Raw genomic sequence first — 143,110 nt, forward strand, 5'->3', positions numbered from 1 at the left:
GAAACACAACCATATCCAGAGAACTGAGAGAAAGGGAGGAAGAGAGAGAGAGAGTCCTAAGGCACCAGATAACAGAACAAACATAAGACTTCCTTGTTGGCTACATTGTTTGATATAATTTAAGACTCCAGGTTTCAGGAAATGGCAGTTACAGGTTTTTCAAAAATGCTAAATGTTCCAACTTTCTTAGGGGGAATGTACCTTTTAGGGGGAACTTTCTGACCCCCTCCGGACCTCCCCCCTACCCAACTTTAGTCCTATATCAGCACCACCTTATCACAAAATCCTAGGGAGAGCCCTGATTGTATATACATTTAAACGTACAGTGAGGTCCAAAGTATTAGGAAAGTGACACATCTTTAGTTGTTTTGGCTCTGTACTCCAGCACTTTGGATTTGAAATGATACAATGACTATGAAGTTAAAGTGCAGACTGTCAGCTTTAATTTGAGGGTATTTTCATCTATATCGTTTGAACCGTTTAGAAATTAAAGCACTTTTTGTACATAGTCCCCCATTTTAGAGAACCAAAAGTATTGGGACAAATTCACTTACTGTGTATGTGTATTAAAGTATTAAGAAGTTAAGTATTTGGTCCTATATTCATAGCACACAATGACTACATCAAGCTTGTGACTCTACACATTTGTTGCATGCATTTGCTGTTTGTTTTGGTTGTGTTTCAGATTATTTTGTGCCCAATAGAAAGGAATGGTAAATAATATATTGTGTCATTTTGGAGTCACTTTATTGTAAATAATAATATAATAATATCGTACCCCCAAGATATGCTAATCTCTCACCATTAAAATAACAGGGTAGGTTAGCATGTTTTGGGGGGATATGATTTTTTTTCATCTATAACTTTCTCACTTATCATTATTCACGATTCATTCAGGATTATACATAATCATGGTAGCATCCACATTCATGTAGAAGTGTTTAGAAACATTCTATTCTTATTTAAATTAAAGTGACTCCAAAATGACACAATACATTATTTACCATTAATTTCTATTGGGCACAGAATAATCTGAAACACAACCAAAAGAAACAGCAAATGCATCCAACAAATGTGTAGAGTCACAAGCTTGATGTAGTCATTGTGTGTTATGAATATAGGACCAAATACCTAACTTTTTACTACTTTAATACACATATACAGTAAGTGAGTTTGTCCCAATACTTTTGGTCCCCTAAAATGGAGTGACTGTGTACAAAAAGTGCTGTAATTTCTAAACAGTTCACCCGATATGGATGAAAATACCATATCGGGTGAAGTGAAAGCGGACAGTCTGCACTTTAACCTTATTGTATCATTTCAAATCCAGGTGCTGGGGTACAGAGCCAAAACAACATCAAAATGTGTCACTGTCCCAATAATTTTGTAGTTCACTGTATTTCTAGTTAGCTAAGAGCAGCCAATTACCCATAACACAGTCTATAACCTATCATTCCTACTGAGGCAGTCTTCTGCGAACATCATTATTAGGCTTAAAAAGGTACATTTGCCTATGATTTGAACAATGTTGGTGTCGCATGCGTGCTGTTGTGGGAGCCGGCACCGCGCTGAAGTGGTACTCGTAAAAATTCTTCAAGGTTGGCAGTTCTGTGATACCTGTGATAGCGTGGTGGGAGAAGGCTTCTACTTAGGTTAGGTAGTTGTTTGGACAGTGTTTCTTCAGCCACTTGCAGAAATCTTGTTGGGTCCAAAGCACCACTGGTTGAGAGGTGTGTATACAGTATGTCTCATACAGAGAATGGGAAGGTATGTATAACTGCAATTGCATGACACCTAGAATATTATGATAAGCAATGGATATCCCATTATCATGCATTACTTTATTTAAAAAAAAAAACAAGATTCTTCATATTCCATATCTCTCCTTAATATTTGTACAGCAAGTAAATACATAATATCTTTAAAACCCTTTTCCATAACATATCGAAAACAAACAACACATCCATGATATGACAAATTAAACAAACAAAGAATGCAAGTGTCTATACACATCTACTGTATGCATTTCCAAAATAAAAAAACAAAAGTATAACAGTGTATTTTCCATTTAACAGTCAAGTTGTTTCATCATTCAGACAGTCAAAGTCAACTGAAGGGCGGGATAGAGGGAGGAATGGAGGAAAGGAGGGGAGGAGGTATGGAGAGAGTAGCCTCACAGAGTTTCTAAACCCAGAGGCACAATGTCGCAAGACTTCCGGGAATGCTTGCGAAGCAGACAGGTGAAGCAGACCAGGCCAGGGTATGGGGTTAGAGAGCAGCTAAATTAGAGAAAAGAGATGACAACATTTCTTCCTTGTTGTTAATTGTTGTTAATTTAAAGGCACAACCTACAGTTGAAGTCGGAAGTTTACATACACCTTAGCCAAATACATTTAAACTCAGTTTTTCACAAACTGACATTTAATCCTAGTAAAAACGTCCTGTCTTAGGTCAGTTAGGATCACCACTTTATTTTTAAGAATGTGAAATGTCAGAATAATAGTAGAGAGAATGATTTATTTCAGCTTTTATTTCTTTCATCACATTCCCAGTGGGTCAGAAGTTTACATACACTCAATTAGTATTTGGTAGCATTGCCTTTAAATTGTTTAACTTGGGTAACACATTTCGGGTAGCCTTCCACAAGCTTCCCACAATAAGTTGGGTGAATTTTGGCCCATTCCTCCTGACAGAGCTGGTGTAACTGAGTCAGGTTTGTAGGCCTCCTTGCTCGCACACACTTTTTCAGTTCTGCCCACACATTTTCTATAGGATTGAGGTCAGGGCTTTGTGATGGCCACTCCAATACCTTTACTTTGTTGTCCTTAAGCCATGTTGCCACAACTTTTAAAGTATGCTTGGGGTCATTGTCCATTTGGAAGACCGATTTGCGACCAAGCTTTAACTTCCTGACTGATGTCTTGAGATGTTGCTTCAATATATCCACATCATTTTCCTTCCTCATGTCACGATCGTTGGAGGAAGTGGACCAATGCGCAGCGTGATGAGTGAACATACTTTTAATTTGATTCACCCACACGAACAAAACAACAAAACGATACGTGAAGTCCTAAGTAACAGACACAAACCATACACGGAACAAGATCCCACAAAACACTGTGGAAAACAGGCTGCCTAAGTATGGTTCCCAATCAGAGACAACAATCAACAGCTGATTCACGTTGCCTCTGATTGAGAACCACACCGGCCAACATAGAAAACACATCAGCTAGATAATGAACCTAGAACACAAAATCATATAAACTACACACCCTGGCTCAACATAACAGAGTCCCAGAGCCAGGGTGTGACAGTACCCCCCCCCCCCAAAGGCGCGGACTGCGACCGCGCCAAACATAAACCGAACAGGGGAGGGCCGGGTGGGCATTCCTCCTCGGAGGCGGTTCTGGCTTCGGGCTTGACCACCACCCTCCAACAATCCCCCCGTAGCGCCCCTGGTCCGGTCTGGCCCCGCTGGCTGGAGCTGGACTGGACATCGGTGGAGCGGATTGCTTAGGCTCCGATGTGGAGCAGCTGACCGGTACCTGACCAGGCACCAGTGACCCAGGTACGGGCTGTGCCGGACTGACGACGCGCACCACAGGCTTGGTGCGGGGAGCAGGAACGAGCCGGACCGGGCTGACGACGCGCACCACAGGCTTGGTGCGGGGAGCAGGGACGGGCCGAACCGGGCTGACGAAGCGCACCACAGGCTTGGTGCGGGGAGCAGGAACGGGCCGGACCGGGCTGACGATGCGCACCACAGGCTTGATGCGGGGAGCAGGGACGGGCCGAACCGGGCTGACGATGCGCACCACAGGCTTGGTGCGGGGAGCAGGAACGGGCCGGGCCGGGCTGGCGACGCGCACCATTGGTTTGGTGCGGGGAGCAGGAACAGGCCGGGCCGGGCTGGCGACGCACACCATTGGCTTGGTGCGGGGAGCAGGAACAGGCCGGGCCGGGCTGGCGACGCGCACCATAGGCTTGGTGCGAGAGGCAGGAACAGGCCGGACCGGGCTGGCGACACGCATCACAGGCTTGGTGCGAGGGACAGGAACAGGCCGGACCGCACTGGGAACACACACCACTGGCCTTACCCGGGGATCAGGAACGGGCCGGACCGGACTGGCAACACACCTCAGTACCTCTCGCCGTGCCTCTACATTTTCCTTCCCTCTACTCGCCAATGGCTCCCGTAACCCGGTGGCCTTCTCTCCTCGTCCACTAACTCGCCCCTTATCTGCCTCCAGCAGTCACGTCGTCCACGGTGTGAGCCCCCCCCTAAAAATGTATTGGGTTCGTCTGTCCCCCGTGGCTATGGCCTCCATGGCTCTCGCCAGACTCTCCAGCCTCTGCTCCCAAGTCCAACCTCTCTCCTCCTCACGCGGCTTGACCCTGCCGAGGTGGATATCCGCTAGAGTTACCTCTGGCGTTGGCTCCTGGACACGCTGCTTGACCCAGTCGAGGTGGATATCCATTAGATTCACCTCTGGCGTTGGCTCCTGGACACGCTGCTTGGTCCAGTTATGGTGGGATCTTCTGTCACGATCGTTGGAGGAAGTGGACCAATGCGCAGAGTGATGAGTGAACATACTTTTAATTTGATTCACCCACACGAACAAAACAACAAAACGATACGTGAAGTCCTAAGTAACAGACACAAACCATACACGGAACAAGATCCCACAAAACACAGTGGAAAACAGGCTGCCTAAGTATGGTTCCCAATCAGAGACAACAATCAACAGCTGATTCACGTTGCCTCTGATTGAGAACCACACCGGCCAACATAGAAAACACATCAGCTAGACAATGAACCTAGAACACAAAATCATAGAAACTACACACCCTGGCTCAACATAACAGAGTCCCAGAGCCAGGGCGTGACACCTCATGATGCCATCTATTTTGTGAAGTGCACCAGTCCCTCCTGCAGCAACGCACCCCCACAGCATGATGCTGCCAACCCCGTGCTTCACGGTTGGGATGGTGTTCTTTGGCTTGCAAGCTTCCCCCTTTTTCCTCCAAACATAACGATGGTCACTATGGCCAAACAGTTCTATTTTTGTTTCATCAGACCAGAGGAAATTTTTCCAAAAAGTACGATCTTTGTCCCCATGTGCAGTTGCAAACCGTAGTCTGGCTTTTTTATGGTGGTATTGGAGCAGTGGCTTCTTCCTTGCTGAGCGGCCGTTCAGATTATGTCGATATAGGACTTGTTTTACTGTGGATATAGATACTTTTGTACCTGTTTCTTCCAGCATCTTCACAAGGTCCTTTGCTGTTGTTCTGGGATTGATTTGCACTTTTCGCACCAAAAAGTATCATCTCTAGGAGACAGAACGCGTCTCCTTCCTGAGTGGTATGACGGCTGCGTGGTCCCATGGTGTTTATACTTGCGTACTATTGTTTGTACAGATGAACGTGGTACCTTCAGGCGTTTGGAAATTGTGCCCAAGGATGAACCAGACTTGTGGAGGTCTACAATTTTTTTTCGGAGGTCTTGGCTGATTTCTTTTGATTTTCCCATGAAGTCAAGCAAAGAGGCACTGAGTTTGAAGGTAGACCTTGAAATACATCCACAGGTACACCTCCAATTGACTCAAGTGATGTCAATTAGCCTATCAGAAGCTTCTAAAGCCATGACATAATTTCCTGGAATTGTCCAAGCTGTTTAAAGGCACAGTCAACTTAGTGTATGTAAACTTCTGACCCACTGGAATTGTGATACAGTGAATTATAAGTGAAATAATCTGTCTGTAAACAATTGTTGGAAAAATTACTTGTGTCCTAACCGATTTGCCAAAACTATAGTTTGTTAACAAGACATTTGTGGAGTGGTTGAAAAAACGAGTTTTAATGACTCCAACCTAAATGTATGTAAACTTCCGACTTCAACTGTAGATTCGAGCCAATGTTGAACATGTTACTACTCCAACCGTTAGACCCGATGACATGTTTCTGCGCATTAGCTTATCTAGCCAACGTTGCCATGACATTGCCTACAAGCGTGATCAGGGATTTCTATTGCTGCCTATCTTCATACTGTACTGTCTTTGGTAGCCCGTTCCTCAGGATAGTTCTGTGCGCAACCATGGAAGACCTGCTCCCCTTCACCATCATTTATGAAACGGGAAACTCAATTTTCTGAGTGAAACAGAATCACATATATTGGCAATGCTTCTTTCTTCAAAGGATCCTAATTCACAGTCATGCTGGGTATCTGATTACTGGTTAATTTATGAAGCACAGTAACAGTAGGCTGTCTGGATGTCTGCATTCACAGTGTGACAGTAATAGCAGGCAGCTGGTCTGGTTCCTCTCAATAATGTCTCTAATATGTACTTATCAATGAGAGACATGGTATAGGGTGGAGGTGCACAGTTCCAGCTCTACAATATATACCCTGTTGCCTTTCAATGTCAAGTTGATTACTTGGGCTACCAGGTGTGGTGGAATATATTGCCAATCAGTTACAATAACTGATCAGAGAGAGAGAGAGAGAGAGAGAGAGAGAGAGAGAGAGAGAGAGAGAGAGAGAGAGAGAGAGAGAGAGAGAGAGAGAGAGAGAGAGAGAGAGAGAGAGAGAGAGAGAGAGAGAGAGAGAGAGAGAGAGAGAGAGAGAGAGAGAGAGAGAGAGGGAGAGGGAGAGAGGGAGAGAGCGAGAGAGAGAGAGAGAGAGAGCGAGAGAGCGAGAGAGAGGGAGGGAATGGGATAGAGAGAGGGAGAGAGAGGGATAGAGAGAGAGGGATAGAGCGAGAGAGAGAGTGCGAGAGAGAGAGAGCGAGAGAGAGCGAGAGAGCGAGAGGGGGAGAGAGAGAGAGAGAGAGCGAGCGAGAGGGGGAGAGCGAGACAGAGAGAGATAGAGAGACAGAGACAGATAGAGAGACAGAGAAAGAGACAAAGAGAGAGAGATAGAGAGACAGAGACAGAGACAGATAGAGAGACAGAGAAAGAGACAAAGAGAGAGAGAGACAGAGACAGAGACAGAGAGAGAGGGTAAAACCAGCAGGATAGGAGCCCTCAAGGACTAAAGTTGTGCACTCCTGATATTAGGGGGAATACACATTTATTAGGGAGATGTAGGCATTTCACTCATACTGCTAGAAAATAACCATTCCTTCTGGCCAGCTACATCCTGTTCCGATTTTGCTTTAACAAATACAGCTATGGCAAAAACCGTTACACCAAATCATAGCATGTTCTCTCAATTCCCTCTGTTTATAAAAAGCTAAACGTGTATAGATGTACATTATATTCAGGTCTACAGCTTATATTACTCTAGAACATTAAAATATATGTGTTTGTCATAGACATGGTTCATTGACAGTACAAAGAGATGATCTGGGAGGTGACATTCTGTACATCATCATGACACGGCTTTATATAAGAAAGGAAGAGAATATGCTTTGGGGAGAGGGTGCTCATGTAGGCAATTATATACTTTATACAGTATGACTTAGATCTATCAAAACTATATACATATTCCAAAATGAAAATCCTGAGAGGAAAAGATACATTGTGAACAGGGTTGTGATGCGAGTATCATACAGTGACATTGACATTCAGTAGTTTGCCGCAGGGGACAAGTCCCATTTCCTTTACACCCCACCTTGGAGTAAGCCACCCACTGTAATGTACTACATTGATTGATCAGTAATAATTATCCTCCCTGCACCCAAAGTGAAAGAAGAAACCAAGAAAGGGGGAATCTCATGTACTTATAATAATATAACCTGCAAAGTGATTTGTCTACAATGTCAACGTCAGTTCATACACCTTATCTCTATGTTACAGTGTGTGCTCTTTAATTCAGCACTTAATATTCTCTCTCTTCAGCTCTCTCTCTCGCTCTCCGTCGCTCCTTGTTTAAACCAGTTTGGCCTTGTTGAATGGGAATCCTCCTTCAATCTGTTTGGCATGTAGAAAATAGACTCCTGTTCTCTCCTCTCCTCCGTTCTCTCCCCTCTTCAGTTCTCTCCTTTTACAGCCTGATTCTGCTGTCACATTTCTGGAGTGAGCAGGTCCTCCCGTAGCTACTGGAGACGTATTGTGTCAGCGGAGGAGAAAGGGATCACGAAAGGGATGAGCTAAGAGAGGTTTCCAAATGAGGCTGCAGGGAGGGAGGGAGAGAGAGAGAGAGAGAGAGAGAGAGAGAGAGAGAGAGAGAGAGAGAGAGAGAGAGAGAGAGAGAGAGAGAGAGAGAGAGAGAGAGAGAGAGAGAGAGAGAGAGAGAGAGAGAGAGAGAGAGAGAGAGAGAGAGAGAGAGAGAGAATTTCATTATTTAAATATGGATACAAGGAAAACAGTGGGGTTTGGGGTTAGATGGGCATCATTGGGTGTCCTTCACACCATTTTACCCAATTCCAACACACACACACACACACACACACACATCCAGAACCCCTGCCTCCGTCTGACCTCTCTTCAAACTCTGTCAACAACCTGGTTGCATTTAGAATTTAGAATTCTTTCTGAAACAGGAGTCTGTAGAGTGTAACCTCAGGATCACAGTCTCTCTGTGCCTAAAACCATTCTCATATCAAACTCATTGACATCTATGAACCATAGATGTGACCGGTTGATTTCAGTGACTACACTTTTGCCTCTGCCTCAAATGACAACAAAGGATGCTGGGAAGACTATATTTTCCATCAGAGGAATAAAAAACAAAAAAGGAGACATTTGGCATTTGAGTTATCCCTCCCCTGATAACGTTGAACGTTTCTTCAAGTACAGTCGCAAAAACCATCAAGCGCTATGATGAAACTGGCTCTCATGAGGACCGCCACAGAAAAGGAAGACCCAGAGTTACCTCTGCTGCAGAGGACAAGTTCATCAGAGTTACCAGCATCAGAAATTGCAGCCCAAATAAACGCTTCACAGAGTTCAAGTAACAGACACATCTCAACGTTCCAACCGCTGCGACTTTGTGAGACGCGGTGTGGGTGAACGGATGATCTCCGCATGTGTAGTTCCCACCATAAAGCATGGAGGAGGAGGTGTTATGGTGTGTTTTTTTACTGGTGACACTGTCTGTGATCTATTTAGAATTCAAGGCACACTTAACCAGCATGGCTACCACAGCATTCTGCAGCAATATGCCATCCCATCTTGTTTGGGCTTAGTGGGACTATCATTTGTTTTTCAACAGGACAATGACCCAACATACCTACAGGCTGTGTAAGGGCTATTTTACCAAGAAGGAGATTGATGGAGTGCTGCAGCAGATGACCTGGCCTCCACAATCCCCCGACCTCAACCCAATTGAGATGGTTTGGGATGAGTCGTACGGCAGAGTGAAGGAAAAGCAGCCAACAACTGCTCAGCATATGTGGGAACTCCTTCAAGACTGTTGGAAAATCATTCCAGGTGAAGCTGGTTGAGAGAATGCTAAGAGTGTGAAAAGCTGTCATCAAGGCAAAGGGTGGCTATCTCAAACATAAATATATTTTGATTTGTTTAACACTTTTTTGGTTACTACATGATTCCATATGTGTTATTTTATAGTTTTGATGTCTTCACTATTATTCTACAATGTAGAAAATAGTAAAAATAAAGAAAAAACCTTGAATGTAGTCCCATGTAGCTCGTTGGTAGAGCATGGCGTTTGCAACGGCAGGGTTGTGGGTTTGATTCCCACGGGGGGCCAGTATGAAAATGTATGCACTCACTAAAAAACTGTAAGTCACTCTGGATAAGAGCGTCTGCTAAATGACTAAAATGTAAAATGTAAAGGAATGAGTAGGTGTGTCCAGACTTTTGACTGGTACTGTATATACAGTGGGGAGAACAAGTATTTGATACACTGACGATTTTGCAGGTTTTCCTACTTACAAAGCATGTAGAGGTAAAATCCAGAAAATCACATTGTATGATTTTTAAGTAATTAATTTGCATTTTATTGCATGGCATAAGTATTAGATCACCTACCAACCAGTAAGAATTCCGGCTCTCACAGACCTGTTAGTTTTTCTTTAAGAAGCCCTCCTGTTCTCCACTCATTACCTGTATTAACTGCACCTGTTTGAACTTGTTACCTGTATAAAAGACACCTGTCCACACACTCAATCAAACAGACTCCAACCTCTCCACAATGGCCAAGACCAGAGAGCTGGGTAAGGACATCAGGGATATAATTGTAGACCTGCACAAGGCTGGGATGGGCTACAAGACAATAGGCAAGCAGCTTGGTGAGAAGGCAACAACTGTTGGCGCAATTATTAGAAAATGGAAGAAGTTCAAGATGACGGTCAATCACCCTCGGTCTGGGGCTCCATGCAAGATCTCACCTCATGGGGCATCAATGATCATGAGGAAGGTGAGGGATCAGCCCAGAACTACACGGCAGGACCTGGTCAATGACCTGAAGAGAGCTGGTACAACAGTCTCAAAGAAAACCATTAGTAACACACTACGCCGTCATGGATTAAAATCCTGCAGCGCACGCAAGGTCCCCCTGCTCAAGCCAGCGCATGTCCAGGCCCGTCTGAAGTTTGCCAATGACCATCTGGATGATCCAGAGGAGGAATGGGAGTAGGTCATGTGGTCTGATGAGACAAAAATAGAGCTTTTTGGTATAAACTCCACTCGCTGTGTTTGGAGGAAGAAGAAGGATGAGTACAACCCCAAGAACACCATCCCAACCGTGAAGTATGGAGGTGGAAACATCATTCTTTGGGGATGCTTTTCTGCAAAGGGGACAGGACGACTGCACCATATTGAGGGGAGGATGGATGGGGCAATGTATTGCGAGATCTTGGCCAACAACCTCTTTCCCTTCCATCTGCCGGGTACAGTTGAAACCGGGATTCATCCGTGAAGAGCTCACTTCTCCAGCGTGCCAGTGGCAAACGAAGGTGAGCATTTGCCCACTGAAGAATTTGCCCACTGGGATCTTTTATTTCAGCTCATGAAACATGGGACCAACACTTTACATGTTGCGTTTATATTTTTATTCAGTATTTATCTTTCGTAGATGTCTATCTACCACCACAAACCGATGCTGGCCCTAAAGCCGCACTCAACGAGCTGTATAAGGCCATAAGCAAACAATGATACCCAATTCCAACACACACACACACACAGAGAGAGAAGTTTACCGTGGAGAAAGAAAACAAACTACCACTATTCATGCTAGCTGAAAGGAAGCTATGCTGCTCCCCTGTGCTCAGACCAGATGTTACAGCTAGATGTTGCAGGGCTCATCTCAGCTGGTAGGAACACACACACACACACTGTCTGTATGTCTGTCTGTCTGTCTCTGTCAATAGACCTTGACTCCATCTCCTCTTTCTGGATTCCACACACGCACGCACACATGCATGCACAGACATCGGAAGCTAAGAGATGTCCAAAAACGTTATCAATTCATAAAACCTCCTCGCCATTCATGCATACTGCAGTTTTATTATTATTTTAGGAATGCATTGGGCTATACATCCAAAGGAGAGAGTGTCTGGCTCTAAAAGGAAAGTGATAAAATATACAGTGCCGTGAAAAAGTATTTGCCCCCTTTCATATTTTCTCTATATTTGCATATTTTTGATTCTGAATGTTATCAGATCTTCAACCAAAACATACTATTGGATAAAGGGAACCTAAGTTTACAAATAACAAAAACAATGTATACTTATTTTATTTATTTAATTAACAAAGTTATGCAACACCCAATTCCCCTGTGTGAAAAAGTAATGTACCCCTTACACTAAATAACCGGTTGTGCCACCTTTAAAGGCGCTGCATGGTCAATCTGACATCTGCATTGGCCATGCAGCCTTTACGGTGATATGGCCTCTGCAGAAGTTAGGGCATTCATACGTCTTGCGCTTCGCCAAGCAGCGCAGAGCTGTTGTGAAGGAAGATGTCAAGGAAGTGAGTTTGTGTTTATACAGGACCTCCCGCCCTCATTTACCGTCAACCAATCATGTCAATGCAGAGCTATATGGAGCCCTCCGCGTTGTTACAACATTTGAGAGGCACACGGCGATGCGGTACGGAGCTCAATTTGGCCTCTGCGTGCCTCCGGAGGCTCCACAATTGCGTAACACCATCCATACGGCGCCTCCGACCACATTTTCGGATCAAGCATAAATTGGCTCTTAGCTGCAATGACTGCAACCAAATGCTTCCTGTAGTTGTTGATCAGTCTCTCACATCGCTGTGGAGGAATTTTGGCCCACTCTTGCATGCAGAACTGCTTTAACTCAGTGACATTTGTGGGTTTTCAAGCATGAACTGCTCGTTTCAAGTCCTGCCACAACATCTCAATTGGGATTAGGTCTGGACTTTGACTAGGACATTCCAAAACTTCAAATGTGTTGCTTCTTAACCATTTTTATGTAGACTTGATTGAGTGTTTTGGATCATTGTCTTGCTGCATGACCCAGCTGCGCTTCAGCTTCAGCTCACAGACAGATGGCCTGACATTCTCCTGTAGAATTATCTGATACAGAGCAGAATTCATGGGTCCTTCTATTAAAGCAAGTCGTCCAGGTCCTGAGGCAGCAAAGCATCCCCAAACCATCACATTACCACCACCATGCTTGACCGTTGGTATGAGGTTCTTACTGTGTAATGCAGTGTTTGGTTTTCGCCAGACATAATGGGACCCATCTCATCCAAAAAGCTGGATGATCATCAAGACTCTTGGAAGAATGTTCTATGGACAGATGAGTCAAAAGTCTAACTTTTTGGACGACATCGGCGCCATTATGCCTGGCGAAAACCAATATAGCTGTTTTGTTAAGACTGTAACAAAGGCAATGAAGATTATGTCAGTCGACCGAGAGAAAGTGAAAGAGCATGTACACACACAAAACACGTACACACAAAGAGCACGAACAGCACTCACACACTTGCTTTGTAATTGTGCAAGAAGCTATTTTTTCTGTTATAATTTGAATCAGGGTCATTTCACCAATTTGGTGCCATTTTCAGTTTGATATTATATATATTTTTCATTCTGTCATAAAGAGCACATGTTCAACTTCTTAAAAAAAACTATTTTTTCCACCCCAATAGGTTAAATAAAAAATGACTATAGTAAGTGCCTATTAAGTGCCAAATAAGGTAACAGGGTTGACCGTAACAGGGTTGACGATTTCATGTTAAATCAGCCATACAGCGCCTTGCAAAATTATTCATCCCCATAGGCGTTTTTCCTATTTTGTTGCATAACAACCTGTAATTTAAATGGATTTTTATTTGGATTTCATGTAATGGACATACACAAAATAGTCCAAATAGGTGAAGTGAAATTTAAAAAATAACTTGTTAAAAAAAGTAATAAATAAAAAAATACCGTAAAAGTAGTGCGTGCATACAGTGGGGGAAAAAAGTATTTAGTCAGCCACCAATTGTGCAAGTTCTCCCACTTAAAAAGATGAGAGAGGCCTGTAATTTTCATCATAGGTACACATCAACTATGACAGACAAAATGAGGAAAAAAAATCCAGAAAATCACATTGTAGGATTTTTTATGAATTTATTTGCAAATTATAGTGGAAAATAAGTATTTGGTCAATAACAAAAGTTTCTCAATACTTTGTTATATACCCTTTGTTGGCAATGACACAGGTCAAACGTTTTCTGTAAGTCTTCACAAGGTTTTTGGCCCATTCCTCCATGCAGATCTCCTCTAGAGCAGTGATGTTTTGGGGCTGTCGCTGGGCAACACGGACTTTCAACTCCCTCCAAAGATTTTCTATGGGGTTGAGATCTGGAGACTGGCTAGGCCACTCCTTCGTTGCCCGGGCGGTGTGTTTGGGATCATTGTCATGCTGAAAGACCCAGCCACGTTTTATCTTCAATGCCCTTGCTGATGGAAGGAGGTTTTCACTCAAAATCTCACGATACATGGCCCATTTCATTCTTTCCTTTACACGGATCAGTCGTCCTGGTCCCTTTGCAGAAAAACAGCCCCAAAGCATGATGTTTCCACCCCCATGCTTCACAGTAGGTATGGTGTTCTTTGGATGCAACTCAGCATTCTTTGTCCTCCAAACATGACGAGTTGAGTTTTTACCAAAAAGTTCTATTTTGGTTTCATCTGACCATATGACATTCTCCCAGTCCTCTTCTGGATCATCCAAATGCACTCTAGCAAACTTCAGACGGGCCTGGACATGTACTGGCTTAAGCAGGGGGACACGTCTGGCACTGCAGGATTTGAGTCCCTGGCGGCGTAGTGTGTTACTGATGGTAGGCTTTGTTACTTTGGTCCCAGCTCTCTGCAGGTCATTCACTAGGTCCCCCCGTGTGGTTCTGAGATTTTTGCTCACCGTTCTTGTGATCATTTTGACCCCATGGGGTGAGATCTTGCGTGGAGCCCCAGATTGAGGGAGATTATCAGTGGTCTTGTATGTCTTCCATTTCCTAATAATTGCTCCCACAGTTGATTTCTTCAAACCAAACTGCTTACCTATTGCAGATTCAGTCTTCCCAGCCTAGTGCAGGTCTACAATTTTGTTTCTGGTGTCCTTTGACAGCTCTTTGGTCTTGGCCACAGTGGAGTTTGGAGTGTGACTGTTTGAGGTTGTGGACAGGTGTCTTTTATACTGATAACAAGTTCAAACAGGTGCCATTAATACAGGTAACGAGTGGAGGACAGAGGAGCCTCTTAAAGAAGAAGTTACAGGTCTGTGAGAGCCAGAAATCTTGCTTGTTTGTAGGTGACCAAATACTTATTTTCCACCATAATTTTCAAATAAATTCATTAAAAATCCTACAATGTGATTTTCTGGAGAAAAAAATTCTCAATTTGTCTGTCATAGTTGACGTGTACCTATGATGAAAATTACAGGCCTCTCTCATATTTTTAAGTGGGAGAACTTGCACAATTGGTGGCTGACTAAATACTTTTTTTCCCCACTGTATGTATTCACCCCCTTTGCTATGAAGCCCCTGAATAAGATCTGGTGCAACCAATTACCTTCAGAAGTCACATAATTAGTTAAATAAAGTCCACCTGTGTGCAATCTAAGTGTCACATGATCTGTCACATGATCTCAGTATATATATATATATATATACCTGTTTTGAAAGGCCCCAGAGTCTGCAACACCACTAAGCAAGGGGCACCACCAAGCAAGCGGCACCATGAAGACCAAGGAGCTCTCCAAACATCTCAGAGACAAAGTTGTGGAGAAGTACAGATCAGGGTTGGGTTATAAAAAAATATCAGACACCATTAAATCCATTATAAAAAAATTGAAAGAATATGGCATCACAACAATCCTGCCAAGAGAGGGCCGCCCACCAAAACTCACAAACCAGTCAAGGAGGGCATTAATCAGAGAGGCAACAAAGAGACCAAAGATAACCCTGAAGGAGCTGCAAAGCTCCACAGCGGAGATGGCAGTATCTGTCCATAGGACCACTTTAAGCCGTACACTCCACAGAGCTGGGCTTTATGGAAGAGTGGCCAGAAAAAAGCCATTGCTTAAAGAAAAAAATAAGCAAACACATTTGGTGTTCGCCAAAAGGCATGTGGGAGACTCCCCAAACATATGGAAGAAGGTACTCTGGTCAGATGAGACTAAAATTGAGCTTTTTGGCCATCAAGGAAAATGTCTGGCGCAAACCCAACACCTCTCATCACCCCGAGAACACCATCCCCCACAGTGAAGCATGGTGGTGGCAGCATCATGTTGTGGGGATGTTTTCATCGCAGGGACTGGGAAACTGGTCAGAATTGAAGGAATGATGGATGGCGCTAAATACAGGGAAATTCTTGAGGGAAACCTGTTTCAGTCTTCCAGAGATTTGAGACTGGGACGGAGGTTCACCTTCCAGCAGGACAATGACCCTAAGCATACTGCTAAAGCAACACTTGAGTGGTTTAAGGGGAAACATTTAAATGTCTTGGAATGGCCTAGTCAAAGCCCAGACCTCAATCCAATTTAGAATCTGTGGTATGACTTAAAGATTGCTGTACACCAGCAGAACCCATCCAACTTGAAGGAGCTGGAGCAGTTTTGCCTTGAAGAATGGGCAAAAATCCCAGTGGCTAGATGTGCCAAGCTTATAGAGACATACCCCAAGAGACTTGCAGCTGTAATTGCTGCAAAAGGTGGCTCTACAAAGTATTGACTTTGGGGGGGTGAATAGTTATGCACGCTCAAGTTCTGTTAGTTTTTTTGTCTTATTTCTTGTTTGTTTCACACAAAAAAATATTTTGCATCTTCAAAGTGGTAGGCATGTTGTGTAAATCAAATGATACAAACCCCACAAAAATCAATTTTAATTCCAGGTTGTAAGGCAACAAAATAGGAAAAATGCCAAGGGGGGTGAATACTTTCGCAAGCCACTGTAAATCCCCCCAAGACAGAGGGAATGAAAGTTTGTAGTGTGCAACAGGGAGCGGCCATTGAATGCAAGCTTCACCTAAACCATTTTTTATTGCCTGCCTATCCATGGTTGACGTGTTATGCTCAACCACCACAAAAAAAAAAAAAAGTATAAAAAGAGTAGAACCAGGTCACCTTCTTTTATACTATGATTTGAATATCAGATGTTCAATGTTTTTTAAAAAGGAATAGTTTCACCGTATTAAAATGAGAGTTCCGTTCACATAACAGGGTTTAAAATGAGTGACAGATGTAAATTAGTAAATAATCACGACATAAATAATTATCTTCAGAAATGACTTTGTCAAAGCAACAAAATAACTAGGGCTTTACAATGATGGTGAAACTTGGAAAAATTGTTGGATTAAGTGGGTTGAAATCTTTCTAGAAGTGACACAGGGTTGACGGAGGGACACGTCAAAATGTGAATTTTGTAACTTTATTCATATGAAAAAATATTGGCCTATATTAAAGGGCACAGGCTTTTAAAATTCAATATTGGTGCACAATTTCTACTTAAAATATCAAAGGGAAGCAAAAGGCACTCTTTTCGTGGAACGACCCAATAGAAGTAATAGGGTTCTGTGCTCAGGGTGATTTGCAATTACAGTGTTGTGAGCATCTGAACCTCCAACAGATAGATCACTCTGTCCAGAGGCTGGAGCAGGAAGGAGCGAGGGATGCAGCCCTGAGGATGAACATTGAATCAAACACACAATGTTTACTCAGTGCTTTTGTTTACTAACCTCTACCCATGCACACTTAGTGGTAAAGGTCTGGAGAGAAGAAGATGTTAAAAGAGAGAGAAGCAGAAGCGAGAGTCACTTAAAAAACACTGGAGGGCAAAATCTAAAAATATGAAAGTAGTTGCCATGTCTCAGTAGTGTAAAATTATCCTAACATGGTTCAGATCAGCCACAAACCCCAAGCTAGATCCATTCATTTCAATAAAATCGTTGTACCTTAAAAACAAACTTACTCTTTGAGTAAGAGAGCAATCAATGTTTAATATCATGTTCATTTCTGTCAGATTAATCTGAAATGACAGTGTATGATACGAGTCGCCAGGCTGCTGTCCAGCTTCTTTAAAAAATTTATAGGACAGCATAGAGAGAGAATCTTTCAGGACTGGGTGAGCTGGAGGATGAGGGTGTGTGTGTGTGCGTGTTTATGTGTGTGTGTGTGTGGGGGGTGGGGAGTACCAACCTGGGACAAACACAGGCTGACAGACAGGTGAAAGGACTATGAATCTGAACTCCTCTCTTAAACCTCCCACACTCAACCTTCCTCCCTCCACTTTCTCCTGTCCTCATCCCAACACTCACTACCTCCACCCCCTGCCCCCTTAATCAATCACCCCTCTCTCACCCACTTCACTTTAACACCGTCTTCACCTCCATCCCTAATCCCATTTTCACCTCCTCTCCTCTCTGCATCCTTCCACCACCTCTAGCCCTCACCTCTCCTCCAAACCACCCTCTTGGTTCTCAGGTGTTTTACAGGGCCACTCAATTAGCTGTCTATGATAGGACACAGTCAAGGCCTGTTGAACTGGGAAATTAAATTTGCCCCTCTATTAATATAAATGCCAACACAGCATTTTAATTATCTCTCTCTTTCTCTGTCTTGCTCCTTCTCTCCCCTTCTTTTTCTCTCATGAATTAAGAGCCTATTGATGCACCCTTGAGTCAATCTAAGTAACATAATAAAAAGATCCCCATCAAAATGTGTCAGTTTAAGATAGAGATATCTGTTTTTTTGCATGGGCTGCGTCTCAATCCACCACTATGTCGGCCTTCCGCATCTGCGGTGGAAGGTGGCCGAGCTACAGCGGTGTTTGTCAGACCATGAGACTTCTCGAAAATCGGTCTTCTCATGAAAACATCTGACCATCTTAAAACAATTACACATGATAGCTTAGTAGAACCCACCTCTGTGTAGAATGTCTGGTATTGGACAGATCTGGCTTAAGCATGTGTAAAGCTACAGACATTCACCATATACACTGAGTACAGAAAAAACATTAAGGACACCTGAGTGTTCCATGACATAGACGGACCAGGTGAATCCAGGTGAAAGCTATGATCCCTTATTGATGTTACTTGTTAAATCCACTTCAATCAGTGTAGATTAAGCCTTGAGACAATTGAGGCATGGATTGTGTATGTGTGCCATTCAGAGGGTGAATGTGCAAGACAAAAAATGTAAGTGCCTTTGAACGGGGTATGGTAGTAGGTGCCAGGCGCACCGGTTTGTGTCAAGAACTGCAACGCTGCTGGGTTTTTCACGCTCAACAGTTTCCCGTGTGTATCAAGAATGATACACCACCCAAAGGACATCCAGCTTGACACAAATGTGGGAAGCATTGGATTCAAAATGGGCCAGCATCTCTGTGGAATGCTTTCGACACCTTGTAGAGTCCATGCCCCGACTAATTGAGGCTGTTTTGAGGGCAAAATGGGGGGTGCAACTCAATATTAGAAAGGTGTACCTAATGCTTGGTATACTCAGTGTACTGTATGTCTAATGAAGAGAAGTTTTAACATTGTCTAGTTGGTAAAAACAGACTGACAGCAGCCTACTGCTGTGTTCTATCCTGGCTCCAGCAGACTGTCATTAGCAGCTGAATCCAGGTCAGCACATTTTTTTTATTTTTTTTATTTTTTTTTAGTCATTTAGCAGACGCTCTTATCCAGAGCGACTTACAGGAGCAATTCGGGTTAAGTGCCTTGCTCAAGGGCACATCGACAGATTTTTCACCTAGTCGGCTCGGGGATTAGAACCAGCGACCTTTCGGTTACTGGCACAACGCTCTTAACCACTAAGCTACCTGCCGCACATGGTGACTGTAGCTGGCTATTGATGTCTGGATAAGTGTGTTTATGGAACACATTACCTGTCCTTAAGCACACACACACACATGCACAGACGCATGCTCGCATGCTCTCACACACACACTCCTCACCTCTGCTGAGCAGTTGCAGGTTGCGGACCTCCTCTCTGACTTGTAGCTGAAGGACCTGCTGTAGAACCTCCTGTCTCAGTGTCTCCTGGACGATGCCCATCCTCTCCAACTTCTCCCCGTTCAACCTCAGCAATGCACGACCTGGAGGGAGAGAGGCGAGGAAAGAGAGAGAGAGATAGAGAGAGACTATGTTAGAACAGGTGTAGCAAACGGGGATCATACTTGATTCCAATCTCTCATCTCTCTTAAGCCTGTGTTAAAATATGTTTAAAATTATTAATAGACAAAAAAGTGATTGTGATTGTTTTGAATTGTGTTTGGGAAATAAAGATATACATGGTTTTAAAAAGGTAGTGGTAATATTTCATTCCGTACAGAAATCTGTAGGTGTCTCAACTTACCCTGTCCCGCGTCTCAAGCTACACCATACCCAGGTTTGTGCCAAGAGACCACTTTCTTTGGACAAGCTATGTTTTCAAAACTGTTATGTTTACATTAATTCTGATTATTTCCAGGGATACACAACATCCTGAAATATATGTATATCTTTGTTAGAAAGAATACTATATTTCCCTTGATGGAGTGATGCTGAATGTAAAAAAGGGCTCAACTTACCCCACTCTCCCCTACTGCTTGACTACAGGTAACTGCCGAAATAAAGCAGTAAATGAGGGATACAAAGTATATTGAAAGCAGGTGCTTCTACACAGGTGTGGTTTCTGAGTTAATTAAGCAATTAACGTCCCATAATGTTTGGGTCATGTAAAAAAAATGCCAAGTTCCCCATTATTTTTTGGATGGGGATGGTGGATGGACGTAAGCATCCCTCTGATTCCAAAGGTTGCAAGTTTGAATCAAGCAATAGAAAGTTGTTTTTGAAATTTTTGTTTTAAGCCTATCCCAAACCTTAAAATCTTACCTTAACCATTCGGAGTTAATGCCTAAACATTAATTAAATGTCACTTGCTTAAACATAACCTTAAAACACTTCGAAATTCGACGTTTGGAACAACTTCGACATTTGACGTTTGAGAAACATGATGAACGTTTAATTCTGAGGTGAGAGCTGGAAGGTGTGTGTGTGTGTGTGTGTGTGTGTGTGTCAGTCACCAGATCTCAACCCCCATCAACAAAGCTCCAAATAATGGGATTTCTCTTGGAAGAATGGTGTCGCATCCTTCCAATAGATTTCCAGACACTTGTAGAATCTATGCCAAGGCGCATTGAAGCTGTTCTGGCGGCTCGTGTTGGCCAAAGCCCTATTAAGACACTTTGTGTTGGCCAAAGCCCTATTAAGACACTTTATGTTGGTGTTTTCTTTATTTTGGCAGTTACCTGTTGTTGGGCCCAAGCTTGCTGTACAACATTGAAACCCATTCAGTCTTTCTACAAACAGGCTCTCAAGATGCTTGATAGAAAGTCCAATAGCCACCACCATTGTAACATCCTCAGAAAGCATGAGCTCCTGATCTGGGAAAGTCTTGTGAAATACACAGACGTATGTCTTGTATTCAAGATCCTATATGGCCTGGCTCCCCCTCCACTTAGTTCATTTATCAAGCAGAACATCCATGGCAGCAGATCCACAAGGTCTGCCATGAGAGGTGACTGTATACTGTAGTTCCCAATAAGGAAAAGCACATTCAGGCTGACGTCTTTCTCTGTGAGAGCTTCCCATGTCTGGAACACACTGCCTTCAGACACAGGTAACTGACCGCGTTTTCACAAAGAACCCAAAGACATGGCTAAAGGACAATCAGGTGTGTGAACACAATCTATAGCTGTTTATAGCTGCTTTCCATGTTGTCTGTTGTCTGTAGCTTGTGAGGTGTGTAGACATTGTCTTTTTGTTTTATTGCTTTTTATGTTATTGCTGTCTGTCTGTTTGCTAAGTGTTGCTTGTCATTAGTTGCTCTACATGTGCTCATTGTCTGTCTGTATTGACATTTTAATTATTTTTAATAACCTGCCCAGGGACTGCGGTCGAAAATGAGCCGGCTGGCTAAAACAGGGACATTTTACAGAAATGTTGATTAATATGCTTTGTCCCTGTAAAAATAAACATAGTAAAGTAAGGGATGTGTGGAACTCACTCCTCAGCCTGAAGTGTCCCCGCTGGCGCCACCAAATAGCTAGCTTTTCGGTGGCGCCGACTGGTAAGACGCTTCGGGAGGGCGGTCTTGTGTGCTAGCACGGCAGAGGTCCTGGGTTCGAGCATCAGTACCAGAATCAGGAGGAAGTGGTACTCGCTAAGCAGGCTCCGTTACACAGGCAGTGTTTTTACTTTGTGTGTGTAATGGAGTGCACATGCATGTGCTGTCTGTGTGTGTGTGTGTGTGTGTGTGTGTGTGTGTGTGTGTGTGTGTGTGTGTGTGTGCTGTTAGACCTGCTGATTTATATCTAAGCGTTAACTGTGTTTTCTCTGCTTTACCCACGAGTCGTTGAATTAATGACAGCGAGCAGGACGGCTCAGTGAGGTTTATTCAGCCAGATGATTTACTGAGGATGTCTCAACTAGAACACCAAGGTGTAAGACCCCCAGGACCACACACATTTAACATACCATTACCCACAGTAAGCATCCCGCTTTACACAGGGAGAGAGAGGGGGATGGCACACACACAGAGAAACACAGAGACCAGAGACGACACATCCATTATACACACACGTGTGCACGTGCTTCCGAACGGTAGGGGATTGTCCTTCAAATCATTCAGAGAGTGCAGGAATCCATCATAGCTGTAGCAGCCCAGTGTGAGGTCTACATGATAATTAGACACATTACTCATACTGTTAGCGCTCCTAATCAATCCATCCATTCTCATTTACCTCTCTGGACATGGACACACCGCAAAAACCCAGCATAGACACACACACACAGTCACACACACAACCGCACACATAGTCACAGGCACACACACATAGTTACACGCTGGCATGCGAGCAAGTGACAATACAACAAAAAAAACTTTGATCTCAGAGCTGGCAGAGAAATCCAACTAATCTCTTCTCCTCCTCACTCCCTCCCTCCATACCTACTTCCCTCCATTTCAGGAAGTCTAGAAGTTGTGGGCTAGTTGAAAGGATTACTGTGGTATCCTCCTGGTGACACCACTTACAGCAGCTCCCTGTCTACCCCTAACAGAGGAACAAGAGGAAGCGGAGGCAACTCACTGCTCCTCCAGGGAGAACAAACAAACACACCAACCAACCGCTCTCCTCTCTCATCTCACTTTACACTGGAAAAGGGCCTGGGGTATCCCCCTGATGACACCACTTACACCAGCTCCCTGTCTTCCTGCCCATTGTCAGTGTTCTACACAAGCAACACAGGGAGCCCTGTCTGTTCTACTAACACTCATTCTATAAGGGACCCAAGAGGACAGGCTAGTAGAGCAGGACCAGCCAGACCAGGACAAGACGTCATTGACCCACATACTGATGGAAGGCTGGAGGGCACACAACAATATCTCCAATAAGGGGTCCCTTGTGGCATGCACACACTCCACTGAAGAGCTGAATCACCACACTTATTTTATGAGAGAGAGAGAGAGAGAGAGAGAGAGAGAGAGAGAGAGAGAGAGAGAGAGAGAGAGAGAGAGAGAGAGAGAGAGAGAGAGAGAGAGAGAGAGAGAGAGAGAACTGTTCGGCTGCTGTGTACCTGCAGGAAACATTTGCTTTGACAAACAGCAAGGTTCCCACAAATAATAGATCTCTCTCTCTCTCTCTGTGTGTGTGTATGTCAAGGGCGTTGTTCCTGCTCTATGTGAGGGATTGTGTTCCTCTTTAACTTACCTCTCCTCTGTGTTCAGGTGCTTTCAGCCCACACACACACACACACACACACACACCTCTACACAGCCCTCTCTCTCCCACCTCAGCCGGTGTGTCTCTCCTTCCTGCCCCCAGAAACGTGGTGTCCTAGAAAAGCGCTGCCCTTGGTTCCTTTGTGTACAAATGAGACAAAGCAGATGAAAAGAGCTCCAATCCAATTCCCCTCCGACAGACTTAATACAGAGCCTAATAATGGGCTTCAGGGCATAGCCCTCAAATAGAAGGAGAGGATAAAGAGAGAAGGGAAGAGAACACTAAATAGAAGGGTTGTCCCACAGAAAGAGGGCCTTTTGCATCCTTTGATATTTTAAGTAGAAATTGTGCACCAATATTGAATTTAAGCCTGTTATATTAAATGAAGTGCACTTTAATATAGACCACATGGATGATTCAATAAATCTGAGCGGGTCGAGCATAACACGTCAACTAGCTTCCATTCAGGGGGTGATTTATGGCTGATTTAAGATTAAATCATTAACCCTGTTACTTTATTTGGCACTTAATAGGCACTTACTATAGTCATTTCTTTGAAAGGCTGGTCATGGCTCACATCAACACCATTATCACAGAAACCCTAGACCCACTCCAATTTGCATACCGCCCCAAAAGATCCACAGATGATGCAATCTCTATTGCACTCCACACTGCCCTTTCCAACCTGGAAAAGAGGAACACCTATGTGAGAATGTTATTAATTGACTACAGCTCAGCGTTCAACACCATAGTGCCCTCAAAGCTCATCACTAAGCTAAGGACCCTGGGACTAAACACCTCCCTCTGCAACTGGATCCTGGACTTCCAGACGGGCCGCCCCCAGGTTGTAAGGGTAGGTAACAACACATCTGCCACGCTGATCCTCAACACGGGGGCCCCTCAGGGGTGCGTGCTCAGTCCCCTCCTGTACTCCCTGTTCACCCATGACTGCATGGCCAGGCACGACTCCAACACCATCATTAAGTTTGCCAATGACACAACAGTGGTAGGCCTGATCACCGACAACGATGAGACAGCCTATAGGGTGGAGGTCAGAGACTTGGCTGTGTTGTGCCAGGATAACAACCTCTACCTCAACGTGATCAAGACAAAGGAGATGATTGTGGACTACAGCAAAAAAAAAGAGGATTGAGCACGCCCCCATTCTCATCGACAGGGTTGTAGTGGAACAGGTTGAGAGCTTCAAGTTCCTTGGTGTCCACATCACCAACAAACTATCATGGTCCAAACACACCAAGACAGTCATGACGAGGGCACGACAAAGCCTATTCCCCCTCAGGAAATTATTATTATTATTATTTGGGAAACTGAAAAGATTTGGCATGGGTCCTCAGATCCTCAAAAAGTTATACAGCTGCACCATCGAGAGCCTCCTGACTGGTTGCATTACCGCCTGGTATGGCAACTGCTCGGCCTCCGACCGCAAGGCACTACAGAGGGTAGTGCGTATGGCCCAGTACACCACTCTGTCCAATGGTAAACATCCAGGACCTCTATACCAGGCGGTGTCAGAGGAAGGCCCTAAAAATTATCAAAGACTCCAGCCACCCTAGTCATAGACTGTTCTCTCTGCTACCGCACAGCAAGCGGTACCGGAGCGCTAAGTCTAGGTCCAAAAGGCTTCTTAACAGCTTCTACCCCCAAGCCATAAGACTCCTGAACAGCTAATCATGGCTACCCGGACTATTTGCATTACTTATCTACTTATCTATTTTTTACTTAACACTTTTTTTTTCTTTTTTTTTAACTGCATTGTTGGTTAAGGGCTTGTAAGTAAGCATTTCACTGTAATGCCTACGCCTGTTGTATTCGGCGCATGTGGCAAATAAAATTTGATTTTAATTGATTTAATTCTTTGAGAAATTCGTGAAATCCCTGAGCGGTTTCCTTCCTCTCTGGCAACTGAGCTAGGAAGGATGCCTGTAGCTTTTTGCATTTTTACCCATCTACCAATAGGTGCCCTTTTTTGTGAGGCATTGGAAAAGCTCCCTGGTCTTTGTGGTTGAATCTATGTTTGAAATTCACGCTCAACTGTGAAACCATACAGATAATTGTATGTGTGGGATACAGAGAGGTAGTCATCCATGCAACCTATTATGTGACTTGTTGAGCACATTTTTACTCCTGAACTTATTTAGGTCATAACAAAAGGGTTGACTACTTATTGAATCAAGACATTTCAGCTTTAAATCTTTTGTACATTCAAAAAATAAAACATAAAAACATTATTCCACTTCGACATTATCGGGTATTGTGTGTAGGCCAGTGACACAATATTTTTTTTAAATCACTAAATGTGGAAAAAGTCAAGGTGTGTGAATACTTTCTAAAGACACTTCAGGCTACCACCAGTAACAACTAATAAGCCAGGTTTGCTAGCAACTTGGGAAACAATAGGCTATAAATGTGCACATTCATTTTTCCCATAGGGGATTTTAGAAACACTTAAAATAAGGGCTGTGTTTCGTGTAGGCTTACCCTGGCGTGACGTTTTGATAACTCTCTCGGTAGGCTTACCCTGGCGTGACGTTTTGATAACTCTCTCGGACAAGGTGACGTTTATCAATATATGATTGGAACCATTTCCCTGTTACTGACAGCGGGATGAACAGGCCGTGGCTCGGGTGGTTGATGTCCTTGATTATATTTTTTGGCCTTCCTGTGACATCGGGTGCTGTAGGTGTCCTGGAGGGCAGGCAGTGTGCCCCCGGTGATGCGTTGGGCAGACCGCACCACCCTCTGGAGAGCCCTGCGATTGCGGGCGTTTTGGATGTTTTGTGCACAAAAGTGTCTTATTAGGAATTTTCTAATCTGACTTCTCTATGTGGCCGTCTATGGAAATTGTCTTTCTGGGCCGGGCGTCAGTTAAACTGCAGTACCGAACCAAAACTGTAGGAGCAGTCTAAACTATGCTTCTAGACCCTGGCCCCTTGGTCCAAACCGATGCTGACATGATGCGCCAGAAAATGTAGCCAAACTTTAATGAGACTTTTAATTACAGACAGTGTCTTCGGAATGTATACAGACCCCTTGACTTTTTCCACATTTTGTTACATTACAGCCTTATTTTAAAATGTATTAAATAGTTTTTTCCCCCTCATCAATATACACACAATACCCCATAATGACAAAGCTAAAACTGGTTTTTAGAAATGTTTGCTAATTTATTAAAAATAGCTTTTTTTTTTTTTACATTTACAAAGGCATTCAGACCCTTTACTTTGTTGAAGCACCTTTGACAGCGATTACAGCATTGAGTCTTCTTGGGTATGACGCTTCAAGCTTGGCACACCTGTATTTGGGGAGTTTCTCCCATTCTTCTCTTCAGATCCTCTCAAGCTCTGTCAGGTTGGATGGGGAACGTTGCTGCACACCTATTTGCAGGTCTCTCCAGAGATGTTCAATTGGGTTCCAGTCTGGGCTCTGGCTGGGCCACTCAAGGACATTGAGAGATTTGTCCCGAAGCCACTCCTGCGTTGTCTTGGCTGTGTGCTCTGACGTGCACTGTCAACTGTGGGACCTTATATAGACCGGTGTGTGCCTTTCCAAATAATGTCCAATCAATTGAATATACCACAGGTGGGCTCCAATCAAGGATGATCAATGGAAACAGGATGCACCTGAGCTCAATTTTGAGTCTCATAGCAAAGGGTCTGAATACTTATGTAAATAAGGTATTTCTGTTTTAATTTGTAATAAATGTGTTAACATTTCAAAAAAACTGTTTTCGCTTTGTCATTATGGGGTCTTGTTAGTAGATTGCTGAGGATTTGTTTTTATTTCATCCATTTTAGAATAATTTGCAAAAAGTCTGAATACTTTCCTAAGGCAGGGGTGTAGAGGGTAAACGCATGTAAAAGCCGTTTACGCATCTTTCTATTTGTGAAATATTGTTTACTCACCTTTTTATTTTTTAAATGATCGTTTACCCACTTATTAATGCGTTCCCAGAGTTGATCAAAGCTCAGAAACGAATATTATTGATCTGAGTTCTAATCGCACCTGGCTCTCTGCGAACAAGTGGAATCATGATTCAGGTATGCTTGTTATGTTCGCCTGCTCCCCCCGGATTTGCCTTGTTAGCAGCGCATTCATTCACCACTCTGTCCAATGGTAAACTCCGCCCACGGTACAGGCCGAGACGTGAAATGAACTAATCAGCCCAAAACAACGCTGGCAAGTGGCAAGTACAGATGCTTGCAAGATGCCGGACATAAGGCAATTTGTTAAACGTCCCTCGACTCCTGTCGTGTCAACAGACATCCCCCAAACAAACAAGAAAGATCTCGGAGAATGAGTGTACAACTGGTAAATAGTCACTGATATTTCAGTCAGGTGGCCAGCTAGCTAGCTCAAGCCAAGGGCTCTGGCTACTGATAGCCAGCTAGCTAGCTAATGTTATAGCTAGCTAACTGGCTAGAAGGATGAAGTTAGATGCTAACGTTAAACAAAGCCTGACCTCAGCAGGAGCAGTTTACTGAAATTAAGCTAGCTATAATCTTTACATTAAACATTGACATTTTAGTCATTTAGCAGACGCTCTTGTCCAGAGCGACTTACAGGAGCAATTAGGGTTAAGTACCTTGCTCAAGGGCACATCAACAGATTTTTCACCTAGTCGGCTCAGAGATTCGAACCAGCAACCTTTCGATTACTGGCCCAACGCTCCACTAGGCTACCTGCCGCCCTGTCTACTATAAGTTCTCAAAACAAAATAACTTTGCATTACAGAGAGTATTGAGACAGACAGTGGTGAGGCAGGCTGCAATGCAGGAGGCAAAGGAGACCGAGTGGAAGCAATCAGGGAGAGAGGTTAGTAGGACAGTGGTTCCCAAACTTGGGGTCGGGGACCAATGTGGAGTCCCCTGCATTTGAAATGGGCTCCCCTGAGAGAATCTGTAATCATATCAAACACATTTTTTTTTCTTCAAATGGGTATAGAATACAACATGTTAAAGTCAACTAAGGGCCTTTTACACTGTTAGAATGCACTTTCATGTCATTATGTGTTGGGATAGCCTGTGGGACCAAAAATGAAATATAAAGAACATTTAATATTATTCTCATGTATATAAAAATCTATTTTTAAAACTGCTTTACAGAGAGTAATGAGACAGACAGTGGTGAGGCTGAGGCAAGCTGCAATGCAGGAGGAGACAGAGAGAGAGGAAGCAAGCAGATAGAGAGGCTAGCCAAGCATTTGGACAGTTGAGTAAAGCAACACCTACACTCTAACATGCCCACTGGAGTTTATAGTTTACCCACCTTGTTTTACCACTACATCACTAAAATTAGGCTAAATGCAAGTCAGGTTTGACAAATATTTTACATTTAAGTCATTTAGCAGACGCTCTTATCCAGAGCAACTTACAGTTAGTGAGTGCATACATGTTCATACTTGTCCAGAGGGACTTTAACATTAACGTTTAAAGGCTTGATTCTGTCGAAAATACTCGAGCCACGGTTTGTTCAGATCAAATGGTCACAAGGCCGGAGAGTGAAGGACAGAAATGTTGAGGGAATTATTTTATAAACAGTCAAATCAACATTATTTTATTGTCCAGCAGCCAAAGGCACAATCCTAGTCATATTAGTAACCCATGCTAGTTGATGCATCTTTAGATCTCCACTCTTTCTTAATTTCTAACAGATATTTCATCTCTGTCATATGAAACCACTAGCTCACGCGCTTCTAAGAACGGTGTTTTCCAGCTAATGGCAGTGTCAGCCAATGAGCTCCTTTGTTGTTCAACGAGACGTGCCATTCCATAATGGCTGCTGTGGCTACTGCTAGCTAGCATGAGGACAAAAAGGGCAGTTTTCTGGGAAAACGGGTAGTATTTCAATCTTATCGATGGAGCAGTGTGGATAAAGGTACAATTTGGAGTATAGTGGCATATCCCATCCCTGCATTGAGGTACGTTTTCTGACCCATGTCTCGCGCCGGCTCCACGATGTCTTAATGTAACCATGATTGCGTTCCGACCCCAGTGCAGCTCAGTGTAAACCAATGACTGTATATATGAATGTGTAAACAAGCGCAACGGTAGGGTAGGTATCTTCTGGCAAGCTCGTAGCCTACAGCCATGTGCGCATGGCTGAGTTTATAATATAAAGAAATACAACTTTATCAACATTTTAAGCTTCTTTGCTTAGATTTTTTTGTTGATGTTCAGTTGTATCTGTTGTCCCAGAACTGTCCATAGTCTGTTTTGAACCGTTCTAGACATATTTTTATCATCCCAGGGACGATGGGAGACCCTTAATTTAGAGCCCTGGAGGGATTCTTATAAAGACATGAAAAGTATTTGGTTTTTTATTTATTTTTTATTTAACTAGGCAAGTCAGTTAAGAACAAATTCTTATTTACAATGACAGCCTACACCAGCCAACCCTGGACGACGCTGGGCCAATTGTGCCCCACCCTATGGGACTCCCAATCACGGCCGGTTGTGATACAGCCTGGAATCGAACCAGGGGGTCTGTAGTGACGCCTCAAGCACTGAGATGCAGTGCCTTAGACCGCAGCGCAACTCGGGAGACCATATAGGTTGTAATATTTTATAGGCTACCAAGGCTGGCCAACCTTCCTCCTGGAGAGGGGGGGGGGACAAGTGACTTGGGCTTTCGGATATGTAAAAAATCAGTCCTACTTGTCCATCTAAAAAAGTTAATGTCAAGCCTTGCAATTCAGGTTCTATTTGTAATTATATGGCAGGCTGATTCTCTACTTACCAGTGACCAGTCACTGGTGCTGCCTGTAGCTTCCACCTTTTATACACATAATAATGAGACAAACTGACTGCACCTGATGTGTGTGTGTGCTCGGTCATGTACAGTGTCTGTAATAGAATATACTGTATAAATATAATAGATAAGATATCTGTTGCTGCTGTTGCTGCTACAGTGTGACATCCCCTTTATGGGTTATTTGTGATCCTAAGGCAGATAAACACTGTGCGCGTGTCAAGGTGCAGAGTGACGTATGTGAGTGGTGGCCGACCATGCAGTTTAGAAAAGCTATCTGTTCTCCGTGAGTGGCTGTGAAAGGGACCTGCTCTATACCGTCTGACTCAAGGTTAAGAGAACTCAGCATTCATATACTGTACGTACATCCACTGAGTGTATAAAACATTAAGGACACCTGCTCTTTCCATGACATAGACTGACCAGGTGAATCCAGGTGAAAGCTATGATCGTTTATTGATGTCACTTGTTAAATCCACTTCAAATCCGTGTAGATGAAGGGGAGGAAACAGGTTAAAGAAGGATTTTTAAGCCTTGAGACAATTGAGACATGGATTGTGTATGTGTGTCATTCAGAGGGTGAATGGGCAAGACAAAGGATTTAAGTGCCTTTGAACGGGTATGGTAGGTGCCAGGTGCATCAGTTTGTGTCAAGAACTGCAACGCTGCTGGATTTTTCACGCTCAACAGTTTCCCGTGTGTATCAAGAATGGTCCACCACCCAAAGGACATCCAGCCAACTTGACACTTGGGAAGCATTGGAGTCAACATTGACCAGCATCCCTGTGGAATGCTTTTGACACCTTAAAGAGTCCATGCCACAACGAATTGAGGCTGTTCTGATGGCAAAAGGGGGGGGGGTGCAACTCAATTTTAGGAAGATGTCCTTAATGTTTTGTACACTCAGTGTATAGTGTCTGTGTGTGCCTGAATGTGTGTGTGAGAATGTGAATGTGTGTGTGGATGTCTGTTATTATGTGTGTGTGTGTGTGTGTGTGTGTGTGCGAGAATCGAGAACAGCTTAAACTATGCCAGTTTTTCCAGCTTTCCTTTTCTTTCACAAAAATGCAGCATTCCTTCTTTCTTAACTCACATCGCATGAATGGACCTTTAAATCTCCTTGTGAGAGATTTGGGTGTAAACCGTGTCCTAAGTCCCACAGTTGAAAAGCTAAGATGTGGAACCAGGGAACTAAAAATACAACTTTGAGATTTGGTTTCTCAGGGTAAGCCTTTTCAGAGCCGTGCCTGAACTGGTCCCACACATTACCTGTGATAGCGTGGTGGGAGAAGGCTTCTACATAGGTTAGGTAGTTGTGTGGACAGTGTTTTTTCAGCCACTTGCAGACGTCCTGTTGGGTCCACAGCACCACTGGTTTGGACAGACTGGACAGCGTAGGGCTGGTGTGGTACACAGTGAAGGCTTCGCCTGGATGCAGCTGAAACACACAGAGTATGGGGGTTACAGTGTGTGTGTGTGTGTGTGTGTGTGTGTGTGTGTGTGTGTGTTTGTGTGTGTATACATTATATGTTTAAATTGTGTGAGAGACCATGGAAGCATAAAAAAACAGATGTCATGATATGATGTTTTGTTGTGTGAACGTACTCTTTGTGTTTTTTTTTGTTTGTTTTTAGTCATTTAGCAGAGCAACTTACAGGAGCAATTTGGATTAAGTGCCTTGCTCTAGGGCACATCGACAGATTTTTCACCTAGTCGGCTCTGGGATTAGAACCAGCGACCTTTTGGTTACTGGCACAACGCTCTTAGCCACTAAGCTACCTGCCGCTGTTGTGACTGAGTGATTGTGAACATTATTTGTGGTGACTGAGTGTGTGTGTCATTTGTATTATCTTTGACTCTTCCAGGTCAGGTCAGCTGCCTTAGTGCTCCCAGCAGTGTGATGGCTGTGGCCCCTGCTGTGTGAGATATGACAGTGTCTGTCACCTCTTCCCCCCTTCTTAACAAGGTTAAGAAAGCTGTGACATTGCCTTTGACCCTGCTTCTGCTTTGTAACACTCTCACACATGTGCGCACACGCACACACACACGCACAATGGCTGAGATCTCTCTGCCCCCCATCCAGCTCTCTCTCACACATCCTTTATTCAGAAGGCATAATTACAGAGTTTAATAAGTCCATTCATAAGGTCATTGACCGTTAATAAGGTCAGAGCAGAGCCAGCATCTCTCTGATGGATTAATGGATTATTTTTATACATGCCTCCTATTAATCCAGCCTGTGATTGGCCCAGTGGAAGCAAGGCAATCGGCTAACATCCTTTATTTCCCTAAAATCTGTCATTTAAACAGAGTTTTAAAAAGGCTCTCCACCATCACTCGATTTCATATTGCCACATACAGGTAACTACCAAAATACAGGAAACACTAACATAAAGTGTCTTGATAGGGTGTTGGGCCACCACAAGCCAGAACGGCTTCAATGCACCTTGGCATAGATTCTACAAGTGTCTGGAACTCTGTTGGAGGGATGCGACTCCATTCTTCCATGAGAAATCCCATCATTTGGTGTTTTGTTGATGGTGGTAGAAATGATGGTCTCAGGTGCTGCTCCAGAATCTCCATAAGTCTTCGATTGTGTTGAGAACTGGTGACTGAGATGACCATGGCATATGGTTTACATTGTTTTCATGCTCATCAAACCATTCAGTGACCACTCGTGCCCTGTGGATGGGGCCATTGTCATCCTATGTGGGCATAGCCATGGTAGCCAAAATAATGGCCTGCCCAGCTTTTTTATACATGACTCTAAGCATGATGGGATGTTAATTTTTGTGGCGGTCACAAAATTTCGTCAGCTGGTGATTGTCATGCAAATAACTGTCGGTCTCACGGTAATTGACCGTTAATTAACATAAACACATTTAGCATCTCCTGGCTTCCACGCATAGCCTACAAGCCACTGATGCAGACCTTTGGAACATCTACATTTTAAAAAGTCTAATAAATCCATGTAATATAGCATACACCTTCACAATAAATCCATTATTTATTTTAGACAGGTCTAAAGAAGCATGATATGAAGAAAATGTAGTCTATTTCAGAAGAACATACTCTTAGTTGTCCTTATGTTAGGCCCTGATCTGGCTATGCCAAATGGCTGTGGGCTACACTAGTTCATTTAGCAGACAAGATTTGCTTATAATTCCGTGGCATTATTTTATATTATTTTATAGTATAAAGAATACAATTGAACAAAGCTGAATAAAACAGAAATATTTTCTGCAAACGATTTGAGGGAGTGCACACATGCGGCTATGCTGTGTTGAGCAGTTAACAAAGAAATAGGTATTCCTATATGCTTAATTTATAGTTATTATTGTAACTTTAGTTGTTCTACAAACATTGGGCTATATGTCTAGATTTTTAATTAATTTTAAGGCTGCATGATGCGACTAAGGATGATTTGAAAAAAAGTAACTTGAAAGGCATTAGCTCTGCTTGGTTTTTGCGCAGGCTGTACACACTTCATTAGTCTCTCATTCACAATTTGACAAGCACTTGATAATGCCTTGAATTTCACGGCGGCATCCCCTTTGTGGCCATAATGCACCCTAAAAAATCCATGCCTTTGTTGTGCCCTTCTCACTGAGTGCGCACTCCGAAGTGCTCTCCATCAGGTGATCGGGTCTTTCTCACAGGCTACAAGTCCTTATCCAATTCCGAGGTGCATATTGAAGATATTGGAAGAACTGTCCACATTTACTTTCGTCAGCCAACAAGATGAGTAGGCCTAACTAACAGCAAAAGCCTATGTCAGTCTACTATCCCCCATAATACAAAAGTTGATCTATTCTATTCTGTGCAAGAAATACATATTCCAAACATAGTCTGGGACAGTTGTGGGATGCAATAGATCCCAAATTAATACAACCACTAGCATCCCCAAAAAGTTTTATGCACTGTGCCGGGGAAAAATACATGTAATCTATGCACATAAGACGCTTTTCCCCTGATTAATTTTCATGCCAGCGAGGTAGGCTATACTCCTGTTGTAATGATAAGCAATGTGGTTAATATTAGGAAAGTTGAGAAATAAATATACTAGGCCTAGCCTATAGAAAGCTGATGGGATCCTCCTCTTTTTAATAGAGACCATCACTCTGTTTTCTCACGCAATTGCATAGCTTATAGAAGAATTGCGCAACATCAGCTCATGGGCTCTCATTAAGTGTTTGATTAGATTTTCGATTACATTTGCATTGATGTCACTGTGAAGGACCTCGGCGTTACTCTTGACCCTGATCTCTCTTTTGACGAACATATCAAGACTGTTTCAAGGACAGCTTTTTTCCATCTACGTAACATTGCAAAAATCAGAAATTTTCTGTCCAAAAATGATGCAGAAAAATTAATCCATGCATTTGTTACTTCTAGGTTAGACTACTGCAATGCTCTACTTTCCGGCTACCCGGATAAAGCACTAAATAAACTTCAGTTAGTGCTAAATACGGCTGCTAGAATCCTGACTAGAACCAAGAAATTTGATCATATTACTCCAGTGCTAGCTTCCCTACACTGGCTTCCTGTTAAGGCAAGGGCTGATTTCAAGGTTTTACTGTTAACCTATAAAGCGTTACATGGGCTTGCTCCTACCTATCTTTCCGAGTTGGTCCTGCCGTACATACCAATACGTACGCTACGGTCACAAGACGCAGGCCTCCTAATTGTCCCTAGCATTTCTAAGCAAACAGCGGGAGGCAGGGCTTTCTCCTATAGATCTCCATTTTTATGGAACAGTTTGCCTACCCATGTGAGAGACGCAGACTCGGTCTCAACCTTTAAGTCTTTACTGAAGACTTATCTCTTCAGTAGGTCATATGATTGAGTGTAGTCTGGCCCAGGAGTGTGAAGGTGAACGGAAAGGCTCTGGAGCAACGAACAGCCCTTGCTGTCTCTGCCAGGCCGGTTCCCCTCTCTCCACTGGGGTTCTCTGCCTCTAACCCTGTTACAGGGGCTGAGTCACTGGCTTGCTGGTGCTCTTTCATGCCGTCCCTAGGAGGGGTGCGTCACTTGAGTGGGTTGAGTTACTGACGTGATCTTCCTGTCTGGGTTGGCGCCCCCTTGGTTTGTGCTGTGGTGGAGACCTCTGTGGGCTATACTCGGCCTTGTCTCAGGATTGTAAGTTGGTGGTTGAGGATATCCCTCTGGTGGTGCGGGGGCTGTGCTTTGGCAGAGTGGGTGGGGTTATATCCTTCCTGTTTGGCCCTGTCCGGGGTTTCTTCGGATGGGGCCACAGTGTCTCCGGACCGCTCCTGTCTCAGCCTCCAGTATTTATGCTGCAGTAGTTTATGTGTCGGGGGGCTGGGGTTAGTTGGTTATACCTGGAGTACTTCTCCTGTCTTATCCAGTGTCCTGTGTGAATTTAAGTATGCTCTCTCTAATTCTCTCGTTCTCTCTTTCTCTCTGAGAACCTGAGCCCTAGGACCATACGTCAGGACTACCGGGCATGCTGACACCTTGCTGTCCCCAGTCCGCCTGGCCTTGCTGCTATTCCAGTTTCAACTGTTCTGCCTGCGGTTACGAAACCCCTACCTGTCCCAGACCTGCTGTTTTCAACTCTTAATGATCGGCTATGAAAAGCCAACTGAGAGACCTGAGCCCTAGGACCATACGTCGGGACTACCAGCCGTGGTGACTCCTTGCTGTCCCCAGTCCGCCTGGCCTTGCTGCTATTCCAGTTTCAACTGTTCTGCCTGCGGTTATGGAACCCCTACCTGTCCCAGACCTGCTGTTTTCAACTCTTAATGATCGGCTATGAAAAGCCAACTGAGATTTATTCCTGATTATTATTTGACCATGCTTGTCACTTATGAACATTTTTGAACATCTTGGCATGGTTCTGTTATAATCTCCACCCGGCACAGCCAGAAGAGGACTGGCCACCCCTCATAGCCTGGTTCCTCTCTAGGTTTCTTCCTAGGTTTTGGCCTTTCTAGGGAGTTTTTCCTAGCCACCGTGCTTCTACACCTGCATTACTAGCTGTTTGGGGTTTTAGGCTGGGTTTCTGTAAAGCACTTCGAGATATTAGCTGATGTAAGAAGGGCTATATAAAATAAAATTGATTGATTAGAGGGACAATAGAGTGCTGAGTACCAGGCAGTTAGCAAGTTTGGTAGGCTACTAATGACCATCAGCAGCATCAGAGCTTGGAGAAGCCTAGTTTACCGTGATAAACGGTCATGTGGAATTTGACTGCCTTCATGACTCGTGACTGCCGGTGTGGCGGTAATACCGTCACCTCAACAGCCCTACGACACACACAGTTTTCATCTGTACGCTATAGTAGTGTGTAGCACTATGCCCAATATTCCCCTAATCACACACATACTTCACTCCCTGCTCAATAATGCACATTTTAATAACCCACATCTATTTATTGCACCGCTCACCCTTAATTAAGATCAAGTTGGAGTGTGTGTGTGTGTGTGAAAAGCTTTCTTGGTTTTAGACAGCTCTTTCTCTCCCTTCAGGGAGAGGATGATTCATTCTGAACACAGAGTCAACAGCAAGGCTGTATTTAGTGTTGTACATAAGCCACTCTGACTGACAGAATTGGTTAGCTAATAAAGACAAGGCTATCACTACTGTGCCCTGATTCAATGTATGGAGAGGATAGAACAATAGGGTCAGACAGTCAGACAGGCTTCAAGACAGAGAGAGAGAGACAGAGATAGACAGTCAGCGAGCAAGACAGGCAGAGAGTGAGACAGCAAAGTGTGAGAGACAGACGTGACGGGAAGAGATGCGAGAGAGAGAGAGATAGAGAAAGAGGAGAGGGCATGTGAAACTAGAATTTGACAGTGGCTCAAATATCAAAGTGACTAATGGCCCTCATCATCAGCAGACCAGACAGAGGGGAAATGGAAAGAGGAGATTCTCTTTATATCCCTCCCCCCTGTTCTTCTCTCCACTCCTCTCGTTTCTGTTCTGTTGTCTCTCTCTGCCTCTCTCCTTCCTTCCCTCCTCTAGTTTCGTAGCCATTCATCTCCCCTCGGCCAGTGGGCCAGCTCTGTGCTGTAAGCACTCACCCTTAACTCCTAGATACCTACTTCTGTCACACCACAGAACCTCTCATTCGTTACACACCAGAAAGAGAGGAGGGGGAGTTGTGTGTGAATGGGTGGAGCGGTATATGAATGGGATCTCAACCATGTAACAGTCATCTTTGACTGTTTGTCCCAGAGGATGGAGAGGGGATGTGGTGATTGAACGAGAGACGCTTCTGTGGATGATGGTCTTAAATTAAAGATAATGTCACTCCTCTCTAGGCTCCCATTTTTGATTGTGGGTATTGTGCCTGGTCCATGAGTATTGGTAGCAATTGTAGAATACTAATTGAATGTGAATGTGTCATCTTTAGTCATTCTATCAAACAATAATCAGTTATTTCTATATCTTTCTTTGTCAGCCCTATTTACAGTATTTTCCTCTAGAGAACAGGCAACCTAGATGTGTTCCCTTGTCCCCCTTGTCTCTTTGATTCATTCCTGTATTAATCTCTATTGTCTTCTTTCTCCCCTGTCCTCCTCCTCCTCTCTCTGGACTATATTAATCCCTCTGTTCCTATCCTTCAACCACCTCTCCTTCCTTCCTTCCTTCCCTTTTCATTTTGTTCTCTGATGACTTTCACCTCCTCTACTCCCCATCAAGTCCAATACTCTCCCTCTCCTCTGACTCTCTCTACACTGACACCTCCCTCTCTCTACTCTCCTTGTCCTCTGCCCCTCCCTCCATCTTGCCATCCCTCTCTTTCTCCCCTCCTGCACCTTTTTTCCTCTCCTCTCATTTCCTCTCCTTTCCTCTCAGCAGCTCGAACTTGAGCTCTGAGTTTCTAGCAGTCCGTCTGAGTGTCTGGTGTATGTATGAGAGAAAGTTTGTGTCTTTGCCACTGCACGTCTTTCTGTGTGTGTGTGTCCTCTGTCCTCCAGTGGCGCTGAATCAGGGATTAGAGGAGTCCAGGGCTCCTTAAAATTCCCCCTCCCTCCCCAATAAGACATTCAGCCTCCTCCCTAGAGCCTGCTGGTCCCGGGCCCTCTGCACCTCAGTCGACACACTCCCCTGCCCCCTGATAAACACAAACACACACACACACACACACACACACACACACACACACACACACACACACACACACACACACCCTCATTGATCAAAAGGGCTCAGCCAATTAACAGAGGAAAGCTCTGGAAGTGTGTGTGTGTTACAAAGCAGAAGCAGGGTAGACAGCAATGTCACAGCTTTCTGAACACTGTTAACACTCTCTCCCAATTCCCATCCTCCCTCTGCAATCCATCTCTTGCCCTTTTGCCTCTGTCTATCACTCCGTCGCTCTTCTTCTTTCACTCTCTCTTCACACTCCCCTCCCTTTGAATACCCTCATCTTTGACCTTCTCTCTTCTCTCCGCCTCTATCTCTCCTCCTCTCTCCCCTTTCTCTCTTCCTTTTTCATTTTCTTTCCCTCCTTCTTCTCTCCTTTACTGTCGTCATTATTAAATCACCCCTTTAATATCTATCCCCACCCCAAAGTCACTGACAGACATGAGTCGCACTATCCTTCATTTTCCCCTCACACCTCCCCAGCCCCTACCTCTATCAATCACAATAACCCTTCATATACCCCTCCTCCAGCATTCACACCAAAGGCCCCTATAATATCTCCATCCATTCTTATCTCCCTTCTTCTATAGTATCAGAATCCCTCATATGTCCCTATTTCCACAGGAAACCTCATATGTCCCTCCCTTTATATTATGCTTGATACAGCCTTACTACATCTCATTCCAGAATCCATGAGCTCACTCCACTATTCATTCAGACTCCTTGACCATTGAGTGAGAGGACTGGGTCCCTGCAAAGCAGCCTGTCTCAGTCATACGCAGATGGCTCTCTCTAAGGACTTTGTGCCAGTAAAATGTCCATGACCTCAGTGGATGTGAGCACACTTCATTTGGGCTGGATTTCTTCTTCTTCTTCTTTCTCTGTCTGCTCTCTCTTTCTCAACTGTCTACAAACGGACAAACTACAAAAAAATAAAGAATAAAACCAAGCCAACCAACCACCAAACCAAGCCTCTCAACATACACAACTGGACACACTTTTTCTTCTCTATGCATTCACGTTCTTTTCTGAAGGAAAATTGTTCTTTACGTGGTTTCTGCTGCTCAGGTCAGTGACTGTCAGTAATGAGGAATCTATACTAATCAGAGGCCAATGCATCCCTCTCCCTCTCCCTCCCATTGGACAGTTAGATCCCTCAAATGAACCCCAGTGTTATGTTGTCAGCAGACAGAAAGTAGAAGTGGACACAGTGTATTGATCTTGGTTGGTGATGGTCTTTCTATTTGTTGGAACTTCATCAAATGTACTTGATACAGTGAGGGAAAAAAGTATTTGATCCCCTGCTGATTTTGTATGTTTGCCCACTGACAAAGCAATGATCAGTCTATAATTTTAATGGTAGGTTTATTTGAACATTGAGAGACAGAATAATAACAAAACAATCCAGAAAAACGCATGTCAAAAATGTTATAAATTGATTTGCATTTTAAATGAGGGAAATAAGTATTTGACCCCCTCTCAATCAGAAAGATTTCTGGCTCCCAGGTGTCTTTTATACAGGTAACGAGCTGAGATTAGGAGCACACTCTTAAAGGGAGTGCTCCTAATCTCAGTTTGTTAACTGTATAAAAGACACCTGTCCACAGAAGCAATCAATCAATCCGATTCCAAACTCTCCACCATGGCCAAGACCAAAGAGCTCTCCAAGGATGTCAGGGACAAGATTGTAGACCTACAAAAGGCTGGAATGGGCTACAAGACCATCGCCAAGTAGCTTGGTGAGAAGGTGACAACAGTTGGTGCGATTATTCGCAAATGGAAGAAACACAAAAGAACTGTCAATCTCCCTCGGCCTGGGGCTCCATGCAAGATCTCACCTCGTGGAGTTGCAATGATCATGAGAATGGTGAGGAATCAGCCCAGAACTACACGGGAGGATCTTGTCAATGATCTCAAGGCAGCTGGGACCATAGTCACCAAGAAAACAATTGGTAATACACTACGCCGTGAAGGACTGAAATCCTGCAGCGCCCGCAAGGTCCCCCTGCTCAAGAAAGCACATATACATGCCGGTCTGAAGTTTGCCAATGAACATCTGAATGATTCAGAGGAGAACTGGGTGAAAGTGTTGTGGTCAGATGAGACCAAAATGGAGCTCTTTGGCATCAACTCAACTCGCCGTGTTTGGAGGAGGAGGAATGCTGCCTATGACCCCAAGAACACCATCCCCACCGTCAAACATGGAGGTGGAAACATTATGCTTTGGGGGTGTTTTTCTGCTAAGGGGATAGGACAACTTCACCGCATCAAAGGGACGATGGACGGGGCCATGTACCGTCAAATCTTGGGTGAGAACCTCCTTCCCTCAGCCAGGGCATTGAAAATGGGTCGTGGATGGGTATTCCAGCATGACAATGACCCAAAACACACGGCCAAGGCAACAAAGGAGTGGCTCAAGAAGAAGCACATTCAGGTCCTGGAGTGGCCTAGCCAGTCTCCAGACCTTAATCCCATAGAAAATCTGTGGAGGGAGCTGAAGGTTCGAGTTGCCAAACGTCAGCCTCGAAACCTTAATGACTTGGAGAAGATCTGCAAAGAGGAGTGGGACAAAATCCCTCCTGAGATGTGTGCAAACCTGGTGGCCAACTACAAGAAACATCTGACCTCTGTGATTGCCAACAAGGGTTTTGCCACCAAGTACTAAGTCATGTTTTGCAGAGGGGTCAAATACTTATTTCCCTCATTAAAATGCAAATCAATCTATAAAATTTTTGACATGCGTTTTTCTGGATTTTGTTGTTGTTATTCTGTCTCTCACTGTTCAAATAAACCTACCATAAAAATTATAGACTGATCATTTCTTTGTCAGTGGGCAAACGTACAAAATCAGCAGGGAATCAAATATGTTTTTCCCTCACACTGTAACTACAACAGAGATATGGAGTAACTCTTGCACCATGCAGATGATCCAAAATGAACACCCTCTTGACCAATCAGAATAGAGTGTCAGCTGTGGTATCAGTTGTCTTTGTCTTTTGTACTGGTTCTTTTGATCATAGAACTACAAAAGTGTGTGTGTGTGTGGTGGGACTAGGCTGTTTTTTCACTAAGGTTGTTTCCTCATTAGTGCTGATCTCTGTTAAACAAACCTAATGGGCTCTAATCTAATCATCTCTCTCTCAGAGAGCTGGATACACACACAAAGAGACCAGGACTGCTCTCTCTGCACTGTTGAATAATGTATAGTGTGTCTTGATGCTCAAAGCCATGTGGAAATCCTACAGTGTGTTCTTCATACTATAGACAAGGTTTTCAATTATCAATTATCTATGTATCCACATGGAAACAGCTTTATAATCCATCTTTGATTAAGCCTTCAGACCTATCTTAGGGGATAGTGTAGCTGTAAATTATTAAACACCACGGTGCGTGTTTGAAACTTTCTTCTCACCCACAGTAGCACAGTTTCTCCAGGGCTTAGGGGAAATGGAACAATTACCTCCATTCTGTTCTCTCTCCTTCCTCCCATGATCCCGTTGGCTTACAGGGCAACCAGGAAGTGTGGGGTTATGTCATGCTCGCTTTGAGGTCAGGCACTGTAAAGGTCTTAAAATAGAATGTTGTTGTTTTTTGCCTTTGTTTTCTGCCATTCCAGAAGTGCACAGATGTGTTCCATATTGCATGAGAGCATCTTGTGGAACAGAGACTAGCTTTCTGAAGTCTGTCTTTGCATGCTCACATTAACCCCTGATATGCAGGGTCATTTAGCAGACTCTTTATTCTTCAATAGCCAATATGAATAAAATCACCATTGTACAATGTCCTCACATATCCAACTCAATGTATAGACTTTTCTGAAAGCATTTGAGCCCCAGAGAGAACAAATGGAGACATTATCTAAAGTATTGAATAGGGCTGTGGCGGTCACAAAATTTCGTCAGCCGGTGATTGTCATGCAAATAACTGTCTCACGGTAATTGACCGTTAATTAACATAATTTAGCATCTCCTGGCTTCCAAGCATAGACCTTTGGAACATCTACATTTTAAAAGGTCTAATAAATCCATGTAATATAGCCTACACCATCACAATAAATCCATTATTTATTTTAGACAGGTCTAAAGAAACATGATATGAAGAAAATGTAGTCTATTTCAGAAGAACAGAATAGCATACTCTGAGCTGTCCTTATGTTAGGCCCTGATCTGGCTATGCCATATGGCTGTGGGCTACACTACTTCATTTAGCAGACAAGATTTCCTTAGAATTACATGGCATTATTTTATATTATTTTATAGTATGAAGAATACAATTCAACATAGCTGAATAAAATAAAGGATATTTTCTCCAAACAATTTGAGGGCACATGCGGCTATTCTGTGTTGAGCATATAGATACTCCTATATGCTTCATTTAGAGTTATTTATGTAACTTTAGTTGTGATACAAAGGTTGGGCTATATGTTTTGATTTTTAATACATTATAAGGCTGCATGATCTAATGATGATTTGAAAAAAGTTGCATGAAAAGCATGAGCTCTGCTTTGTTTTTTGCGCAGCCTGTACACACTTAATCCGTCTCTCATTCACAATTTGACAAGCACTTGATAATGCCTCGAATTTCCCGGCTGCATCCCCTTTGTGTGGCCGTAATGCCCCCTAAAAAAATCCATGTCTTTTGCGGCCAGCGGCTGTTTTGGACTGAATATAATCATTATAATTTCCTTCTCCCGGCTGCGTGCTGAAACACCTCTCACTCATATGGCTCTCAGTCATATGATCGGGTCTTTCTCACAGGCTACAAGTGAAGACAGACATATTAGGAACGCAACTGCGTGCGTCCTTATCCAATTCCCAGGCGCATTTTGAAGATACTATCCTCCATAGTACAAAAGTTGACCTATTCTATTCTGTGCGAGAAATAAATATTCCAAACATAGTCTGGGACAGTTGTGGGATGCGATAGATCCCAAATTAATGAAACCACTAGCATCAAAAAACCTGTTTTAAGCAATGAACCTGACGCAACCGATGAGAACGTTTGACTTAAAATGTTGATAAACTATTAGGCTATTTCTTCACATTATAAGCGCAGCAATGCGCACACAGCAGTAGGCTATAAGCGCAAATGTTCCATTAGCAGGAAAATACCATTCTCAAAAGTGACCACAAATGTGATTATGGCTTTTATAGCTCCCGTGTAGCTCAGCTGGTAGAGCATGGCGCTTGCAACGCCAGGGTTGTGGGTTCGATTCCCACGGGGGGCAGTATGAAAAACGTATGCACTCACTAACTGTTTAGCGTCTGCTAAATGACTAAAATGTAAATGTAATTATAAAAGGTGAATTTATATGGTGAAAATTATCTTCCCCAAACATGAAACTCACGCGCTGCATATGTATGCCAGTTAGGCTCTACACCCGTTGTAAAGCGGATTCATGTGCTTCATTTTAAGAAGTTATTTGGCCACTTTAGTTGTGAAACAAACCTTATGAAAACATATAGGCCTATGGGCTAGGCTATATGAGGTGTGCGACTAAGATTTGAAAAAGTAGCACAAAAAAAAGCATGCACTGTTTGCCTTAAGCTGGGCATCATTGTGATAATATATCATTCACAAGTGATAGTCTAATATTGTCACTATTCTTGATTTAATCTTGTCTTTACATATTCTAAATAATATACAGTGGGGAAAAAAAGTATTTAGTCAGCCAACAATTGTGCAAGTTCTCCCACTTAAAAAGATGAGAGAGGCCTGTAATTTTCATCATAGGTACACGTCAACTATGACAGACAAATTGAGAAAATAAAATCCAGAAAATCACATTGTAGGATTTTTAATGAATTTATTTGCAAATTATGGTGAAAAATAAGTATTTGGTCACCTACAAACAAGCAAGATTTCTGGCTCTCACAGACCTGTAACTTCTTCTTTAAGAGGCTCCCCTGTCCTCCACTCGTTACCTGTATTAATGGCACCTGTTTGAACTTGTTATCAGTATAAAAGACACCTATCCACAACCTCAAACAGTCACACTCCAAACTCCACTATGGCCAAGACCAAAGAGCTGTCAAAGGAACCAGAAACAAAATTGTAGACCTGCACCAGGCTGGGAAGACTGAATCTGCAATAGGTAAGCAGCTTGGTTTGAAGAAATCAACTGTGGGAGCAATTATTATGAAATGGAAGACATACAAGACCACTGATAATCTCCCTCGATCTGGGGCTCCACGCAAGATCTCACCCCGTGGGGGTCAAAATGATCACAAGAACGGTGACCAAACATCCCAGAACCACACGGGGGACCTAGTGAATGACCTGCAGAGAGCTGGGACCAAAGTAACAAAGCCTACCATCAGTAACACACTACGCCGCCAGGGACTAAAATCCTGCAGTGCCAGACGTGTCCCCCTGCTTAAGCCAGTACATGTCCAGGCCCATCTGAAGTTTGCTAGAGTGCATTTGGATGATCCAGAAGAGGATTGGGAGAATGTCATATGGTCAGATGAAACCAAAATAGAACTTTTTGGTAAAAACTCAACTCGTCGTGTTTGGAGGACAAAGAATGCTGAGTTGCATCCAAAGAACACCATACCTACTGTGAAGCATGGGGGTGGAAACATCATGCTTTGGGGCTGTTTTTCTGCAAAGGGACCAGGACGACTGATCCGTGTAAAGGAAAGAATGAATGGGGCCATGTATCGTGAGATTTTGAGTGAAAACCTCCTTCCATCAGCAAAGGCATTGAAGATGAAACGTGGTTGGGTCTTTCAGCATGACAATGATCCCAAACACACCGCCCGGGCAACGAAGGAGTGGCTTCGTAAGAAGCATTTCAAGGTCCTGGAGTGGCCTAGCCAGTCTCCAGATCTCAACCCCATAGAAAATCTTTGGAGGGAGTTGAAAGTCCGTGTTGCCCAGCGACAGCCCCAAAACATCACTGCTCTAGAGGAGATCTGCATGGAGGAATGGGCCAAAATCCCAGCAACAGTGTGTGAAAACCTTGTGAAGACTTACAGAAAACGTTTGACCTGTGTCATTACCAACAAAGGGTATATAACAAAGTATTGAGAAACTTTTGTTATTGACCAAATACTTATTTTCCACCATAATCTGCAAATAAATTCATAAAAAATCCTACAATGTGATTTTCTGGATTTTTTGTTTTCTCATTTTGTCTGTCATATTTGACGTGTACCTATGATGAAAATTACAGGCCTCTCTCATCTTTTTAAGTGGGAGAACTTGCACAATTGGTGGCTGACTAAATACTTTTTTTCCCTACTGTATGTGTGAAATTCGTTTTGATTTAGAATGGCCATTATCATGCACCTGTCTCTAAATAGGGGCAGCACTATGGAGGATGCTTTTCCGTGGTTCAATTTTTTGTTTTGTTTATATATTTTTGTTATATATATATTTTTTTAAATGTTTGTGTAATTTTTTTGTCATTTAGCAGACGCTCTTATCCAGAGCAATTAGGGTTAAGTGCCTTGCTCAAGGGCACATCGACAGATTTTTCACCTAGGCGGCTCGGGGATTAGAACCAGCAACCTTTCAGTTACTGGCACAACGCTCTTAACCACTAAGCTACCTGCCGCCAGGTAGTCTATACTCCTGTTTTAAAGAGAAGCAATGTGCTTACTACTAGGAAAGTTGAGAAATAAATATAGTAGCCTAGCCTATAGAAAGCTGATGGGATCCTCCTATTTTTAATAGAGGCCATCACTCTCTTTTCTCATGCAATTGCATAGCCCACAGAAAAGTTGCGCAACATCAGCTCATGGGCTCTCATGAAGTGTTTGATTAGATTTTTGATTACATTTGCATTGATGTCAGAGTGATTAGAAGGACAACAGAGTGCTGAGTACCAGGCAGTTAGCAAGTTTGGTAGGCTGACCATCAGCAGCATCAGAGCTTGGAGAAGCCTAATTACCGTGATTTTGAGCACTGAAATACTAGCCACTGATAAATGCATTACTCACGAATACCACTACACTTTTTTTCTTCTATCTTCCAGAGGCGATTAAATTACCTGCATTCATCTCATTACTTGTGCTTTAATCATTCATCTCTTACATAATCACTCTCTCTTGTGGGTTTCTAACACAGTCTCAGGAGGTAGTGGCAGCTCCTGTGAGGAGGCAAAAACAATCAAACATCCTTTGTAGTGTGCTGATAAGACTCCATAATGAGAGACACAAAGCAGTGCTACTGATGTATAAAGCATATGTTAAGATCACTCAGATTTTTAAGGATATGTTACTTTGTATGATCTCTCTCTCTAGTGCTGGTGCCTAAATCTGCATTCTTAGCGCCATACTATACACAGCAATGACTTTTACCAATAGGTAACGTTGATTTGGACAGTGGTCAAACAATATTTCTGTGCTGTGACCGTCTATACTGTTTAGGTTTCCATTTCAATCTGAGATGAACAAGGTGAAACTCATTAATCTGCTCCTCAGCTCACTGTAGGTCCTTGCTGTTGTACAATCCTATTGCTGACAGACAGTGACCTAATTAACAACCAGACCTGGTACTGACCAGACACCCTGTGTGTGTGTGGGTATGCGTGTGTGTGTCCATATATGCCCATACCTGTATGCCCTCTGTGCCAGGCTGCTGCAGTAGTTTGACGGTGCGTGTGTATGTGTTCTTCTGTACCCTCCCATCGTGCCAGGTGAAACTAGCCCCTGACCGGCGAGGCAGTTGGTAGCTTAGCTCCTCTGCAGACACTGTGTGCTCCAGGGATGCACGGCAGAAACTGAAGCTGGACGCAGCTGCAGACAGACAGACAGTTTAGTTTATTGGGATCCCCATTAGCTACTGCACATGCAGCAGCTACTCTTCCTGGGGTCCACATAAAACGTACAAATACATGACAAGTACACAACAGTTATACACAAGAACAACATTACAGATATATATTGGAAAGACACCAAACAGAATATTTACACACTATTCAGATATACATATTCAAATATACAGTATGGTTAAATTAGATATTTAGAAAGAGGAGCGGCACTGTGATACAATGTTTGTTTTTTTTTATCTGAGAGAGAGAGTTGTTTTTGAGATTTTTGTTTTAAGCCTATCTCAAACCTTAACCATTCAGAGTTATTGCCTAACCTTAAGATTTCTGAGTTAATGCCTAAACTTATCCCTAACCTTAAAAATCGGAGTTAACTTAGAAATTTGACTTAGAAATTTGACATTTGAGAAACATGGATGAATGTCTAATTCTGTCGTGAGACCGTGAGAGCTTGTTGAATAAAATCCCCAAAACCATTCCATTAAAAACACTCTCAGTTGCATGTGGCCATGTCAGGAAAAGGGCACCATGTCATAGTAGTCATAAAACATACTGTATATATAATAAGATATCACTTAAGGAAAATAAAATATGGTTTAAAAATATTAAACTCAAATCCAGAATTAATTGAAGAAAAACCCTTCAATCTCAATGTGACTACTACTACAGTTCTATAACTCTGTCCACTTACTGTAACCCTGCCCTCTCTCTCCTGCCTCTCTCTCCCCCCACTCTCACTTTAATTCTGTGTATCATAGTGACAGAGAGACCGTGTTTTGAGTATTGAGCCAATAGGCCAATTCTGGGATACACCTGCTCTCAGCTGAAAAGCCAGAGACTGTTCCATAGAGCAGAGGGGATACAGAGTTCAGAGAACCATGAAGGAGAAAAGAAAAAAGGAAAGAAAAGAGACTGAAGAGAGACATTTATTTTAGAGAGCAGTGATGATTTTCCTATCTACTTCTGCATTCTCCTCTCTCCCCTCCCCCTCTCTCTCCCACCCTCTGCTCTCATCTCTCTGTCCATTCTGTGGTCCCTCTCTCTCTGCTGTCCTATGCTGTTTGTCTGTGGGGTTGAGAAACACAGAGAGAACAGCAGAAGAGAACAGCAGAGAGAAAGAGGGAGGAGAAGCGTTCAGCGGGCCTTCCCAGTCAACTTGGCAGGGAGAGGGAAGGGAGAGAAGAAGAGGAACGAGAGAGTGGAGTGCTGTCAGTGAACTGTAAATCTACTGGTTATTTTACATTTTACATTTTAGTCATTTAGCAGATGCTCTTAGCGAGAGAGAAGGTGGAGTAGAGAGACTGAGAGAGTGGGAGGGAGGAATAATTATTTGGTGAATAACTGAGGAATGCTGGGAGACATAAAAAGTGTCTACAGGTTTTAGTGGTTTCAAATCAGTTTTCGGATAAAGCTTACCAGCACCACCCACATAACCAATCTATTTGAGTCACTTTGAAAGTGTTCTAGATAAAGTACTCCCATCAGCCCCTCCCGTTTCACAGTGAGCCAAACTGGCCTCTGTACAGGGTTTAAAAAAGTTAACCTCCTGACTAGGGAATGGGATCCACAGTACTATACAGGATATACACCTCTTCATTAAAGGTCCAATGCAGCCATTTTTATCTCAATATCAAATCATTTATGGGCAACAATTAAGCACCAAATTAGCTTCTTAGCAAAGGGCAATTTATTAAGCAAGAATTTTGCTCGGACTGTCTGGGAGTGGTCTGAGTATGAAGGGGAAAACTGAAAATGTGCTGTTATTGGCAGAGAGGTTTGGAACTCTCTTTCTTATTGGTTGATTAACTAATTTACCGCATGGTGATGTCACCATGGAAGGCAAAAACTCCATCCCACCAAAACAGGCTGAAAACTCAGCCAGTCTTTTGAAACGGCTCTTACACTAAAAGGGCATTATCATCATTTTCACAATTTCACAATATAATTCCAACCTCATAGTGTGGAAATATATATAACAAACAGGAAAATCACGTTTTTTGAGTGCACTGGGCCTTTAAGACCAGCCACACATGATTAACAACTGGCTCCACCTTCATTGACACAACACTATAACTGACATTAGAGCTTATGGTTTTATTGGCAGGTCACTCTCAGCTAGAGTGTCTTCTATCCAGAGAAGGAGGTTTGAATTACCTCAGATGTTCACTGCAGAGCACTAAACTACAGACACATCAGATATACACTACCAGTGAAAAGTTTGGACACCTACTCATTCAACGTTTTTTCTTTATTTTTACATTGTAGAATAATAGTGAAGACATCAAAACTATGAAATAACACATATGGAATCATGTAGTAACCAAAAAAGTGTTAAACAAATCAGAATATATTTTATATTTGAGATTCTTCAAATAGCCACCCTTTGCCTTGATGACAGCTTTGAACACTCTTGGCATTCACTCAACCAGCTTCATGAGGTAGTCACCTGGAATGCATTTCAATTAACAGGTGTGTCTTCTTAAAAAGTTAATTTGTGGAATTTCTTTCCTTCTTAATGCATTTGAGCCAATCAGTTGTGTTGTGACAAGGTAGTGGGGGGTATACAGAAGATAGCCCTATTTGGTAAAAGACCAAGTCCATATTATGGCAAGAACAGCTCAAATAAGCAGAGAAATAACAGTCCATCATTACTTTAAGACATGAAGGTTAGTCAATCTCAGAAAGTTTTAAACTGTCAAGAGGAGTGAAACAAGGTTGTCCAATATTGGCATATCTAATTATTATTGCCATCGAGATGTTAGCTATTAAAATCAGATCCAACAATAATATCAAGGGATTAGAAATCCAGGGCTTAAAAACAAAAAGGTGTCATTGTACGCTGATGATTCATGTTTTCTTTTAAATCCACAACTTGAATCCCTCCACAGCCTCATAGAGGATCTAACCTCTCTGGATTACAACCAAATTATGATACATGTACTATATTATGTATTGGATCACAAAAAAATAAAAATTTTACATTACCATGTAGTTTACCAATAAAATGGTCTGATGGTGATTTGGATATACTCGGAATACATATCCCAAATGAAATAAATGATCTCTCTCCAATACATTTTTATAAATACCTGTCAAATTGTGGAAAAATCACCCTGATTAACTCTTTAGTATTATCCCAGTTTACCTATTTGCTTATGGTCTTGCCTATGCCTAGCGAACAGTTTTTTAAATTGTATAAGAAAAAAATATTCCATTTTATTTGGAACGGCAAGCCAGACAAAATTAAACGGCCCTATTTATATAATGAATATGAATTCGGAGGACAGAAATTATTAAATATTAAAGCATTAGACCTATCACTAAAAGCTTCAGTCATAAAAAAAGTTATACTTAAATCCGAACTGGTTCTGTAGCAAATTAGTAAGACTGTCTCACCCAATGTTCAAGAATGCCCTTTTCCCTTTATTCAGATTACAACCTCTCACTTTCAGTTATTTGAAAAGGAAATTATCTCCCAAATATCACTATTTCTAAAACAAGCCATAGAAAGTTGGTTGCAATTTCAATTTAATCCTCCAGAAACGACAGAACAAATAATGCAACAAATATTGTGGTTAATCTCAAATATACTAATTGATTAAAAAAGGTATAATCTTTGTAAATGATATTATCGGTAGGACTGGTGGAGTTGTCGCACATGCAGCAAACAAAAACATATGGAAATATCTGCTCGACCCAAAATTACAACCAAATAATTGCAGCATTACCGCAAAAATGGAAGAGGAAAGTGGAAGGGGGTAAAAGTAAGGAACTTGTCTGTCGGCCTTGCATTAAATAATATAATTGGTTAAAGAAAATTGTGATAAATAAAAAAGTATACCAGTTTCATTTAAGGACCAAAGGATTGACAGCCGTCCCATATAGATTGCAAAATAGTTGGGAAGAGATTTTTGACATACCGATTCCATGGCATAGGGTTTATGAACTGATACGCAAAATGACAGCGGATTCAAAACTTAGAATTTTTCAATGAAATTATTATATAAAATTCTTGCTACCAATAGAATGTTATTTATATGGGGGATACAATCTTCCCAGCTCTGCAGAATCTGCTGCGAAGAAACAGAATCATTAGATCATTTGTTTTGGTCCTGTTCATTTGTAGCTTGTTTTTGGACACAGGTCCAGGAATGGCTAAAGGATTGCAATATTTACCTGGAGCTAACTCTGCACATAGCACTACTGGGTTATCTGAAAAGTCATAGTCAATCGATCAATAATATAATAATACTTTTAGCAAAAATGTTTATATTCAATTTACGATCTGTAGAAACAATGAGAATAGAAAGGTTCAGAACTTTTGTAAAACATCACAGTACAGTTGAAAAATATATGGCAAATAGAAATCCAATATGGATGGTGTTACGAGATAGATGGGAGGTGTTGAATGGAGCTGAAGGATGGGACTAATAACAACAACTAATAACAACAAGATAACTAATGTAAAACGTACTGTGTCCATAATAAGTATATAGGTTATAGGTTGAGGTTGAGAAAAAAAACATGGGGGATTGGAAGTGATGCAGACAATTACATTGATGGAAGTTACAATCTATCTGAAATATTAAATGGAAGACCCAGAGTTACCTCTGCTGCAGAGGATAAGCTCATTAGAGTTACCAGCCTCAGAAATTGCAGCCCAAATAAATGCTTCACAGAGTTCAAGTCACAGACACATCTCAACATCAACTGTTCAGAGGGGACTTTGTGAATCAGGCCTTCATGGTCTAATTGCTGCAAAGAAACCACTACTAAAGCACACCAATAAGAAGAAGAGACCTGCTTGGGCCAAGAAACACGAGTAATGGACATTAGACCAGTGGAAATTTGTCCTTTGGTCTGGAGTCCAAATTGAAGATTTTTGTTTCCAACCGCTGTGTCTTTGTGAGACGCGGTGTGGGTGAACGGATGATCTCTGCATGTGTAGTTCCCACTGTAAAGCATGAAGGAAGAGGTGTGATGATGTGGCGGTACTTTGCTGGTGACACTGTCTGTGATTTATTTAGAATTCAAGGCACACTTAACCAGCATGGCTACCACAGCATTCTGCAGCGATACACCATCCCATCTGGTTTGTGCTTAGTCCCACTTTCACTTGTTTTTCAACAGGACAATGACCCAACACACCTCCAGGCTGTATAAGGGCTATTTTACCAAGGAGGAGAGTGATGGAGTGCTGCATCAGATGACCTAGCCTCCACAATCCCCCGACCTCAACCCAATTGAGATGGTTTGGGATGAGTCGGACGGCAGAGTGAAGGAACAGCTGCCAACAAGTGCTCAGCATATGTGGGAACTCCTTCAAGACTGTTGGAAAAGCATTCCAGGTGAAGCTAGTTGAGAGAATGCCAAGAGTGGGCAAATCTGTCATCAAGGCAAAGGGTGGCTATTTGAAGAATCTCAAATATAACATTTATTTTAATTTGTTTAAAATGTTTTGGGTTACTACATGATTCCATATGTGTTATTTATAGTTTTGATGTCTTCACTATTATTCTACAATGTAGAAAATAGTAAAAATAAAGATAAACACTTGAATGAGTAGCTGTGTCCAAACTTTTGACTGGTACTGTATGTATCATTGGTGAAAGGTGAGAGAGACTCAGAGTCAAGGGCAAAGCCCAAGGGGAAAAGGGAGAGAGAGACAAAGGCGGATCAGATAGTTATGATGTCATAAATCTTTGGATTATTACAGGAAGCATATCTGCAGAGTCAAATCGAACAGAGCATGTTTCTCAGATAACACCCTATACTCTATAGTGCAGTACCTTGACCAAAGCACAGAATTAGTGCTCTTTATGGGAAATCAGGTGTTTAAAAAAAAAAATCCCATGTGTGTTTCCTGGTCTCTTTTATGGCGCAGTCTCAGTCGTATATTTGTGTGTGCCATACCAATCTCTCCGTACCTTCCCTATGATTCAGCAGGATAGAGTATATATCTCCTTGGCCATCTGTCATTCTATATTTATACATATTTGATCAGATTGGAGCCAGGCCATCTCCCCCCTCTCGACCTTCTCAATAATTGATGCTGTATTAAGTGCTACCGTCCTTCTCAATAAAGGACTTGATCACCTAAAGGGGAGAGGGAGGAGAGGAGAGAGGGGAGGGAAGGAGGGTGACCACATGAATGGAGGGAGAGGAAGGAGAGGGCACAATGAAAGAGAAAGGAAGAGAGAGGGTGGAAATACAGAAGTTAAAGATGTTTCACCTGAATTACCATCTTCTATCTAGAGGAGGTTTGAATTACATCTGATGTTCACTGCAGAGCACTAAACTACATATGTATCATTGGTGAAAGGTGAGTGAGAATCAGAGTCAAGGGCAAAGCCCAAGGGGAAAAGGGAGAGACAGAGACAAACCTTTCATCAAACTACCTGGACTCTATTGGAGCACGACCCCATCTCCCCATAACCACATCACAGTGAAAGCTTTTGAAGTTGCCAAGGTATTCACCTTTTTTTAAAGACAATTAGCTATTATGTATTGTACCATGGAAGGTTGTTCCAATCCAAATCCCACGGTAGATTACCATAGCACTTTTGGACATTACTCATTTGCTCCAAAAGAGGGCATTCTAATTTGGTCCCTGAGTGGTTATGCTATGGAGGGAATTTTATCTAGAAGTTTCTAGTGGCTTTTTAACCTTGTCTGTACTCTTCGTCATCACTAAGTCTGTGGATGAGGATTTGACTGAACCGGGAAATGTTTTATACCATACTGTAGACACCCTACATGGTACAGCTCAGCTCCATGAACTATTGGCAGTGCTTGGAGAGAAATTGACCCCCAAAGCCTTCTTTCAGAACCAAGATAAAGTTCCTATTTACAGAAAGATTTTTATACATATGAACATTTCCGGGGGGAAAGAACCTCCACTCCTACATATTGCCCACATAATCTGAGAGTGGCTGAAACTTCATCTTGCAGTAATTTCACGCTTTCTGTAATACATTAAACATAAAACGCTAAAATATAGAGTGGACGACAGAAAATACATAACATTTTTCTCTAGGTCTAAATCTACCTACGGTCTAAATGATGTCTCTCAGCAAATGTGTTCATGGAGTGGGACCAGGGTATTTACCGTAGTCCCCCTCTATGGGACCCCTTTTCTTAACCCCAGGAATAAGCCATGAAATTAGACCATCTCCCAGAGCAGAGCAGGGGAGGGGAAGCAAGAAGGGAAATATATAAATATATACTTTTACAAGCCACAATCACTGGCCCTCAATCCTGAACAAAGATTGTATAGGAGCCCTGTAGCTCTCAGAAACTGTGAAATAATGCCCATCTGTACCCCAGAGAAGAGTAAAGAGAAGTGTTGAAATGTCAGACCTTGACCTTAGCCCTCAGTCTATCCAGGCACTCTGTGTCTATGAGGCCGAGGGGGCACAGTGTTAGACAGTGTTAGGAGGAGAGGACTTGTATTCCCAGTGAGAGCGAACGTCCCAGCTGGTGATTTATATAAGCCCAATAGAGATGTACAATGTGATAGTAGGGAGGAACAGAACTATTGATTATTTCCCACTGTGTCACACATTTAAACTTCAGATAACACGCACACACAGATACCCTCTCCTCTCCTTCTTTCTCCCCTCTCCTCTCCTGTCCTCCTCTCTTCGCTCCTTTCCTCTCCTCTGTTATATCCAGGACTGACTAGCTCCTTCACCTCTGTATTAAGACCCCATCCCTTTTTCCACATTTTGTTACATTACAGCCTTATTCTAAAATGTATTAAATATTTTTTTCCCCCTCATCAATCTACACACAATACCCCATAATGACAAAGCGAAAACAGGTTTTTAGAAAGTTTTGCAAATGTATATTTTAAAAAACAACGGAAATACCGTATTTACATAAGTATTCAGACCCTTTGCTATGAGACTCGAAATTGATCTCAGGTGCATCCTGTTTCCATTGCTCATCATTGAGATGTTTCTACAACTTGATTGGAGTCCACCTGTGGTAAATTCAATTGATTGGACATGATTTGGAAATGCACACACCAGTCTATATAAGGTCCCACAGTTAACATTGCATGTCAGAGCAAAAACCAAGCCACGAAGTCGAAGGAATTGTCCGTAGAGCTCTGATACAAGATCGAGGCACAGATCTGGGGAAGGGTACCAAACAATGTCTGCAGCATTGAAGGTCCCGAAGAACACAGTGGCCTCCATCATTCTTAAATGAAAGAAGTTTGGAACCACCAAGACTCTTCCTAGAGCTGGCCGTCCGGCCAAACTAAGCAATTGGGGGAGAAGGGCCTTGGTCAGGGAGATGACAAAGAACCCGATGGTCACTCTGACAGAGCTTCAGAGTTCCTCTGTGGAGATGGGAGAACCTTCCAGAAGGACAACCATCTCTGCAGCACTCCACCAATCAGGCCTTTATGGTAGAGTGGCCAGACGGAAGCCACTCCTCGGTAAAAGGCACATGACAGCCCGCTTGGAGTTTGCCAAAAGACACCTAAAAAAATAAGATTCTCTGGTCTGATGAAACCAAGATTGAACTATTTGGCCTGAATGCCATGTGTCACATCTTGAGGAAACCTGGCACCATCCTTACGGTGAAGAATGGTGGTGGCAGCATCATGCGGTGGGGATGTTTTTCAGCGGCAGGGACTGGGAGACTAGTCAGGATCAAAGGAAAGATGAACGGAGCAAAGTACCGAGAGATCCTTGATGAAAACCTGCTCCATAGCGCTCAGGACCTCAGACTGGGGCGAAGGTTGACCTTCCAACAGGGCAACGACTAAGCACACAGCCAAGACAACGCAGGAGTGGCTTCTGGACAAGTCTCTAAAAACCTGTTTTTGCTTTGTCATTATGGGGTATTGTGTGTAGATTGATGAGAAAAAATTAACATTTAATCCATTTTAGAATAAGGCTGTAACGTAACAAAATGTGGAAAAAGTCAAGGGGTCTGAATACTTTCCAAATGCACTGCATATGGAAAGTATGTGGAAACCCATTGAAATAAGTGGTTTCCACTATTTCAGCCACACCCGTTGCTGTTATTGTGAATTGGAAACCTCTAGGAGCAACAAAGGCGCAACTGCGAAGTGGTAGGCCACACAAGCTCACAGAACGGGACCGCCAAGTGCTGAAGCGCGTAACAATTGTCTGTCTTCGGTTGCAACACTCACTACAGATTTCCAAACTGCCTCTGGAAGCAACGTCAGCACAAGAACTGTTCGTCGGGAGCTTCATGAAATGGGTTTCCATGGCTGAGCAGCCGCACACAAGCCTAAGATCACCATGCACAATTCCAAGTGTCGACTGGAGTGGTGTAAAGCTTGCTGCCATTGGACTCTGGAGCAGTTGAAACATGTTTTCTGGAGTGATGAATCACACTTCACCATTTGAAAGGCCGACAGACGAATCTGGGTTTGGCGGATGCCAGGAAAATGCTACTTGCCGAATGCATAGTGCCAACTGTAAAGTTTGGTGGAGGAGGAAAAATGGGCTGGGGCTGTTTTTCATGGTTCGGGCTAGGCCCCTTAGTTCCAGTGAAGGGAAATCACTACAGCATACAATGACATTCTAGACGATTTTGTGCTTCCAACTTTGTGGCAACAGTTTGGGGAAGGCCCTTTCCTGTTTCACATGACAATGCCCCCGTGCACAAAGCGAGGTCCATACAGAAATGGTTTGTCGAGATCGGTGTGGAAGAACTTGACTGGCCTGCACAAAGCCCTGACCTCAACCCCATCTAACACCTTTGGGATGAATTGGAATGCCGACTGCGAGCCAGGCCTAATCGCTCAACATCAGTGACAGACCTCACTAATGCTTTTGTGGCTGAATGGAAGCAGGTCCCAGCAGCAATGTTTCAACATCTAGTGGAAAGCCTTCCCAGAAGAGTGGAGGCTGTTATAGCAGCAAAGGGGGCACCGACTCCATATTAATGCCCATGATTTTGGAATGAGATGTTCGACAAGCAGGTGTCCACATAGTTTGGTCATGTAGTGTACCTCTATCTATCCATCCATTCAACAGACATTATTTCATTTCTCTATCCATCCAAACTCCTCTATCCACAGAAACTCCCTAGATACCTAATCACATACTAAATAACACATGCATAATTAATTAATTAGATGAATTGTCTTAAACGTTTGCCCAAGTTCCCCTGTACTCCTTTGAGAAAAATAATGAAATAATGAAAGGAAATCAAACAGAAGCGCATAATATCCCAGCTCAGACAAAATGTCCTTTGTACATTTTTATTGCTTGTTTATTTTCTCCCGTGACTGGGAGAGTAGCTGTCTGGATGTATTAATGTATGTCTGGATCAGTGGAGGCTGCTGAAGGGAGGTCAGCTCATAATAATGGCTGGAACAGCGCAAATGGAATGGCATCAAACACATGGAAAACATGTGTTTAATGTTATTTGATACCATTCCACCCATTCTGCTCCAGCTATTACCACGAGCCCATCCTCCCCAATTAAGGTGCCACCAACCTCCTGTGGTCTTGATATTACTGAGTAAACACTCACAGCTCTGGCATAGGTGTAATCGCTACTGCTTAAAGATAAGCACACACACACACACACTAAAGAGAAGCCTGCAGAGTCCTGCAGGGCGGTAGCTGGGCTGAGGGAATCAGTGCGCTCCGTGGTCTAATCATCAGATCCAAATAAAAATCCCAGGTCTCTAATGAATTTAGTTGATTCTCAATACTTGTTTTAATGTAAGCGGGAGGAAGGACTGTCGCTTGGACAGTAAAGCTCCATTGTATCCACCCACATACTGGCCTGCAAGTGATTTAAGTAGAGTGGACTCCAGTTCATTGTAATGGTCACATGTAGAGTGTAGATCGATACCGTGCTCCCCTGCTTTGACCTCATAAAGCCACAGAGATGGACTGACTGAAGCACCATTCAATACTTTGACTGTCCTCAAGCTCTAACCACTACACATTGACCTACTATGTGTGTGTGTGTGTGTTTTCCAGGGATGGTATACATTGATTAATTAACCATTGTTGGCTCTGTATATGCTAATTCTCTATTCTGTATTGAACTGCACTATATATATGTGTACTGTATATGTCTCAGTATGTTTGTTCTAGATTAGAGTTCAATAGTTGCCATGGAGCCTAGTGGAAGCCCAGGCAAAGAGGTCATGCTAATTCTGTACATATGTAAATTCATGTAAATCTTTTTACGAACGTTTTATTTTCATTAACTACATTTGTGCAGATCAAATCTTGATATCATGAATTGGTTCCTGCACGTAAATAGCTGAAAATCAGTGTTGTCAACAAGCTAGCTAATGCTAGCTAGCCGGTGTGTGTTTAAATTATAATTTTTGGCTTTGGGTTATTTTTCACCAACGGTGACCAAGAGAAGGCATGCAGAGTTGGCAGTGGGCCAGCTTTTTCATTGCTCAGGAGGATACTTCTGAAGTAAGGAATGGGCTGTACTCTGTGAGGAGCTCAAACTCCACCACAGTCCCAATACAGAGAATCTGCAGATGGCAGAGACGCCCTGATGACATCGAGCCACCTGTCTACCTGCCTGCCTTTAGACATGCTGACCTGACCACCATCTCCGACCACCAACTCCGATGACCATCTCAATCAATCAAATATTATTTGACACATGCTTTGTAAACTACAGGTGTAGATTAACAGTGAAATGCTTACTTATGGGCCATTCCAAACAATGCAGAGATTTTAAAAAAAGATAATTAGAAAAATAATAACACAAGGAATAAATACACAAAGATTAACGATAACTTGGCTATATACACGGGGTACCAGTAAGGAGTCGATGTGCAGGGATACGAGGTAATTGAGGTAGATATGTACATATACAATGGCTTGCAAAAGTATTCACCCCCTTGAATTTTTCCTATTTTGTTGCCTTACAACCTGGAATTGAAATTGATTTTTTTGGGGGTTTGTATCATTTGATTTACACAACATGCCTACCACTTTGAAGATGCAAAATATTTTTTATTGTGAAACAAACAAGAAATAAGACAAAAAAACAGAAAACTTGAGCGTGCATAACTATTCACCCCCCCAAAGTCAATACTTTGTAGAGCCACCTTTTGCAGCAATTACAGCTGCAAGTCTCTTGGGGTATGTCTCTATAAGCTTGGCACATCTAGCCACTGGGATTTTTGCCCATTCTTCAAGGCAAAACTGCTCAAGCTCCTTCAAGTTGGATGGGTTCCGCTGGTGTACAGCAATCTTTAAGTCATACCACAGATTCTCAATTGGATTTAAATGTGTCCCATTAAACCACTCAAGTGTTGCTTTAGCAGTATGCTTAGGGTCATTGTCCTGCTGGAAGGTGAACCTCCGTCCCAGTCTCAAATCTCTGGAAGACTGAAACAGGTTTCCCTCAATAATTTCCCTGTATTTAGCGCAATCCATCATTTCTTCAATTCTGACCAGTTTCCCAGTCTCTGCTGATGAAAAACATCCCCACAACATGATGCTGCCACCACCATGCTTCACTGTGGTGATGGTGTTCTCGGGGTGATGAGAGGTGTTGGGTTTGCGCCAGACATTGCGTTGTCCTCAATTTTAGTCTCATCTGACCAGAGTACCTTCTTCCATATGTGTGGGGAGTCTCCCACATGCTTTTTGGCAAACACCAAACGTGTTTGCTTATTTTTTTCTGTAAGCAATGGCTTTTTTTCTGGCCACTCTTCCGTAAAGCCCGCTCTGTGGAGTGTACGGCTTAAAGTGGTCCTATGGACAGATACTCCAATCTCCGCTGTGGAGCTTTGCAGATCCTTCAGGGTTATCTTTGGTCTCTTTGTTGCCTCTCTGATTAATGCCCTCCTTGCATAGTCCATGAGTTTTGGTGGGCGGCCCTCTCTTGGCAGGTTTGTTGTGGTGCCATATTCTTTCCATTTTTTAACAATGGATTTAAAAATGGTGCTCCGTGGGATGTTCAAAGTTTTGGATATTTTTTTATAACTTCTCCACAACTTTGTCCCTGACATGTTTGGAGAGCTCCTTGGTCTTCATGGTGCCGCTTGCTTGGTGGTGCCCCTTGCTTAGTGGTGTTGCAGACTCTGGGGCCTTTCAGAACAGGTGTATATATACTGAGATCATGTGACACTTAGATTGCACACAGGTGGACTTTATTTAACTAATTATGTGACTTCTAATTGGATGCATCAGATCTTATTTAGGGGCTTCATAGCAAAGGGGGTGAATACATATGCAAGCACCACTTTTCCGTTATTTATTTGCTCGAATTTTGTGAAACAAGTGTTTTTTGTTTTTTTTCACTTCACCAATTTGGAATTTTTTGTCCATTACATGAAATCCAAATAAAAATCCATTTAAATTACAGGATGTAATGCAACAAAATAGGAAAAATGCCAAGGGGGATGAATACTTTTGCAAGGCACTGTAGGTAGGGATAAAGTGGTTAGGCAACAGGATAGATAATAAACAGTAACAGCAGCATATGTGATGAGTCAAAAGAGTTAGTGCAGAAAGGGTCAATGCAGATAGTTACAGTGCCTTCAGAAAGTATTCACACCCCATATCTTTTTCCACATTTTGTTATGTTACAGTCTGAATTTAAAATGTATTACATTGAGATTTTGTGTCACTGATCTACACACAATACCCCATAATGTCAAAGTGGAATTTTATTTTTAGAAATGTTTTGGAATTAATAAAAACGTAAAGGTGAAATGTCTAGAGGCAATAAGTATTCAACCTCTATGTTATGGCCAGCCTAAATAAGTTCAGGAGTAGAAATGTGGTTAACAAATCGCATAAGTTGCATGGACTCATTCCGTGTTCAACATGATTTTTGAATAACTACCCCATCTCTGTACATCACACATACAATTATCTGTAAGGTCCCTCAGTCGAGCAGTGAATTTCCAGCACAGATTAATTGACAAAGACCAGGGAGGTTTTTCAATGCCTCGCAAAGAAGGGCACCGATTGGTAGATGTGTAAAACATTTTTAAAGCAGACGCTGAATATCCCTTTGAGCATGGTAAAGTTATTAATTAGGCTTTGGATGGTGTATCAATACACCCAGTCACTACAAAGATACAGGCGTCCTTCCTAATTCAGTTGTCGGAGATGAAGGAAACCGCACAGGGATTTCACCATGAGGCCAATGGGGATTTTAAAACAATTACATAGTTTAACAGTTGTGACATGAGAAAACTGAGGATGGATCAACATTGTAGTTACTCCACAATACTAACCTAAATGACAGTGAAAAGAAGGAAGCCTGTACAGAATAAAAATATTCCAAAACACGCATCCTGTTTGCAACAAGGCACTTAAGTAATACTGCAAAAGATTTGGCAAAGAAATGAACTTTTTGTCCTGAATACAAAGCGTTATATTTGGAGCATATCCAACACAACACATCACTGAGTACCACTCTTCATATTTTCAAGCATGGTGGTGGCTGCATCATGTTATGGGTATGTTTGTCATCAGCAAGGACTAGGGAGTGTTCCCAAGATGACATTGAATGTTCCTGAGTGGCCTAGTTACAGTTTTGACTTAAATTGGCTTGAAAATCTATGGCAAGACTTGAACATGTCTGTCAAGCAATGATCAACAATAAACTTGGCAGAGCTTGAATAGAAAAATAATGCATGGTTCAGTGTTGCTAGCCTCGAAGCGGGCATAGAAGGTAGTTAGCTCGTCTGGTAGGCTAGATTCAATGGACAGCTCACAGCTGGGTTTCCTTTTTGAAATCCGTGATGTTTGCAAGCCCTGCCACATTCGACGAACGTCAGAGCCGGTGTAGTAGGATTCAATCTTGGTCTTGTATTGACGATTTGTCTGTTTGATGCTTCGTCAGAGGGCGTAGCGGGATTTCCTATAAGTGTCCGGATTAGGGTCCTGCTCCTTGAATGCAGCAGCGTAGGTCACTGTGGGGACGACTTTGTAGATGCACTTATTAATGAAGCCGGTGACTGATGTGGTAAACTCTTCAATGCCATTGGATGAATTCTGGAACATATTCCAGTCTGTGCTAGTGAAACAGTCCTGTAGCTTAGCTTCCACTTCATCGGACCACTGTCGTATTGAGCGCATCACTGGTACTTCCTGTTTGAGTTTTTGCTTGTAAGCAGGAATCAGGAGGATAGAGTTATGGTCAGATTTGCCAAATGGAGGGCGAGGGAGAGCTTTGTATGCGTCTCTGTGTGTGGAGTAAAGTGATCTAGATTTGAGAGTTTGGTAGAAATTAGGTAAAATTGATTTCAGTTTTCCTGCATTAAAATCACAGGCCACTCGGAGCGCCGGCTCTGGGTGGGCATTTTCTTGTTTGCTTATGGCCCTATACAGCTCGTTGAGTGCGGTCTTAGGTCCAGCATCGGTTTGTGGTAGTAAATAGAAAGCTACGAAAAATATATACTTAAACGCAACATGCAACAATTTAAAAGATTTCACAGAGCTCAGTTCATATTAATTAATTAGGCCCTAACCTATGGATTTCACATGACTGGGCAGGGGTGCAGCCATGGGTGGGCCTGGGAGGGCATAGGCCCACCCACCTGGCAGCCAGGCCCACCCACTGGGGAGCCAGGCCCAGCAAATCAGAATGAGTTTTCCCCACAAAAGGGCTTTATTACAGACATAAATACTTCTCAGCACCCCCCACACCCCCTCAGACGATCCCGCAGGTAAAGAAGCCGGATGTGGAGGTCCTGGGCTGGTGTGGTTACACATGGTCTGCGGTTGTGAGGCCAGTTGGACATACTGCTAAATTCTCCAAAATTACATTGGAGGCAGCATATGGTACATAAATTAACATTCAATTATCTGGCAACATCTATGATGGACATTCATGCAGTCAGCATGTCAATTGCACGCTCACTCAAAACTTGAGACATCTGTGGCATTGTGTTGTGTGACAAAAATGCACATTTTAAAGTGGCCTTTTATTGTCCCCAGCACAAGCTGCACCTGTGTAATTATCATGCTGTTTAATCAGCTTCTTGATATGCCACACCTATCAGGTGGATGGATTATCTTGGCAAAGGAGAAATGCTCACCAATAGGGATGTAAACAAATTTGTTGTGTTTACATTTTTGTTCAGTGTAGATTAAACTCTCTTGGTAAATATTATGGTCTACAGCATATCATGAGGTATTCTATCTCAGGCGAGCAGAACCTTGAGAGTTCCTTAATATTAGAAATTGCGCACCAGCTGTTAACAAAGAGACACACACCCCATCCCTTGAGGTTCCCCGACACCACCATTCTGTCCTGCCGATGTATAGAAAAACCAGCAAGATTTATGTTTACCATGTCCTTCTTCAGCCACGACTCAGACAAAACATAGGATATTACAGTTCTTCAGATCACGTTGACAGGATAGTCTCGAACAGAGCTCATCCAGTTTATTCTCCAGTGATTGCACATTCGCCAATAGAACGGAGGGAAAGGAAAGGGATAGAGGCGATATATGTGCATATGTATTCTGGAACAGATGGTTCTCTCATGCATGGTTCAGTGTTGCTAGCCTCGAAGCGAGCATAGTAGGTATTTAGCTCGTCTGGTAGGCTATGAAAAATGAAAAAAATAACTTGTTTCATAAAATTCTAACAAATAAATAACGGAAAAGTGCTCTGTGCATATGTACATTTACATTTACATTTACGTCATTTAGCAGACGCTCTTATCCAGAACGACTTACAAATAGGTGCATTCACCTTATAGCCAGTGGGATAACCACTTTACATTTATTATTATTATTATTTTTTTTTTTTTTTTGGGGGGTGGGTTGGAGTAAAGGGGGGGTAGAAGGATTACTTTATCCTATCCCAGGTATTTCTTAAAGAGGTGGGGTTTCAAATGTCTCCGGAAGGTGGTGAGTGCCTCCGCTGTCCTGGCGTCGTGAGGGAGCTTGTTCCACCATTGGGGTGCCAGAGCAGCGAACAGTTTTGACTGGGCTGAGCGGGAACTATGCTTCCGCAGAGGTAGGGGAGCCAGCAGGCCAGAGGTGGATGAACGCAGTGCCCTCGTTTGGGTGTAGGGACTGATCAGAGCCTGAAGGTACGGAGGTGCCGTTCCCCTAACAGCTCCGTAGGCAAGCACCATGGTCTTGTAGCAGATGCGAGCTTCAACTGGAAGCCAGTGGAGTGTGCGGAGGAGCGGGGTGACGTGAGAGAACTTGGGAAGGTTGAACACCAGACGGGCTGCGGCATTCTGGATGAGTTGTAGGGGTTTAATGGCACAGCCAGGGAGCCCAGCCAACAGCGAGTTGCAGTAATCCAGACGGGAGATGACAAGTGCCTGGATTAGGACCTGTGCCGCTTCCTGTGTAAGGCAGGGTCGTACTCTCCGAATGTTGTAGAGCATGAACCTACAGGATCGGGTCACCGCCTTGATGTTAGCGGAGAACGACAGGGTGTTGTCCAGGGTCACGCCAAGGCTCTTCGCACTCTGGGAGGAGGACACAACGGAGTTGTCAACCGTGATGGCGAGATCATGGAACGGGCAGTCCTTCCCGGGGAGGAAGAGCAGCTCCGTCTTGCCGAGGTTCAGCTTGAGGTGGTGATCCGTCATCCACACTGATATGTCTGCCAGACATGCAGAGATGCGATTCGCCACCTGGTTATCAGAAGGGGGAAAGGAGAAGATTAGTTGTGTGTCGTCAGCGTAGCAATGATAGGAGAGGCCATGTGAGGATATGACAGAGCCAAGTGACTTGGTGTATAGCGAGAATAGGAGAGGGCCTAGAACTGAGCCCTGGGGGACACCAGTGGTGAGAGCACGTGGTGCGGAGACAGCTTCTCGCCACGCCACTTGGTAGGAGCGACCGGTCAGGTAGGACGCAATCCAAGAGTGAGCCGCGCCGGAGATGCCCAGCTCGGAGAGGGTGGAGAGGATGATCTGATGGTTCACAGTATCAAAGGCAGCATACAGGTCTAGAAGGACAAGAGCAGAGGAGAGAGAGTTAGCTTTAGCAGTGCGGAGAGCCTCTGTGACACAGAGAAGAGCAGTCTCAGTTGAATGACCAGTCTTGAAACCTGACTGGTTTGGATCAAGAAGGTCATTCTGAGAGCGATAGCAAGAGAGTTGGCTAAAGACGGCACGCTCAATAGTTTTGGAGAGAAAAGAAAGAAGGGATACTGGTCTGTAGTTGTTGACATCAGAGGGATCGAGTGTTGGTTTTTTGAGAAGGGGTGCAACTCTCGCTCTCTTGAAGACGGAAGGGACATAGCCAGCGGTCAAGGATGAGTTGATCAGCGAGGTGAGGTAAGGGAGAAGGTCACCGGAGATGGTCTGGAGAAGAGAGGAGGGGATAGGGTCAAGCGGGCAGGTTGTTGGGCGGCCTGCCGTCACAAGTCGCAAGATTTTATCTGGAGAGAGAGGGGAGAAATAAGTCAAAGCATAGGGTAGGGCAGTGTGAGCAGGACCAGCAGTGTCATTTGACTTAACAAACGAGGATTGGATGTCGTCAACCTTCTTTTCAAAATGGTTGACGAAGTCATCCACAGAGAGGGAGGAGGGAGGGGGGGGAGGGGGGGGGATTCAGCAGGGAGGAGAATGTGGCAAAGAGCTTCCTAGGGTTAGAGGCGGATGCTTGGAATTTAGAGTGGTAGAAAGTGGCCTTAGCAGCAGAAACAGATGAAGAACATGTAGAGAGGAGGGAGTGAAAAGATGCCAGGTCTGCAGGGAGTCTAGTTTTCTTCCATTTCCGCTCAGCTGCCCGGAGCTCTGTTCTGTGAGCTCGCAATGAGTCATCAAGCCACGAAGCTGGAGGGGAGGACCGAGCCGGCCGGGAGGATAGGGGACATAGAGAGTCAAAGGATGCAGAAAGGGAGGAGAGGAGGGTTGAGGAGGCAGAATCAGGAGATTGGAGGGAGAAGGATTGAGCAGAGGGAAGAGATGATAGGATGGAAGAGGAGAGAGTAGCGGGAGAGAGAGAGCGAAGGTTGCGACGGCGCATTACCATCTGTGTAGGGGCAGAGTGAGTAGTGTTGGAGGAGAGGGAGAGAGAAAAGGATACAAAGTAGTGGTCGGAGACTTGGAGGGAGTTGCAGTGAGATTAGTAGAAGAACAGCATCTAGTAAAGATGAGGTCAAGCGTATTGCCTGCCTTGTGAGTAGGGGGGGATGGTGAGAGGGTGAGGTCAAAAGAGGAGAGGAGTGGAAAGAAGGAGGCAGAGAGAAATGAGTCAAATGTAGATGTAGGGAGGTTGAAATCCCCCAGAACTGTGAGGGGTGAGCCATCCTCAGGAAAGGAACTTATCAAGGCGTCAAGCTCATTGATGAACTCTCCAAGGGAACCTGGAGGGAGATAGATGACAAGGATATTAAGCTTAAATGGGCTAGTGACTGTGACAGCATGGAATTCAAATGAGGAGATAGACAGATGGGTCAGGGGAAAAATTGAGAATGTCCACTTGGGAGAGATGAGGATTCCTGTGCCACCACCCCGCTGACCAGATGCTCTCGGGGTATGCGAGAACACATGGTCAGACGAGGAGAGAGCAGCAGGAGTAGCAGTGTTTTCAGTGGTAATCCATGTTTCCGTCAGCGCCAAGAAGTCGAGGGACTGGAGGGTAGCATAGGCTGGGATGAAGTCTGCCTTGTTGGCAGCAGAACGGCAGTTCCAGAGGCTGCCTGAGACCTGGAACTCCACATGTGTCGTGCGTGCAGGGACCACCAGGTTAGAGAGGCAGCAGCCACGCGGTGTGAGGCGTTTGTGTAGCCTGTGCGGAGAGGAGAGAACAGGGATAGGCAGAGGCATAGTTGACAGGCTGCAGCAGATGGCTACAATAATGCAGAGGAGATCGGAATAAAATGAACTAAACATCTGGGAAAGGAGAGAGCCACAACTCCCAAATATAACTCTCCCAACTTCCACCTCAGAAACTATAATTGTTGTAAACTACAGCGGTTCAATGTTTTCTAGGAATAGACTAACCTAGTTTATTCAGCTAGCTAACTAGGTGCAGTATTATTCCGTGAAAAACGTCTGGGCACCTCGTCATAACACACGGCACGAACACACAGAGAGAGCCAAACTAACGTTAGCTAGTCACCCATGTCCCAAATTCCTTGAGCGACTCGGGCTATCAATATGTAAAAAAAAAACTAAACACAAGTGTAGGTTATGACTTACCCCTAGCAGCTACTGTTAGCTAGCCAAGTGCAAAGCTAGCCACTGAATTGACTCAGCCAGTTCGCGTCTGTTCGCTCGGTCGTTCCAGCTATTGTTTACAAGTAGCTATCCAGGTTGCAACAAGCTTGCTAATTTTCAAGCACAGTAGCCACTTGCTACCTAACATTAACGGTTCAGACAATGAGGTTAGAAAACAGCTGAATGGTAGGCAATTATTGTATGTAATTATTGTAGGCAGCCAGCTGGCGTAATTACAGGCACTCTCAGGCGTGAAACAACTATACCGTTGCTAATAGCTACTCGCCAGCTAGTCCAGGTGGTGAGTTAGCTAGCTAGCTAGCTTCGTGCTACACCCGGCACCGCCGAATACAATACTTAACCTACAATAATTACATACAATAACTACCTACAACAACCCACGATACATACCTACAATACCTAACTACAATCTAAATACATAGTTTTAAGCCTTACTCGACAAAGCCAAAGCTATGTATAAAGCCAAGCTTACCCGACGAGCTTACCCGACGACCTCCTCCTGCTTGTCCCAATGTACCTCCATCTTCCACCCTAACAAAGGGGGTGTATTCACCCCCTTTGCCATGAAGCCCCTAAATAAGATATGGTGCAATCAATTACCTTCAGAAGTCACATAATTAGTTAAATAAAGTCCACCTGTGTGCAATCTAAGTGTCACATGATCTGTAACATGATCTCAGTACTAAATACTTTTTTCCCCCACTGTATAAATAAATATATATATATATATATATATATATATATATATATATATATATATATATATATATATAACACACACACACTTTTTAAAAATATATGTCCCTTTATTACTTTCCAACCCCACCCCCCCTTCCCTAATTGGAGAAAACTAGTGAACAATGCTTAGGCCTCTACTTCCAGCTTATAGAGTGGGGGAAAAAGTATTTAGTCAGCCACCAATTGTGCAAGTTCTCCCACTTAAAAAGATGAGAGAGGCCTGTAATTTTCATCATAGGTACACGTCAACTATGACAGACAAATTGAGGGGAAAAAAATCCAGAAAATCACATTGTAGGATTTTTATGAATTTATTTGCAAATTATGGTGGAAAATAAGTATTTGGTCACCTACAAACAAGCAAGATTTCTGGCTCTCACAGACCTGTAACTTCTTCTTTAAGAGGCTCCTCTGTCCTCCACTCGTTACCTTTATTAATGGCACCTGTTTGAACTTGTTATCAGTATAAAAGACACCTGTCCACAACCTCAAACAGTCACACTCCAAACTCCACTATGGCCAAGACCAAAGAGCTGTCAAAGGACACCAGAAACAAAATTGTAGACCTGCACCAGGCTGGGAAGACTGAATCTGCAATAGGTAAGCAGCTTGGTTTGAAGAAATCAACTGTGGGAGCAATTATTATGAAATGGAAGACATACAAGACCACTGATAATCTCCCTCGATCTGGGGCTCCACGCAAGATCTCACTAGTGAATGACCTGCAGAGAGCTGGGACCAAAGTAACAAAGCCTACCATCAGTAACACACTACGCAGCCAGGGACTCAAATCCTGCAGTGCAAGACGTGTCCCCATGCTTAAGCCAGTACATGTCCAGGCCCATCTGAAGTTTGCTAGAGTGCATTTGGATGATCCAGAAGAGGATTGGGAGAATGTCATATGGTCAGATGAAACCAAAATAGAACTTTTTGGTAAAAACTCAACTCGTCGTGTTTGGAGGACAAAGAATGCTGAGTTGCATCCAAAGAACACCATACCTACTGTGAAGCATGGGGGTGGAAACATCATGCTTTGGGGCTGTTTTTCTGCAAAGGGACCAGGACGACTGATCGGTGTAAAGGAAAGAATGAATGGGGCCATGTATCGTGAGATTTTGAGTGAAAACCTCCTTCCATCAGCAAGGGCATTGAAGATGAAACGTAGCTGGGTCTTTCAGCATGACAATGATCCCAAACACACCGCCCGGGCAACAAAGGAGTGGCTTCGTAAGAAGCATTTCAAGGTCCTGGAGTGGCCTAGCCAGTCTCCAGATCTCAAACCCATAGAAAATCTTTGGAGGGAGTTGAAAGTCCGTGTTGCCCAGCGACAGCCCCAAAACATCACTGCTCTAGAGGAGATCTGCATGGAGGAATGGGCCAAAATACCAGCAACAGTGTGTGAAAATCTTGTGAAGACTTACAGAAAACGTTTGACCTGTGTCATTGCCAACAAAGGGTATATAACAAAGTATTGAGAAACTTTTGTTATTGACCAAATACTTATTTTCCACCATAATTTGCAAATAAATTCATTAAAAATCCTACAATGTGATTTTCTGGAGAAAAAAATTATCATTGTCTGTCATAGTTGACGTGTACCTATGATGAAAATTACAGGCCTCTCTCATATTTTTAAGTGGGAGAACTTGCACAATTGGTGGCTGACTAAATACTTTTTCCCCCCACTGTATATCAGGTATGCTTAAGCAAATAGTTTTTATAGCAAAACCAGCTTCAGTTTTACAACAGTAAATTGTTTTATTATTGTTTCTCCTCACTGTTTGCTAGTAAAGCTAGATAGCATGCTGCATATGCAATATTTGTTATTTACATCTGTTTGGAATCCTATCTTGCATTATGCCTATAATTTTGTGAGATTGAAATGCATCCATGGTCATAATCATAACCAATGTCAATTAGGTTACATAGCTAACTAGTAAAATTATTCAGAGTTGTTGATATTACACATGTTCACTAACAAGTTACAAAGGTGAGGTGTGGCGCATAACAAGTTAGCAGGCACCAGGCTAACTAGCTAGACAACTCCCATCATGTGCTAACATTTTCTGGTAAACCTAGCTTTAGGTGGCTGGTTGTAACATTGTAGCTTGCTATTTAGTAGCCATATCTACAACTCAGTTTCGAATCCTCTTTGCTATATGTGACCGATCGGCTCAATTCGGTCTTATGAGCAACATTTGAAATTGTGTTTTTTACATTGGATAAATGTAGAGACTCAAGAAAATGGTATATCATCCACTACAGTTGAGGAACAATGGGAAAGTAATTCTGCTTTGAAAGTTGATCAACTTGTAACCCCCCTTTTGAGAAAATGGCCCTTGAATGTTTTGGTACAACTACTGGAGAGCTTTTCTTTGTCTACACCCATTCAGCATGGTTCACACCCTCTTAAGCCTTAGCCCTACCCATCTTTTAAGGATTCCCATGCATGACATCAGCAGCCGGGTGGTCCAAAATAGCATAACTGGTGTATTTTAACACCAATAAACCCATACATTTAAAATTTTAATTTAGTATATTTCAATCTAGGAAACCAGGCAACTAAAAGCAACTTTCTAAACAATGTTTTGGTTTGTTTCTAGCTTGTTAGCTAGCTAGTTAATGTTAAGTTAGCTGGCTAGCCAGCTCAAATAATGACCACATCATATAGCTGACAACGTCTTAATTTTAGCTAATTTGTATTCATTATTACAGGAAAATAAACTCACAACAAGATCATTATTTACAAGTAAATGGCAATCTAATTACAGAAAATAGCTTACAGTTGTGAGTGTGACTTTTAGAACATGGACACAGTCTCATTGGCCTAACGTTATATCCTAATTTGACTTGTTCTTCACATTACCGTCTCTAGTAAACACACACTATATCAAATAAAATCCAAATGTATTTGTCACATGCACAGGATACAGAAAGTGTAAACGGTATAGTGAAATGGTACCTTGCATAGTGGAGTCTTTTGTTTAGACATGTAGCTAGCTAAACAATTAACCATAATCCCAACTCATAATGTTACTTCCCTGCATGAATCTGCAGGTAGCTAACCAACTAGATTCAACATTAGCTAGCTAGCTAACATTAGGCTACAATTAGCAATGCAAATGGCTCTGAGATACTAACCATATTACTACACAGATCATACAGCTAACGTTAGCTAGCTAGCTAACAGTACGCTTTAACTTGTAATGACCACGACTTTGACTAAATTAGAAATTTATAATATCTGAAAAGGTAGCTAACTAGACTCTCTTACCCGTATACATGGATGAACGCTTCTCCCTCTGTCACGGATGCCATGGCTGCCCTTAGTTTGAAGATGTAATCCGGAGACAGGTGTTTTATACACCAGCCTTCTGTGTGTTCTCTTTTCAACTCCCTCCGCATATTTTCAATCAAACACCAGAATTTTCTCCATCTCCTTAGCTATCATACTCTGCTTTCACCGGGCATTCCACTGATTTCAAAACTCTGTACTCCAGAAAGTGGAGAGCAGTTATTAGTGATATCTTTCAAAAAGGCAGCGTTAGAAAGGATTACCTACACATACTGTGCAACCCTTTGTTATAGACAGAAGCGTGCTACATGGCAGACCAATCTGAACTCATCTCTCAGCATGTCCTGCCCATCCCTTATATCAGCCAATCATGGCTAGCAGGAAGGTTCCTGTATTTTTTGACGCTACAAGCTTGGCACACCTGTATTTAGGGAGTTTGTCCCATTCCTCTCTGCAGATCCTCTCAAGCTCTGTCAGGTTAGACAGCTATTTTCAGGTCTCTCCAGAGATGTTCGATCGGGTTCATGTCCGGACTTTGGCTGGGCCACTCAAGGACATTCAAAGACTTGTCCCGAAGCCACTCCTGCGTTGTCTTGGCTGTGTGCTTAGGGTCGTTGTCCTGTTGGAAGGTGAACCTTCGCCCCAGTTTGAGTTCCTGAACGCCCTGACTGACTTGTCTCCCAGTCCCTGCCACTGAAAAACATCCCCACAGCATGATGCTGCCACCACCATGCTTCACCGTAGGGATGGTATTGGCCAGGTGATGAGCGGTGCCTGGTTTCCTCCAGACGTGGCAATTGGCATTCAGGCCAAAGAGTTCAATCTTGGTTTCATCAGACCAGAGAATCTTGTTTCTCATGGTCTGAGAGTCATTTAGGGGCCTTTTGGCAAACTCCAAGCGGGCTGTCATGTGCCTTTTACTGAGGAGTGGCTTCCGTCTGGCCACTCTAGCATAAAGGCCTGATTGGTGGAGTGCTGCAGAGATGGTTGACCTTCTGTAAGGTTCTCCCATCTCCACAGAGGAACTCTGGAGTTCTGTCAGAGTGACCATCGGGTTCTTGGTCACCTCCCTGACCAAGGCCCTTCTGCCCCGATTGCTCAGTTTGGCCGGGCGGCCAGCGCTATGAAGAGTATTGCTGGTTCCAAACTTCTGTCTTCTTGGGGACCTTCAATGCTGCAGAAATTTTTTGATACCCTTCCCCAGATCTGTGCCTCGACACAGTCCTGTCTCGGAGCTCTATGGACAATTCCTTCGACCTCATGGCTTGGTTTTTTCTCTGACATGCACTGTCAACTGTGGAACTTTATATAGACAGATGTGTGGCTTTCCAAATAATGTCCAATCAATTGAATTTACCACAGGTGGACGCCAATCAAGTTGTAGAAACATCTCAATGATGATCAATGGAAACAGGATGCACCTGAGCTCAATTTCAAGTCTCAAAGCAAAGGTTCTGAATACTTCTGTAATTAAGGTATTTCTGTTTTTTATATGTAATACATTTGCAAAGAATTATAAAAACCTGTTTTTGTTTTGTCATTATGTAGTATTGTGTGTAATCCATTTTAGAATAAGGCTGTAACGTAACAAAATGTGGAAAAAGTGAAGGGGTCTGAATACTTTACGAATGCACTGTATATAGTGCACGTGCTTCAGTCAGAAAAATATTACCTCATCTCTTTAATCTCACCTAGCTAGCAATCCAGCCAGTAGCAACCAAAGTGGCTAGCCAGCCCAGCTAGCTACAGAAACTAAACCCATGAAATACACTAGCTGGAAATAAACCATCACTTTTCCTAATATCATGACTTATATCAACATCCTTAGCTTGCCCATTCACTATTGTTAAATAAGTATGACTGACACCCTATAGCTTAAGGATGCTGAGTGCTAACACTAGCTTATTATCAATAGCCAACACTTAAAAGGGAGTCTAGCTAGTTAGCTACCACCAACCCTGCACAAACCTGTGGCTAACTCTGCTGCTGCTGCCCTTTGACTTTCTGGCTGTTCTGCCCTCCACCTCATTCACTGCTGCCTGCTCGTGCACAACATGATCACTTTTTTTGCCTCTTTTGTTCAGAATATCCATATTCGCTCTGTGCTATGCTGCAAACTGACAGGCGTTTTGCTGAGTGATGACATTGACATCTAACTGGCACTGTAGGGGTGGGGGATGGGTCAAGGGACCTGAGTGGTCCACTGCGTTGTGAAATCCTGATCAATATCAGCAGGCACCGCGTCACTACAGGGGCTTCTTGCAGTGTCTACTACTGCCTAGCACAGTATATCCTATTGTTATTTTTTTTATATACTGCATAGCACAAGTGATGAATGGTTTCGAAACTCATAACTGATATTTTTGTATTTTTATTATTAGATCATAATAAGGTTCCAGGCTGGGCCTAATGACGCCACTGGATCATACCTAGTTACAGTTATAACCATAGGCGAGTACATAAGGTGTGCTGGTGATCTGTCTATCAGGTCAAGATCACTCCAACAAGTCCCCCTCCTTGAGGATATGTATAACTTAATATTCTGTATCCAGAGAAACCTGGATTCAAATATTTTTTATTTATTTTTTGATTTGCCCTACAATAACTTAAGGTTACCTAACGTAACCCCCGTTATATGATATGAGTTTTCGGATAATACACACCAATAGAGCTCTCTGTGTAGATCTGTAATGTAGTTCTATCAAGTAATTATAACATTGGCAGATTTGTATATGCACACAAATAACGTGATTTTGGTTTTGTACACAGTCATACGATACGTGGTATAGAAAAGTAAAATTTTAGGCAAGTACATAGGAAGCTATATCTCTGCAGATCTGTCTATCTGGTCAAAATCACTGATACAGGTCAGGTCCCCCTCCACCCTTTGGTGGTATTGATAACTTGTTATTAAGTCTCCAGATAAACCTAGATTTAAAAAAGATCCTATCTATTACTTTAGGTGGAATTAGTTTTTTTTGGTAGGGGTAAAAATGACTGCAAAGATTTTAAGTCCATATTGATACAGAAACACTAAATAATGATTTAGATTTGTTAAGAACAAGTTGATTGACAAAGTCATTAAATATTGGATCAATTTAATAAACCACCTTTGGTCTATGATCAAAAATATGCCTCTGGGGTCAAAATTACACCAGTCGGTAGTTTGAAGGATATTGGTAACAGAGAAAGTGTTCACATTTGATCCTCCTCTCTGGTCTTCAGGCTGGGAGTGTCGTCTCTGAGTCTCGCTGGTGGAACCTGGAACTAGGACAGACCGGAGTGGGACATCGGGATGACACGTCAGATCCTGCTCCTGCTAACCATAACTGACAGCTCCCATCACCCACAGCCTGGGCTCCGAGTCTTCAGACACACTCAGGGGTTAGTTGAACTACAACCTATAAGTGTCAACATAGTCATCTAAATTTATCCAATCTATATTCAAACCTAGTATCTTTGTACAATTGTAGCACTTTGGGTAGAGTTATGTGCGGTACTCGTCATGATAACATCAATGTAACTACATATTTTCAATAGTGTTCACTGTTCTACAATGTTCTCCCATCCCTTCTTCAGATCCATCCTCTAACTCCTCTGCCTCCCTCCCTTGTTGACGGCGAGAGAGAGAGAGACAGAGAGTGTGTGTAGGGGTAGCAACATTCAAAATATGAAGGGCATAATAAATTATCTGTATAATAAATTGGCCCATAACAATTCCAATGCTCGTCCAGTAACCAAATGATGATCTTGCATATCAATGTGTGCACATTCCCCCTATCTTCAGCATAGGGTGGAAGGCATTGATTGCCTTGTGCGTGTGGGTACATGTGCTTGTGTGTGAGTTTGTGTTTACCTGCTTTAGGCCACGGACTTCCATTAGGTCGGTAACTTATTTAGTGTGTTGTACGTGAGGGAAGAAATCCCTGTTTAAAATTATAGCTACCTAATTAGTATAACCCTTTCACAAAATGAAATCTATTTTTTTAATCTCTCTCTACAACCGCCATCCCCCTCTCTCTCCCCCTCGCTCTCTCACTGTAGAACACCAATTAAAGGAGAGATATTGGATACGGGCCTGTGCGTTCTCTAATTCTAGAGGAGGAGAGGAGGATGAAGCAAGAGAGTAGAAGAGGAGAAGGAGGAGAGGGACAAATTTGGACCCAGAACAAAACCACTGGACCGGAACAGAGAGGCCTCGTTGCGTCGGAAGAAATTAGTGAAATGGGAAGGTGGGGATGAGAGAGAAATGGAGGAGACAGTCTGATTGGAACGTCGAGAAGCTCTCCCTCATCGCTGACAAATATCCCAATCCCAACTAAGCCTGCACCGCTCAGAACACACGTCACTCCTAACACATACACACGGACCGATGTGTAAATGTTTATCAGACTCTCCCTCCCCTCACTGTTATCTTTCTCTCGCTCTCTCTCTCTTCAAATTAAATCAAATCTTATTTGTCACATGTGCCGAATACAACAGGTGTAGACCTTACCGTGAAATGCTTACTTACAAGCCCTTAACCAACAATGCAGTTCAAGAAATAGAGTTAAGAAAATATTCACTAAATAAACTAAAGTAACAAAAAAAAAAAAAAAGTCACACAATAAAATAACAATACCGAGGCTATATACAGGGGGTACCGGTACCGAGTCAATGTGGGGGGGTACATGTTAGTCGAGGTAATTTGTACATGCAGGTAGGGGTAAAGTGACTATGCTGGTAGGGGTAAAGTGACTGTGCAGGTAGGGGTAAAGTGACTATGCAGGTAGGGGTAAAGTGACTGTCCTTCTCCCTGTGTCCTTAACTTCCAAGTTTCAAATTGTATTAGTCATATGTACAGGATACACATTGTATACACCGTCCAACGAAATGCTTACTTGCAGAATCCTACTCGACAATGCAACAACAATAAGAAATAAGAAAATATAAAAATACGAACATAAAGTAATTGGCTCAGTAGCATTGAATAACATTTTTAGCATAAGTATAACACAGGAAGGCACAATTTAAAGTACAATATTTACATATGTATCAGGGAAGGGGGGATTGGGGGCAAGTGTATAAATTGTACAGTATTAGCAATAGTAAACATGAGTCTGGTGGCAGCAGTGATTTGTGTGTAGCATTAATGTTTTTGTGTGTGTGTGGATGTGCGGATGTCTGTGTGTGTGTGTGTATAAGTGAGGGCCTTTGTGCTAAGGTGCAGAGAGTCAGTGCAGATGGTCAGTCCAGTTCAAGTGTTCAGCAGTGATGGCTTGTAGATAGAAACAGTTTCTGAGCCTGTTGGTATCAGACCTCATGCTCCGATACCGTCTGCCCGACGGTAAGGGAGAGAACAGCTCATGGCTGGGGTGTGTGGGGTCCTTGATGATGCTGCTGGACTTCCTCAGCACCGTTTCAAGTAGATGTCCTGGATGTCTGGGAACACGGCCCCAGTGATGTCCGTCTTCAACTCCCTTGAATTGCTGAAGTTGAGGGATAGGTTGCTGTCCTGGCACCACAATGTCACTTACCTCCTCCCTATAGGCTGACTCGTCATTGTTGGTTATCAGGCCTACAACCATGGTGTGGTCAGCAAACTTGATGATGGAGTTCGTGTTGTGCAAAGCCACACAGTCGTGGGTGAACAGGGAGTAAGGCAGAGGGCTGAGGACACATCCCTGGGGAGCCCCTGTATTAAGAGTCTGTGTGGATGAGGTGTTGTTGTCTATACTCACAGCCTGTGGTCTGCCCATCAGGAAGTCCAGGATTCAGTTGTAGAGGGTAGCGTCCAGACCCAGGGCTCTGAGCTTGATGATGAGCTTGGAGGGAACAAGAGTGTTTAATGCTGAACTGTAGTTAATGAAGAGCATTCTCATATAGGTGTTCCTCTTGTCCAGATTTGCTAGGGCCATGTGAATAGTGATGGAAATGGCATCTTCTGTGGATCTGTTGGAACGGTAGGCAAATTGGAGTGGGTCCAGTGTGCCTTGAAGCAAGTGGAGACTACAGCCTGGGACAGGGACAGATTAAAGATCTCTGAGAAGACGCCCGCTGTTCAGCGCACACTCTGAGGACGCAGCCAGTGGTGCCATCTGGGCCGGCGGCTTTGTGAGTATTGACTCTTTTGAGAGTTTTTCTCACATCAGCCTTGGAGAGCAAAAGCACCTGGTCGTCCGGGTCAGCAAAGGCCTTCCTGTATGGCTCGGTATTGTCTGCCTCGAAGCAAGGATAGAATGTGTTAAGCTCATCTGTCGAACATCGATTCAAGTTTGAGATTTTTTGCGTCCATAATGGATTTGCGGAGCTCATACCTGCTTGCCTTGTAAGTGTCATGCGCCACAGAGTCGTCGGGGTTCATTCTGCTGACATTGAATGCTCTCAGCATTGTATGGATTTCTCAGTTGATTCAGGATTTTTGGTTGGGGTATGTCCGGATTGTTATTGTGGGTACAACATCTTCAACACATTTCCTAATGAAGCCTGTGACTGACTATGTATATTCCTCAATGTTGTTGGCTGAGACTTGGTGGATGAATCTTTGATCATATTCCAATCAGTATTCTAAAAACAGTCCTGCAGCATTGAGTCTACCTCCTCTATCCAGCACCTCACTCTTATCTGTGTTGGTGGCTCCCTCTTGAGTTGCTGCTTGTAGGTGGGGAGTAGGAACAGAAACATGATCTGATTTGCTGGGGTGGGGGTGGGGGATGGCTTTGTACATGTCACGGATGTTTGTGTACACATGGTCCAGCATGTTGTTTCCTCTCGTGGAGCAGGATACATGTTGGTGATACTTTGGAAGAATTTGTTTTAAACTGAAATAAAACAATAAAGACTGCTTCCGGGTGAGAGGATTCTTACTGGATAATATTCTTGCACAGATGGCTGAGTGCTGCCTTGGTGTTTGCTTGTGGCGGTATGTACACAGCTGTGATAATAACACACGTGAATTCCCTCGGCATATAGTTGAGTCGGCATTTTAGCATCAGAAAACTCCAGGTCGGGTGAAGAGGAGCTCAAGATGTGTTTGGTTACTTCTCTGTATAGTTCCAAGGTTAAGGTTAGGCATTAACTCTGAATGGTTAAGGTAAGGGTTAAGGTCTGGGATAGTTTTAAAACAAAAAAAAACGTTATATCGCTGGATTTGAACATGCAACCTTTGGAACCTCAGGCAGATGCTTATGCCCATCCAACATCCCGGTCTACAACCAAAGCCTACTTGAAGGTAATGGCGCTCACTGTTGTCCCTAGTGGCCGGTTTCCATGTCATCTCCCGACGTCCTCAGACATGGATGGACGTCGAATACTGACTTGTATCACGGGTGACCTGCTTGCTTCTACCTCCCTTTATTCCCTACTCACTCTCCCCATCTGGCTCTCTTTCTATCCCTCTCTCTCTCTCCCTCCAGTCTATTTTATAGCATTTCATTGCCATATGAGATGTCATTATCCACCAACTCGGTGTGTGTGTGTGTGTAGTAAGAGGATGAGCCAGAACAGACTGGATAACCATGCTAAACACAGTACAGATGAGACACCCTGCTGATAGAGAGGACATGAGGGATGGAGAGGGCAAAGAGAGGTTACAGATGCGGCAACTAAATACATAGACACACACACACACGGCGTGAATACACACACAGAGACTGTAGCCTGAGCAGATGCCATTGTCTGTGTTAGAGGGCTGATGCCAGAGAGTTAATCCGTGACATTATGACATCCGTGACAGAAACTGCGACATTTGGTCACTTACACTAAAGACAATAAACACATACCCACCCACACATTTACAGACATTAGACTGCAACACAAACATACATACACCCGTGCAGTCTCATGTATCACATTTCACAAGCCCTCTAAAGCCACCAAATGGCCAGTGCGGCCTCCTGCTGGCAATGCCAACCAAAGGGAGAAAACAACAAAGGAAGTGTTTGTCTTAGCAAAGCTAACACTCGTTCCCCTTTTGGCCCTGCTCCCTCTCACACACACACACACACACACACACACACACACACACACACAAAAAGATAAACACAAACTTTCAGTCAGAGGTTAACAATACGTGGGTTGGTTATTATATTGGATAACTATGGAATGGCCACTGACTCTAGGTCAAATCTACCAGCTACGGTCAGAAAACTTGTTCGTACTGTTGTACTAACTGTCCAATTCATCTTCTAAATTGACTGAATCAAAATGGAATTTTACCACAACCCTGGACACAACCTCTCCAAGTGTGTGTCTGTCAGTGTGTGTGTATATCTCTGTGTGTGTGTGTGTTCCTCTTTCTCCATTATGGGTGGATGGTTGCCAGCCTAGCATTCTCCACACCAGCCCGTCTCTCTTTCGCCTGCAGCCTCCTGGGCTTACCCAGGCCTGTTCCTGGAGTGAAAACACACACACATGCCGGCTGGTTTGGGGTGTGAAATAGGGGAGGGGGGGGCTCAGCAATGCTGCTCTCTCTCTGATAAGGGCCTTCTTTATACACACCATGTGCTGCTTCATACATGGAGAATCAGTGGGGAGAAATGTTCAATTGAGAAAATAGTCTCAATTTGTCAGCATTTGTATTGTTGCTCCTATGAGACGTGACGATACGGCCAGATGTCCCTGGAGATTCAACCAGACATCATAACTTCAACTATGAGGGCGGATTTCAAATAAAAACAGAAAAGAAAGAAAGCAGCCTTTAATGCTAATTCAGACCTCGAAACTAGGTGATCACTCGCTGAGCCAATCAGTGACATGACTGGATCAATGAAGTGACACACAGAGAGATAACCAACACACTGTAGTTCCTGAGTCCGTAGGACTAGAGTTTCCAACTACTGGGCTGACGAAGCCTTCCTATACCCAGACTAGCTACACTCATTAAAGACGCAGAGGCACACATACACTGTCAGAGTAATGTCATGGCTCTAGGGTAGTGGTCACCAACCTTTTCTGAGTCTAGATCACTTTGAGTCAAAATGCAAGATCTACCGCTCAGATTGTATTTTTTACATGACTTAAAAAAAGTAAGCCTATGCAACATTACCCTATTAACCTTTTCACATATACAGTGAGGAAAAAAATTATTTGATCCCCTGCTGATTTTGTACGTTTGCCCACTGACAAAGAAATGATCAGTCTATAATTTTAATGGTAGATTTATTTGAACAGTGAGAGACAGAATAACAACAAAAAAATCCAGAAAAACACATGTCAAAAATGTTATAAATTGATTTGCATTTTAATGAGGGAAATAAGTATTTGACCCCCTCTCAATCAGAAAGATTTCTGGCTCCCAGGTGTATTTTATACAGGTAACGAGCTGAGATTAGGAGCACACTCTTAAAGGGTGTGCTCCTAATCTCAGTTTGTCACCTGTATAAAAGACACCTGTCCACAGAAGTAATCAATCAATCAGATTCCAAACTCTCCACCATGGCCAAGACTAAAGAGCTCTCCAAGGATGTCAGGGACAAGATTGTAGACCTACACAAGGCTGGAATGGGCTACAAGACCATCGGCAAGCAGCTTGGTGAGAAGGTGACAACAGTTGGTGCGATTATTCGCAAATGGAAGAAACACAAAATAACTGTCAATCTCCCTCGGCCTGGGGCTCCATGCAAGACCTCACCTCGTGGAGTTGCAATGTTCATGAGAACGGTGAGGAATCAGCCCAGAACTACACGGGAGGATCTTGTCAATGATCTCAAGGCAGCTGGGACCATAGTCACCAAGAAAACAATTGGTAACACACTACGCCGTGAAGGACTGAAATCCCGCAGCGCCCGCAAGGTCCCCCTGCTCAAGAAAGCAGATATACAGGCCCGTCTGAAGTTTGCCAAGGAACATCTGAATGATTCAGAGGAGAACTGGGTGAAAAATCAAGGTCTTTGGCATCAACTCAACTCGTCGTGTTTGGAGGAGGAGGAATGCTGCCTATGACCCCAAAAACACCATCCCCACCGTAAAACATGGAGGTGAAACATTATGCTAAGGGGGTGTTTTTCTGCTAAGGGGACAGGACAACTTCACCGCATCAAAGGGACGACGGACGGGGCCTTGTACCATCAAATCTTGGGTGAGAACCACCTTCCCTCAGCCAGGGCATTGAAAATGGGTCGTGGATGGGTATTCCAGCATGACAATGATCCAAAACACACGGCCAAGGCAACAAAGGAGTGGCTGAAGAAGAAGCATATTAAGGTCCTGGAGTGGCCTAGCCAGTCTCCAGACCTTAATCCCATAGAAAATCTGTGGAGGGAGCTGAAGGTTCAAGTTGCCAAACGTCAGCCTCGAAACCTTAATGACTTGGAGAAGATCTGCAAAGAGGAGTGGGACAAAATCCCTCCTGAGATGTGTGCAAACCTGGTGGCCAACTACAAGAAACGTCTGACCTCTGTGATTGCCAACAAGGGTTTTGCCACCAAGTACTAAGTCATGTTTTGCAGAGGGGTCAAATACTTATTTCCCTCATTAAAATGCAAATCAATTTATAACATTTGACATGCGGTTTTCTGGATTTTGTTGTTGTTATTCTGTCTCTCACTGTTCAAATAAACCTACCATTAAAATTATAGACTGATCATTTCTTTGTCAGTGGGCAAACGTACAAAATCAGCAGGGGATCAAATACTTTTTTCCCTCACTGTACCTACAAACGGGTATGATCATTCTACAGTGGTCCCTGCAGCATACGCTCAAACTGGTGTGATTAGAACGCTTATTTAGAACGTCCAGTTTCGATTGACGCAACAGTCATCGTTTGAGCTGGCCACACTGTTTTTTCACAGAAACATTTTGCACAAACAGTCCTTACAAAGTTATGTCCTGAATGTGACCAATTTATTTTTGGATGCAATATTCAGACATTCACAGAAGTAATGACAGCATAACACAATCATCGAAACCGGAAAATGTAGGCTACATTACTCCTAGTGCTAACTGAGGAAAGATTGAGGTAACACAAGGCCATATTTAGCGAACTCTCGGCTGACAGAAACCACATGAGCTAATAGCAATTAAAAATGTACAATTCATAATTCACAATTGAGCTCAAAATAATTGAATTTTTTTTTTCTTCTAAAAATCGAAAGTAATCCGACGATGGGTAGTTTGTGCTCGCCACCATATTAGTTTTTTTTCGCATCAACCAACGATAAGAAGAGAAGACAAGATAAGTTTGGTCTGTTTGCAGTAGGCATGTTGAAGGGGGTGTGTCGTCTACAATCATTCACTTCCAGAAGTTTACTTGAAAAATGAGTGAACCATTCCTTCACCTCATTATAACATCTTTGGTCTGACAGATGTTTACGTGACACCCAGAATGCATTGTATAATGTCAACAAACATGGCGCCACACATAGCTGGCAAATTGCGTAGCATTAGCTCATGATAAGCAATGCAACCTTCAAAAAAGTATTTTACACACACATCATTAGGTGTCCATTACAATCTATGCAATAATCGGAATGCATTATTTGTCACCAGTACTTGAAAACATGTGAATAAAATGTAAATATGCTACAGTAGAAACGACAACATGACATACAGAAAATAAGGTACTTACTTTCAAAGGAACACACACATTTCCAAAGTTATTATTTGTAGGAAAACAACAAAGGCAATGCGAGCGCCAGCCAGAAAATTTGCTAGTTCGTGCAAGACCGCGCAAATGTCTGAATACTTCATCTGCGGAAACACTGGGGAGGTGCTTTGGCTCTCCTTGAGTTGAAGAGAGAATAAGTTTGTCTGGCTCAGTAAAGCCTCAATCATAAATTGTCTGCAACAGTGAAACAGGCTACTTCTATCTGAATTGATGAGGAGGTGGAACACACCTCAATTCAAACTGTTCTTAAAAAAAAAAAAAATTGTTAGAAAATAATTTGAAATTGACAAATTCAAAACATAAGCCTACAGATAATTAGCAGGCAGGGCGTGTTAACTCTCCTGTTACGTAACAATCACATTTTGGAACAGTAAGTGTATTCTGACATCACATAAAACATAAAACAACTCACGCTGGGGCGACCGTTAGAGATATTTGGAAAATGTAAAAAAAGTATTATATATGTGAAGTACAGCTGAGTGAGCATACATTTAAAAAAATGTATTTTACTGGGCTGATTGTTAGTCTCAGCAGACTGAGAGAGCAGCAGACTGAGGGTCCGCCTCTCAACATCCCTCCGCTCTCCCTTTCCTCCGCTGACACTGACCAAAAAGGGACACAGTCTTCCAGCTGATGGCGAAACTCGAGTCGCACCACATTATTTCTGCTTCATGCACAAATTAATGTTGTTACTCCGATTGACAGAGAAAGTGAAATTCCTCGATATTAAAAAAGACCCAAGCCGCTAATAATAACGCAAGCCTATCGATACACTTTCCTACAACCAGCTGCAGTGCTGGTTGTAGCGCGAGTGGAAGTAGAAAGAATCCACATTTGAAGGCTTATAAAAAGTGTTGAATAAAAAGTGTTGATAGTGCTGAGATTAATTTTTTTTGACATGAACTCACTCAAAAAAACCAGCAGCTCTTTGCTGCATTCGTTGGCACCACAATCAAACCCACTCTACGGACAAGGGTCATGCACTTCTCACAAAGACAGCTGGACGGACATGGTGCATCTTGAGTAGGTTGTGGGAAAATGAATCAATAACTCAAACCATGAAGGAGAGCATATTCCATCATAGACAGAAAAAGTTACTGCGGTTACTGTATATTTCTAACCTGAGCTGGCTCCTATGTTCCAAGATCATCATGAACAGTTGGAGGTGGAGGCGGCTGTGGAGCCAGCATTATCCTGGCGGCGCTTGTGGAAGGGTGGGTAGGCTCTGCACACAGAGCTAGCTGGAGCTCGGCAGCATCATCACGGCTTCGGTGGTTTGATGCTGCTGCTGCTCAACGCTCACCTCCTTCTCCTTTGATTGGGTACTTTGGCGAAGCCAATTTCTGATATCCATCGTTGCAGATTAGCTGGTTCGAGCTAGCTAAATAGGCTTAGGCTAATAACACTAACGCTTTTGTAGTGTATTAAGATTATGACTTTGTTCATGTTTTTAAGTGGAACCTGAGAGGATGTTTATTTAGTGTCAGAGGGAATGGTTTTAGTGTGACACCCCACATAGGACAGAGAAGTCTGTGTGTTGTAGACAGGGGATTGGACAGTAGAGGGAGCCACCCATATTTTGGGGAAGATTATATATACTGGGTTTAAACGAAGAAGAGGTTAGAGCAGACATTGTAATTTGGGGGAAACACTGCTCTCCGGGTGATCATGACATCCGTAAACTTATGCTGAAATCTTGTGATATGAATAAAACTTATGATCAAAGGTCAGTATGAGCGGACTCCTTTGTTACAGCATAACTAGCAACATTTGACTCGACACTACACTTTATACAGCTAGCTAGCTAAGAGTGAAGCAGCTTCAACTGTAAACTTGACCCCACCCTTTTAAATCAAAATCAAATATTACAGGTGGAGGAGTTTCACGTTATTAACTTAGCCTACCACAGAGATGAGAAGTGTTTCCCCCCCGTTTTTTATGGAAACCCAAAGGAGTCATACCTAACCACCCAGTGCTTTTCCATAGCCCCCCTCAACCTGGTCTCAGAGCATTTGGTATTATTCTGTACGTAAATTCGAGACACTATTTATGGAAAGGGGATACCTAATCAGTTGCACAACTGAATTCATTATACCGAAATATGTTTTCCGCATTGAACCCAAGCCCTCTGAATCAGGTATCATATGTTACATTTCGTACGGTATGTATTAATTTGTGGATGTCCCTCATCTAGTTGGTATGATATGTTACGAATTTGCAAAACATACAATATGTTATACGCCCATCCCGACAAATATCATATCACAGTATTTTTCTCATTTTTGACGGAATTGGATGTTACTGAATAATAAAAGTTCTAAATATGCTTTATGAGTAGTGCATGGCCCTAGAATTGCAACAAATTAATTCTAAGTGGTTTTAATGCACTTTCTCCATTCTGATTGCTTTATACTGTTCAACCAAAAATAATAGGACAAAACTGACAGTGAAGTAGTCCTATTTGTAGAACATTGCATGGGAATCAACATCCTCTTTTGTAGCCTCTGGTACTCAAACTATGGTTTCGATTTGAATAGTTATAGTAATTTGTTCAATTCCAGCATTCACTTCCAGTGTCACGATCGTCATAATGATTGGACCAAGGCGCAGCGTGATATGCGTACATCTTTTTAATAGTGTACTGGCAACACGATACAAAATACAAAACAACCAAACGAAACGTGAAGTCCTCGGTTAACAACACAAACCTACACGGAACAAGATCCCACAAAACACAAGTGCACAACAGGCTGCCTAAGTATGGTTCCCAATCAGAGACAACAAGCAACAGCTGATTCTCGTTGCCTCTGATTGAGAACCACCCCGGCCAACCTAGAAAACAGATGAACTAGAAACTGAACATAGAACACAAAACATAGACCCTACACACCCTGGCTCAACATATAAGAGTCCCCAGAGCCAGGGCGTGACAGTACCCCCCAAAGGACTGCGACTGCGCCAACATAAACCCAACAGGGGAGGGGCCGTGTGGGCATTCCGCCTCGGAGGCGGATCCGGCTCCGGGCGTGACCACCACCCTCTAACAACCCCCCCGTAGCGCCCCTGGTCTGGTCTGGCCCCGCTGGCTGGAGCTGGACTGGACATCGGTGGAGCGGATTGCTTAGGCAAGGCACCGGTGAAACAGGTACGGGCTGTGCCGGACTGACGACGCGCACCACAGGCTTGGTGCAGGGAGCAGGGACGGGCCGGACCGGGCTGGCGACGCGCACCACAGGCTTGGTGCGGGGAGCAGGAACGGGCCGGACCGGGCTGACGTCGCGCACCACTGGCTTGGTGCGGGGAGCAGGTACGGGCCGGACCGGGCTGACGTCGCGCACCACTGGCTTGGTGCGGGGAGCAGGTACGGGCCGGACCGGGCTGACAACGCGCACCACAGGCTTGGTGCGGGGAGCAGGAACAGGCCGGACCGGGCTGACGACGCGCACCACAGGCTTCGTGCGGGGAGCAGGAACAGGCCGGGCCGGGCTGGCGACGCGCACCATAGGCTTGGTGCGGGGAGCTGGAACAGGCCGGGCCGGGCTGGCGACGCGCACCGTTGGCTTGGTGCGGGGAGAAGGAACGGGCCGGGCCGGGCTGGCGACGCGCACCATTGGCTTGGTGCGGGGAGCAGGAACGGGCCGGGCCGGGCTGGCGACGCGCACCACAGGCTTGGTGCGGGGAGCAGGAACAGGCCGGGCCGGGCTGGCGAAGCGCACCACAGGCTTGGTGCGGGGAGCAGGGACAGGCCGGGCCGGGCTGGCGACGCGCACCATAGGCTTGGTGCGGGGAGCAGGATCAGGCCGGGCCGGGCTGGCGACGCGCACCACTGGCTTGGTGCGAGGGGCAGAAACAGGCCGGGTCGGGCTGGCGACACGCACCACAGGCTTGGTGCGAGGGGCAGGATCAGGCCGGACCGGGCTGGCGACGCGCACCACAGGCTTGGTGCGGGGAGCAGGAACAGGCCGGACCGGGCTGTGGAGATGGACTGGAGGTCTGGAGCGAAGAGCTGACACAACCCGTCCTGGCTGAATGCCTATTTTTACACACTCTGTGTGAGGCATCAGCACAGGACGTACAGGGCTGTGTACTCGTACTGGCACTACAGCACGTGACACTGGCGCAGGATATCCGGGACCGAGGAGGGGTACTGGAGGCCACGAGCGTTCAGCCGGCACACTCCGTCCTGGCTGCATGCCCACCTTAGCACGACACGTGCGTGGTGCTCGCACAGGACGTACCGGACTGTGCCGGACCACTCGCGGCACAGTACGCAGCTCCGCATACCTCGGAACCTGCCCAGTCTCACACTGCCTAGCCTGAGTACGGGGAGTTGGCTCTGCTCTACCTCTAGGCTCCGCCAACCTCCCTTCCAGCCCCCCAAACCCGGTGGCCTCCTCTCCTAATCCCCAAACTCGCCCCGTAGCTGCCTCCAGCATCCCTGTCGTCCATGCCGTGTGCCCCCCCAAAACATTTTCTTGGGGTTGCCTCTTGTGTGTCCGACGTCGACCCGGTTGGCGCCGCTGCTCCTCTCTATGGCGCGCCTCCACCGTCTCCTCCCACGGACGGCGATCCATGCCGGCCTGGATTTCCTCCCAAGTCCAGGACCCCTGCCCGTCCAAGATCTCCTCCCAAGTCCAGGCTGTCTGCTCCTGGACACGCTGCTTGGTCCTGTATTGGTGGGATCTTCTGTCCTGATCGTCATAATGATTGGACCAAGGCGCAGCGTGATATGCGTACATCTTTTTAATAGTGTACTGGCAACACGATACAAAATACATAACAACCAAACGAAACGTGAAGTCCTCGGTTAACAACACAAACCTACACGGAACAAGATCCCACAAAACACAAGTGCACAACAGGCTGCCTAAGTATGGTTCCCAATCAGAGACAACAAGCAACAGCTGATTCTCGTTGCCTCTGACTGAGAACCACCCCGGCCAACCTTGAAAACACATGAACTAGAAACTGAACATAGAACACAAAACATAGACCCTACACACCCTGGCTCAACATATAAGAGTCCCCAGAGCCAGGGCGTGACATCCAGAATTGCAATCAATTTCTTCATTTCCTGGACTATTTGTTGGCATGTACACACTGTCACATATCTATTGTCTTAGTATGCTTTTATTTCATCCCCAAAAATGTTTCATTGACAGAATTATTATTTTCCTATTTGAAGAAGAGATGGCGCCGACAGACATGATCTCCCTATTTCTAGCTCTTTGCAGTATTTTTTGTGTGTTATTTCTTACATTACTTGCTCAGAAAAGTGTCTTGGATTATTACCTACAGCCGAAAAATAACTTTTGGATATTAGATCAACGATCACACACCAGCATTTCGACCAGAAATTGTATTTCCCTGAATTGGATCCTTTGTTTGAAGTCCCTGGGACTGTTGCATGCATCAAGACGCTGCCGCCGGAGAAGAGGAATAAGGAGTCGGCTCCTAGTCAGTCTCAGGAGGCATGCATACCATCCACACTCAGAGTATATTGCTTGCTAATGTTCAGTCCCTGGACAATAAAGTAGATGAGCTCAGGGAGAGGATTTCCTTCCGAGAGACATCAGGGACTGTAACGTACTCGGTTTACAGAATCATTGCTCTCTCTGGATATACTGTCCCTGTCCATTCAGCCAGTGGGGTTCTCCGTCCATTCAGCCAGCGGGGTTCTCCGTCCATCGTGCGGACTGGAAGAAAGAACTCTTGGTGGTGTAAGTTGAATCAACTACTCATGGTGCGATTGCCCTAACGTACAAGAACCCAAGTCCTTTTGTTCTATAGATCTGGAATACCTCACCATCAAATGCCGACCCCTCCCGAGATTATTTTTTTCTGTCATTGTCACCGCTGTGTATATTCCTCAATGACATCTACAGCACCGGTCACAGAGGAGGCCAAGAATATCATCAAGGACAACAGCCACCCGAGCCACGGCCTGTTCACCCCGCTACCATCTAGAAGGCAGAGACTGTATAGGTGCATCAAAGCAGGGATCGAGAGAGACTGAAAAACAGCTTTTAGCTCCAGGGCCATCAGACTGTTAAATAGTCACCACTAGCCGGCCTCCGCCCAGTACCCTGCCCTGAAACTTAGTCACTGTTACTAGCCGGCTACCACCCGGAACTCTACCATGTACCTTAGTGACTGCTGCCCTATGTACATAGTCACTGGACACTGGTCACTTTAATAATGTTTACATACTGTTTTACCCACTTCATATGCATATACTGTATTGTAGTCAAGGCTCATCCTATATAACTAGTGCTGTACACACCTTTTCTATTCATATACTGTCCATACACACCATTATATACACACACATATACAGTGCATTCGGAAAGTATTCAGACCTCTAGACTTTTTCCACTTTGATACGTTACAGCCTTATTCTAAAATTGATTAGATAGTCTCACCCCCTCAATCTACACACAATACCCCATAACAACAAACCAAAAACAGGTTTTTAGAAACTTTTGCAAATGTATGTATATATACACTGCTCAAAAAAATAAAGGGAACACTTAAACAACACAATTTAACTCCAAGTCAATCAAACTGTCCACTTAGGAAGCAACACTGATTGACAATACATTTCACATGCTGTTGTGCAAATGGAATAGACAACAGGTGGAAATTATAGGCAATTAGCAAGACACCCCCAATAAAGGACTGGTTTTGCAGGTGGTGACCACAGACCACTTCTCAGTTCCTATGCTTCCTGGCTGATGTTTTGGTCACTTTTGAATGCTGGCGGTGCTTTCACTCTAGTGGTAGCATGAGACAGAGTCTACAACCCACACAAGTGGCTCAGGTAGTGCAGCTCATCCAGGATGGCACATCAATGCGAGCTGTGGCAAGAAGGTTTGCTGTGTCTGTCAGCGTAGTGTCCAGAGCATGGAGGCGCTACCAGGAGACAGGCCAGTACATCAGGAGACGTGGAGGAGGCCGTAGGAGGGCAATAACCCAGCAGCAGGACTGCTACCTCCGTCTTTGTGCAAGGAGGAGCAGGAGGAGCACTGCCAGAGCCCTGCAAAATGACCTCCAGCAGGCCACAAATGTGCATGTGTCTGCTCAAACAGTCAGAAACAGACTCCATGAGGGTGGTATGAGGGCCCGACGTCCACAGTTGGGGGTTGTGCTTACAGCCCAACACCGTGCAGGACGTTTGGCATTTGCCAGAGAACACCAAGATTGGCAAATTCGCCACTGGCGCCCTGTGCTCTTCACAGATGAAAGCAGGTTCACACTGAGCACGTGACAGACGTGACAGAGTCTGGAGACGCCGTGGAGAACGTTCTGCTGCCTGCAACATCCTCCAGCATGACCGGTTTGGCGGTGGGTCAGTCATGGTGTGGGGTGGCATTTCTTTGGGGGGCCGCACAGCCCTCCATGTGCTCGCCAGAGGTAGCCTGACTGCCATTAGGTACCGAGATGAGATCCTCAGACCCCTTGTGAGACCATATGCTGGTGCGGTTGGCCCTGGGTTCCTCCTAATGCAAGACAATGCTAGACCTCATGTGGCTGGAGTGTGTCAGCAGTTCCTGCAAGAGGAAGGCATTGATGCTATGGACTGGCCCGCCCGTTCCCCAGACCTGAATCCAATTGAGCACATCTGGGACATCATGTCTCGCTCCATCCACCAACGCCACGTTGCACCACAGACTGTCCAGGAGTTGGCGGATGCTTTAGTCCAGGTCTGGGAGGAGATCCCTCAGGAGACCATCCGCCACCTCATCAGGAGCATGCCCATGCGTTGTAGGGAGGTCATACAGGCACGTGGAGGCCACACACACTACTGAGCCTCATTTTGACTTGTTTTAAGGACATTACATCAAAGTTGGATCAGCCTGTAGTGTGGTTTTCCACTTTAATTTTGAGGGTGACTCCAAATCCAAACCTCCATGGGTTGATACATTTGATTTCCATTGATACTTTGTGTGATTTTGTTGTCAGCACATTCAACTATGTAAAGAAAAAAGTATTTAATAAGATTATTTCATTCATTCAGATCTAGGATGTGTTATTTTAGTGTTCCCTTAACTTTTTTGAGCAGTATTCAGACCCTTTACTAGGTACTTTGTTGAAACACCTTTGGCAGCGATTACAGCCTTGAGTCTTCTTGGGTATGATGCTACAAGCTTGGCACACCTGTATTTGGGGAGTTTCTCCCATTCTTCTCTGCAGATCCTCTCAAGCTCTGTCAGGTTGGATGGGGAGCGTCGCTGCACAACGGTTTTCAGATTTCTCCAGAGATGTTCAATCGGGTTCAAGTCCAGGCTCTGGCTGGGCCACTCAAGGACAATCTAAGACGTGACCCGAAGCCACTGCTGCGTTGTCTTGGCTGTGTGCTTAGGGTCGTTGTCCTGTTGGAAGGTGAACCTTCGGCGCAGTCTGAGGTCCTGAACCCTCTGGAGCAGGTTTTCATCAAGGATCTCTATGTACTTCGCTCCGTTCATCTTTTCCTCAATCCTGACTTGTCTCCCAGTCCCTGCTGCTGAAAAACAACCCACAGGATGATGCTGCCACCACCATGCTTCACCGTAGGGATGGTGCCACGTTTCCTCCACACGTGACGGTTGGCATTCAGGCCAAATAGTTAAATCTTGGTTTCATCAGATCAGAGAATCTTGTTTCTCATTGTCTGAGAGTCCTTTAGGTGCCTTTTGGCAAACTCCTGTCGTGTGCCTTTTACTGAGAAGTGGCTTACGTCTGGCCACTCTACCATAAAGTCCTGATTGGTGGAGTACTGCAGAGATGATTGTCCTTCTGGAGGGTTCTCCCATCTCCATAGAGGAACTCTGGAGCTCTGTCAGAGTGACCATCGGGTTCTTGGTCACCTCCCTGACCTAGGCCTTTCTCCCCCGATTGCTCAGTTCGGCCAGGCGGCCAGCTCTAGGAAGAGTCTTGGTGGTTCCAAACTTCTTCCATTTAGGAATGATGGAGGCCACTGTCTTCTTGGGGACCTTCAATGCTGCAGACATTTTTTGGTACCCATCCCCAGATATGTGCCTTATATACACAGGTGTATGCCTTTCCAAATCATGTCCAATCAATTTAATTTACTACAGGTGGACTCCAATCAAGTTGTAGAAACATCTCAAGGATGATCAATAGAAACAGGATGCACCTGAGCTACATTTCGAGTCTCATAGCAAATTGTCTGAATACTTAAGGTATTTCTGTTTTATATTTTTTATAAATTTGCTAACATTTCTAAAAACCTGTTTAGGGTTTGTCATTATGGGGTATTGTGTGTAGATTGCTAAGGGGAAAAAATGAGTTAATACTTTTTAGAATAAGGCTGTAACGTAAAACAAAATGTGGGAAAAGTCAAGGGGTCTGAATACTTTCCGAAGGCACTTTATACACACACGTGTTGTGTAGTGGCGATTTTAGCATGTATATCTTGGTGGGGCAAAAACATAATAATTTGGATGCATGCCAGCAAAGCCACTACACAACACTAAACAATACATTAATTGCACTATATCGGTGACAAACGATGCCCACAAACTGTTAGGGCCTACATAAAGCTGTCCCAACAGCAGTCCCAAACCTTACCACTGCTACACCTGGCTATCAGCGGAGCCTTGTCTGGCAGCGAAACAGTTAATTCAGCCTCATTTACTGCCTTTAAAAAAACATAGCTGATATGGCTGACTTGCTTAAACAAATGTGGTTTCTACTGACAACTGAGATGTACAAACTATGGCATAAGGGGACGACAAGCGGATAAGAGGCGATCCGTAATTTCGATTAAAAAACATTAATGAGCGAGCTATGACGGACGTAGTCAATATAACTATTTGTTCAGCACTTTTGAAATGCACAGCGACAGAATTCAGAACATGGGTCATTCTTACAGTGTTCTCCCTGTACACCAAGTCAGAACCATAGGATAAATAAATGGGGCATATAAGCAGACAATGAAAGCTCTTACAATATTCGATGATTACATTTCTATAAGAAACAGGTTATAGGCTACATGTGTACCACCAAGTTAGAACAGTAGGCAAAATTAAGGAGGTGAAAATAGACCAAATTATTAGGGTGAGGCACATGGGCTACTAACAGCTTACTACACAAAATACACTTAGTATTACATTCTTAGCTACAGTATACATATCTCCCTTGCATATTACATCATTTATGCAGCAGCATACAAAACATTTTTGGACTCACCTTGTTGTGCTGTGCTCACTTAAACAGGATACGTTTTATCTATAATCTATTCTTGTTCTGAGAAATGAAGGCTATTCCATGCGAGAAATTTAATTTCTTGGCAATTTCTCGCATGGAATAGCCTTCATTTCTCAGAACAAGAATAGACTGATGAATTTCAGAAGAAAGCTCTTTGTTTCTGGCCATTTTGAGCCTGTAATCGAATCCACAATTACTGATGCTCCAGATACTCAACTAGTCTCAAGAAGGACAGTTTTATTGCTTCTTTAAAATCAGCACAACAGTTTTCACAGCTGTGCTAACATAATTGCAAAAGGGGTTTCTAATTATCAATTCGTCTTTAAAATTGATTAAACTTGGATTAGCAAACACAACGTGCCATTGGAACACAGGACTGATGGTTGCTGATAATGGGCCTCTGTACGCCTATGTAGATATTCCATTAAAAATCAGCCGTTTCCAGCTACAATAGCCATTTACAACATTAACAATGTCGACACTGTATTTCTGATCAATTTGATGTTATTTTAATGAACAAAAAAATTGCTTTTCTTTCGAAAACAAGGAAATTTTTAAGTGACCCCAAACTTTTGAACAGTAGTGTATTTTATTACATTGTTTGCAAACTGATATGTGACACGCTCTGCCCCACCTGCCCTGAATGATGGGTCACCACTATGTGTGTAATATATATACAGTGGGGAAAAAAAGTATTTAGTCAGCCACCAATTGTGCAAGTTCTCCCACTTAAAAAGATGAGAGAGGCCTGTAATTTTCATCATAGGTACACGTCAACTATGACAGACAAATTGAGATTTTTTTTCTCCAGAAAATCACATTGTAGGATTTTTAATGAATTTATTTGCAAATTATGGTGGAAAATAAGTATTTGGTCACCTACAAACAAGCAAGATTTCTGGCTCTCACAGACCTGTAACTTCTTCTTTAAGAGGCTCCTCTGTCCTCCACTCGTTACCTGTATTAATGGCACCTGTTTGAACTTGTTATCAGTATAAAAGACACCTGTCCACAACCTCAAACAGTCACAATCCAAACTCCACTATGGCCAAGACCAAAGAGCTGTCAAAGGACACCAGAAACAAAATTGTAGACCTGCACCAGGCTGGGAAGACTGAATCTGCAATAGGTAAGCAGTTTGGTTTGAAGAAATCAACTGTGGGAGCAATTATTAGGAAATGCAAGATCTCACCCCGTGGGGTCAAAATGATCACAAGAACGGTGAGCAAAAATCCCAGAACCACACGTGGGGACCTAGTGAATGACCTGCAGAGAGCTGGGACCAAAGTAACAAAGCCTACCATCAGTAACACACTACGCCGCCAGGGACTCAAATCCTGCAGTGCCAGACGTGTCCCCCTGCTTAAGCCAGTACATGTCCAGGCCCGTCTGAAGTTTGCTAGAGTGCATTTGGATGATCCAGAAGAGGATTGGGAGAATGTCATATGGTCAGATGAAACCAAAACAGAACTTTTTGGTGAAAACTCAACTGGTCGTGTTTGGAGGACAAAGAATGCTGAGTTGCATCCAAAGAACACCATACCTACTGTGAAGCATGGGGGTGGAAACATCATGCTTTGGGGCTGTTTTTCTGCAAAGGGACCAGGACGACTGATCCGTGTAAAGGAAAGAATGAATGGGGCCATGTATCGTGAGATTTTGAGTGAAAACCTCCTTCCATCAGCAAGGGCATTGAAGATGAAACGTGGCTGGGTCTTTCAGCATGACAATGATCCCAAACACACCGCCCGGGCAACGAAGGAGTGGCTTCGTAAGAAGCATTTCAAGGTCCTGGAGTGGCCTAGCCAGTCTCCAGATCTCAACCCCATAGAAACTCTTTGGAGGGAGTTGAAAGTCCGTGTTGCCCAGCGACAGCCCAAAAAACATCACTGCTCTAGAGGAGATCTGCATGGAGGAATGGGACAAAATACCAGCAACAGTGTGTGAAAACCTTGTGAAGACTTACAGAAAACGTTTGACCTGTGTCATTGCCAACAAAGGGTATATAACAAAGTATTGAGAAACTTTTGTTATTGACCAAATACTTATTTTCCACCATAATTTGCAAATAAATTCATTAAAAATCCTACAATGTGATTTTCCGGATTTTTTTTTCTCATTTTGTCTGTCATAGTTGACGTGTACCTATGATGAAAATTACAGGCCTCTCTCATCTTTTTAAGTGGGAGAACTTGCACAATTGGTGGCTGACTAAATACTTTTTCCCCCCACTGTAAATATATATATATTACACACACACTGCTCAAAAAAAAATAGGGAACACTAAAATAACACATCCTAGAGCTGAATGAATGAAATAATCTTATTAAAGACTTTTTTATTTACATAGTTGAATGTGCTGACAACAAAATCACACAAGAATTATCAATGGAAATCAAATGTATCAACCCATGGAGGTCTGGATTTGGAGTCACACTCAAAATTAAAGTGGAAAACCACACTACAGGCTGATCCAACTTTGATGTAATGTCCTTAAAACAAGTCAAAATGAGGCTCAGTAGTGTGTGTGGCCTCCACGTGCCTGTATGACCTCCCTACAACGCCTGGGCATGCTCCTGATGAGGTGGCAGATGGTCTCCTGAGGGATCTCCTCCCAGACCTGGACTAAAGCATCCGCCAACTCCTGGACAGTCTGTGGTGCAACGTGGCGTTGGTGGATGGAGCGGGACATGATGTCCCAGATGTGCTCAATTGGATTCAGGTCTGGGGACGGGCGGGCCAGTCCATAGCATCAATGCCTTCCTCTTGCAGGAACTGCTGACACATCCAGCCACATGAGGTCTAGCATTGTCTTGCATTAGGAGGAACCCAGGGCCAACCGCACCAGCATATGGTCTCACAAGGGGTCTGAGGATCTCATCTCGGTACCTAATGGCAGTCAGGCTACCTCTGGCGAGCACATGGAGGGCTGTGCGGCCCCCCAATGAAATGCCACCCCACACCATGACTGACCCACCGCCAAACCGGTCATGCTGGAGGATGTTGCAGGCAGCAGAACGTTCTCCACGGCGTCTCCAGACTCTGTCACGTCTGTCACATGTGCTCAGTGTGAACCTGCTTTCATCTTTGAAGAGCACAGGGCGCCAGTGGCGAATTTGCCAATCTTGGTGTTCTCTGGCAAATGCCAAACGTCCTGCACAGTGTTGGGCTGTAAGCACAACCACCACCTGTGGACGTCGGGCCCTCATACCACCCTCGTGGAGTCTGTTTCTGACCATTTGAGCAGACACATGCACATTTGTGGCCTGCTGGAGGTCATTTTGCAGGGCTCTGGCAGTGCTTCTCCTGCTCCTCCTTGCACAAAGGCGGAGGTAGCAGTCCTGCTGCTGGGTTGTTGCCCTCCTACGGCCTCCTCCACGTCTCCTGATGTACTGGCCTGTCTCCTGGTAGCGCCTCCATGCTCTGGACACTACGCTGACAGACACAGCAAACCTTCTTGCCACAGCACGCATTGATGTGCCATCCTAGATGAGCTGCACTACCTGAGCCACTTGTGTGGGTTGTAGACTCCGTCTCATGCTACCACTAGAGTGAAAGCACCGCCAGCATTCAAAAGTGACCAAAACATCAGCCAGGAAGCATAGGAACTGAGAAGTGGTCTGTGGTCACCACCTGCAGAACCACTCCTTTATTGGGGGTGTCTTGCTAATTGCCTATAATTTCCACCTGTTCTATTCCATTTGCACAACAGCATGTGACATTTATTGTCAATCAGTGTTGCTTCCTAAGTGGACAGTTTGATTTCACAGAAGTGTGATTGACTTGGACATTATTTTTTTGAGCAGTGTATATACACACACATACAGTGAGGGAAAAATGTTTTTGATCCCCTGCTGATTTTGTACATTTGCCCACTGACAAAGACATGAGCAGTCTATAATTTTAATGGTAGGTTTATTTGAACAGTGAGAGACAGAATAACAACAACAAAATCCAGACAAATGCATGTCAAAAATGTTATAAATTGATTTGCATTTTAATGAGGGAAATAAGTATTTGACCCCTCTGCAAAACATTACTTAGTACTTGGTGACAAAACCCTTGTTGGCAATCACAGAGGTCAGACGTTTCTTGTAGTTGGCCACCAGGTTTGCACACATCTCAGGAGGAATTTTGTCCCACTCCTCTTTGCAGATCTTCTCCAAGTCATTAAGGTTTCGAGGCTGACGTTTGGCAACTCGAACCTTCAGCTCCCTCCACAGATTTTCTATGGGATTAAGGTCTGGAGACTGGCTAGGCCACTCCAGGACCTTAATGTGCTGCTTCTTGAGCCACTCCTTTGTTGCCTTGGCTGTGTGTTTAAGGTCATTGTCATGCTGGAATACCCATCCACGACCCATTTTCAATGCCCTGGCTGAGGGAAGGAGGTTCTCACCCAAGATTTGACAGTACATGGCCCCGTCCATCGTCCCTTTGCTGCGGTGAAGTTGTCCTGTCCCCTTAGCAGAAAAACACCCCCAAAGCATAATGTTTCCACCTCCATGTTTGACGGTGGGGATGGTGTTCTTGGGGTCATAGGCAGCATTCCTCCTCCTCCTCCAAACACAGCGAGTTGAGTTGATGGCAAAGAGCTCCATTTTGGTCTCATCTGACCACAACACTTTCACCCAGTTCTCCTCTGAATCATTCAGATGTTCATTGGCAAACTTCAGACGGCCCTGTATATGTGCTTTCTTGAGCAGGGGGACCTTGCAGGCACAGCAGGATTTCAGTCCTTCACGGCGTAGTGTGTTACCAATTGCTTTCTTGGTGACTATGGTCCCAGCTGCATTGAAATCCTTGTCAAGATCCTCCCGTGTAGTTCTGGGCTGATTTCTCACCGTTCTCATGATCATTGCAACTCCACGAGGTGAGATCTTGCATGGAGCCCCAGGCCGAGGGAGATTGACAGTTATTTTGTGTTTCTTCCATTTGCGAATAATTGCACCAACTGTTGTCACCTTCTCACCAAGCTGCTTGGCGATGGTCTTGTAGCCCATTCCAGCCTTGTGTAGGTCTACAATCTTGTCCCTGACATCCTTGGAGAGCTCTTTGGTCTTGTTCATGGTGGAGAGTTTGGAATCTGATTGATTGATTGCTTCTGTGGACAGCTGTCTTTTATACAGGTAACAAGATGAGATTATGAGCACTCCCTTTAAGAGTGTGCTCCTAATCTCAGCTCGTTACCTGTATAAAAGACACCTGGGAGCCAGAAATCTTTCTGATTGAGAGGGGGTCAAATACTTATTTCCCTCATTAAAATGCAAATCAATTTATAACATTTTTGACATGCATTTTTCTGGATTTCTTTGTTGTTATTCTGTCTCTCACTGTTCAATTAAACCTACCATTAAAATTATAGACTGATCATGTCTTTGTGAGTGGGCAAACGTACAAAATCAGCAGGGGATCAAATACTTTTTTCCCTCACTGTACATAGTTAGGTATTACTGCACTGTTGGAGCTAGAAACATAAGCATTTTGCTGAACCTGCGATAACATATGTGTACATGACCAAAGCGCATCAAAGTGCTGAGGGTTGATGTGAGTAGACAGTTTTTGCGATTGCAAAGACTTGGCAGCTACTTTTTCGATTGACAGTGCACATATTTGTTAGTTAGTTAGCTAGCTACAGTTGAAGTCGGAAGTTTACATACACATAGCCAAATACATTTAAACTCAGTTTTTCACAATTCCTGACATTTAATCCTAGTACAATTTCCCGGTTTTAGGTCAGTTAGGATCACCACTTTATTTTAAGAATGTGAAATGTCAGAATAATAGTAGAGAGAATTATTTATTTCAGTTTTAATTTATTTCATCACATTCCCAGTGGGTCAGAAGTTTACATACACTCAATTAGTATTTGGTAGCATTGCCTTTAAATTGTTTAGCTTGGGGCAAACGTTTCGGGTAGCCTTCCACAAGCTTCCCACAATAAGTTGGGTGAATTTTGGCCCATTCCTCCTGACAGAGCTGGTGTAACTGAATCAGGTTTGTAGGCCTCCTTGCTCGCACACGCTTTTTCAGTTCTGCCCACACATTTTCTATAGGATAGAGGTCAGGGCTTTGTGATGGCCACTCCAATACCTTGACTTTGTTGTCGTTAAGCCATTTGCCACAACTCTGGAAGTATGCTTGGGGTCCATTTGGAAGACCCATTTGCGACCAAGCTTTAACTTCCTGACTGATGTTCAGCCATCCACATAAAGAGACGCATGTGCAATTATTGAACTGGGAACAATTTTACAACATGGCGTCACAATCAGAATTATTGGGAACTATTTGACGCTGGGAAGATTTTTACATGACAACTGGCAATAACTTCACAACGGAGTTGACTACAAATACAAAGTTAGCAATGTCTTTGCAATTGTGACAAACAAGCGATGGATAGAATATGTTTCAAATGAAAACCAAGATGACTGCAAATAATAGCCTACTACATAGGCCTATATAATTAAATGATATTGAAATAAATGTTATGTTCATTCAATTGAGTTTTATTTTGCTAATTTTTGCCTCATATTTCATGATGTGTAACATGTGCACAGTGATTTGCCAAATGTTGATTTAGTGCATTATTATAGAGTAAGCATTAGCCAGCAGATCCGACCTGCTTGCTTACAGCTGCACTAGGGTTGAACAAGCTTCTTGTGTAGATTAAGACATTACAGAGCCTGCGTGAGATATGGTTCAGAAAACGTGGCTCAGCTGTGTCTTAATCTACACAGGAAGCCAGTCCGACCCTAGTGCAGCTGTAAAGCCTGGATAACACCTACAGCCTTTTGCACAAAATGGTAAGCAGCATCATCTAGATGTGTGCAACAAAAGTTCCACATTTCCCTTCTACTACCATTTCTGTCAAGCCATCTACACAATTTGATGCATACATTTGATAAATCCAACTTATGCACCACAGAACAAACTGCAACAGCCTCTGCAACACAATGTTGTAAGTCAAACACAGCATTCCATTGGAAATTAATGTACTTCTGGTGTACAAAAACGCAAGTTTACTGTCGGTGTGATCAAGGTGTAAGCAAGCGGGTCGGATCTGCTGGCTAAGAATAAGCCTCCGCAATATTTGCAGCCATAGGTGATAATATCTTTCTAGTAGCTGATCTATCGTCAGTATAGTGGAATAATTCTAATGTTAAGGTAAGCTGCCTTTCTTTCGGGAACCTATCAGTATCGACACATGCCTCAACAACACACTTAGCGAAAATTCTCTCTGCATGGTGTTTTGGGAAAGGCATGTTACATCTACGGTCATTGTAGGAAAGATGCATTGTTAAAAACACTCCTAAGCCTAAATTCCATAGCTATCGGTAACCGGGCCCTGTTCAGTTCCCCAACACAAACGCGGGGTGTGCTGAAGCAGTGTATGTGTGACACAGTGTCAATAACTCCGAGATAACTGTCCGTTTGCTGGAAAGTATTATTTAATTTTCAACCCATAAATGCTATTTTCATGCAGTGAAGTTCACCCATGAAAACCCAACAGGACACAGTCAAGGTTCTTATGAAAGAGAACTTCAAGGACTGAGGCTACTGAAACAAACCTCAATACGTGAGTGACCAACTTCCTAGAAATTCTAACATGGCAATGTCCCGCGTCATTTATCCTCAATGGATGTTGATCTTTATGCAACATTTACAAAGAACAGAGAATATCTTACAACTCCCACAGCTTATTGACACCATCATACATTCACCTTAATAAGCTAAGAAAGCAAATATGTTGTTTTTGATGTTGACAAGAGAACCCCCACAACCGGTCTGGGAAGGAAAGAAGCCCCTGGTGTAACCTAATGCTTAATACAAATATAGACAGCCTGTTACAAATACCCTTATCTCTATTTTACAAAAGATATACCAACGATTCAAATGAGTAGTTTCATAAATGAAACAACGCTCTTACCGTCCACAGCCATAGTCGGTCTCAGTGTGTATCTCTTTGTGGTTGCCTCAGTAATCGTTTCCCATTGCCTCTGTAGCTGGCTGGCTGGCAAAGTGTGAGAGCGCTCAATTTGTCACTAGCCTACTGCGCGCGTTTTAGGCGCTGTGAATACGGACAGAGAGCACACCGTCTCCTCCGACCGTTTGTTTTCGTTAGTCCGCTACCTCTCTTGTTGTTAACTCCTCCCCCTTTCGTATCTGACCGCCTAGAGACAAAAGGTCACCAACGACAACGATTTTTTTAGTGTTTATCTTATAATATTTTTCGTTGTTAGACTGTGAAATCACCAGGATATCAGCTCAGCTTGATTTGAATTTAGGAAATCTGTTCCCGAGTATTCCCACGCATAGAGGCATATGTGTTCATATCCCAATGTAATCAAGGTGTGAAATGATATCTGTGTGGGATTCATATGGTGAATTTGCACTGTACAAATGATTTATAACTATGGTTCCAACCCCCTGGGAAAAATATCGGCCCATGGCTGAAGGTAATTCGTGACCCCTATAATATGAAGCTTAATAGGCTATATTATAATTTCTGTTAAAAATAGCCTATTCAATGATGAGAAATATGTATCCATTGGGGTAAAGCCTAGAGTAGACCATTCTGATACACAGCTGTCTTTTATTGAATAAAACCCTATATTCCTGTCCTCTTAAATCTTTCTCAATGGCTGCAATTACCAAGATGCAATAAATTAAAACAATTATAAATTGTAGGCTATTGGGAGGTCATTTGATTAGATGAAGAATAATCAAATGAATGGAACAGAGATAATTCCAGGCATTGTGTTGTTCCAGTAACTAGATTTGTCTGATTACAGAGGATGTCTGGACATGCTTGTTCATCAACTGGATCCATTACTCCTGATGAAAGAATCAGGATGATAGTAGAGAATTGTAGAAAAACACGAGTTGAGAACACAGGATGGTCAAAGTAAGCCCTGAAGCCCTCAGCTTGACTGCTGCAGCTGCACTGAGACAGGGAGGAAACGAAAGGCTTGCAGCAAAGCTCCATTAACAAATAGCCACACACTGACTTCCACTATCTCTGTCTCTCTATATGACTAGAATGCCACTGGCCATCTTTTCTGTTGGATAAAGAACAGTGGGATACACTGGACTACAAAGGTGAAGGAGAGAATGTGGAGGAAGTGTCTTTTTGAATGTAATTTCTCAACTAATTGATACTGTGGGTTTTCAGATATAAAAAGACAACTATGGAGCGTCAGTGGTTTTTGTTGCACAGCACATATATCTAAGTTTGACAGACTTTACAGACATAAAACAAAGTATCCGCTCTCCCATCAAGGCTTCATCACAACACGTTGACTGGAAGAGACTGGAGCACGCACGCACACACACACACACACACACACACACACACACACACACACACACACACACACACACACACACACACACACACACACAGTACCTGTTTCCTGAAGAAAGCACTGCGTGCCAAAATGTTGGTTGGATGTACCCATTAAATAGTTGGTAGCAAATTTAGAGTGTGTGACTTTCTTTCTTTCTTGTCATACTGTTTCAAGAGGTGACAGCTAGTTTGGACATCCTGACCTGTAAAGAGTTCAACCGATCTATCTTTAGTTGTACAGACGAGAGCAGTAAATAATACATCAGATGGAACCTCCTGTGCTGAGATCATCACTGTCTGGTCCAAACTGTTATCCCAGTGTGTCTCTCCCTGGGATTGTGAACTGCATCCTGTATCTAGTCTCTTTCCCAGACATGTAGCCTGACAGGCAGGCCTATTCTGTAACTAACTAACAGACGCCAGATTCAACTTTCATCACGTCAACAGACTTCCTCTCCGTTGCCGTGACAATGTCAAACCCCACCAAAGGAGAGATCGAGGTTCACCCGCGGCGGGACAGGCATAGTGGGGCCATTGATAAGACAATGGTGTTTCTCTGCCAACGATGGTGGCAAGTAGCCTGGTCCCAGTTCAGTTTGTGCTTTAGCCAACTCCTCTTTTGTGTTTCTTGTCATACAGATATGGTCACCAGGCTAAGTGGCACAGTGAATGAGAGGAGAGAAGATACTAGCACCACTCTGCATCCCAAAGCTGGCTTGCATCTGAAGCTAAGAAGGTTTGGTCCTGGTTGGTCCCTGGGTGGGAGACCAGATGCTCCTGGAAGTGGTGTTGCATGGCCAATAGGAGCCAGTCTTTCCTCTGGTCTAAATATATATCAACAGTACCAGTCAAAAGTTTGGACACACCTACTCATTCAAGGGTTTTTCTTTATTTTTACTATTTTCTACATTGTGGAATAATAGTGAAGACATCAGAACTATGAAATAACACCTATGGAATCATGTAGTAACCAAAAAAGTGTTAAACAAATCAAAATATACTTTATATTTGAGATTCTTCAAATAGCCACCCTTTGCCTTGATGACAGCTTTGCAAACTCTTGGCATTCTCTCAAACAGCTTCATGAGGTAGTCACCTGTAATGCATTTCAATTAACAAGTTAATTTGTGGAATTTATTTTATTCTTAATGCGTTTGAGCCAATCAGTTGTGTTGTGACAAAATAGCGGGGTGTACAGAAGATAGGCCTAATTGGTAAATGACCAAGTCCATATTATGGCAAGAACAGCTCAAATAATTAAAGAGAAATGACAGTCCATCACTACTTTAAGACATGAAGGTCAGTAAATCCGGAAAATTTCAAGAACTTTGAAAGTTTCTTCAAGTGCAGTCACAAAAACCATCAAGCACTATGATGAAACTGGTTCTCATGAGGACCACCACAGAAATGGAAGACCCAGAGTTACCTCTGCTGCAGAGGATAAGTTCATTAGAGTTACCAGCCTCAGAAATTGCAGCCCAAATAAATGCTTCATGGAGTTCAAGTAACAGACACATCTCAACATCAACTGTTCAGAGGGGACTGTGTGAATCAGGGCTTCATGGTCTAATTGCTGCAAAGAAACCACTACTAAAGGACACCAATAAGAAGAAGAGACCTGCTTGGGCCAAGAAACACGAGCGGTGGACATTTGTCCTTTGGTCCGGAGTCCAAATTTGAGATTTTTGGTTCCAACCGCCTTGTCTTTGTGAGACGTGGTGTGGGTGAACGGATGATCTCTGCATGTATATTTCCCACCGTAAAGCATGGAGCAAGAGTGTTATGGTGTGGGGGTGCTTTGCTGGTGACACTGTCTGTGAATTATTTCGAATTCAAGGCACACTTAACCAGCATGGCTACTACAGCATTCTACAGCGATACGCCATCCCATCTGGTTTGGGCTTAGTGGGACTATCATTTGTTTTTCAACAGGACAATGACCCAACAAACCTCCAGGCTGTGTAAGGGCTATTTTACCAAGAAGGAGAGTAATGGAGTGCTGCATCAGATGACCTGGCCTCCACAGTCCCCCAGCCTCAACCCAATTGAGATGGCTTGGGATGAGTTGGACCGCAGAGTGAAGGAAAAGCATCCAACAAGTGCTCAGCATATGTGGGAACTCCTTCAAGACTGTATCATAAGAGTATGTTAACCCTGGTGTCCTGGCTAAATTCCCAATCTGGCCCTCATACCACCATGGTCACCTAATCATCCCCAGCTTCCAAATGGCTTTTTCAACTCCCCTGTAACTATTCCCCAGGTCATTGCTGTAAATGTGTTGCCAGTCAACTTACCTGGTAAAATAAGGTAAAATAATAGTACTTGGTTTGCCTGATCTCAGATTCAGGGAAGTGCCTGTTTTCCTTAATTCTACACACATATCGAACCCAAACCCTGAAAGAGTTGTGTTCCTAGTCTCTATTTATTCATGGAGTGCAGCGGAAGATGACAGAACCCATTTGAGAGATAGATTTCTCTACTCCTCCCTCATCATCACCCTATACTCTCTCACTGTGTGTGTGTGTGTGTGTGTGTCTGCTTCGTGAGAATAGGGCAGAGAGGTCATTCTCATTCCACTCACATCCTGGTCCCAAGCCTCACTCTTATGCAAATTCGGAATACATCTGTTTTGGTGTTGTTGTTCATACACTTAAGTCTGTCTGTTCTGATGTTAATCCTATGGACAGCAGAAATAGCCAACCCATTCTCACAGTCTTATCTCAGTGATTTATTCCTATTTAGTTCTCCAACTCTCCCGTCTCCTAGTGAAATCCAACAACAATACGCCTGTAAATCAAATTCTACACATCTACAGTATAATTGAAACTGGGATGGGGCGAGAGATGTCAGACAATTGCAGTGTTTTGTTCATTCCTCTTTTGAAGAAGAAAAATAGCTATTTAATTCTGTCACGCTCCTCCTTAGGGATGAGGTCTGCTTGCTCAGGAACAGAAGGATGCTATTTCTATCTGTCTCTCTCCTTTTCTCACTTTCCATCGTCTCTCTCTTTCACAATATCTCCATCTTGCCAACTCCCAAATCCTCAACTTCTCCCTCCCTTTTTCCCTCCTCTCTCCCTCTCTCCCTCTCTCCTTCTTCCTCCCACCCCCCTGCTTCTCTCTCTCCCCATCTCTCCGCCTCCCTCTCTCTCTCCTGCCTGTCCAGTTAGGGCCAGTGTTGTGCCGTATCTGTCAAAACTCATCAGATAAGGGCAGGAACTATTCTCTTCTTCACTCTCCACTTCTCCCCACAGAAGGAAATAAGAACCCCACAGAAGACTCCATTTTAGCCAGCTCTATCACGTCAGAATAACTCAGGCTAGTACTGGGCCCCTGCAGACAGCCAGTACAGGAGAAAGACTTCCAGTCAATAAGCTCATTTATATAAAACACAGAGGAGAGAAATAAACTTCAATGTGGAAATAAATTAGCTTTGCAACTTATAATCTATAACCTTATAGAAGGGTTAAAAAGTCCTCTGTCTGAATTATCAGATATCTAACATTCCTCCTCAAGTGGACAGTCAAGTACGTACAGTATGATAATACAGTAAATCTCTGTCATATTAGTCCAAACACCAAAGGTGACCTTATGAGAGAGAGAGAGAGAGAGAGAGAGAGAGAGAGAGAGGAGATCAATTACTGTTGGTTATTTTATGCTAATTTATGCACATTCACGTTCATAGTTATAGTTGATCAAATGTTTTTTAAGAATTGGAAGCTGTGTGAAAGTTGGTTTGGTGTCTCTAGCTTAAACGGTTCAAGAGTTACTGTTGTTGAGTTGATTTATTAAAATGAATGCAAATCCATAGTTCTAGTTGATAAAGTTTTTTTTAAAGAATTGGAAGATGTGTGAAAGTTGGTTTGTTGTCTCTAGCTTGAACGGTTAAAGAGTTACTGTTGGTGAGTTATTTTATGCAAATGTAGTCAAATGTGATAGTTTTAGTAGGTAAAAGTTACACATTTTAAGTCAGGATATCCTGAACGTTTTAAAGTTGGTCTTATATCTTAATTTGCAAAGGTTCAGGACCATTTGGAATAGCTACCTCTGTATTCCTGTGGTTCTCATTCTCACCACAATACTGTACTAAACTATACTGTACTGAACTCTACTGTAATGTACTGTACTGAACAGTGGAGGCTCCTCAGAGGAGGAAGGGGAGGACCATCCTCTTCAGTGAATTTCATAAAAATTTAAATTGTAAAAAGTTATCCTTTTTAGATAAAACTATACTAAATAAATCACGTCGCCAAACAACTGATTAAATCACACTATTTTTCAAAGAATGTCTACAGTAGCCTCAACAGCACTCTGTAGGGTAGCACCATTGTGTAGTTTGAGGACAGCTAGCTTCCGTCCTCCTCTGGGTACATTGACTTCAATACAAAACCTAGAAGGCTCATGGTTCTCACCCCCTTCCATAGACTTACACAGTAATTATGACAACTTCTGGAGGACGTCCTCCAGCCTATCAGAGCTCTTGCAGCGTGAACTGACATGTTGTTCACCCAATCAAAGGATCCGTGAATTAATCTAGTACTGCAGTGTATAAAATGTGGTGAGTAGTTGACTCAAAGGGAGAGAAAGACAAGTGTTGAAGTAACAAAAGTTTATTACAAAAACCGGGGGCAGGCAAATGACAGATCAAGGGCAGGCAGAGGTCAGTAATCCAGATCAGAGTCCAAAAGGTACAGAACGGCAGGCAGTCTCAGGGTCAGGGCAGGCAGAGGTCAATAATCCAGGGTGGTGTGACAAGGTACAGAACGGCAGGCAGGCTCAGGGTCAGGGCAGGCAGAGGTCAATAATCCAGGGTGGTGTGACAAGGTACAAAACGGCAGGCAGGCTCAGGGTCAGGGCAGGCAGAGGTCAATAATCCAGGGTGGTGTGACAAGGTACAGAACGGCAGGCAGGCTCAGGGTCAGGGCAGGCAGAGGTCAATAATCCAGGGTGGTGTGACAAGGTACAGAACGGCAGGCAGGCTCAGGGTCAGGGCAGGCAGAGGTCAATAATCCAGGGTGGTGTGACAAGGTACAGAACGGCAGGCAGGCTCAGGGTCAGGGCAGGCATAATGGTAAAAACTGGGAAAACTAGAAAACAGGAACTTGAGCAAGGGGAAAACCGCTGGTAGGCTTGACGAAACAAAACGAACTGGCAACAGACAAACAGAGAACACAGGTATAAATACACTGGGGATAATGGGGAAGATGGGCGACACCTGGAGGGGGGTGGAGACAATCACAAAGACAGGTGAAACAGATCAGGGTGTGACAGATATAGGCTGTTTGTAGAGGTTTGGCTTGGAAAGGTTTTTTCGCCTGGTCACATACAGCTGATTTGTTGTGTATTGAAGTCCACAAGCGAAGGGAAGAGAAGCAATACAACGTGGCTGTTATGAGAGTGAACTCTGTTTATGCATGATCAGGGGTGTATTCATTCCGCCGATTCTGTTGAAAAACGTTTCTTAAATGGAAGCAAATGGAACAAAATGGAGATAAACATACCAGGATTTGTCCAATAGAAACTCTAATTTGCAACTGTTGGACTAATGATTACACCCTATATCAGCTAGATGCAGGCAAGAGTGTGCAAGGCGGTATTAAATGTCACTGTCTGTCACCTCAAATTTGTCTCTCGACCTGTGTGCACCTACGTTGTAAACTTTCATTCATAGGCTAGGTTGTAGCAACCTCGTGATGGGTATAGGGAAAATTTGAGTATCATGTAGTAGCCTAAACTTATCGCTGTTACATTGAACTAGGTGAATGGAATATGAAGGAGAGTCATCCAATATGCGGTAATAGAAATAAGGCCATGCGCATGAACAAAATAATTGTCCTCCCTTATCTTAAATGGCACTGACCGCCACTGGTACTGAACAATACTCTACTCTACTTCTACTGGACTCTACTGTACTGAACTATACTTTACTGAATCTACTGTAGTGTACCGAACTATACTAAAGTTTACTCTACTGGATCTTGTTTTTCCCCATTTAAACTGGTCTGGATCTGGTCATGGTCTTGATACACTGGTCCTTGGTCTGGGTCTCAGAAAGTCGACTCATATTCCTGAGGATGTGACAAATTTCCTCATGCTGAGTCAAACAGATAAAGAGATATAAACAGGTGCCCATTATAGCGCCACTGTGTGGTTGATCTGAATGTGCTTAGACATGTTGAGTCTTGACAGTGTTTTGAATTTGTGTACCAAGTTTTGTTACAATAGGAATATCAGTGTAGGAGTTATATGCCAGACCACACCCACATTAATCTTTATTGGTCAGTAGCAGACATACATTTTGACATGCTATCCTGGAAAAAACAATTTGTGAGAGTTTGGTCCATAGATGTAATGTATGAAGTATTGTGCAGATCGGTCATTCGGTGCCAGAGGAGTAGTGTTTTAAACTACATTTAAAATAGCGGAAAATCCATCATGGCGGACCTTATAGATCCTTGAGGCAAATTTGTTCCTTGTTATGAGAGGGACATATATACCAATTTTCAGGACTCTAGCTCAAACAGTGTGAGGGGCATGAGTTTTCAAAGTTTGCATTTTCAGTCGTTTGTTATCGCGCCACCATGTGGCCAATTGGCATGGCAACGCATGAGAGGGTGTGGCCCTTGACCATCATGCAAGGTTGCAACCTTCTAGGCCTTACAATCTCATGGGAATTTGCATTTTTTCACCAATCTGTAGAAGGAAAATAATAAGAATCAAAGCCAGCAAGCGGTACCGGAGCACCAAGTCTAGGTCCAAAAGACTTCTCAACAGCTTCTACCCCCAAGCCATAAGACTCCTGAACAGCTAATCATGGCTACCCGGACTACTGTTATTTTATTTTACTTCTGCTCTTTTTTTCTCAACACTTTTTTTGTTGTTGTTTTATTTTACTTTTTTATTAAAAAATATATCACTTCGCTGCTGAACCCCTAAAAATAATATGGAAGAACATGCATGAATGTATGAATGAATTGCAGGTTCTAGTCTTGACTCCATCTCTTAGTCTTACAGGTCACTTTTATTAGCAGGTCACTTTTATCCAAAGCAACCTAGTCTTGCATCATTTTTTATTACATTTGGGTGGTCCCGGGAATCGAACCCACTATCCTGGCATTGTCCAATTGTTTTCTTGGTGACTATGGTCCCAGCTTTCTTGAGATCATTGACAAGATCCTCCCGTGTAGTTCTGGGCTGATTCTTCACCGTTCTCATGATCATTGCAACTCCACGAGGTGAGATCTTGCATGGAGCCCCAGGCCGCGGTAGATTGACAGGTCTTTTGTGTTTCTTCCATTTGCGAATAATCGCACCAACTGTTGTCACCTTCTCACCAAGATGCTTGGCGATGGTCTTGTAGCCCATTCCAGCCTTGTGTAGGTCTACAATCTTGTCCCTGACATCCTTGGAGAGCTCTTTGGTCTTGGCCATGGTGGAGAGTTTGGAATCTGATTGATTGATTGCTTCTGTGGACAGGTGTCTTTTATACAGGTAGCAAACTGAGATTAGGAGCACTCCCTTTAAGAGTGTGCTCCTAATCTCAGCTCGTTACCTGTATAAAAAACACCTGGGAGCCAGAAATCTTTCTGATTGAGAGGGGGTCAAATACTTATTTCCCTCATTAAAATGCAAATCAATTTCTAACATTTTTGACATGCGTTTTTCTGGATTTTGTTGTTGTTGTTCTGTCTCTCACTGTTCAAATAAACCTACCATTAAAATTATAGACTGATCATTTCTTTGTCAGTGGGCTTTTTATACATCTGAAACCAGCAGGATGAATGTATCACACTACCACAAGAACAATTACCAGTACATACAGTTGAAGCTGGAAGTTTACATACACTTAGGTTGGAGTCATTAAAACTCTTTTTTTTTCAACCACTCCACAAATTTCTTGTTAACAAACTATAGTTTTGGCAAGTCGGTTAGGACATCTACTTTGTGCATGACACAAGTAATTTTTCCAACGATTGTTTCCAGACAGATTATTTCACTTATAATTCACTGTATCACAATTCCAGTGGGTCAGAAGTTTACATCCACTAAGTTGACTGTGCCTTTAAACAGCTTGGAAAATTCCAGAAAATGATGTCATGGCTTTAGAAGCTTCTGATAGGCTAATTGACATCATTTGAGTCAATTGGAGGTGTACCTGTGGATGTATTTCAAGGCCTACCTTCAAACTCAGAGCCTCTTTGGTTGACATAATTGGAAAACCAAAAGAAATCAGCCAAGACCTTAGACCTGGTTCATCCTTGGGAGCAATTTCCAAACGCCTGAAGGTACCACGTTCATCTGTACAAACAATAGTACGCAAGTACAGTGAGGGAAAAATGTATTTGATCCCCTGCTGATTTTGTACGTTTGCCCACTGACAAAGAAATGATCAGTCTATAATTTTAATGGTAGGTTTATTTGAACAGTGAGAGACAGAATAACAACAAAAAAATCCAGAAGAACGCATGTCAAAAATGTTATAAATTGATTTGCATTTTAATGAGGGAAATAAGTATTTGACCCCCTCTCAATCAGAAAAATGTCTGGCTCCCAGGTGTATTTTATACAGATAACAAGCTGAGATTAGGAGCACACTCTTAAAGAGAGTGCTCCTAATCTCAGCTTGTTACCTGTATAAAAGACACCTGTCCACAGAAGCAATCAATCAATCAGATTCCAAACTCTCCACCATGGCCAAGACCAAAGAGCTCTCCAAGGATGTCAGGGACAAGATTGTAGACCTACACAAGGCTGGAATGGGCTACAAGACCATCACCAAGCAGCTTGGTGAGAAGGTGACAACAGTTGGTGCGATTATTCGCAAATGGAAGAAACACAAAATAACTGTCAATCTCCCTCGGCCTGGGGCTCCATGCAAGATCTCACCTTGTGGAGTTGCAATGATCATGAGAACGGTGAGGAATCAGCCCAGAACTACACGGGAGGATCTTGTCAATGATCTCAAGGCAGCTGGGACCATAGTCACCAAGAAAACAATTGGTAACACACTATGCCGTCAAGGACTGAAATCCTGCAGCGCCCGCAAGGTCCCCCTGCTCAAGAAAGCACATATACAGGGCCGTCTGAAGTTTGCCAATGATCATCTGAATGTTTCAGAGGAGAACTGGGTGAAAGTGTTGTGGTCAGATGAAACCAAAATTGAGCTCTTTGGCATCAACTCAACTCGCCGTGTTTGGAGGAGGAGGAATGCTGCCTATGAGCCCAAGAACACCATCCCCACCGTCAAACATGGAGGTGGAAACATTATGCTTTGGGGGTGTTTTTCTGCTAAGGGGACAGGACAACTTCACCGCATCAAAGGGACAATGGATGGGGCCATGTACCGTCAAATCTTGGGTGAGAACCTCCTTCCCTAAGCCAGGGCATTGACAATGGGTCGTGGATGGGTATTCCAGCATGACAATGACCCAAAACACACGGCCAAGGCAACAAAGGAGTGGCTCAAGAAGAAGCACATTAAGGTCCTGGAGTGGCCTAGCCAGTCCCATAGAAAATCTGTGGAGGGAGCTGAAGGTTCGAGTTGCCAAACGTCAGCCTCAAAATCTTATTGACTTGGAGAAGATCTGCAAAGAGGAGTGGGAAAATATCCCTCCTGAGATGTGTGCAAACCTGGTGGCCAACTACAAGAAACGTCTGACCTCTGTGATTGCCAACAAGGGTTTTTCCACCAAGTACTAAGTCATGTTTTGCAGAGGGGTCAAATACTTGTTTTCCTCATTAAAATGCAAATCAATCTATAACATTTTTGACGTGCATTTTTCTGGATTTTTTTGTTGTTATTCTGTCTCTCACTGTTCCAATAAACCTACCATAAAAATTATAGACTGATCATTATTTCTTTGTTAGTGGGCAAACGTACAAAATCAGCAGGGGATCAAATACTTTTTTCCCTCACTGTATAAACACCATGGGACCACTCAGCCGTCATACCGATCAGGAAGGAGAATTGTTCTGTCTCCTAGAGATGATTGTACTTTGGTGCGAAAAGTGCAAATCAATCCCAGAAAAACAGCAAAGGACCTTGTGAAGATGCTGGAGGAAATAGGTACAAAAGTATCTATATCCACAGTAAACAAGTCCTTTATCGACATAACCTGAAAGGCCGCTCAGCAAGGAAGAAGCCACTGCTCCAAAACCGCCATAAAAAAGCCAAGACTGCGGTTTGCAACTGCCCATGGGGACAAAGATCGTACTTTTGGGAGAAATGTCCTCTGGTCTGATGAAACAAAAATAGAACTGTTTGGCCATAATGACCATCGTTATGTTTGGAGGAAAACGGGGGTGCTTGCAAGCCATGAATTTTCCTTCATGAGGAAGGAAAATTATGTGGATGTATTGAAGCAACATCTCAAGACATCAGTCAGGAAGTTAAAGCTTGGTCGCAAATGGGTCTTCCAAATGGACAATGATCCCAAGCATACTTCCAAAGTTGTGGCAAATGGCTTAAGGACAACAAAGTCAAGGTATTGGAGTGGCCATCACTTTTTTTTACTTGCTAGATAATTACGTGTGCAGCCAGATGTTCACCACAAACACTGCTAGCTAGCCTAGATTTCCTCAACCAAGACCAGCCTCTCACAACACAAACTGTAGCTAATAAAACAAATTGTCTTGCCAAGAAACAATTAGCTATGTTGAATCTAAACCCGGCCAATGCACATGCAAGTAGTGCATCGGCTGTGCATTGAAGTAAGTGTACACATGCTAATTAGCTAGATCAACACACAAGATAGACATGTCACTGTTTGAGCATCCAGAACAAATTCCAGCCCTTAACTTATGATGCATGAATTCAGTACACCCTCCTATGTCAATGCAATTTCCTTCATGCCATTTTAATCAACATTTGCGCTGACTGATCAACAGTGTCAAGCTACTTTTCAGTGTGTTCCCAAAAATCAGAACCCAGTAAGCAAAATGACGTTTAAAATGTATTTTTCAGACGTTGAAGTTAGGTTCATTTTAGGTTCTGAATGAAAGGTGAAAATAAATTTACTGTACTCTACTGTAATGACTGCACTCTGCTGTGTTCTACTGCAGAAGTTCTCAAACCTCTCCTCGGGGACCCCCAGACGTTTTGCTGTAGCTCTGAACTAGCTATTCAAGAGCTTGAGGATTAGTTGACAAGTTAAATCAGGTGTACTAGCTCTAGAATAGATCAATTACATGGAACGGCCTGGGGCCCCCATGGAGAGGTATGAGAACAACTACTCTACTGTACTGTCCTGTCCAAACTTGTGAAACATAATGTCTATGATTGGTTCAGATTTGGTCCAGTCCAGACCAGACCAAATCTGAACCAATCATAGACGTCTATGTTTTGGCCAAATCAAGATCAGTCCGGACCGGACCAAATCTAAACCAAACACAGACATCTATGATCTGGACCAGACCAAAAATCCACGGATGAGATTCATTAAAAACATACCACTTCGATACAGCTCTGACTTTTTCATATCAGGTTAAAACTTACGCAGCAGGTTGGGATAATTAATTTAGGCGGTTAGGATAATTAGGTTAAGGTTAGGAAAAGGGTTAGGGTTAGCCAAAATGCTCTCCTAACCTGTTATGAAAAGTAACTAGTATCAAATTGGCGTGTTTTTAGTGTTCCGTGGACGTTGAAATCAAGGCCAGTCCGCACCAAGAAAAGACGTTCGGTCCAGACAGGACCAAAAAGACATCCGAAAGACATCGGTGTAGGTCCCCTTAGTGGGAAGTAGCCATCAACAAGTAAAAAACTGAAGGGGGGACTGGGGGGACTTCCCTGGATTATTAATTGTTTTTATTTCCAAATGCTCACTCAGCTAACTTATTCAGTACTTTGAGAGTCACTTACAGTAACGGTTATTTCCGTAATGTAAAGCAGCTGTTGATATTTACCCCCTCCCCTCTTTAAAGGGATCCATATGTTTTGCATAAATACAAATAGCCATGTTTATGAAGTAATAGCCAAGGCCCGGTTTCCCGTTAGCGATGGAACTCAAGCTTATGAGTGTTTTAACGATGCATCGTGTGTTTAATGGCCGAAAAACTCATGCGTTTCTCAAAACACCACGTAGGGAGAACTTTCAATAAGTGAGTCGTTCGAGCATGTGTCGATACTGATAGGATCGAAAGAAGAGCAGCTCTGCTATCGGATCAGCGGTCTCAATTTCAATATTACCTTGACATTAGATACTGACGACGGATCAGCTCCTAGAAAGAAATGATCACCTGGGCTGCAAATATGGAGGCGGCTTATTCTAATGCTTAGGCTATGCACTAAATCAAATATTTGGCTCATGATTGTGCACATGTTGTTTGACATACACATCCTGAAATAGAGGCATAAATTACAGACAATAGCCTAGAATTAGCTAAATGGAACTCAATTGATTAAAGATGAAATTGTTCAATATGATTGAAATATAAAGGCCTATGTAGCCTACCTTATTTATATTTTAATGCAGTCATCTCAGTTTTCATTTGAATCTTCTTTTTACCCTTTGCCTTTATAACAATTGCAAAGACATTGGCAACTTAGTACTGTAGTCAACTTCGTTCTGAAATTATCGGCGGTCACAGAGAGACAGAAACATCTTGATTCTATGTTTAGCGGAGCTGCAGCTAACGACTCAGTTAGCTGTTCTACGAGTGGTATGAGGCTGTTTTTGTTTTTTCAAGTGCAACTTTAGTAACAATGGTTTTGGGAAACAGCTCTGAGATTTAACGATGTGCCTACGAATGTTCTAACGATTAACTCAGCCTTAAAAAGCTTTTGGGAAACCGGGCCCTGGAAAATAAATTATGTGGGACAAAACACATCACATTTATTTTTAATATCATTTGAAGCGCAAATTACATTTTCGAAAGACACCTTTTTCATGTGGAAATGTTGTATAATTTTGTATAATCACTACATTTTAATTAGGCTGTATGTATTTTTATATATAGGCCTATTGTAAATGTGTATTATTGTAGCATCACCATCTCTATAACTTTAAGCTACATATTCATTTGACAGCGGTAATGAACTGGCCATTAATCAGCACAGCAATTGATAAAACAGGACCATGTTTGCAAAACAAGTGTTTCTGAGCTTCTGTAAATATTACACAGGTAAGCTAACGGTTACAGAAATCAGGAATGGAGACAGGCTGTATAGACCTATATGAGTGACTGTCCAACACAACATCACACCACCGATGCCTTGAGATGGAGGAAATCATACCTTGAAGCAGAACCCAGAGTGTCAGAGTGAGCAATGAGATGTCGGCTACCCTCAGCTATGATGTGGGCATGTACATTAATGATCTGTCTTCTGACTGTACTGGGTCTGAAGTACAAATGTAGGCCGATGATACAGTTATTTATGTGCATGCAAAGAGCAAACAACAAGCTGCACAAAAACTCACTACTGCAATGGTCCATGTTACAAAGTGGCTCAGTGACTCATGTTTGCATCTCAATGTGAAAAAAACAGTCTGCATGTTCTTCACAAAGAGGGAAGCTACTGAGCCAGATGTCTATGTGTCAGGGGAGAAGCTCCAGGTGGTATCTGATTTTAATTACCTTGGCATCATACTTGATTCCAGCCACTTTTACAAAAAGCAGGTGAAAAAAATTACTTAAATAACCAAATTCAACCTAACTAATTTCCAATACATACGAAATTGTTTGATTACATAGGCAGCTGTCAAGATCGTTTACGGATGAGACGGACCAAGGCGCAGCGTGATATGCGTACATCTTTTATTTCGTACACAACACTAACAAAAACAACAAACGATACGTGAAGTCCTGAGGTTATACACACCAAACCAAACGGAACAAGATCCCACAAAATAACAGTGCCAAACAGGCTGCCTAAGTATGGTCCCCAATCAGAGACAACAAGCTACAGCTGCCTCTGATTGGGAACCACCCTGGCCAACATAGATATACACGAACTAGAACACAAACCTAGAAAACTAAACAATAGAAAATCCACACCCTGGCTCAACATTTAATAGTCCCCAGAGCCAGGGCGTGACAGTACACCGCCCCAAAGGCGCGGACTGCGACCGCGCCAACCAAACACAACAGGGGAGGGGCCGGGTGGTTATTCCGCCTCGGAGGCGGATCCGGCTCCGGGCGTGACCACCACTCTATCTCTACCCCCCCGTAGCGCCCCTGGTCTGGCCCCGCTGGCCGGAGCTGGACTTGACACCGGTGGAGCGGATTGCTCTGGCTCCGGTGTGGAGCAGCTGACCGGTGCCGGACCAGGCACCGGTGGAACAGGCACGGACCGTGCCGGGCTGACGACGCACACCACTGGCTTGGTGCGGGGAGCAGGAACGGGCCGGACCGGGCTGACGACGTGCACCATTGGCTTGGTGCGGGGAGCAGGAACAGACCGGGCTGACGACGCGCACCATTGGCTTGGTGCGGCGAGCAGGTACAGGCCGGACCGGGCTGGCGACGCGCACCACAGGCTTGGTGCGGGGAGCAGAAACGGGCCGGACGACGCGCACCATTGGCTTGGTGCGGGGAGCAGGAACAGGCCGGACCGGGCTGGCGACGCGCACCACTGGCTTGGTGCGGCGAGCAGGAACGGGCCGGACCGGGCTGACGACGCGCACCACTAGCTTGGTGCGGGGAGCAGGAATGGGCCGGACCGGGCTGACGACGCGCACCACAGGCTTAGTGCGGGGAGCCGGAACGGGCCGGGCCGGACTGTGGAGGCGGACTGGAGGTCTGGAGCGGAGAGCTGACACAACCCATCCTGGCTGAATGCCTATCTCCACACAATATGTGTGAGGCATCAGCACAGGACGTACAGGGCTGTGCACTCGTACTGGCGCTACAGCACGTGGCACTGGCGCAGGATATCCGGGACCGAGGAGGGGTACTGGAGGCCACGAGCGTTGAGCCGGCACACTCCGTCCTGGCTGCATGCCCACCTTAGTACGACACGTGCGTGGTGCTAGCACAGGACGTACCGGACTGTGCCGGAACACTCGCGGCACAGTACGTGGCTCCGCATAACACGGAGCCTGCCCAGTCTCACGCTTCCTAGCCTGAGTACGGGGAGTTGGCTCTGCTCTAACTCTAGGCTCCGCCAACCACCCTTTTAGCCCCCCCAAAAAAATTATTGGGGCTGTCTCTCGGGCTTCCTCCTCGGCCGGTACCCTCTGCGTTGCCGCTGCTCCTCTCTGCAGCGTGCCTCCACAGTCTCCTCCCAAGGACGGCGATCCATTCCGGCCTGGATCTCTTCCCAAGTCCAGGATCCCTTCCCGTCCAGGATCTCCTCCCAAGTCCAGGCTGTCCGTTCCTGGACACGCTGCTTGGTCCTCCTTTGGTGGGATCTTCTGTCATGATCGTTTACGGATGAGACGTACCAAGGCGCAGTGTGATATGCGTACATCTTTTATTTCGTACACAACACTAACAAAAACAACAAACGATACGTGAAGTCCTGAGGTTATACACACCAAACCAAACGGAACAAGATCCCACAAAATAACAGTGCCAAACAGGCTGCCTAAGTATGGTCCCCAATCAGAGACAACAAGCTACAGCTGCCTCTGATTGGAAACCACCCTGGCCAACATAGATATACACGAACTAGAACACAAACCTAGAAAACTAAACAATAGAAAATCCAAACCCTGGCTCAACATTTAATAGTCCCCAGAGCCAGGGCGTGATAGCAGCAAAATTGTACTTCAATGCTATGATACTCCCCCACTTAACATACGGCTTGACTAGTTGGGCCCAAGCTTGCTGTACAACATTAAAACCCATTCAGTCTGTCTACAAACAGGCTCTCAAGGTGCTTGATAGAAAGCCCAATAGCCATCATCACTGTTACATCCTCAGAAAGCATGAGATCCTGAGCTGGGAAAATCTTGTGCGATACACAGATGCATGTCTGGCCTGGCTCCCCCACACACTTAGAACTTTTGTCAAACAGAAAACCCAAACCCATGACAGCAGATCCAAAAGGTCTGCTTTGAGAGGTGACTGTATAGTTCCCTTAAGGAAAAGCACCTTTAGTCAAACTGCTTTCTCTGTGAGAGCTTCCCCTGTCTGGAATACACTGCCATCAGACACATATAACTGTACCACCTATCGCACCTTCACAAAAAACATAAAGACAAGACAATCAGACATATGAACATAACCCCTAGCTGTGTATTGCCGCTTTCCATGTTATCTGTGGTCTGTAGCTTGTGAGGTGAGTAAACACTGTTTGTTGCTTTTAGGTATTTTGTTTTGTTGCTTTTTGTGCTATTGCTCTGTCTGTCTGTGTGCTACGTGTTGCTTGTCCTATGTTGGCTAAAACCGGCACTTTTACTAAAATGTTGATTAATGTGCACTGTCCCTGGAAAAATAAACTCAGTAAAGTAAAGTTAAAAAAATTACTTGAAAAGGTAGTGGAATGGGATTAGTGTGGTGTGTGAAGAATCCAATAATTTAATTTGTATGTGGTGCAAATCACATTATTGTGGGAGCACCTCCTCTAAGAGTACAAATTAGGCTGTTTGAGAAGGTTTGAATCCTAAGAAACCTGCATACACATTGTTTGAAGTACAATAGACCAACATAGCTATTGCAGTAGGTAAAAAGCTGCATGCTGGAAAACCTTGGTAGAGCATGGATGGAGTAGGCATTGTTGTGCTAGTGAATTTACTTTCTTTTTCGGCTTCAGACCAATGCCTACTTCGCACTTAAAACGTAATCCTCACAATTATAATAGGGTTCCAGCCTCTTCGGGTCTTGGACCACCTAATAATAATAATCCTAGCAATTATAATAGCGTTCTAGTCCCTTCAAGACTTGGACACATAATAATAAGAGTATGTAAGAAGTCTAGAGTTGTGCTTTGCCTTCAGCAAGCACACCTAATTATGTTCAATATGATTGACCCTTCTATATCCCTGTCATGTTAGCTGTAACGAATTGGCATTGAAAACAGAAGATCGAATAGTCCTTTCTCCTCTGTTGTTTCAATGTTATGTCTTAAATACAGACTCATTATTAGTGTGTCCTTACTGGAAGCTTTGTTATCGCTCCAAGCTCAATGGATCAATGAAGGTGCATTTTCCTGGCTATTTGTTACCTTAGCAAACCCTCCCTGACTAGCTTAACTGGGAAGATGCTAGGAGAGGAGTGCTGTTGTCCTCTTCCAAGGACACTTCTCTTTGTTTCTCGGCATCATACTCACTAATCATTGCTAAATAAATGATTTATCCTCACAGGACTTCCTTTGTGTGTGTTGTGTGTGTGTGTGTGTGTGTGTGTGTGTGTGTGTGTGTGTGTGTGTGTGTGTGTGTGTGTGTGTGTGTGTATGTATGTATGTATGTATAGTCCTAATGGAAAGGCATGCACGGAGGCCACATTGACCGGAGAGATCATAATTGAGTTTAGCATGTGTGGATAAGAAAGAAAAATGTTGATTTACATGGCCTATTTTGAAACTTTTTCTTTCCTTGCACTGTCACTAATTTCAATCATTTATTTTTACAAGAAATGAAAATGACAAAATGAGTTCACAATGAGGTTCCAGCTTAAAGATAAAAACACATTTCGAGGAAAGTTTATTTCTCATTACATACCTAATGTAACTGAAATATTGTGTATGTGCATGTAGGTGTGTCCGTGTGGGCATGAGTGCATGTATGTACTCGTGAGTGCACGTGTGCGTATGTGTGTGTGTTTGTATGTGCGTGCGTGCTTGTGTGATCCATCAATGGGCCTTATTTGTGTAACCCATTTGTATGGCGGAACATCGGATTGACTATCTCCTTCACCCTCTCTCATAACCTCTCCTTGTGTATAGACTACAGAGTGTACCGTCAGCTCTCTCAATCAATAGAGCTTCAATTGAATCTGTGATTGGTTTGAGACAGAGTACCCCTGTCTGTCCCTTACCCTCCTCCACATTCAACCCCATTCACCCATCGACACACACAGTCTGCGTCTCAAATAGCAATCTATTCTCTATATAGTGCACTGCATCTGACCAGGCCCCTATGTGGTATGAGTCCATGGTAGCCCACAGTCCACCCACCTGGTAATAGGTTTTTACAGTGGGGATGTACAGATAACTGCCAAAATAAAGGAAACACCACCATAAAGTGTCTTAATAGGGCGTTGGGCCTCTACCAGCCACACTCTTAGAAAAAAGGGTTCCTATAGAACCATAAAGGGTTCTATTGCTTGCTTCATATATGGAACCCCTAAAAATTCTATATAGGACCATTTTCTAGGGTTCTTTGATCAGAATCCTAAAGGTTCTTCTTCATTGAACCAAAATGGTTCCATATAGAACCCTGCATGGTGCCATTTATGAATTATGGCTACTACTATTATATGGTAATATTTTTTGCGAATAACAAAATGTAATATACAACTAAATAATGGACAAAAGAATATCAGCATAGAATGTATTGTCGTTATTATTATTATTATTTTTTATTTCACCTTTATTTAACCAGGTAAGCCAGTTGAGAACAAGTTCTCATTTACAACTGCGACCTGGCCAAGATAAAGCAAAGCAGTGCGATAAAAACAACAACACAGAGTTACATATGGGGTAAAACATATTAGTTTTATTAGTTACAGTGGGGGAAAAAAGTATTTAGTCAGCCACCAATTGTGCAAGTTCTCCCACTTAAAAAGATGAGAGAGGCCTGTAATTTTCATCATAGGTACACGTCAACTATGACAGACAAAATGAGAAAAAAACATCCAGAAAATCACATTGTAGGATTTTTAATGAATTTATTTGCAAATTATGGTGGAAAATAAGTATTTGGTCAATAACAAAAGTTTCTCAATACTTTGTTATATACCCTTTGTTGGCAATGACACAGGTCAAACGTTTTCTATAAGTCTTCACAAGGTTTTCACACACTGTTGCTGGTATTTTGGCCCATTCCTCCATGCAGATATCCTCTAGAGCAGTGATGTTTTGGGGCTGTCGCTGGGCAACACGGACTTTTAACTCCCTCCAAAGATTTTCTATGGGGTTGAGATCTGGAGACTGGCTAGGCCACTCCAGGACCTTGAAATGCTTCTTACGAAGCCACTCCTTCGTTGCCCGGGCGGTGTGTTTGGGATCATTGTCATGCTGAAAGATCCAGCCACGTTTCATCTTCAATGCCCTTGCTGATGGAAGGAGGTTTTCACTCAAAATCTCACGATACATGGCCCCATTCATTCTTTCCTTTACACGGATCAGTCGTCCTGGTCCCTTTGCAGAAAAACAGCCCCAAAGCATGATGTTTCCACCCCCATGCTTCACAGTAGGTATGGTGTTCTTTGGATGCAACTCAGCATTCTTTGTCCTCCAAACACGACGAGTTGAGTTTTTACCAAAAGGTTCTATTTTGGTTTCATCTGACCATATGACATTCTCCCAATCCTCTTCTGGATCATCCAAATGCACTCTAGCAAACGTCAGACGGGCCTGGACATGTACTGGCTTAAGCAGGTGGACACGTCTGGCACTGCAGGATTTGAGTCCCTGGCGGCGTAGTGTGTTACTGATGGTAGGCTTTGTTACTTTGGTCCCAGCTCTCTGCAGGTCATTCACTAGGTCCCCCCATGTGGTTCTGGGATTTTTGCTCACCGTTCTTGTGATCATTTTGACCCCACGGGGTGAGATCTTGCGTGGAGCCCCAGATCGAGGGGAGATTATCAGTGGTCTTGTATGTCTTCCATTTCCTAATAATTGCTCCCACAGTTGATTTCTTCAAACCAAGCTGCTTACCTATTGCAGATTCAGTCTTCCCAGCCTGGTGCAGGTCTACAATTTTGTTTCTGGTGTCCTTTGACAGCTCTTTGGTCTTGGCCATAGTGGAGTTTGGAGTGTGACTGTTTGAGGTTGTGGACAGGTGTCTTTTATACGGATAACAAGTTCAAACAGGTGCCATTAATACAGGTAACGAGTGGAGGACAGAGGAGCCTCTTAAAGAAGAAGTTACAGGTCTGTGAGAGCCAGAAATCCTGCTTGTTTGTAGGTGACCAAATACTTATTTTCCACCATAATTTGCAAATAAATTCATTAAAAATCCTACAATGTGATTTTCAGGATTTTTTTTCTCTCAATTTGTCTGTCATAGTTGACGTGTACCTATGATGAAAATGACAGGCCTCTCTCATCTTTTTAAGTGGGAGAACTTGCACAATTGGTGGCTGACTAAATACATTTTTTCCCCACTGTATATGCAACCATAGTTTGGAAATGTGTACTGCTGTTTGTTTGAATGATGGCCCACGTCAACTCTGGCTGACTTCTTTACAATACAATACAGTACTATTTTGTCGATTAGTTACAGCGAACAACACAAATGTGGCTTCTGCTCCATTCTCAACCCCCCCAAACAGCAGACCTCACACATACAGTTCAGACGAGCACAGGTTCAAGCTGCAGCGCAGCACTCCTGGATGGAAAGTATGTTGTGGGGTTAAGGGCCTTCCTCAACGACCCAATGGTAGGTAGATGTTTTGAGGATGTGAACCCAGCAGCCGTCCAGTTTTCAGATCAATTCCACACGTTTTTCCAGCGCCCTGCCACAGGTACAACTCCTTAGCCGCTTGGCTACCTACCGCCAGTACAGTATGAGTTGTTGGCTGACTGGTTCCAGAGAAGAAGAAAAAAGGAGCATGAGTTAATCTTTAGAAATGATTTAATCTGCCACAAGGAAGACAAAATGCTGTGCAGGCATACACTACATGGTCAAAAGTATGTGGACACCTGCTTGTCGAACATCTCATTCCAAATCATGGGCATTAATATGGACTTGGTCCCCCCTTTGCTGCTATAACTGCCTCCACTCTTCTGGGAAGGCTTTCCACTAGATGTTAGAACATTGTTGCGGGGACTTGCTTCCATTCAGCCACAAGAGCATTACTGAGGTTGGACACTGATGTTAGGCGATTAGGCCTGGCTCGCAGTCGGCGTTCCAATTCATCCCAAAGGTGGTCGATGGGTTTGAGGTCAGGGCTCTGTGCAGGCCAGTCAAGTTCTTCCACACCAATCTCGACAAACCATTTCTGTATGGACCTCGCCTTGTGAACAGGGGCATTGCATTGCTGAAACAGGAAAGGGTCTTCCCTAAACTGTTGCCACAAAGTTGGAAGCACAGAATCCTCGAGAATGTCATTGTATGCTGTAGCATTAAGATTTTCTTCACTGGAACTAAGGGGCCTAGCTCGAACCATGAAGAACAGCCCCAGACCATTATTCCTCCTCCACCAAACTTTACAGTTGGCACTATGCATTTGGGCAGGTAGCGTTCTCCTGGCATCCGCCAAACCCAGATTAGTCCATCGGACTGCCAGATGGTGAAGCGTGATTCATCACCCCAGAGAACGGATTTCCACTGCTCCAGAGTCCAATGGCGTTGAGCTTTACTCCACTCCAGACGATGCTTGGCATTGTGCATGGTGATCTTAGGCTTGTGTGCGGCTGCTAGGCAATGGAAACCCATTTCATAAAGCTCCAGACGAACAGTTATTGTGCTGACGTTGCTTCCAGAGGCAGTTTGGAACGCAGTAGTGAGTGTTGCAACCGAGGACAGATTACTTTTACCTGCTGTAGCAGTCGGCAGTCCCATTCTGTGAGCTTGTGTGGCCTACCACTTTGCGGCTGAGCCGTTGTTGCTCCTAGATGTTTCCACTTCACAATAACAGCACTTACAGTTGACCGGGGCAGCTCTAGTAGGGCAGAAATTTGACGAACTGTCTTGTCTGAAAGGTGGCATCCTATGATGGTGCCACGTTGAAAGTCACTGAGCTCTTCAGTATGGGCCATTCTACTGCCAATGTTTGTCTATAGAGATTGCATGGCTGTGTGCTCGATTTTATACACTTATCAACAAAGGGTGAGGCTGAAATAGCTGAATCCACTCATTTGAAGTGGTCTCCACATACCTTTGACCATGTAGTGTATTATTATTACTTTGGAGGCTCCCTAAATTTGCCTTTTTTTATTACTATGTCTCTCAGTCTTATCAAATGTATGATTTAGGTCTCCTGCTAAAATAATAGTTCCTGTCTGGATTTGATCTAATATACTGTAGCTTGAATTCTATCTAAAAACACCAGATTTTGCCCCTGGTGGGATATACAATGAAATCAATGTGTATTTTTCACCATGTAAGGTACAATTCAACATGTGCTGGGATATATGGGAAAATGGTGTATTCTTATTTATCAGGATGCCTACACCTCTGCTGTTACTACAGTAGGTGGCAGCATAGGCCTCTCCAACCCAGCTCCTCTTTAAATGTTAAATGTATCATTTAAAAAAAATGTAAGTCTTGCAATAAAACCACATCTGCTGACAATCTCTTTAAGTGTTCGAGAACCATAGGTTTTTTGTTTTTATTAATGGAGCCCGTTCACATTCCATGTGATAAGTTGGATTTTGTTGGTCTTTACTTGTATAGAATAAAAGTTAACCTTATCTGTTCCGTCTATCATTGAAGAACCAAGTAAAACATTTTAGCAGACATGACTTGCAGACAGACCTCGATTCGAACTTATGTAGCAAAATTTGAAATTGTGTTTTTTACATTGGATAAAAGTAGAGACTCAGAGCTAGAAAATGGTATATCATACACTACAGTTGAGGAACAATGGGAAAGTAATTCTGCTTTGAAAGTTGATAAACCCACTTTTGAGAAAATGGCCCTTGAATGTTTTGGTACACCTACTGGAGAGCTCTTCTTTGTCTACACCCATTCAGCATCGTTCACACCCTCTTAAGCCTTAGCCCAACCCATCTCTTTAAGGATTCATATGCAAGGCCATGTGGTAAACACACGCTATATCAAATAAAATATATGTTTATTTGTCACATGCACAGGATACAGAAGGTGTAAACGCTACAGTGAAGTGGTTACTTGCAATATCAAAACAGAAAGTGTCCAGATAAAAATATTGTATAAATATTTTATCATTAGTAGATGACGCTTACCCGACACACTTGTCTAAATTGATGGGTCATGTGAAGGAAATGTAACCACCCCCCAGCCACATCTAGCTAAGTGGGTGGGTCACTATTGTCTAGACATGTACACATGTTCATGAAATATTATAGATGGCCGTAATCACCCCCTGACACAGCTGGATAATTTGATGGGTCATGTTATAATCCGGCCGAAGTGGACTTTTGTTTAGACATGTAGCTAGCTAGGTAACTAGCTAGCTAAACAATGAACCAGCATAATCCCAACTCATACTACTACCAGTACAAACATTGTCATAGCTGTAGTATGAATCTGCAGGTAGCTAAAGCTGACAACCTAGATTCAGTGTTAGCTAGCTAACATTAGGCTATAACTGGCAATGCAAATGGTTTTCTGATTCAAATAATATTACTACACAGATCATACACATAACGTTAGCTAGCAATCAAGCAAGCTATCGTTTGCTAGCTAACTAACAGTACGCTTTAACTTGAAATAAAAACGACTTTCTGACAAAATCTGAAACGTATATCTGAAAATGTAGCTAGACTCTTACCCGTATACATGGATGAATGCTTCACGACAGGCTGGAACCATTTAACTCCATTTTGTTTGTAGCTACATCTTGTTTGGGCAGAATTGTCCAAAATGTGACCAGATTACAATATTCAGAAAGTATTTCAAAACCTACACAAAGCAGGATTAAAAAATATTCTTACTTCTGTAACAATGTAAAAATGCAAACAACTATTTAGAGACTTTCAAAATGTAGATAACCTCTCTCAATAAGATTTGTACAGACCAGGCCTGAAATAAAATGTAGATATTGATAACAATTCAGTGAATGCAGACAGATATAGAGAAAAGATTCAAAACACAATTTTCAAAAGTACTCAAATTTCCTATAAGATTTGTAGGGCAAATTCATATTTCACACTGTCACTTTAGTGTTTCTATTTAGACTACAACTTGTCATGGAAGTTCTGAAAGCATGGCCCCATCCTTCAAAGTGGCACAGAACACGTAGAGCACCCAAAGGAGGTTCCTACACATCTCCCACTCTGGATGCACACCACACACCCTCTCTTGCGCCTTTCAAACTTTCAAATGATGAGTAACAACTCGATCCACACCCCCTGGTGCTATACTCTTGGCTCCCGCTTCCTGCCACTGTAGCCATCAAGAAAGTGAATGCACAAGCTGCATTTTGAATGCCTTCAGGGACCAGCACCTGCACTTTTCGGATCCAAATTCAACAAATGAGACAGACAAATTGTACAAAGTAAGCTGTGTGGTGCAAGGGTGAATGGTGAGACTTGAGGCAGACGCACTCCATGGAAACGTAGGCTCCCCTCTCTGGTGTGCTCTCCCTCTTCTTCATCCTCACCCTCTTCCTTCTCCTCTCCCTCTCCATGTTCCTCTTCCTCTCCATGTTCATCTCCCTGCACTCTCCTCTCCCCTCTCCTCTTCCTCTCTCCCTCCACGCTCCACATCTCTATCCCTCCAATCATCTCTAACTCCTCTTCCTCCCTGTCTTCTGCTGCTGAGCCCTGACTCACCATATCACTTCCCTCGCTTTCACTGACCTAGAGGAACAGAGTGAGAGAGAAAGAGGATACAATTGTGGTCAGGATCATAATCTCTCTCTCTTTCACTCAAACACTCTCTCTCTCTCCCTTCCTCTCTTTCTCTTTCGCAGCCATACACATACTCTCTAATAATCACCTCTTAGGGGTTTCCATAATAAATGGTGTGTTACAGTTACAACACGCCTCCCATCACACACACACACACACACACACACACACACACACACACACACACACACACACACACACACACACACACACACACACACACACACACACACACACACACACACACACACACAGTATAATCGTATGGTACCCCAGGAAGCATAGCTGCTGTATGTGCAATAGCTAATGGGAATCCTAGTAAACTAAACTAAATCATGATGCTATACAGCACTTTCATTCAATCAATGAAATCCCATTACACACAAACACACACACACACACACACACACATATACAGCACTTCAAATCAAATCAAATTGTATTTGCGCTGAATACAACAGGTGTAGACCTTACCGTGAAATGCTTACTTACAAACCCTTAACCAACAATGCAGTTTTAAGAAAATATAGTTAAGAAAATATTTACAAAATAAACTAAAGTAAACTAAACTCTTCCACCAAGGCACCTGCAAGTTCCTGGACATTTCTGGGGGGAATGGCCCTAGCCCTCACCCTCCGATCCAACAGGTCCCAGACGTGCTCAATGGGATTGAGATCCTGGCTCTTCGCTGGCCATGGCAGAACACTGACATTCCTGTCTTGCAGGAAATAACGCACAGAACGAGCAGTACGGCTGGTGGCATTGTCATGCTGGAGGGTCATGTCAGGATGAGCCTGCAGGAAGGGTACCACATGAGGGAGGAGGATGTCTTTCCTGTAACACACAGCGTTGAGATTGCCTGCAATTACAACAAGCTCAGTCCGATGATGCTGTGACACACCGCCCCAGACCATGACGGACCCTCCACCTCCAAATCGATCCCGCTCCAGAGTACAGGCCTCGGTGTAACGCTCATTCCTTCGATGATAAACGCGAATCCGACCATCAAACCTGGTGAGACAAAACCGCGACTCGTCAGTGAAGAGCACTTTTTGCCAGTCCTGTCTGGTCCAGCGACGGTGGGTTTGTGGCCATAGGTGATGTTGTTACCGGTGATGTCTGGTTTGGACCTGCCTTACAACAGGCCTACAAGCACTCAGTCCAGCCTCTCTCAGCCTATTGCAGACAGTCTGAGCACTGATGGAGGGATTGTGCGTTCCTGGGGTAACTCGGGCAGTTGTTGTTGCCATCCTGTACCTGTCCCGCAGGTGTGATGTTCGGCTCTACCGATCCTGTGCAGGTGTTGTTAAACGTGGTCTGCCACTGCGAGGACGATCAGGTGTCCATCCTGTCTCCCTGTAGCGCTGTCTTAGGTGTCTCACAGTACGGACATTGCAATTTGTTGCCCTGGCCACATCTGCAGTCCTCATGCCTCCATGCAGCATGTCTAAGGCACGTTCACGCAAATAAGCATGGACCCTGGGCATCTTTCTTTTGGTGTTTTTCAGAGTCAGTAGAAAGGCCTAAGTTTTCATAACTGTGACCTTAATTGCCTACCGTCTGTCAGCTGTTAGTGTCTTAACGGCCGTTCCACAGGTGCATGTTCATTAATTGTTTATGGTTCATTGAACAAGCATGGGAAACAGTGTTTAAACCCTTTACAATGAAGATCTGTGAAGTTATTTGGATTTTTACAAATTATTTTTTGAAAGACAGGGTCCTGAAAAAGGGACGTTTCTTTTTTTGCTGAGTTTATTTTGATTTGTTTAACACTTTTTTGCTTACTACATGTTTTTATATCTTCACTATTATTCTGCAATGTTAAAAATAGTAAAAATAAAGAAAAACCCTTGAATGAGTAGGTGTGTCCCAACTTTTGACTGGTAATGTATGTGTGTGTCTGTGTGTGTGTGCGTGCGAGCTTGTGTGCATGTTCGTGTGTGCATGTGAGTTGCCTTGTCTTGTCACAACTCTACACCATGAAAACAACACCAGAAGTCAACTATTTGCCTAAACCTTTGACACTCAAGTAATTCCAGGTTAAAGGTTTACATAATTAACAAGACTACAAAGTCTCTCTCTCTTTTCTTGTATGAAGGCAGTTTTGCTGTTCAGGGGTGCATTCAGAGTAAACGTTGCCGACTGTTCCACAGCAGGAGCAAAAACGTCAAAGGGAGTGATGATGATCTTGGGCTAGACTCCTGTGTTCCTCTAAATCTTGTTCTTCCCTATTCCTCAGTCAGCCCCCCAGGCCCACAGAGATCATCCATTCTCTCTACTGCCTCCCAAACAGGGCCACCACCATGCCAGACTCGGTGTGTGTGTGTGTAATAATAAGAGTATATAAGAAATCTAGAGTTGTGCTTTGCCTTCAGCAAGCACACCAAATTATGTTCAATATGATTGACCCTTCTATATCCCTGTCATGTTAGCTGTAACGTATTGGCATTGAAAACAGAAGATTGAATACTCCTTTCTCCTCTGTTGTTTCAATGTTATGTCTTAAATACAGACTCGTTATTAGTGTGTCCTTACTGGAAGCTTTGTTATCGCTCCAAGCTCAATGGATCAATGAAGGTGCATTTTCCTGGCTATTTGTTACCTTAGCAAACCCTCCCTGACTAGCCTAACTGGGAAGATGCTAGGAGAGGAGTGCTGTTGTCCTCTTCCAAGGACATTTCTTTGTTTCTCTGCATCTTACTCACTAATCATTGCTAAATAAATGATTTATACTCACAGGACTTCCTTTGTGTGTGTGTGTGCATGTGTGTCTGTGTGTGTCAGCAGAGAGATTCAGCTTGTTTAGAACAATTATCCTACAACACAAATAGAAAACAAGATGATGCCAGTTACAAAAGTACCTTTTATTGCGACTAAATGCTTCCCCATTGATTTCATCTGGCATTGACCCATATCTGTATCTGCCAATGCTGACCTCAAACAAAGATGATTGAACCCATTCAGAACAGTAACCAGGAGACTAGATGGGGTGGGGTGGCAGGTAGCTTAGTGGTTAAGAGCGTTGTGCCAGTAACCGAAAGGTTGCAGGTTCTAATCCCCGAGCCGACTAGGTGAAAAAATCTGTCGATGTGCCCTTGAGCAAGGCACTTAACCCTAATTGCTCTGGATAAGAGTGTCTGATAAATGACCTAGTTTTGACACGCAGGGTTTTCTTGATCATAATTTTGTATGAAGAATATACAGGCTATCAACTATTTTCTTACGCCTTGGCAATGGTTGACTGAAACCAGGACTGTAGAGTTTTGCCCCATGCAGCTCCTTGAATCTGTGAAATGGTTCAGGGCTGTTGAAGCCAACATCCTCTAATACAGCTGACTTCCCATTTTCATCACAGCATCTTCTCCTAGAAGTGAAAAAATTTCTGCGATGAAGGAAAAGTAAATTAAGAGAAATGAAAAGGCTGAGGCCTGGGCTGTAGATGGTTGAAGTTAAACTTGATAGAATCTAATTGATATATAGGCGGAGAGACAAGAGAGACAACCCAGAAATGTCATATTTGTTTGTAATTACATTTATTGCAGTGAACCTATCCTGTGTTTGACAAGGGACCGTCCAAGAAGGCTATGTTAGCTCAGTTTGAGGGATATTAGGTCATGTCTGACAAAACATATGCCAATGAATTTTAAAACACAAATGTGTGGGTCAATCGCTGTGTTTTTAAATAGGTTCTCTCAGGAAATAGGAGAACAATGGGGAAATGCAGACTAGGCACTGAAATTGACCTGGCACTCAAACCAAAATCAATCAAATAAATACTGCTCATATACATGACCTGAAACCAATGCATATTTATTCCCTGTAATTTCAGGTTGTCTTAATAAACAATTTAGAGGCCAATTTCCAGTTGCCATGTCTGAGATATGTGCAATGGGACGACTAAAGAAGGCTATTCTTCTAGTCTGCACATTTTCCTGTGGTTTGCTGCCCCCTGCTGGTAGAGCCTGACAGTAGCAGTGGTAGTTGAAGTAGTAGTAGTAGTAGTAGCAGTAGTAGTAGTAATGCTTGTTTATTTCAGGAGGCGCTGTTGCATAATTATGTCATGAAAAGGAAGCTATCTTTGCTCAAATGTTATTATTCCGTAAGTGAGCCGCGTTGTCTGCAGAGCAACGATGGCTAGCAGAGATGGAACACATAATAGCAGGGATTCATATTTTCCCAAACATATACCAAGTTTCAATACCGTGAATAATTAATATTTATCCAGAGAATCCCGGAAAATATAGCAAGAATTAGAGGTGCCGGCGCAGCGGTCTAAGGCACTGACTGCATCGCAGTGCTGAGGCATCACTACAGCCTGGGGTTCGATCTCACTCTAGCGACTCCTTGTGGCGGGCCGGGCGCCCGCTAGCTGACTTCAGTCGTCAGTTGAACAGTGTTTTCTCCGAAGCATTGGTGCAGCTGGCTTCCGGGTTAAGCAAGCAGGTGTTAAGAAGCGGAGCGGCTTGGCGAGTCATGTTTCGGAGGACGCATAACTCAACCTTCGCCTCTCCCGAGCCCGTTGAGGAGTTGCAGCGATGAGACAAGATCGTAACTACCAATTGGATATCATGAAATTGGGGAGAAAAAGGGGGTAGAAATTACAAAAAATTTAGTGCCCATTTCAAGCGTTTAAACCAAAGATATGGTCACTATGCCAGGGTTCTCCCTTAAGCATACTCTCAGTTCAATTACGTTACACATGAGAGTCATTGGACGAAGGCGTCTTCTCTACAGGATGTTTTGTTAAAAGCCCCAACGCTCGGTCTGAACATTAACATAAGGACCTTATCTTTTATATCAGCGAGAAATATTTTTCTAAAAACTAAAGGTTACATTGATACACACCTTTATAGGGTTAGTGTTCCCACGCGGCCATATCTCCATGCTACAGCACGTGTTTATGGAAGACAGATGGAATACAGAGGGACCACCTGTGCTAATTAGCTATCTAGCATGCTCCGAACACCTGTGTGTAATGAAAGAAGGCCGCCAGAAAGGTGTTGTCAATGAAAAATACTTTGATAAACCCGGTTAAAATAGTGTTCAATAAGTGTATATTTTGCGAAATTTGTGAAATTATTTTGATGTGATATGAAAGTAAAGGGCTTTATGTTTCTAGAACCGTATTGCAATTGAGAATCGATTCACGTTTAGATGGAGTATTTAGCTGTTTTGGCTGCCAGAGCCTGTCTACCTCAGAAAATAACATGCAAGGTCCTTAGACCTTAAGGAGTAATGGTAGGCTCCTTAAGAGTAGATCTTGGGCTAGGGTTCTCCCTAGCCTCTTTCAGAATCCGAGAGTGAAATACACTCATGTCTCTAACACATGTAGGCTCAGCATTCCCGAACAGTCTGATTACAAGTCAGAATGTTGAACAAACTTAATTTCAATTTACACTCTAAAAGAAAAGGTCTCTGGAGTATCCTTTAGAGGTTCTTCTAATTGAAACTGTTGGGGAACCCCTATAAGTTCTTCGAATAACCCTTTTAAAGGGTTCTTCAAATAACCCCTTTTAATGGATCCTCAAATAACCTTTTGAATAACTTTTTGGGGTAAATAAAAAAAAATGTTTATTATTATTAATAATACGCATAACAATAATAACAATAACACAATATTTTAGTTGTCAGTGTTTATTTCGATTTTAATGGCAAAGCAGAATAAAAAAATCCAAATATGAGGTAAACTCCCAGCAGAGCCCCAAGTCCAATGGGTATATCCTCTGGCATATTGATGTTAATGTGTTGATGTTCTCCGTATCCATAGCCAGAATTATTTTGCAGTGCATGGTGATCATATAGGTTTCCTGTTATATTCAGAGGTGCAGGGAGGGTGAAGTCTGTGAATCCAAAAAATAGTAATTATATAGATGATTAACAAAACATGCACACGACAGTATTCATACCTTGGTTTTGTGGTAAATGTGAATGAAAAAAACTGCTTTGATAACGGTTTTCATAGACATACCTTGTCCATAATGTAGAGGCCTATGGGATTTTCATTGAAGAGGAAAGGGATGAGGATGGTACATCGGATCTGCATAACATACCAAAACCAATTGACATACAGTACCTTTGTATGCCTCCTCGTCTGTATACCTGCAGACACAGACACAAATTGACCAGTTCAGTCAGCATCCAATACAGCTAGCCTTCAACATATTTTTATAGCATACATATTCTTACCTCTTTGTTGATTGATGTCCATTCAATTGTGTCCATTTTCTGTTTTAGAAAGATTTGCTCAAATATGAAAAGATAAAACAATATCAGTTTAGATCATACAAGGGACAAACTTTACCTTAAATTGAGGAGATCTTTATATTTTTCAGTTAAGTGCCTGCACCTGCTGTCCTTTCGAATTAAAATCCAAATGTTTCATTTGGGGAGTTAGTTGGTGGGGGTTTTGCAGGAACCTAACGAGGTTCCTCAATGAAACCCACCTCCTATGGGGTTCTTTGAAGAACCTTTTGGGAGCCATTTTCAGTGCCAAGAACCCTAAGGTTCTTCAAATAACTTTGAGGATCTTAGAAGAACCCTTGTTGAACCCCTAATTTTTAGAGTGTACTTTACCTGTTGTCCGCCGATTTTTGGCGGTAATCTGATAAAAAAAATTCCACAGGGAAGCGTTATCAACCTGACCTGTTTTTATTTTCAATACTGACACAATTCACACGCAACAAACACTTGCACAATATGGCCGAACATAACCGAACGACAGACCAAAGGTTGTCCCAAGTAATCAGCTGGCAAATTTCACAAACACTTCCAGCTGATTGCAAGGAAACGGGCTTTGGTTACATTCGGCTATTGTTTACATATTGTGCTTCATGTGCAATGCATCAAAATAGAACCTACCGGCGCCACAAAAAATAGGGTAAACAGCACTTTCCTGTGGATACCCTATCTCCACCTCCTACCGTCAAAAGGACCATCAGCATGTGCAACTGGTAAAGTAAGTGTAAATATCATTGTATTCAACATTCTGGCTTATAGAGACTCTTTTTTAGGCAGACTTCTTTCAGACTGAATATTCATAGGGTCTGATGTTTAGGCAAGGTTCTCCCCAAATAAGAGCACCACCTTGTCAGCTTGGCTGCACCACTATGTAAAGATTTCAGAGCAAATGAAGCTGATATTTATACCGTCCTTCTCTCATCCTGGGATTTACAATATTACCGGTTTAGTACACAAGGGGGCGCCAAAATACACAGAAAAAGCCCTTTGGGCTTCTATTACCAGAATGCTAACACAATTAGCACAAGTAAAAGCGAATTTCCATGGAGGCTACTAGCTAAATATGCTAATGGTCCAAACACACCAAGACAGTCGTGAAGAGGGCACGACAAAGCCTATTCCCCCTCAGGAGACTGAAAAGATTTGGCATGGGTCCTCAGATCCTCAAAGAATTCTACAGCTGCACCATCGAGAGCATCTTGACTGGTTGCATCACCGCCTGGTATGGCAACTGCTTGGCCTCCGACCGCAAGGCACTAAAGAGGGTAGTGCGTACGGCCCAGTACATCACTGGGGCCAAGCTTCCTGCCATCCATGACCTCTATACCAGGCGGTGTCAGAGGAAGGCCCTCAAAATTGTCAAAGACTCCAGCCACCCTAGTCATAGACTGTTCTCTCTGCTACCGCACGGCAAGCGGTACCGGAGTGCCAAGTCTAGGTCCAAAAGACTTCTCAACAGCTTGTACCCCCAAGCCATAAGACTCCTGAACAGCTAATCATGGCTACCCGGACTATTTGCACTGCCCCCCCCCCCACCCCATCTTTTTACGCTGCTGCTACTCTGTTAATTATTTATGCATAGTCACTTTAACTCTACCCACATGTACATATTACTTCAACTACCTCAACTAGCCTGTGCCCCCACACATTGACTCTGCACCGGTACCCCCCTGTATATATAGCCTCCCTACTGTTATTTTATTTTACTTCTGCTCTTTTTTTCTCAACACATTTTTGTTGTTGTTTTATTTTATAAAAAATAAATGCACTGTTGGTTAAGGGCTGTAAGTAAGCATTTCACTGTAATGTCTGCACCTGTTGTATTCGGCGCATGTGGCCAATCAAATTTGATTTGATTTGATTTAATGGAAGCAAACGAAAATAAACGAATTGCAAAGACAGGCAATCCAGCTCATAAAGTTATACATATATATGTAGGAGCTACCGAATGTAATTTTTTTATGAGTTTGGACATTTACAAGCGAATGTGAATGAAAGACATTGTGCAAATGAACAAAGTTTTGACACATGCTTGTCTGAAGGAAGAACAGTAATGGCTCTGGAACAGCCTGTGTACTGTGCATGCTGTGTCTGTGTGGAGTCTGGAGTCACTAGGGCAATGGGCCTGCCTGCTCAGCTCAGAGAAGAGGGGGGAAGAGCAAACAGGCTGAGAACTGAGAGGAGAAAAATGCAAGTAAATCAAGATAGCAGTGGCAGCTGTACAGATTTCTCAAACACTATATGATGCCCTGTCTCCTTATTAATTCAGCCACTTACTTAGATAACTAGCAAGTTAAACTTAGGGGTCGCGTTAATGCAGAATTTAACGCAGAAAAAATAGATAAAACACATAAGAAATATCTTACTGCATTTTGTAAATGCAGATCTAAAATACTTCTTATTGTAATTTCTGCTTGGCATCAGACACATTTTGTGCTTCAGTTGCAATTCACAATCAGGCATTCTATCAGCAGACCAGCCAGGTCACCTGTGATAAAAGTCAGTATTCAACGTCCATCCATGTCTGTGGACGTCGGGAGATGACGTGGAAACCGGCCACTAGGAGCAACAGTGAGCGCTGTTTCAGTTTTGCTAGGCCGTTGTGGACGGGGATGGCAGATGGGTGTAAGCATCTGCCTCTGATTCCAAGCAAGTTTGAATCCAGCGATAGAAAGTTGTTTTTGATATTTTTGTTTTAAGCCTATCCCAAACCTTACCCTTATCATAATGCCTAACCTTAAAAATTTGGAGTTAATGCCTAAACTTAACCTTAAACACTTTGAAATTTGACGTTTGGAACAACTTAGAAATTTGACTTTTGAGCAACATGGATGAACGTCTAATTCTAACGTGAGACTGTGAGAGCTGATAGCAGCAGACGCAGCGCTCTGACTGATGTTTAGCTTCTTTTTCTCCTGTACTTTCGGTGTAGCCTACTTTTCTCCGGTAAAATGCTAGATTAACTTTAAGAAAAACATTAGGAAATTTAGCTGGCTACATTCTTTCTATGATAAACATTAGAAATATGATGGCCATGCATAGTTTTTGCAAAAAATACCTTGCTTTTTCATTGTAAGCTCATTTACTTGTATGGCTGTAAGCTAAATAGTGTTGCACTTCTGTTGTCATTAGATAAAAAGCTATTTTCTGCCAAATGTGTTGCACTAATGTATATTTTGTGAATGAAAACTGTAGTTGCACGCCCCTGATCACTCTATTGAAGCAAAATAACACTGTTGACTTTCAATATAATATGCGACCGCTGTCAATACACAGCTGGACCCACTTTCTCCCTTTGTGCTATTTACAAACAAACACATGAATGGCTCAACTGTTCTGGGGAACAACGGTAAGCTTTATTATGTAAAATAATGTGATAGGTGAAACGAAGAATGCAATCTGCTTTATTTCCTAACTATTGCACAAGTTGACTGCAGGTATTTACTTAAAAAGTAGCTACAAATATTAAAATGTATTGAAAAACTTCAAAGAAATAGTTTCAACGGTATTGATGGTATTGAAAAACCATCCCTGGCTATTTCTCAAAATCATTGTCACTTGGTTAATCATAGAAATTGGAATAAAAATAATAAAAACAGAAAAGTTAAAATTCAACTAATGCAAGAGCACCAGCCATATGGACACAGACACACCGTGATCCATTGGCGGCTAAAGAAATGAGTGCATGCATGGAACTCAGAGATAGAGTATAGGCCAATGCAGCAGTAGGCCTATAACTTCCATTGTCAACTAAATACAAATACATAAAGGTGACAAATAAAAACAGCAGAAAATATTCTTATTTAAAATGCAGGTTCTTTCAACGGCATTCATCTCTCTACTGCGCCTGTTTGCCTCCCATTCTATCTATCTGTCTTGACTTTAAATATTGCAACATTGTATCAAATCAATCAACTGGGTCCGGCCCAAAGCTGTCACTAGCGAATTTGCAACATTGTATCAACCAGCATATTCCGGGCCCTCAGAGTTTCCCACGCCAGTGAGCTCGGGATATATATATACAGATATTTTATGATGTTTCCACTGGATATATGGGATCATCAGATCATGATATTTTGCTCTTTCGCACCGAGGCTTGGTGACTATTAGCCTGGACATCCGCTAGTGGGCTTTATGGATCTCCACCATTGTCTGGGCTTGATGTGGCCAGCCGGTAATACACTTGTGTCCCCCGGCAACCGGTTCGTACATTCAGGCTGCAAAGGTTTTGATTTCCACCTTCTTTATTTAATGGCGAAAAGGCGGGAAAAAACAGGGAAAATATGTGAACTTTCTTTATGAAACACCCTTTTCCACCACCATGTGGCTAAATGCTAATCCCGGATGTTGCATATCACGTTCAGCCAATCAGGTTGCAGCAGTCTGTTTTTACCCCTAGCAGGCGTAAAAGAAATTGATAGTTTCAAAATAAAAGTTGTGCTTACTGAACATACAGTTTGAAATGACTTATTGGAATGGCCACATCAAGCCCAGACAATAGTGGAAATGCATTACACTACATTTTACATTTTAGCAGACGTGCTTATCCAGAACGACTTACACAAGCAATTATGGTTGTGCCTTGTCGATGTGCCCTTGAGCAAGGCACTTAACCCTAATTGCTCCTGTAAGTCGCTCTGGATAAGAGCGTCTGCTAAATGACTAAAAAAAAAAAAAAAAAAAAAAAAAGGGCACATCCTCAATTTGCACGAAGCAGACCAGGTACTTCTATGCATGCTCAGGCGCGTGCAATCCCTGCAGTATGCCAGGTACTTCTATGCATGCTCAGGCGCATGTGCTCTCTCAACATTAACAGGACAGAGAAACCAGACACTTGCTCATTGATCACAGGGAGCACTCCAAACAAAGGACAATACATTTTTTTACAAAACTGATGGTTATGAAATAAATCAAAATCTTGTTTCTCACAAGTGTAGGAGGTTGTGAACTCTGCAAACAACGTTTCCACTCCGAAAATGAGAACGGTATATGACTGTAATTAATACATGCATTAACAGAAATGTATGTAACCAAATGACGAGGATTAACGATACATTTACTACTGGTGACATATGTAATGGGGAATTGATCCCCCCCAAAAATGGGCAAACAATTCACACAATGAAACAATGTATGTGCAATAATTGGTGTGAGACAGCTGAGCACATTAGAGAGAGCTGAGCGCATGCATTCTGGAGAGAGACACGTCTCTATCTTCGCCACACACCCCTTCCCTTCTTCATGTCTCAACATAAAAAATTATACTCAAGACACAGTATCTTCACACATATTTTAGATGCTTTTCACTGACAGCCCTAGACGTATTGCCAGGCGCGCTGCCCAAATTGCACGCTTCTGTCAGAAACTGGCTGATGTGGATGTGGTGGAGGAGTCACACGCAGGACACAGAAGCTAAGTCCAACCGACTTTACTGAACACAAAAATACACAGACTCTGGCCTCAACAAAGTAGGAGGCGAACTATGAGCAACAATGCGCAAAACACAAAATATCCAAGGCGCACGAAACACACAGTGCGACGACCGGAATATACAAACTATAATGACGAGCCGCACCAGTAGACAGGCGCACAATAACACACAACACATGACTAACAAAACGAGAAACTTATAGGAGACATAATCAACCAAAAAGGAAACAGGTGTACACAAAAAGACAAAACCAAACAAACATCGAAAACATCAAACGGTGATAGCTAGTACTCCGGGGACGACGACCGCCGAAGCCTGCCCGAGCAAGGAGGAGGAGCAGCCTCGGCCAAAACCGTGACAGTACCCCCCCCTTGACGCGCGGCTCCAGCCGTGCGCCGACCCCGGCCTCGGGGACGACCAGGAGGACGCGGAGCAGGGCGCGTAGGGTGTCCACGGTGGAACTCCGTCAGGAGAGATGGGTCTAGGATGTCTCTCCTCGGCACCCAGCACCGCTCCTCCGGACCGTACCCCTCCCACTCCACGAGATATTGGAGACCCCCCATCCGACGTATATTGGGACCGAACTGTGTACGCCGGAGCACCCTCGATGTCCAGTGGGGGCGGAGGAGTCTCTCCTATCTCACAGTCCTGGAGTGGACCAGCTACCACCGGCCTGAGAAGAGACACATGGAACGAGGGGTTAATACGATAATCATTAGGCAGTTGTAACCTGTAACACACCTCGTTCAATCTTCTCAGGACTTCGGCAGGGCAGGCGGAGGGGTAGGTTTCTGGTAGAGAGCCAGACTCGATCACCAGGTGCGTACACCGGCCCCTCACTGCGGTGGAGATCGGCGCTCGCCTTCTGACGACGGATGGCTCACTGCAGGTGGACGTGTGCAGCGTTCCACGTCTCCTCCGAGCGCCGCACCCACTCATCCACCGCAGGAGCCTTGATCTGGCTCTGCTGCCACGGTGCCAGAACCGGCTGGTAACCTAAAACACATTGGAAAGGGGTTAGATTGGTGGAGGAGTGGCGGAGAGAGTTCTGGGCCATCTCTGCCCAGGGGACATACCGCGCCCACTCCTCCGGCCGGCCCTGGCAATATGATCTCAGAAACCTACCCACATCCTGGTTCACACGTTCCACCTGCCCATTGCTCTCCGGGTGGTACCCCGAGGTCAGGCTCACCGAGACCCCCAAACGCTCCATAAACGCCCTCCAGACTCTGGAGGTGAACTGGGGACCTCGATCAGACACTATATCCTCGGGGACCCCGTAATGCCGAAAAACGTGGGTGAATAGTGCTTTGGCGGTCTGTAGGGCAGTAGGAAGACCCGGCATTGGGAGTAGACGACAGGCCTTAGAGAACCGATCCACAACGACCAGTATAGTTGTATTCCCCTGCGAGGGGGGAAGGTCTGTGACAAAATCCACCGAGAGGTGAGACCATGGTCGTTGTGGAACGGGCAGGGGTTGTAACTTTCCCCTGGGCAGGTGTCTAGGCGCCTTACACTGGGCGCACACCGAGCAGGAGGAGACATAAACCCTCACATCCCTGGCTAACGTTGGCCACCAGTACTTAGCGCTAAGGCAGTGCACAGTCCGGCCAATACCAGGATGTCCAGAGGAGGGTGACGTGTGAGCCCAATAGATCAGTCGATCCCGAACCTCGAGCGGAACGTACGTCCGACCCACCGCGCACTGTGGAGGACTAGGGTCGGTACGCAACGCCCGCTCGATCTCCGCATCGACCTCCCACACTACCGGTGCCACCAGACAAGACTCCGGCAGTATGGGAGTTGGCTCAACGGACCTCTCCTCTGTGTCATACCGCCGAGACAATGCATCTGCCTTCCCGTTCTGGGACCCAGGGATGTACGTGATTTTAAATACGAACCGGGCTAAAAACATGTTCCACCGCGCCTGGCGAGGGTTCAATCTCCTAGCTGCCCGGATGTACTCCAGGTTACGGTGGTCAGTCAAAATGAGAAAAGCCCCCTCAAGCCAATGCCTCCACACCTTTAGGGCCTCTACCACGGCTAACAGCTCCCTGTCCCCTACGTCATCATTTCGCTCCGCCGTGCTGAGCTTTTTGGAATAAAAGGCACAGGGGCGGAGTTTAGGTGGCGTGCCGGACCGTTGCGAAAGTACGGCCCCAACACCGGCCTCTGACGCGTCAACCTCTACCTGAAATGGTAAAGCGGGATCCGGATGCGCCAGCACCGGAGCCGAAGTAAACAGGTCCTTCAGTCTCCCAAAAGCCCTGTCCGCCTCGGCTGACCACTGCAACTGCACCGAACCCCCCTTCAACAGAGACGTTATGGGAGCTGCCACCTGTCCAAAACCCCGGATAAACCTCCGGTAGTAATTTGCAAACCCCAAAAACTGCTGCACCTCTTTAACCGTGGTTGGAGTTTTCCAATTACGCACGGCCGACACCCGGTCAACCTCCATCTTCACCCCTGACGCAGACAACTGATAACCCAAAAAGGAGATCGACTCCTGGAAAAACAGACATTTCTCGGCCTTGACATACAGGTCGTGCTCCAACAGCCTCCTCAACACTCGGCGCACCAGGGCTACATGCTCGGCTCGGGTAGAAGAGTACACAAGAATGTCATCAATGTACACGACCACACCCTGCCCCTGCATGTCCCTAAAGATCTCATCCACGAAAGATTGGAAGACTGAAGGAGCGTACATCAACCCGTATGGCATGACGAGATACTCGTAATGACCCGAGGTGGTACTAAATGCTGTCTTCCATTCATCGCCCTCTCTAATGCGCACCAAGTTGTATGCGCTCCTCAGATCCAGTTTTGTGAAGAAACACGCCCCGTGCAATGACTCCGTCATAGTCGCAATCAGAGGGAGTGGATAACTGTATTTCACAGTGATCTGATTGAGACTACGGTAATCAATGCACGGGCGCAAACCTCCATCTTTCTTCTTCACAAAAAAGAAGCTCGAGGACGCAGGAGAAGTGGATGGCCGTATGTATCCTTGTCTCAGAGATTCGGCTATGTAAGTCTCCATAGCCCTCTTCTCCTCTTGAGACAGAGGATACACATGGCTCCGTGGAAGCGCTGCTCCTGCCTGGAGGTCTATCGCACAATCTCCCTGCCTATGAGGAGGCCCTCGCTTTACTGAACACGATTGCCAAATCCTCATACTCAGGGGGAATGTGCATTGCGGGCACCTGGTTTGGACTCTCCACCGAGGTCGCCCCCACGGAAACACCTAGACATCGCCCCACACACTGGGCAGACCACTCCTTAAGAGCCCTCTGTCGCCACGAAATAGAAGGATTATGGGAAATCAACCAGGGAAGCCCCAGCACCACCGGATACGCAGGAGAGTAAATCAGATATAGCTGAATAGTTTCCTCATGACCCATTTACATTACATTTACGTCATTTAGCAGACGCTCTTATCCAGAGCGACTTACAAATTGGTGCATTCACCCTATAGCCAGTGGGATAACAACTTTACAAATAAAAAAAATAAAAACTTTTGTCATTATATTTTATAATTTTTTGTTTTTTTCTTTTATTTATTATTTTTCTTTTTTTTGGGGTGGGGGGGTGGGGGTTAGAAGGATTACTTTATCCTATCCCAGGTATTCCTTAAAGAGGTGGGGTTTCAAATGTCTCCGGAAGGTTGTGAGTGACTCATGACCCATTTACATTACATTTACGTCATTTAGCAGACGCTCTTATTCAGAGCGACTTACAAATTAGTGCATTCACCCTATAGCCAGTGGGATAACTGTTTGGTGGAGCTTGTTCCACCATTGGGGTGCCAGAGCAGCGAACAGTTTTGACTGGGCTGAGCGGGAACTATGCTTCCGCAGAGGAAGGGGTGCCAGCAGGCCAGAGGTGGATGAACGCAATGCCCTCGTTTGGGTGTAGGGACTGATCAGAGCCTGAAGGTACGGAGGTGCCGTTCCCCTCACAGCTCCATAGGCAAGCACCATGGTCTTGTAACAGATGCAAGCTTCAACTGGAAGCCAGTGGAGTGTGCGGAGGAGCGGGGTGACGTGAGATAACTTGGGAAGGTTGAACACCAGACGGGCTGCGGCATTCTGGATGAGTTGTAGGGGTTTAATGGCACAGGCAGGGAGCCCAGCCAACAGCGAGTTGCAGTAATCCAGACGGGAGATGACAAGTGCCTGGATTAGGACCTGTGCCGCTTCCTGTGTAAGGCAGGGTCGTACTCTCCGAATGTTGTAGAGCATGAACCTACAGGATCGGGTCACCGCCTTGATGTTAGCGGAGAACGACAGGGTGTTGTCCAGGGTCACGCCAAGGCTCTTCGCACTCTGGGAGGAGGACACAACGGAGTTGTCAACCGTGATGGCGAGATCATGGAACGGGCAGTCCTTCCCCGGGAGGAAGAGCAGCTCCATCTTGCCAAGGTTCAGCTTGAGGTGGTGATCCGTCATCCATACTGATATGTCTGCCAGACATGAAGAGATGCGATTCGCCACCTGGTTATCAGAAGGGGGAAAGGAGAAGATTAGTTGTGTATCGTCAGCGTAGCAGTGATAGGAGAGGCCATGTGAGGATATGACAGAGCCAAGTGACTTGGTGTATAGCGAGAATAGGAGAGGGCCTAGAACTGAGCCCTGGGGGACACCAGTGGTGAGAGCACGTGGTGCGGAGACAGCTTCTCGCCACGCCACTTGGTAGGAGCGACCGGTCAGGTAGGACGCAATCCAAGAGTGAGC

The 143,110-nt window shown here is 43.8% G+C and overlaps 1 protein-coding gene across 1 annotated transcript; it reads right to left on the reverse strand.

Annotated features, from left to right (window-relative positions):
* Positions 1-7,031: 7,031 nt before the first annotated feature.
* On the reverse strand, positions 7,032-100,869 carry LOC121538622 (sterile alpha motif domain-containing protein 10). Its single transcript, XM_041846805.2, has 5 exons — positions 100,691-100,869; positions 46,570-46,751; positions 31,159-31,327; positions 19,315-19,455; positions 7,032-8,113 (listed from the first exon to the last, which is right to left on the reverse strand). The coding sequence occupies exons 1-5, from the start codon at positions 100,701-100,703 to the stop codon at positions 8,091-8,093; spliced, it is 528 nt and encodes a 175-aa protein (XP_041702739.1). The 5' UTR covers positions 100,704-100,869; the 3' UTR covers positions 7,032-8,090.
* Between the last annotated feature and the right edge of the window lie 42,241 nt (positions 100,870-143,110).

The sequence above is a fragment of the Coregonus clupeaformis genome, chromosome 24, assembly GCF_020615455.1.
Source record: "Coregonus clupeaformis isolate EN_2021a chromosome 24, ASM2061545v1, whole genome shotgun sequence".
In the NCBI taxonomy this organism is placed as follows: Eukaryota; Metazoa; Chordata; class Actinopteri; order Salmoniformes; family Salmonidae; genus Coregonus; species Coregonus clupeaformis.

Excerpts from the sequence above, each read along its gene's own strand:
- LOC121538622 (XM_041846805.2), bottom strand. Across the intron at positions 19,456-31,158 it reads CTCCCACCACGCTATCACAG|GTCGTGCATTGCTGAGGTTG; the intron begins GTAATGTGTGGG and ends CTCTCCCTCCAG. Across the intron at positions 8,114-19,314 it reads CCTGCAACTGCTCAGCAGAG|CCTCATTTGGAAACCTCTCT; the intron begins GTGAGGAGTGTG and ends CCCTCCCTGCAG.